The following is a 120,221-nucleotide window of genomic DNA, read 5'->3' on the forward strand; positions in this document are numbered from 1 at the left end:
TTTACACACAAACAGCAATATTATCCTTTAGCTTTTATCTTTAATTCTTTCTGTATTTTTTCTCTCTCTTAGAGAATATACGAAATCTCAAGGCGCTGCGTTAAAAAAGAAAAAAGATATAGACACAAAACTAAGTCACCTGGGTGTTAAAACACCGTTGTAGCTTTTAAGGGTTAATTCTCAACTTCTTTCGTGGTGTTTCATTATAGGCAAATATAAGTCACATTTTTGATGTAAAATAGTCTCTAAATTAATTTAACAAAATATAACTCCTTTTCCTTTTCTCAGTAGAACAGATTTATTTTTGATTTTATGACCTTCTGTCAGAAGAACTTAATTTGCGTGATGCCAAAATTTACTATAAAGTCAAGACAGTGAAGCAGTATTATAATAAATGTATTACGTTTTCGTGTCCAAAAAGGTTTGTTTTTTGAAAAAATCCAGCAGCTTGCTTTGGTCCCGATTGCTTCCAGAAAATATAATGAGAAGTATTTTACAGTAAAATTTCAAGATATTATTTAAAAAGTGCTATATTTAATATTGTACGGTTTAATACATAAAGCAATTTAATTTATTTGTAATGCCCAAATCTATTTAACAGGTCTGAAAATCTAATTAAAACTCAAAACTAACAATTACATTGGCATATTTTATTTTACAGGTCACACTAATCGACAGTTATAGCCTAAAAGATGGCAATTTTTGAGATCTTCTTTCAATCCATGCGAATTTTTTTTAGTCCAATTCGGGACAAGTCAAATCTAAAGATACTTAGTTTGTGGCGACACACTAACTCACCTAAAAATACTAAACGAATACTAGAAATTATATTGCTTGAGAGATTATCTCAAACAATCCAGTTTCTAATATTCAATAATTCGCAGCATTTAAAACTAAAATATAATGGTACATTTTGTACTGATATTGTAAACGGATATTTAAATAAATTGCTTAATTTTTTAAGTCATGATAGTATAGTTCGTCCAATATCTCAAAATAAATAAAAACCCAGCCTAATTTAAGTTCATGTTACTTAGTGTGCATAAATTTAATGATACACAAATCAAATATTATTTTGGAGGTTGGGCTTATACTAAAAACTTAAACAGGGTGCTCGGGAGTTTTTCCCACAACTCTGGGGTTATATTCATTACCGAAAATGAAATAAAAATGTTCAAGGACCATATGTCCCTAAGATTAATATTTGCGGGATAAATAATATATTCTTTTGTAAATAGATCTTAAAATGTGTGCCTAAAACGAATCGTTATTTTTTTGACGTAGCCAAATTTTACGTGTTTTAAAATGCAAAGATAAAGGCGTGTGTTACATGGATAGTCGGAATTATTTGAATTACTTTGTATGAAAACATAAAAAGTATTTTTTTTTTTAAATATTAGTTATGCAATTCGGCCCCATTTAAGTAGACTCGTCACCACCTATGGGTAATCCCCGACTCCCGAGCACCCTGTATAGTGAAGATTATCTGATTGAGAATAATTGGATAATATTCTAAAGAGATAAAGTTTGTAAGGTTGGTTATCTCTGGATCTATTGAACCGATTTTAAAAATTATTTTATCAGTAGAAAGCCACCTTATTTGTGAGAGTTATAGGTTATATTTTATCCGTATTCCCAAGTGAAACAAGGCAGGCAAAACCACGGGACCTATGCTAGTTATTTGATAATGTGGAAACCTTCTGAAGGATGAAGTGCATATTTTTAGGCGACATTAGCGTATCAACACATTCAGATCCTTTGGTGGGTACAGTCTGCCTCACCTAACGGCATAGTAATTCTAAAATAGCATTAAACCAAATTAACTATAGAAAATTAGTAAAACTATCTTTCAACAACGCAACTAATAAAAAGAAAAAACATTTATTTCCCGAGAAATATGACTAACATGTCGATATTTTGGCTACATGATATTATACTTAGTAATGCTTACTCATTTAGGCACTCGGTACTATTGTGTATGTATGCAAATGTGCTAATAGCCATGTTTAATTGTTATTTATTTATGCCAAAACAGCCGAACCAGTTTTGATGATTTTTGGTACAGAATTAGCTTTTCAGACATTTCACAAGTAACCTGTACTTTCACTTTTATGAAACTGAGAACTGTGATCAAATAAATATTTATACCACATTTTTTAAAATAGAATATGAGCCAATTTTTTTATAAAATAAATCACACATACACAGTGTCACGCCTTCATGAGTGGACATTTCTATAAACGAAGTCGTATCTTTGTACTCTTGAAACTTAAATATACTTGTCAGTATATTTATACATGAATAGTTGATCGCACACTGCAGTAAAAAGACGCATTCGTTATAATTTATTAAAAAACGCACTTGACGAAATAGCAAATAAATTAAAAATGTTGTGTGCTCCTGATATAATGTCTGCAATGTGCGATCAACCTTATTGAATACTGACCAAGTTTTGTAAAATACTATAAAACATTGTACAAACAGCTCTCGTCAATAAAGTTGAAACAAAATCACATTTTTTTGACCACATTAGACGCAAAGGCCCTTTACATTCAACAATGTTCCAGTGGTTATCAACAGTTTAAATTTTTTTAACGGGTGCCAAAAGATGTAGTAGGTAGATTGAAATGTTATTAACTTTAAAAAAAAATTATGAAAAAAAAAAATTTACTGAGGTCCGAGTTAGGTCCAATTTACAAAAGTAAATGATTCATCTAACATTTTGTACGTGTACACGAGACCTTATGAACAACTGATGATTGAATTTGATTTGTATGTTTAATTAATGTACCTTGAAGGAAAGAACAATGGCCAACGTTCAAACAAAAACTTATAATGTTTTTGCGTTGACAGTGTAAAGATTCTATCGAAAAAATTAGGACTTTCAGCGGACGATCCGGGTTCAATTCTCTGTTCGGGTCAATACAGAAATTAAAATTTAAAACTGGCCCAGCTAAAGAGAGAGAGAGAGATATATTATTGCCATAACAAAAATCAGATTATCGTCCAAAAAAGTTTTGAGTAAAATAATTTATTCAATGTACAAACTTCCATGCAAATTGTCCAGTTAGAATTATCTCGGACATACAGGGTGCTCGGAAGTATTTCCCATTACTGTAGGGTTATATTCTTTAAGGAAAAATAATTAAAAATGTCTAAGGAACTTGTGTTCTAAATTGAATATTTTCGGGGTATAAAATATTTCTTTTGTAAATAGATCTTAAATTGCATCTTATATATCGCATCCTTATATTGTGACCTAGTCAAACTTACTTAGTCATTGATAAATATCACGAAGTAGCTTACTAGTGAAATGCGGAGTGCCAGTTGCAATATCTCGACGATATCGACAGTCTTACACATACTATTACGTATTTTAAAATGCAAGGATAAATAAAGGCGTGTGTTACATGTATAGTCGGAATTATTTGAATTACTTTGTATGAAAACATAAAAAGTTTTTGTTTTTGAGTTAAAAAAAAATTAGCTATGCAGTTCGGTTAAGTGGACTTGAAGTTATAAAAATTACTACTACCGAGCACCCTGTATATTCATCAAGCCGTGAAGATTAGGCAAAGCGTACCTGAGACCTCGCCCTCGCAAGGGGTGCGGGGTATGACGACAGGGGGGAGACTCTCGCCTGGCACGAGTCAATGAAGAATGCGGCACCTCTGTAGCTCTCCCCTGTCGTCATAAACCGCATCCCCTGTTTTGCGGGGTAGGCTCAGTTCCGCGGTACTCCTATAAAGATATATACCACATTTAAAAAAAAATTTTGAAGCTTTCAGGTATGAAACCTTTCTTTTTTCATTTACTTAGAAAAAGGAGATTGTTCAAAATTCTATGGAGTCGAGTCATTGCGCCCTGGCGGAAATAAAAGTAAAATAATTTTTTTTAACTATTTCTGATTATACAAATTAAGAATTTACTTCAAATCTTTCGAAATAATATTCATTCTCTCCCAAGAAATGCAACACTATTAGGTGTAATAATGGCGGATTGATGACATTTTCAATGCAGTAGTCGACAAATCGACTACTGCATTGAAAAACGTCAAAACGTTTGCTGTCAATTGTTATGTCATAGTTGTTGTAAGGGCGCCATCTTGATAACTCAAAAACTTGGCTTTTAATTTTATTTAGTTATATTTATTCACTCATTTAGATTTTAATAAAATCCTGGTATTTTTTAAATTTTAATGATACGGAGTACAAGAGTGGACCTAAAATGGACCATCACCTTTATAATCGAGACCTCGCCCTCGCAAGACAGAGGTACGGGGTCTGACAACAGAAGGGAGCGAGAGGCTACACAAGTGCCTATAAATAAATGAAAGACCTTTCTCTCTCTCCTCTGTTTTCATACACGGCACCCCTCTATTGCCTATTCTGCGATTCGCCTTTAAAAATATTTATAATGTTGTTGAAATCACTTTAAAAATAAACTGAAAGCTTGCTGGTAATAAATTCAAATGTGTCTATAAGCAAACCATATAACCGAGTCATCGTCCTTGTGCGAGGTGCGAGGTATGATGAGAGAGAGAGAAAAAAATGTCCAGATTTCAAAATTATGCCACACTCCAATATCTCCGATTTGTTCATCCAGGACTATTCCCTAAGAGGAAGGAGCCTTTAAACTAATATTATAAAGCTGAAGAGTTTGTTTGATTGAACGCGCTAATCTCAGGAACTACTGGTCCGATTTGAAAAATTCTTTCAGTGTTAGATAGCCCATTTATCGAGGAAGGCTATAGGCTATATATTATTACCGTATTCCTACTGGTACGAGAACCACGCGGGTAAAACCGCGCAGCGTCAGCTAGTAATGAATAAATGCGGCACATATTACTACTCTCTCCACAGTTGGCAAAACCCCCTCACCCCCTGTAACACGCGGTCGAGGACTCCCTTCTAAGGTTCATTATTTTGACACATTTTAAATGTTTCCGAAAGCCTACAGGCATGAATCTCACAACGCGCTGTCGTGACTGACACTGGCTAACTATTCCCAAATAGACATGCACAGTAAAATAAATATCAGACTATGTTTTTAAAAATATATTGCCAAGAACTCGGCGACTAACACTAAAAAAAAATAAATGTAGTCTATGGTTCAATAGACTCTCTTGGAATTGAACTCTGTAGCAGCTTGAAATCTTTTATAATATTTTTTTATTCGGTTCGCAGACAGAGAAGTAAATAGACGCATTGATAGCATCCCTCGCAATTATTTAAAATAAGAAAACAACTTATGCATGCAGATATTCTCCATTATAGCTTGGCAAATTCGTCTGTAACACTCCCGATGGTCCGCGCGGGCCGGGAGGGGATACCTCGGGGTTATCGGGGTAGGGGGTTAGCGATACCTCGCTCGCACGACTTCATATCCGCGCAGTCCTTCCCTCTGCCCCGCGCGTACGACTTCCGACCCGCGCAGGCTTCTCCCCGTCGCCCGCATATCACGGAAGTGTCATCAACGAACCGACCTTGCGACCGACCTTGAGGTCTGCATAGCAAGTGTCATTGTTGAGTGTAGTGTGTTCGTGTTGCTATGTAAAAATCACAGCAAAATCTAATATCTTTTGACTGACAACGGCACACTAATCAGTGGTCCATTTATACTTCGTCTACGATTAAATATTGAAAGGATTTCTCGTTCAATCGGCAATACATATACATAGGACCATAGAGTACAATCGACAATAGATTTTAAAAACGTAGTCTCCTAATAAAAACCAGACTGCATTCAATGCAGTTACTTTTTGGGTCAATATAAAAAAAAACAAGAAAAATTAACACAGCTAACCAAGAGAAGGGTCGTAATAAAAATACCGCGTTTTAAAAATAATCAATGTACTTCTTATTCAGTCATAAGATTTGCTGTTAAATTACATTTTTATATCATTATTACTAAAAGTTGTGACCGTACTCGAAGGCGAACCTTGAGTACCGGTGGAGATAGTAAAAAATATCACGTTTTATTTACATTTTGGGGGTGATACCGATTAAAATATAATTTTTTTTGTTTGCTCTAATACAAGGGATATTCATATAGCAAACGAAAATCCAAAATCGAAAAAAATTAAAGACAAATTGAAAACATTGCACAAAAAACACTGGGTCATTTAGTTTTAAATTGTTTGTCAAAAGAAATTATGGAATCTATCACTTTATTATAGATATTATAGGAGGCTCGTGCTTAACAGTGAGTCGAAAATGGGTTGCTAATGATATTAGGAGTACAGAAGAAATTTTGAACTGTTGAATTTATTGAAGGGTATTTTCAGCATAACAGCATAAATGGTGGTAGAATCTACAAATAGTCAAACTTGATTGAACTTAAGTTTCAATAATGCTTGTATAGAAAATCAAAATAGTGCTTGTAAAAAAAACAAAATCAACGCAAAAAGTGATCCGAATTGAAAATGAACGCACACATAAATTTATATATACTTCTCACACTTCCTGAAACCACAAATCGACATCGTAGACAATATTTAGTTATAATTTGTTTAAATAACTTTCGTTGTTTACAATGCCACTAAATGAAGTTTAGACATGAAAGATGAATGAAGCCACCTTTACGTCTCTGACCGTAGAACGCTCTAGCCGCGTTCTAAATTTATCAAAGCACTATATTCGAGTCCATTTAACAGGTGACCAATCACCATCAGTTATTATATTATCATACCAAGTTTTTACTCAAGCTTTTTAGCAGTTTAAAGAGAAAAAAGTGAATATCTGCCTTGTACAAAAAGATTTTTAAAATGGTTAATAACTTTACAAAATAATGAAAAAAATCGGTAGTTGTACATCCCCAAAATTTAAATGACACGTGACACACATATTACACACGTGCGTGCGTTAACGTAACATTTACCACACTAGTGTTAAAAAGGCCCGGACATTTTGACACCAACATGATAATGGTTTGGCTATGGCTATCCGGCGCTTTATGTTTACACTACTAGTTAATTACACACAAGTTTGAACTTTAAAGAGTGGACATAAAGTTCAATATGATATTTTGAATGTTAAAATAAAACCGGAGCATAGTTTAAGCATGCCTCTAAAAAAATTAAACCAACCCTAATATGTTTAGGGTTGGTTAAAAGATATTTAAAGAAAATAAGGCAATAATAACCATAGACTTCGACTCCGATTACCGTTGCCCAGTAAAGGGTTATTCCCAACCATCGCATAAGCTTGTTTCTATTTCAAAAAAATATATTTTTTTTTTTAGTACCTAATGGTATTTTATGTGCCAATAAAGGAAATAAGCAGCTATAATTTCAAGTCACAAATTAAAAGAAAATGTCGCTATTAAAATTGTACATCTGTCACGGCCTTTACAATCATACTTTTAAAAATGATTAAACAACATTTTTATTAAAAGAAGAATTAATATATAAAAGTAAAGGGGTAGTACTACGCGCGTTAAAAACAACCATAGCGTAACCTCTCAACTTGGAATCAAAAACCGGGACTCGAAATAATACGACGTCGAAAAAACCGCGGCACGGCGATACCCGTTCGAATCATTCACATAGTATAAACACTCGAGTTAATCACATCCAAATATTAGAATCCGATCGTTTTTCATATAATCAATATACAGTCCACCGGGGCAAGGGCACAACCCGCAGAATTAATTATTTAAAAAATCCATAATATCTACACACCGTCGTAAACACACATCACTACGTTGTCCGTTACATGTCACTACGGTAAAGGCTCGGAGGATAGTCTTACAGGGATTCAAAAGTTTTTTTTTTTTTTTGGTGGTTTTAAGCCTTCGCCACATTTATCGGAGGGGGAGGTAAGCGGGGATTTAAAGAAGTCGGAGGCCAGATCCCACGTGTCACCGTCACAGATACGTGGATTCACCTGAAAAATGTAAGAAACCCATTTAAGCACGACACGTATACAAATGCCACATTTTTGTTACAGGACCATCCTTTAGTTACGTTATATATTTTAACGTCTTTTTAAATTCAAAATTGGATTTTTATTAATTTCGAAATATTTAGGTTCAGGTTATATTTGATACAGTCAAAAGCTGTAAACAAATTTTTCATTATGGATGGTCCCGAAATCGTTTTCGAGTTTTTGGGCTTGTCAACATTTCAAAACCGTAACCAATATCCAAAATATAAAAATTAGGTGGTTTGAAATCAAACCACTAGAATAAAACGGGTCTAATTTCCATAATCATCATTGGTTTTAATTTTTTATAATCCTGGTATTTTTTTTGTAATGACATAAAAGTAGCCCAAAAAATCAAAAGTTTAAAGCAATTTTAAAACGCCTCAAACATTATTTAAAGCGAAAATGCAAAATCTTTACAAAAAAGGCGTTCGAAAATTGTGTGGCATGTGTGATGCGGTCAGATCTGTGCAAAGCGAGTGAGCTGTATGAGATAATGATGGTTAAGTGGACATGACACATTGATATTTACACGACATCCATGCTATATATGGCCTATATTTCAACAATTCACACAAATACCTCTTACGATAGTTTAAATTATTTAACATTATACGTCTACATTATTCAACATTATAGAAACAAGTTATATGTTTAATAGACTGGTGTCAATATTAGGTTTAATTTTAAAGATATGAAGTAAAAAAAATATTCGCAACAAAGGTCAAAATTAACGAATTGTAATTACAAAAATGGGCAAATTTTTCATCACAAAAACAAGCCTTAGAAGACCAAGATACGTTTTTGTGAATTTTCTTTATGTTGTATTCTGGGCATTTATTATAGAATGGATGTCGCAAAACTATAGACAGAAAACAAAAACCTTTTCACAAAACACATACCACAATCGACAGGACAGGTCATCCTTACAAAAGCATAAATATGATGCATAATATGCTTTTATATGAATAATCGGTAACTTGAACAGAAAGTTTTACTATATTTATATATACACAATATTCATCGACATAAGCCTAATTAACGTCCCACTGACATGTACTTAGGACCTATTATAGAGAAATATTAGACCCACCACTCTCGTAAAGTGCGGATTAGAGGTTTGAGTAGACATTAGTATTATAGTTTTCTGTTCAAGTAGATAAAGCTCATCTACACTTGCAGCTCACAAATTACATAGGAAATAGGTACATAAATTACAAGTCAAACTGTTTAAAATAAATGACTGTATTTGATTGAGGGCAACTCTACTCTAGAAAAATTACATAAGAAAATTTTTAAATAACATTTAAAATTAAAAAAAAATAATAACACATATCTTAAAACATAATAATTAAAGCTAGCAGGCAAGTGTAGGTGGCCTTTAAGAGAGCATGCAATATTTTAAGACCAAATCAGTAAACTTTAAAGGGAGTCACAAAAACCTGTAAGAGAAAAAAAAAATAGCGACATACCAAAATATTACTAACGACAAAAATGTACATAGAATTAGTAACGAATAGCGGTGATTAGTTCTAGTGGACTGTATATAAAAGGCACTCGGCATTTGCCACAAAAATTTCTTTATGATCCATAATAAATAATATCTTTGTGAATTATTGTAGCAATATACAGTCCACTAAACCTTTCTTTCGTTTCGTGTCTATTAAATATCGTAAAAAGTGATATATGGGGTCGAGGGCATGTAATAGGTACAACAGAAATAAGCAGTGACAAAATGTTCAAAGCTCATGAGTTGCGGGTAGTTTGGAAATGGTGGTCTTAGCCAATTCAATTCACAAAAGGTGATGACATTACAAGGATTTTAGGATTGTTTTCATACGTTTTTCGGTAAACACTTAAGCTGCAAAAAGATACGGATGTTTATCATAAACGCTTTGCTGCGATGTCATTCATATTGTCATCAATATGTTATTTAACCGACGTCAAAAAAGGAGGTTAACAACTTGAGCCATGTGTTTGTGTATATAGTCAGAATTTCAGTTTTTTTATTTAAACATCTATACCAGCTTCATAAAACGCGTAGTAAACATTTTGAGATATACGTAGTTACGTACACTTAACTTGAATGTGTACACATATTATAGTATACACATTCAAATTTTATTTTATTAAAAATTTGTCGTTTATTGTCTTTAAAAAATAACTGAGTTTGAGTGAGACTGAGTTTGTTGTGGGCTCTTCTCAGACCGAGGCGCTTTGGAACCCTCGTAACTTTAATTTTAAGTTTTCGACTTTAATTACAACCAATCATGACATAACTTGACTTTTCAAAAGTGCTTGTAAACTAAGCATAATTGAAATAAATGAATTATGAATTGAATTTGAATTGAGTTGGCTTACAAGCATGTCTACAGTTAATATTACACAAAAGAAAGTTATATAAAAAAATACCCAAACGTACAGGACAATCCAGGCATGAAAGATTGGACTTAAAAACCACCATTTGCAATATGAACATCTACGTTTCATAAATATTAATGCTTGGAGGGGATGAAGCCGGGGGGGGTGTTTTTATTTACGTGCGTTTAAAACGATGTTCGTTCACAAAAAATGTATAAAGTTATGCCGTACCGCCCTCTGTGCTTACGAAAATAGACCGTAAGTGCATTCAACATAGAAGCTTATTTAGTGTGACTTTAAATATGTAATTTTAATTATCAGTGTCAAATACATCTCAGGTCAATACTATAGGCTCATTCACGGTGTAGTTCTAAAATTCAACAAAATTTACACTTTAATTTACACAGTGTAGTATGTTTTTTATTATAGAAGTAACTGATCCCAAATAATTGTTCTGACGTATAAAATGTTCATTTGAAATAAATAAAACTCAGTATAAAATGTGAGGTGGTGACAGGAATTCAAAAAATACTTTATAATGAAAACACATATTTCCACCAAATATAAAAAAAATATTGAAATATGTCGAGCCGTTTCGGAGGAGTGTAGCCATAAAGACTGTGACATTTTTATATGTTTTGGATAATAATTATATATTATATACCGAAATACGTGTGTCGTTTTTCTGAGTTATTTTCATCATTATCAACCTATATTCGGCTCACTGCTGAGCTCGAGTCTCCTCTCAGAATGAGAGGGGTTAGGCCAATAGTCCACCACGCTAGCCCAATGTGGATTGGCAGACTCGCAGAGAATTAAGAAAATTCTCTGGTATGCAGGTTTCCTCACGATGTTTTCCTTCACCGTTTGAGACACGTGATATTTAATTTCTTAAAAATGAATATGTGAGTTATTTTAGTACTGGCTTATTAGGATTTATTTTATATATCAGGTAAAACTTACATATAAAACAATTTTTTAGATTTACATCATGAATGAGCCTATCACCAGTCACACACGGTCAAATATACCGTCAATTTATATTTGACCGTGTGTGGGCCCAGACTGGACGGTAAACTTGGTGGTGTATGGCTGGCGTGTGCGTCACGCACACCAGGGCTCGTGCGCGTACGATGTGTAATATTTACGTGTGTGCGCTGTTCTCTGGCGACAGCGGGCGATAGCGGCCCACGCGCTCGCACCCCGCCCCTGTGACGTACGTCCGAACTTAATATTATAATGATAACACCCCCAATACACTACTCGCGAAGATATCGAAGAATCGAATACAACAGTGTATAGCTTGGCAAGTTCGAAGATGATGAAGATGGGAGTGTCTCCCATGGTATACAGATGACGCGGATGAAGTTTGCAAAATCGGTCGAGCGCTTCTTCATTTATCACATTTTTTGTAACAAATGAACTCAGGGGTAGGGTAGAATGGGGCAGGGTAGGGGTAGGGTAGGGTAGGAGTTGAGTAGTATATGGTAGCACATAAGTCAAAGCGAAGCTTGGCCAGATCCGCTGGTGGATACCCACCCATAGGGAGTGTTGGGGAAATTTGCCAAGCTATAGACCCAAACTTCGATTCGCTTCGAGTCATGTTGCCTCGCTTCACTTAACTTCCAACAGTTGTTGGTTTTTGCGCCCGAGTCAAAGAAGATAAAGCGATCTGATTACGAAGTGCCTTGCTGTAATACTCGGCATACTTAAGGACATCGTCGAAGCGAGTAGTGTATTTAGGGCTTAACGATCACCAACCATCTAGCTTCAAACCCGAGAAGTCGTGGTTCTATTCCCACCCGCTGGTATATTGTCGTACCCATTCCTATCAATTTTTTCCAACTAATTGAGAGGGGAACAGGGATATTGATCACATTTAACTTCAGATCAATTACCTTCTATAGGACATGACTCGCTATAGGTTACCTGACTGTCAAAACTATATGATAATGATCTAACGCATTCATACAAACTGCGTCTATAAAATTTACGTTTCATTGTGTTAAAATTACACGTGTGTGTTTTACGATTTAAAATTTATAGCTGTGTGTATGAGGACACCGAATAAATAAGGCGTTAAACATTTTCGACGTGTGAGTTTACCTCGTCACTCTCAAAAAACGATAGACAATTTTGCTGGTGAATTTGACCTGGTGAATTTGACTGCGATAAAAGTCCAGTAGAAGGTAATTGGTCCGAGTTTAAAACATATGGTGAATATTCTTTAAAAAAATAAACTTCGACCAATATTTTAATATATAATATACTGCTGGACGTCAAATTTGCGTGATGCCGCCTGGTAGACGATGATATTCAGTTTTTAGGATATCTATTGTTGATGGTAGCGACAATTTTTATTGGCCAGTCTCTTGGAAGTCAGCAGTACCCTCTGTCTAGAAGCACTTCTCGTAAATTGTTTTACCGCATCGCACATACAAGTTCATGACTAAGAACCACGGATTGGTTTCAAAAATAGTCTTGTATATGTGTTATATTTATTGTACAAACCAGTTGCGATAGCTTAAATTCCAAATACGCAAAATATATATTTTAATATAAGTTGTCTTCTCGGCGTTATTCGGCCACTCACTAATCCATGATGTTTCACTGAATTAAACAATCCAAGAGTAAAATATAGAGTTGCCATTTTAAATTATTGGTTTATCGTATGAATAAGACATATAGACAAGTTGTTATGGGTTTTTGAGATCACTACCTGATATTCGCTACTTTTAACCCCATATTAGTTTAATTACGCGTAAATCTAACACGTATTTATTTAAAAACACCGATAATATCTATTATATTATGATAAGTTACATGTTCAGTGTTGCCACACTATTGTGATTCGATAGTTGACTTAGTCATTTTTAATATTATATCGAATCTGTAAGTCCGTGAGTTGGCAAGCAACATAGTTATATTTTGTCTACGATCATATATTTAATGACGAATAGCTTGCTGTCTATAGCAGCTTACGGGTAGATCACAAATACACATATAATTAAAAACGACTGTTATAATGTTATAAAACCAGCAACGTCGATGAGGCATCGATACATTGATCAATGTCGACCGCATATGTTGATCAATCCAAAAAAAAATGAAAAAAAATGTACGATTTAATAATAATCAATGATTAAACGAACTTACCTGTAAGTAAAGTTCTATCATAAGTAAGTCGCTTCATTCAAAGATATAATTTTACCAAGTAGTTTCCTTCAACTTACAAGCAATATCGCTCATTGATAAAATAATTATATCAATCGACAGTCTCACATTTAGATTGTTCTAACGACTGATCGACTATTGACTATAATTATTATAAAATGCCAAAAATTATCGAACTTTAAGTAGGTCTAGAATATTACACAATAATTGTAGATCAATACAATCGATCGACATCATCGCTTCTAATGCCTACGCCGGTGTATGCCCTAATAATAATAACTTTATCACTACCTATTGATCTAAACAAAAACTTACGACGTCTACAAAATAGCAATGTAGTTAATAGACAAAAAAAAGAATAAGATCATTCTACATTGTACAAAGGAGTATTTACAGATTTTAACGTTTATATTTTATTTGAGATAAAATTAAAGGAAGAAAATGTTTTACTCAAAAATAGAAGAATATTCTTTAAGTATGTGTCAATATTAAAAGTCCGTCAATTAAATACGAACTTGGATGTAACACTTCTACTACTATTAAAATTCTATTAAAAGTCGAAAATAGCAACCAAAATTTTTTTAATCCATTTTCTTATAATTTGAACTAATTTTCATGAGTTATTTTGCATTATTTACATTATGATATTCATTATTGTACATATTACCGCCAAAAGTAAATCCAAAATTATTTTACAATAATTCGATGATATATGAAGTGTTTTGTAACATTCGGAATCTGATTACAGATATAGTTAAAATCCGTAAAAACGTACTCCAGTCTAAAAATAACAAATAAAGTAAACGTATAACATAACAATTAAAACAAAACGTAATATACTATGATCTGTACATAACACCCTAATTAACTCGCGTATATTTTAACTTCATTTTATATTCTGTAAAACGTGATCGCAATTATTTATTAATAATAATTATTTTGCAATTAATACGTGTGACAAATATTGAAAACTTATTTAATATTCCGTTTCCAGTCCGTTTCTAAAGGCACGCGTCCACTAGCACGCAAGTTGCAAAGTACACGCAATGGGATATTGTTAAGGTGTTACTAAAAAAAAAGAATAAGGAAGATGACAGTTTTTAAAATTCTATACAAATTAAGAGTGCCTATGCTTATTTTAAAAAGCTATATCGTAGAAAAAGCAGAGTATCTGCGATAATTACTTTCGATACTACAGGCATTTAGACGGTCATATTTGCGGCGTTGCCACGGATCGCTAAAAAACGGTCCATACTAATTGTCTATTCGTAGGAATTTTATATTTGTATGGGCATTCAAAATTACAAATATCTTTGTTATTTGTGCTTAATGAAAAATATCACATTGCAGATATTTCCGGTTCGGCGCTATTTGTCGATATATGACAAATAATTTGTACTCATGAAATATCCTAGCTCGCATTATAGGTCTACTAAACGCGTTTATGTCTCTGGCTTATTTATATTTTTCATGTCCGTGATATCACATAAAATCCACATTTATTATACAAAGGCATTAAATAAATAATCGTGTATTAAATCAAAATGCTCTGCAACTGGTGCATGCTAATGGATGCGTACCTTTAGTATTCCTTTCCACCAGAGACGTACGAGAGGGAGTGAATAATGTGTCAATAAGATTTCATAAAATAAGGCTTACTTTACTTTGCTGAAGTTCATTGCAATCAATAAATAATAAATTCACTTCACTATTCTTCACGAAAAATCGATGAATCCGTAAGACAATGCCACACATTGTGGTATTAGACAAAATCCCTTAATGTACGTTTAATTCCAAATCTGGAGTATCCTTATAGTATGTGGACTCTACTACGTTTAATGGCCAGCAAATACAGCATTTGAACGTATTTGAATGTAGAGTCACCATACCTAACTGCACTTACGTTGATTTTTTTCGACTTTTCGCGCAAAATAGCAAATTTTTTTTTTGGTTAACACCATATTTATTTATTTTACCACGTATTTGTATTCGTACCGCGGTTTTAAATTACGTTTTAAAGCTTTTTTTAAAGATTTCTGTTGGAATTCCGTGTGTTAATGTTAGGTGGGTCCCACATTCTTTGGTGGAAAGATTGAGGGTATTCCATTAAGTCGAATCAACGTGGAAAATTAAGAAACATCCATAGTCTATGACTGAAACACGACAAATATTAAATATCACTGACGATCCTCTTTATGTTTTTTCTTTCTATTCTCTCCGAATTTACCACTGAACTCTCTCCACGAGGCTCTCATATCACCCAGAGAGAGTCTAGGCTTAGATACATATTTACATTTTTTATCCTTTTTACTGAATTCCTCGCATTTAAAATCTTTTTTACTATCTATGGAATACTCTGGAGGTTTTTCAGTGTTAGTCGGATATTCGGGAGGATTTTCTGCACCAGCAGCATATTGGGGTGTCGCTGAGCAATTATTTTTACCATTTAAATATTCGTTATCTTTATCAACAGTTAAATTTTTAGCGAAGTAATTTAACGGTTTATCTTGGAGATCAGAAAGCTCTTTACTTATAGAATATTTTGGTTCGTTTGCACAATCCATATTAACATTATCAACTGTATTAATATGCATATTATTGAACTGAGTATTGGAATATAATTCTGTATCAACATTTTCAAAATTATCAGTCTGCATATTACCGACTGGATTTTTAGATAAATCGTCACACCAATCTGTATTGACTGGTTGAGCAATTTTATTCTCATTTTCAAAATTGTAGAGGGGATTCTCAAAACTTTTGATATTCAACGCGTAGTCCTGTTCAGGTTTGTCTGTATACGAATTAGAATTAAGCGGCAGTTCAAACTGATCTGTGTACAGATTTTTGTCATCCTTACCAAGATGACTTGCGAAAGATTTACCAAACGATGTATTCCTAACAAGGCTCACTAACTTACACGTACACGATTCACTAGAAAAAGACGCGTTTCGCGTTAATTCATCATCATCATCGACAGAAGATTTAGCTTTCGATTCCCCATCTGTATCAACGTTGTTCCTACAAAAAACATCGTCGCTTTTGGATTTTTTTACGTGTGAAGCTTTAATGTTACGTCGAACGCTTTCACCATCATTAGAATCGTCAGATTTATTTAACTCATTATTAAAATTATCTTTTGTATCTAAATCATCACCGCACCGACGCGTTCTATTCTCAAGGCCATCTAACCTTTTCGTAGTTACGGGATATTCGCTAATATGCGTGAAAAGTTTCCCAACGTTGGTGTGATAGTTAGCGAAACGCGGTGATATATGTTGTTTACTTAAACCATTATCTTCATACTGATTTGCATTGGGATTATCGTTGACGTTCATGTATAGTTTGTCGTCATCAATGGGGGTATACTCTGGTGGGGCGTAGTCGTCGGGTTTGCTGTACGAGTCGGGGTATTCGTAGTCAGTGTGGTAGTAGGGGCAGCGGTAGAGGCGCTCACCGGAGTCCCAGGTGGCGTCGGGCTCCGTGTCCGGCTCGGAGCCCGAGGAGGCGCACGACGAGAGCGACGAGGAGGCCCGCGCGGAGTGCCCGCTGAACGTCGACGACTCCGGCTGCTTTTGGATTATTAGTTCCACCTGGAAATTCAAAAGTTTGATCTAACATACTAATGTTATAGGGAATTGATGTAGGCATATTAAATGTGTTTGGTTTTCTGTGTTATTGTGAATTATCATCATCATCACTGTCATCGTCATCGTCGTCATCTTTATCATCATCGTCATCATCATCATCACCATCATCGTCGTCGTCGTCGACGTCGTTGTCGTCATCATCATCTCATCGGTTGGTGAGCTGCAATACACGTACCTTAAAATCTGGACTATACAATTTATGTTGCTTGTCTTTGTGCGCGTCGTCCAACTGCCATTTGTCAAGCGTCAGTTTGAACGTCTCGAGGTTTGGACCTGCGAATGTGTATTCAAGTCATACATTTATTTAATGTATACATTTGTATTGCTGTTAGTTTAATTAGACTAGGAAAAAATATTGGAAATAAGCCCAAAGAAGAATTTTAAGACCTTCAGGTCATTTATTTAAACATTTGTTTGCTTTAGCTATTTATTTGTTAGCTATTGAAATATATCGAGTTGAGGTTATTTTAAGCAAACCGAAAGAGATGACCAGTTCTATGTCGTTTTTAACTCTAACAGATCTTGCGACTCTTCTGTATTATGATGAATTTGCACGTCTTAATCTTGTATCCATCATAATAATCATAAATAAATTATATTTATGGCTGATAGATTGAGTGGCTATTGCCACTTCAATAATATAAATAAATATACTTTTACTCAGCATCATCATCATCATCATCAAACCGAAGTATGACCACTGCTGGACATAGGCCTCTAGTCACTTCCAAACACAACTGGCGTGACGTCCTCTGGCCATCTAGAGGAAAGTATCAACAAGAAACTCTTCATAATGTTTCTATTTCTCTCGTTTTTGGCCTTGTTATGTGCAAATAAGTTAATTTAACAATATAAGTGGTACTGACTGTCGTCCGGCGCGGGCACCGGCTCGGCGCCGACGCAGGCCGTGACGAAGAACGTGTTGAACCAGAAGTGGAACAGGCGCTCCTTGCGCATCATCTTGGGCTTGCAGTACACGTCCACGCGCACGTCGCCCGCCAGCGGCGTGCACACCGCGGCGCACACGCGCGCCGACGCCGCGCCCGCGCCGCCCTCGCGCCGCAGCTCGTGCGAGCCCAGCGACGCCTGCCACAGAACCACACATTAGACTCGTGCACGTGACGGTGGGGCCACTGCCAGCTGGTGAGCGCGGGCGGCGGCGACACTCACCTTGAACGGCTGGTTGGGCTTGGGCTGCGTGACGGTGACCTCGAGCGTGCACTGCGAGCTGGTGAGCGCGGGCGGCGGCGACATGAGCAGCTCGCGCACGTGCACGCGCGTGGCGCGGTACGACAGCCCGCCGCGCACCATCGCCGCGTAGTAGTCTACGTAGCGCCGCTGCGAGGGAATCGTCACGCCTGCAAACGTACCACGCGAATGCTAATGATTGGCATGCTAAGCAAGCTTTTTTTTTTATTCTTTACAAGTTAGCCCTTGACTACAATCTCACCTGATGGTAAGTGATGATGCAGTCTAAGATGGAAGCGGGCTAACTTGTTAGGAGGAGGATGAAAATGCACACCCCTTTCGGTTTCTACACGGCATCGTACCGGAACGCTAAATCGCTTGGCGATACGTCTTTGTCGGTAGGGTGGTAACTAGCCACGGCCAAAGCCTCCCACCAGCTCACCTTATGTTACACAAATTAAGTCACTTTTGACGTACAGTAGAACCCGTTTAATACGATTTCGCAGGGACCGAACTAAAAAGGCGTCTTAGACGGGAAAGCGTTTTATACAGGATATGGGTGGGGGATAGTGAAAAATTATAACGGCAAATGTACACATACATAGTTATAAAAGTTAGTGTATTTGGTATAAAGACTACCTAATTATGCTACTTAGTAATCACTTATTCTGGTATGACAAAAAGATTTTTATGCATTAGAAATTACGAAATTTTTAATTAAATTTTCAGTTTAGAATCGCATCATATCAAGAGTCGTTTACTGTCAGGGTCTTTCAGTTTTCCTACAACCTTTATGATGTCCTGATCTATCTGTTGTGATTTTTTTTTTCGGATTTTGAATCACACGCGTGTGACATGTAGGCGTATTAAACGGGATGACGAATCGTATTAAGCGTTAGGAAATGTATGAAAATTATATATATTATTATATTATGCGAGAAATCGTTTTAAGCGTGATCGTCTTAAGCGGGTTCTACTGTATTTAAAAAAGAATGAACCATACTGGCGAGAAAAGTGGACTGTGAAGAAATGGTCGAATTAAATTGTTCCAATAAAATAATTAATAGTGTGAGTAGTTTATAAACAAACCTTTTTTGTCATGTGTCCTCTTGTGCCCGTAAAACTGCAACGCCATGTCTGCCGTCTCTTTCTGCCCGCAGTACAGCAGGTAGCAGCATACCATTGTGCCTGAAAAAAAAAAGAGAAAATCAAAAATAAAGAATGAAGGAACTCTATGGGCTCTGTGAAACACTTGCGAGCGACTAAAATTCTTATACTAATACTAATTTGAATTTAGAATTCATAAGCGCTGCTGGAATTTTGTTGAATTTATGAATAAACTAGCAATTTACTGCGATTTTACCTGCGTAGTTGCCATCCCTGTCTGAATTCGAGGATAAAATAAAGCCTGAATGGGACTCCCTGATAATAAGCATTCTAAAGGTGAATGTTTCAAATCAATCCAGTCGTTTAAGAGAGCCTATTCAATGAAAACAAAAATCATTTCTACATTTATAAAATACTAGCGGACGTATGTGCACTTCTTCCCTATCCCTACCCCATACTGCCCTACTTCTACCCCTACCCTACCCCCACAATACCCCTACCCTACCCCTGAATTCATTTGTTACAATAAAATGTGATAAATAAAGAACCGTTCGACGGATTTTGTGCTAACTTCACATAAACCAACTACTAAATAGTCCGAACAAAGCCTACACATTTGGTATGGATAGGTGAGCCCATTCTTGAGTTATAAAATTACAACGAAAAGTGGCATTGATTATATGATATATAGATTAGAATATGGATACCAAAGCCAGCAAAACACATGAGTAGCTAACCATCTACGTACGTTCACATGGATATCTAATAACTCAACATGGGGAGAACCGTTGGACCCTTCGCCAGCAATTTATGTAATATTAAAAGTAACAAAAAAAAAACGCAAAGAAAAGGAAACGCAATCGCCCACACTCATAAAAATATATCAGGAGAAATGATCACCCAGCCATTGGCTCCGAAAACTTGTTCCTTTCATATCCGAATAGCTTCGCGTTTTTTATGTCCTTTTAGGGCCGACCACAAAGAAAAAAAAAGTAGAGGGCGGAATAAAGGATCCCTTTTTGGGAATTTACGACACCGCGTGAAAGTCCCAACCGTTGGTAATTCCGCCAATTATACTCGTAGGCGGTAAAGAAATTTTCGCACATTTATCAGCACCGCACCGATCGAAAGAAATCCAGAAATCTTTGTGTTCGCATGAATTTACTAGCTTATCCATTCTCGCCTGAATGGAATACGAGAATAAATTTAATTAGTAAAAATGTACTTGAAAATTGTAGTACATATACATTTTTATTAATTACCTGTTACAAAACTTTTTACGCGATAGTTCATGTACTCAATTTTAATGAATTAAGGTATTTCATACAATCTTTTTTGTTTTATTCCTGTTATTTAATTCACTATGGGCACACTTAGGTGTAGAATTTCTTTTGCTACCTATGATCAGATTCATAATAGTACTTACAAGTACAGAAGATTCACTCAAGCAACCTCATTTAAACAAATAGCGACTCTTATTACGACACAATAAAGTTCAATTCAGTTCGCACACTTCTAATTGCCTACTGATATATTCCGACCGATTGCTTTATGTTTCCCGAGGCACAGGAGTGTTACGCCACTAACTTCCCAACTACGGGTTTAAATATTTTACTGTTATTTTTGGAAGAAATTAAACCTCGGTAGTACTACCACCCACAATAAGGTTCACAATTTCCTGTACTGCAGGCAGTACAGGAAATTGTGAACCTTATAGGCTAACCATTGGACCAACGAGGCATACAATATCAATATACGAAATATCATTTTGCTGTCTGTTGGTAGCACAATGTGCGATCAGTCTAAGGCAGCGGACGAAATTTACGATACAGCGCCAAAGGCCCAAACGACGATAATTCCGCCAATTAAAGGCCGTAAAGACATTTTTAAATTACGCTCGCAAAATGTTCAAGGGCTCATCCCGACCATTCCGAGAGTTGCGTAATCGATTACAAGTTCATATTTTAAAAACATACATACAGCCGAACAACCTCATCCTTTTTTTAAGTCGGCTAAAATGGTGTTTGTTTTAACAAATCACGCGTGATCCATGGATTTTTCCGAGATAAAAGTCTATAGACTATGTGTCTTGTGTGGGAGGAATATTTTATATCCACTCCAAATTGTAGCCAAATCGGTTCAGTAAGTATCGGTTCAGTAGAATATAGCCTATGTTACTGGCTGATAATGTTGCATATCATTGGGGAAAGAAATTTTAAAATCGGTCTAGTAGGTACTCATAGTTTCGGAGTCGTAACAAACAAAAGAAAAATCAAATCTTACGTCTGCTTAATAATAATTTAGAAAGTATGGAACTTGGAGTGAGTTGCAGAATTTTGCTCCTGTGGCGCAGTGGGTTCGACCCCCGCCTGGGCCAATTGAGATTTTCCTAATTGGTCTAGGTCTGGCTGGTAGGAGGCTTCGACCGTGGCTAGTTACCACCCTACCGCCAAAGACGTATCGCCAAGCGATTAACTCGTAGCGTTCCGATACGATATCGTGTAGAAACCGAAAGGGGTGTGGATTTTCATCCTCCTCCTAACAAGTTAGCCCGCTTTCATCTTAGATTGCATCATCACCAGGTAAGATTGTAATCAAAGGCTAACATGCAAAGAATTAAAAAAAACTGAAGTACCTAGGTCCTAGACCCAACAGGCGGCTTTACAAACCACTGGAGGCGAAGTTGCCACACGTGTAATTCGTACAGCCTCGACCTTTGTTATTTATGTAACTGTTAGGCACATATAGACGGTGCGTTCACAATTTTCGCCGATACAAATCTGGAATAGTGATATTTTTTGCGAGCTATGTTATTGCTTCAGGGCTGTAACGAATCCAGTAATAAATACGAATGTAGAATTTTTTTTTTTATTCTTTACAAGTTAGCCCTTGACTACAATCTCACCTGATGGTAAGTGATGATGCAATCTAAGATGGAAGCGGGCTAACTTGTTAGGAGGAGGATGAAAATCCACACCCCTTTTGGTTTCTACACGGCATCGTACCGGAACGCTAAATCGCTTGGCGGTACGTCTTTGCCGGTAGGGTGGTAACTAGCCACGGCCGAAGTCTCCCACCAGCCAACCGTTATTGTTCTAAAAGTCGTATCAATAAACTCCAGGCTAAGAATTTTTACTGAATATTTCTTAAAAGAAAGAAAAATTCAGTTTTTCACAACTCGACCCAGGACTCGATCTCAGGAAGTTTGGAGTATAGCTTGGACAGTTCGTTGATGACACTCCCGTGATATGCGGGCGACGGGGGGAAAGTCTGCGCGGGTGTGAATTCGTGCGTTCGGGGAAGTGAGGTGCATCAGTCGTGGTTTTTACATTCATCGCTACACGCCCCCCGGCCTGCGCAGAACATCGTGAGTTTTCCAAACGAATTTGCCACGGGAACCATCGAGACAGTAAAAAGCTTGTCGGTCCAAACGTTTTTATTTACTGATCGGTTTAAAAGCGGTATCAAACAAAACAGGTAACGCTCACACACACAAGTTTTATTGTTATTTCAGCACCGCCTTCAAACTGATCAGTTAAATAAAACATAAGCGATAGCAAATTCACTAACTTTGACGTATGTTAGTAACCTAATATAAATAACATCAAATCAAGAATAACCGCGTTTTTAGGGTACTGTAGTCCGCAACGAGAACCCTTATAGTTTCGCCATGTCTGTCTGGCTGTCCGTCCATCCGCTGTTTAGCGCAGAGACTATTACTGGTAGTAAGCTGTAAATTAATATAATGTACCATTAAATGAATCTATACTAATATTATAAAGCTGAAGAGTTTGTTTGGTTGGTTGAACACGCTAATCTCAGGAACTACTGGTCCGATTTGAAAAATTCTTTAAGTGTTAGATAGCCCATTTACCGAGTAAGGCTATATATTATCATCGTATTCCTACGGGAACGGGAACCACGCGGGTGAATCCGCGCGGCGTCAACTAGTAGTAAATACGAAATCACCTGACTTAAGAATTACTGTAATTTGGCAATTGCTAGTTGGTAATTTTCGTATATGTCCACTAACATATGTCATAGTTAGTGAATAGACCAGCAGGTCCTGTTTTTGAAGTCGGTTAAAAATTAAATTTTAGAATGTACCACCGGCAGCCATCCCTACTTTTCATTCGTATGCTTATGAGGAACACGTTTGACCTCTGCCAGAATATTTGACTGTTTTGTTGTGCACAATGAAGTGGCATTGAATTGTGAACAGTGAACTCTGCGAAATAGAATATTGACACGTCTTAGGGCGGGAACACACTGGGCGGTTAGAGTTTACCAGCGGTTAAAACGCGTATGAATGTTGTGTTACCTTTCCGTTAATATAGTAGGTATGTGTTTGTGGTTAAATAGGCTTACACTTGACTATAATCACGTCTGATGGAAATCAATGATGAGGTCTAAAATGGGACGCGCTGGCCTAGAAATAGTCTATTCGCTTTTGTCTTGAAGATGCTCAGCTTAGGTAAGTAGTCCTGAAATGAGGTGAACCTTCCCAAAAATTACATCTTATCATTTCAGAACTTGGACCACCAAATTTCACCGGATCCTAGAATCATGTGCCATTATTGACACATAATTCAGCTTTACAACTCTTTGAGTCTTTTAGGTCCTTCTACGGTGCTCTGAATTTATGATTTGAACACACAGAGAAAGATTTCAATCCCGACCCTTAACAGTGGAGTTTGCTCGTTCTTGGATAGAAATTTTAGGTAATCTATAAACTACTAACGCCCTTTAAGTTTTCGTGAATAAACCACCGCTTGACAGACTTTCTCATTGCGTTAGTGAGTCATTCAGGATTTCTATGGTATAAAACTCAGTACAATATGTTCAAATTTTTCGCTGAAGTTTAAACCGCAGGCCGCACAAACCTCTTACAGTGAAATACATAGGTGTTGCAGGGGCACCCGCAGGGGATCGTTCACTCGATGAGTATCGATATCTCAAACGCATGAGTTTATTAAATTCGACACTCAGCGGCTGAACGATCCCCTGGGGGCGCCCCCACAACGTCTATGAATTCCACTGTTACTGCATTTAGCGAACAAACAGAAACTTCGTAGCAGTAAAAACGCCAAGTGAGACTACGCCTTAATTTCAGCAATGTATCTTACAGCAGGCATAAAAAAACGACGCGACAACAAGTTACGAGCACATTATACACACGCCATTATTAGTTAGAATTACTTGAAGAAAAACTTACACGTTACATCTATTTTTTTAATTGGGCAACAGGACTCCTTGGCATAGGTATTCTTTTTCCTTATACAAGTTTTTAATTAGACGTCTTTAGCCGCCTGCCAGAAAGCGAGAAAAATAGACGCTCTAGAAATATGGTGCTGGAGAAGAATGCTTGGTATATCCTGGACACAGTTCCGATCCAACATTTCAATCCACCAAGAACTGGGCATCAAACAGCGTCTTTCTTCCATAGTCCAATGTCGCATACTGACTTTCTTTGGTCATATTACAAGAAAAGATGACACGTCCAGAGAGACTTGTGGTGCAAGGAAAGGCGGAGAGCACAAGAGCACGTGGCAGGTCACCAATGCGGTGGACTGACCAAGTAAAAACCGCTCTCCATGGATCACTCTACGATGCTAGGAGAGCCACACTACGGGAGGAATGGCGACGGATAGCGAGGCTTGCCACCACATCCAAATGACGAACACGACCAAGAGTGTAACAACAAAGAAGAGAAGAAGACGCCTGCAAGCACCGACCTCCTGCAATCGCCTTGATTTAGTCGGACGTTATTGGTTTGATAGATTTTCCGGATGTCATCATTACGCCATTATCAAAAAGTTAAATATACTTGAGGAAATATTTGCGAGGATGTGAGCCGTAATTGCATGTGAGTCAAATGTTCATACATGTAAAATAATATTTTTTTATTTAAGTTCTACAACTGGACTTTATGTTTAGTACGTTCAGATGTACCATATATGACCCACGACGATCACACACGACGACGACATTGCTTGGGTCCTCGTTGAGCCAAAGGTGCACGTCTTCGCAGATCTCCTGGATCTGGGTGACGCCGGACGTGAGGTCCACCAGATGTACCACATATGAGCCAGCTTCAGAAGGTGAGCTAACCTGTCCTCCCCTTGCTAGTTTTGCAGTGGACGATGGCGTCGTTGCGCGGGTCTTCGTTGAGCCACAGATGCACTTCCACACAGAGCACCTTGATCTGGGTGATGCCGGGCGCGTGACCCACCAGATGCAACACGTATGACCCAGCTTCAGAAGGTGAACTAAGTGCACGTCTTCGCAGAACTCCTGGATTTGGGTGATGCCGGGCGCGTGCTCCACCAGATGTACCACATATGACCCAGCTTCAGAAGGTGAACTAACCTGTCCGCCCCTTGCCGGCTTTGCAGTGCACGACGGCGACGTTGCGCGGGTCCTCGTTGAGCCACAGGTGCACGTCTTCGCAGAACTCCTGGATCTGGGTGATGCCGGGCGGCGCGTGGTCCACCAGCTCATACCGCTTTACCTGGAAACAAAAATAAATTGTATTTCAAAATCAAATTTATGATAAACTAACGGACGCGTGCGACTTCATCCGCCCTTAGAATTCCTTAGTCCGGCCCTGTCGCAAAATCCGTTCCTAGCGGACGTCTACTAACTATTAGAACTCCTTATTCCAGTCCCAACTACTGAAAATTTCATATAAGAAAGAAAAAGAAACAGAAGCCTGATCCAGGATCTCATGTTTTGAAGTCACATAACGAAACAGTAACTTCATACGAGCATAACTTTTTGCTATACGATCTTCAGCTGAAACGGTTATTTAAACATCCACATGGCAGTAATATCTCTAAAAGTATATCTACCTATACTGACATCGTAAAGAGGTAAAGTTTGTGAGGTTGTGGGGGTAATCTCTGGATCTACTGTACCGATGTTTTTTAAGATATTGCGGTATCGTGGCCACGTTATCTATGATTGTCATAGGCTACAGTTTATCTCCGTTTAGTCACAGAACTACACGGGCGATACCGCGTGGTGTCTGCTAGTATAATTATATAGATGTTGCAGGGATATCATAAAAACAGGGATTTGGTAAATTCCCTAAGGGATTTGATCAAATCATGGAGGATGTTAAAATAACAACACGATTTTATCCTTTCCCTAAACAAATTTAGTGAATTGAACTAATCCCTGAACTGGTTCAGTGAAATGATAGGTTATAACCTAAAAGAGGAAGTTTTCTTCGCGGGGCTTCTTTATATGGGTGGTTTAAAAAAAAAGCTAACCTAACCTATCCTATCCGAGTCGGGGTAGGGCAAATAACATTCGGGCAAACGTCGGTACCCCAGTTCACGGATCTGTTTAATTCACTAAATTTGTTTAGGGAAAAGAAAAAATGGTGTAGTTATTTTAACATTTTCAATGATTTGATCAAATTCCTTAGGGAATTTAACAAATCCCTGTTTTTATCATATCCCTGCAGCATGTCTATGCCGTCAAAGTCCAAGTCAAGCTTTTTAGTATCTACTAAAAAGCTTGACTTGGACTTTGACGGCCTCCGTGGCGCAGTGGTATGCGCGGTGGATTTACAAAACGGAGGTCCTGGGTTCGATCCCCAGCTGGGCAGATTGAGATTTTCTTAATTGGTCCTGGCTGGTGTTAGGCTCCGGCCGTGGCTAGTTACCACCTTACCGCCAAAGACGTACCGCCAAGCGATTTAGCGTTCCGGTACGATGTTGTGTAGAAACCGAAAGGAGTGGATTTTCATCCTCCTCCTAACAAGTTAGCCCGCTTCCATCTTAGACTGCATCATCTCTTACCATCAGGTAAGATTGTAGTCAAGGGCTAACTTGTAAAGAATAAAAAAAAGCTTTTATTTTTACAACATGCAATACCGCACGCATACGACACGAAGACCCTGATGGCCAAGCCGCAAACCGCTTCCAGTAAAAGGTTTCGCGGGCTTTTCTCGAAATACGCCAACCGCATTCTCACAGATCCAATAGCACTTCGGGCACGCATCAAATTTGAAGGAATGACTCGATTATGTGGCATTGGAACGATGATATATAGACTAAGAGTCTATCAGGACTAGACCTACGTCATTTTATAGACCGCATTGTTTTTTTTTATAATAATACCTATTGAAAATTAGGCGCAGGACTGACGGCTTCACGTGCTCTCCGAGGCACGGGGATGTACCAACACCGCCAACTTCCCAACTCCAGGCTGCTATTAAAATGTTTCATGTAAGAAAATCCCCAATAACAGTCAGTCCACCTGATGGGAGGCCGACTAAACACTAAGTTAAATCCTACTAATCCTACTAATATTATAAACGCGAAAGTTTGTATGTATGTTTGTTATTTTTTAACGCCACTACTACTGAAGCGATTTGGTTGAAATATGGATGGAAATAGATTTTACTGTGGATTAACACATAGGCTACTTTTCATCCCAGAAAAATACATAGTTCCCGCGGGATTTGTGAAAAATTTAATTCCACGCGGATGAAGTCACGGGCGTCCGCTATTAAAAAATAAAGATTAAAATCTAACTATAACCCGACTACGTTAAAAGGGATCTAAAAAGAATGAAACAAGAAAATATTATTGAAATATTTCAAATATTTTTGGCTGGTGGGAGGCTTCGGCCGTGGTTACCACCCTACCGGCAAAGACGTACCGCCAAGCGATTTAGCGTTCTGGTACGATGCCGTGTAGAAACCGAAAAGAGTGTGGACTTTCATCCACCTCCTAACAAGTTAGCCCGCTTCCATCTTAGATTGCATCATCATTTACCATCAGGTGAGATTGTAGTCAAGCGCTAACTTGTAAAGAATAAAAAAAAAGAAAAATATCTTAGATCGAAATAGAAAAATGCATATGTATACGAAAATGGTCATGGTGAAGCCGTCGTTTCCTTTTGGCTTCACCGTAGTCGGGTAATAAAAGCTTTTAATACAGTTAATAATTAAAAAAAATATTGTATAACGACATGGATTATCTGTATGTGTAGTATTGTCACAATGCGTGCGTCCTTAAACTGACGTCATTCCGCCGCGTGACGTCATTCCCAATTTGTCCCTGTAACTAGAGGCTATTTAAGGCTATCGGATTCCCTACGTCACGAGGCAGAGTTCGCGTTGAAACAATGTACATTAGGTATATATTATGTATCATAACTTTATTTTTAGGTGTCTGACTTTGCTAATCACCATTACCTACAGAGTACAGACAGACAGACAAAGTGTCAAAAACTCATCTAGCTTTTTGTACATTGTTTTGAAAAAAAAATTCTAACAAGAAAATTCAACCTACTTCATAGATGCATTACTCTCTAAAAATCAGTTTAGTGTTTACTGGTTTCCGTGACGTCAAGACATTGCCGATTGCGTTTAGGCTCGTATGAAGAAAAAAATATATAAAAAATATGATAATTTATTTTCAATTTTAATCGGGAACATGGATGGTTGCTGCCGACAGCGTGGATCAAAGATGATTTTTTTTTATTCTTAACAAGTTAGCCTTTGACTACAATCTCACTTGATGGTAAGTGATGATGCAATCTACGAGTAAGAAGGAAGCGAGCTAACTTGTTAGGAGGAGGATGAAAATCCACCGGATTGCTAAATCGCATGGTGGTACGTTTTTGCCGGTAGGGTGGTAACTAGCCATGGCCCAAGTCTCCCACCAGCCAGACCTGGACCAGCCAGCCGGGGATCGAACCCAGGACCTCCGTCTTATAAATCCACCGCGCATACCACTGCGCCACGGAGGCCGTCAAATGATGATGATAATGAGGCTAGTACAGGAGAAAGGTCAGTGACCTCAGGTCGCGTAGGTGTCCACTGTCCACCATCAAAAATCTCGACAAATAATGACATGCACACACGGAGGCGCTCCGCCGCAGGCGCGTGGGACGCGACGTCCCATAATCGACGCTATGTTCAACACACTTCGCGATTATAAGGGATAATTTGATTATCCTACTAATACTTTAAACGCAAAAGTTTGTATGGATGTTGGTTTGTTAGTTTCAAAATATCACACTTTCCCTTTTAGCCTTTATAATATTAGTGTGATTAGTGTGATAATCACACTAATATTATAAAGACGAAAGTTCGTGTGTAAGTGTGAAAGTGTGTAGGTATGTTTGTTCCCCTTTTACGCTGCAGCTACTAAAGCGATTTAGCTGAAATTTGGAATGGAAATAGATTTTACTTTGAATTAACACATAGGCTACTTTTTATCCCAAAAAAATCCATGGTTTCCCGAGATTTGCGAAAACTGATGATTTGGATGATATGAATGTTTGTTACTCTTTCACGCCTCAACTACTGAAACAAATTAGCTAAAATTTGGTATTAATATATCTTATAGCCTGGATTAACACATAGACACATTTTTATCCCGGAAAAATCCATGGTTTCCGAGGGATTTGTGAAAAACTAAATTTCACGCCGACGAAGTAAGTCGCGGGCGTCCTCTAGTATTCAATAAAATGCTTACGTTATACGCTAAAAGCAAGTAATTATTGATTGAATTTGAAACAGCAATGAATGAAATTCAGACATTTAAAGTAGCTCTCCCTCTCCCATCCAGTCCGACACACAGAGAAACCAACGGGTCAACGTCCTCAAAATGGGTAACTTAAAAAGCGTCGTCTCAATGTCGTATTAAATCATGGTCGCTCGCCATGTCGTCCACAAATAATGTGAGATATAAGGCCAGTCACTCACGATCAATTTCGCCGTCGAGTCTGCAGGACGTCTAGGGAAAAGAAGGAAAAGAAAAAAGAAAAGATCTTTAGTTTATGGTTATGCCACACATAATAATATTAAAATTGTAAGATAATAAATAGATGGCGTAACTGTCCACTCAAACAGTGGAAGCAGAGAATGAATGCCCTACAATGTGTGGCATAACCTAGAAAAAAGTCTCAACAGCATTTATCCCATATTCCTCCTAATAAAAACGCAGCACCGATGTTCAGTTAGGACCTAGTTCAAGTGTGGGTATGGTTTCGATGTTTATTTCAATGATTCAATCAATAAGCGTCCTTCAGATTTGACGGTAACTTTGATCGCGTGTTTCTCGCGTTTTGTGCTTTGTAAGCAAATAAATATCATCATAAGACGCCGCTCCTTATTAGAGAGGGAATTTGGAAAGTAAAGCCATCGCGTCCATGCGGTTTGGTGGACGGATGTACATAATTATACATTGCTTCAACTAAGATTAATCCAGGTATATGAAGTCCACCAATCCAGAAGAACAACGTTGTTAATTAAACTTCAAGGTTCTAGCGAAGGGTTGCTACTAACTGTTTGCCCCACATGATTTCTGTAGAAAATATTTAAAAAAATACGTTTGATTCATGGAACTCTGCTATATCCTAAAGTACTATATAGGACTATAGTTACCTACATTACCTTACGTGAAAGCATGAGCTCAAAATCTTTCAGCTGTTATAAAATGAAGAACATCAGGTTATGACTGACTCTTTTCCTACTTCTTATTCTGAATGGAGACTCGCAGAGACCGCGGGTGAACGACCTCAAAATGGGTAACTTAAAAACCACAGTCCCAATACCGCATTAATTCATGGTCACCCTGGCGGCGTCCACAAATAATGACATTTACGCGTAACGCCGCGCGGTCACGGCCGGCTGGTGGGCGTACACACTAAATAGACGAAACTGTTCAAACAGCCCAGCAGTGACAACCTGATAGGACCTTTGACATTCATAAAGAGAGGTTAAAGGTTCCAATCCCAGTTGTAGATATTTGGATTTAGCAGGTCATAATATCCAGAACTAAGAAAGGGGATGATGACTAGGTTTGAATATATTATGATACATTCGGGTAAATAAGGTCAATATTAACTAATTTATACATAAAAAGCAAAGATTGTCTCGATATTTGCAAAATAAATAAGATTATAAAAATCTTTTATCGTAATTCGTTGAAAATTCATACAGTTTTAGCTTCCTTACATTAAATGTGACATTTTCCAATATATGATCTATTAATATAAACGCACAAGTAACAAAGATATTATTATTTTTTCTCGAACGCCCATACAAACCTAACGTTCATTATGACCTACTGCGTCATTAAATCGTACCATTTTGTATGGGGCGTTTTTTCAGAAATCCGTGGCAGCGCCGCAATTCTGACCCTTTAAATCCCTGTAGCTCCGAAAGTAATGATCGCAGATACCCTGTTACTTTTATAAAATTGCTTTACTATTAGCATACTCCTAATTTATTTACAATTTAAAAAACTAAAAAAGGATGCTGTCAGGTCAAGTTAAATTAGGCCTACCATTAGGTGGAAGGCCTAGACTGGGCCGTTAAAATAGGCTTAAAATTATACGCAACGGCACGTCTGTGTAGAGGGCGTTGGCAACATTTTATTAAAAGTACTAAACGCGTCTCAGTAATCAGATTCACCCCTTTATAAAGCTTCGCTGAATCAATGGAAGCCCCATCGAGGCGGCGGTGTCAACTGCCCACGATATTCACCAATACAATGTAATATAATAATAATCAATTTATCCAATACTAGCTGACGCCGCGTGGTTTCACCCGCGTGGTTCCCGTTCCTATAGGAATGCGGGGATAATACATAGTCTATAGCCTTCCTCGATAAATGGGCTATCTAACATTGAAAGAATTTTTCAAATCGGACCAGTAGTTCCTGAGATTATCGCGTTCTAGCAAACAAACTCTTCAACTTTATAATATTAGTATAGATAATATTAGTATAGATACTAACAAAACTTTGTAAAGAATATTTGCCACATTTATTTTCTAATTATAGTTGCAAAACTGAATGCAGATAAAATTAGAAAAAAAAACATTTATTTTATTTTTTTTATATAACCAACTAGCGGACTCGGTCAAGCTTCGCTTTGATTTACGCCTACTCCTACCTTACCCTTTTTTCTATAAACCTCACGGAGCCCGAGACCTTTCCAACGAATGCAAAACCGTGGAAATCGGTTCGTGCGTTCTGGAGTTATAGCGTCAGGAAGGAAAACCCGACTTATTTTTATATAGTAGAAATATTCGTATACTAATATTACAAATACAAAAGTTATTCGGTCCGTCTGTATTTTTTTTACGCAGTAACCGCTGAATCGTTTCGTATGAATTTTGGTATAGAGATAAATTGAACCTTGAAGCAGAAAATAGACAAATTTTTATCCCGGATAAATACATGGATTCCATGGAATCGGGGCATCCTAGTTACCTATATGTGTATGTGCAAGACAAGCCATCGACGTCACAGTATCGGAACATAAGATCGCGCACATATCTGCGGTAATCTCACCAATTTCACCGATAACCCGCCGATATCCGCGCGCACTCCACTCGCTCGCACCCTCGACGCGATAAGCTATCTATCGCCTCGCACTCGGAATATACCTACACTGCACGCGATCTTTATCGCTGGAGAAAGGTGCTTATAAATTTTATCATTTCATATCAATTCACCGATTTAAAAAAAAAGAGCTTCAGTATTTGATTAGTAGGCGTGTCTTTGTATGTTCGATGTTTATTAAAAACTACTGATCTAATTTGTGTGGGTCTTCATTAATAAAATGCAATTATTCATGGAAAGTAATTTAATAAAAATTTGAAGGCAGATTTTTTAACCGACTTCCAAAAAGGAGGAGGTTCTACGTTCGGCTGTATGTATGTTTTTTTTTTCTTTAAATATCGCGGACACATGGGGCTTACCACAACCTTTAGCAAAGCCATGATGATATTTATGTCCATCTAATTTAAAGCCGTTAGGGAGTTGTAGGAATGGAAGGAATCAGTGAATGAAATGGTCGTTATACGAAACAATCCTGCAATAAGCTTAATGGCCCTCAGGGTACGAAATGTCGAAACATTCTGGAATCGCTACGGATTTAATAGCTTGTGGTACGGCTTGTGGTATGGTTGTGGTGGATATCTGCGGTAATCTCGCCATTTTCCCAATAACCCGCCGATATCCGCGCGTATCCACTCGCTCGCACCCTCGACGCGATAAGCTATCTATCGCCTCGCACTCGGAACATACCTACACTGTACGCTAGCTTTATCGCTCGAGAAAGATGCTTACAACACAACTTATATAATTTTCTATATTGATTTCAAAAAAGATCTTCTGTTAATTAATAAGTTGTGTATTTGTATGTCCGAGATTTCATCAAAAACTACTGATTTCATTACTAATAGCAGCGGATCCGAAAGCTTCGCTTTAACTTATATGCACTTAGTTCTTCCATACCCTCACTCTTTCAAGTAAGCCTGCTTCTATCACAGCATCGTCACATTACATCAGGTGAGATCTCAGTCGAGGGCTGGCTTACTCATCATTAAATAAAAGAAGCATTATCGTGGTTTTAACAGGTAGCAATATTCCCTGTAGTATTGCTACCTGCCAAAGCTATGAAAGCTTGATCAACTCGACCTTTTATGAAGGTCTGGCCCTACAGGTTTTTATGAAGAAGGTCTGGCCCAACAGAGTCTATGACCATGAACCATAGCTCAAGTGGAGAGTTATTGGAAACGGCTGTAAATAGAGTACCTAATGAATGAATCAACTGGAAATATATTGTCTGTTAATGTAGGTATGAGTGCATACATACAAAATGTAGGTATGAGTGCATACATACAAAATGTCACGTTGCATTGCCACTTAGGGTGAGTCCACACCTAACTTGATAACTTATTCCGTCGACATTAAATATGCTATAGTCTGGCAACTTTGTTGACGACACTGCCATGATACGCGGAAGTGAGGTGTTATGACCAAAGTAGCTTTAGTCTTAATGTGCACATAGAGACAAAGCTGGAAATCAAATCAATTAGACTTCATTTATTTCAAGGAAAAGTCACGCCTGTCAATAAGTAGTGACACTGATTTAAGCAGAAACACTGCTTCCGGTGATCTTTTTCAGATCACAAGTTTTCTTTTTTTCCTAAAAAGCTCTTGGAAGTTGGACTATGCTGAGCTCTGTTAGTTCTATTAATTTTTTTTTGAGACGTGTTTACATGAAAATTTTAGTTTATTAATTTTTTTTTGAGACGTGTTTACATGAAAATTTTAGTTTTTAAATATGTTTTGACAATACGAGCCAAAACGCCTGTCGGTCATGATGGTCTATAATTCAACTGTTTCATGACGTCACTTAACTTTTACTGATTAATATCGATATATTTCGGACCCTTATTTCATGTACTATGCGAAATTAATATTGTTTATATTAAATTTGATATGAGTCAACTACCCAATTAAAATTAATAGGCTGATGAATAGCACTAGTTCATTCGATACCTAACACGTCAAATAAAAACAAAATTCCTTTATTTCAAATAGGCATTTACAAGCTCTTTCGAAACGTCAGGTAATAATATTAAACTTAAGATAAAGATGATAATAATTATTCGAAAACTTCAAGTTACGTCAACTAAAATTCAAGTTACGAGGGTTCCAAACGCGCCTTGGTCCGAGAAGAGCCCACAACAAATTCAGCTAGGTTCATCCTTTTTTAGTTTATCACCATTTAACAATAGGTATATAAGTAGCCTGTCATGTAACACATTTCATTTCCAAGCAATTTTGTCGTTTACGTAATCACTAACACGTCATGTGTGGAAGCACCCTTAGTATTATCACAGACGCTCGTCTAGACTAGACACATATTACGCCGATACCAACTGGCATGTGCACGTGCGTTTACGAATGTAATTGCCTCGCAGGCGTTCCGGGAAATTTGTGCAACGTATCACTTTAGTATCGTTTTACTATTATACACAGTATCACTGTTGCATGTGCCACTGTTTGAGTATGAGGCGTGGAAGTTAGATAACACATGTATTCTAAAGTACTTTATCATCATCATCATCATGTCAGCCAATGGACGTCCACTGCAGGACGTAGTCCTTTTGTAGGGACTTCCAAACATCACGATACTGAGCCATCTGCATCACTTCTGATTTCCCAGGCTTCATTTCTTACTGCATCATATCTGAGTAGATATAATATGTGTATACTAGCTCGTGAGAATATGACCTCTGCTTCCAGAGGGTGTTGGTTTGAATCCGGTCCGGGGCATGCACCTCCAACTTTTTAGTTGTGTGCATTTTAAGAAATTAAATATTACGTGTCTCAAACAGTTAAGGAAAAACATCCTGCTAACCAGAGGATTCTCTGTGATTCAGTGAAGTCTGCAAATCCGTTTTGGGCCAGCGTGAACTATTGGCCTAACCCCTCTCATTGTGTCAATGTCTTAATGTCAGCCACTGACGATCAAGTAAGCTCACATGCCTGCAGCACTAACGGCTTGACAGCCGATAAAATTGATCGTGTGTTGGTCGCGATCGACATGACTTAACGTGCTCTCCGGCTGAGAATTTTGAGATTCACTTTAATCAATCCATTCCTTTTGGCTGTAGTCGTGTAAAACTTCACTTTATTTATTAACGGCTACTTCGTGCAAATATGTGTAGGTAATCGCACAAATAACTAGCGGACGCCCGCGATTTTGTTTAATTGTATTCCTGTAAAGTGTAATTAAAATTCTATCAGCAATTAAAGAGTTTTAGTATAATACTAGCGGACGCCTGTGACTTTGACCGCGTGAAACCCTACCCTACTCCCACCCTACACCTACCCTACCATACCTCTACCCTACTCAATAATTAGAATAAGTAGAAGAAAAAGAAGAAGAAGAAATACTTTATTGCACACAAAAATACAATTACAAATTAAAACATTAAAAAGATAAATTAAACTTAGCATGCAAAGGCGGCCTTATTACTATAAGTAATCTCTACCAACCCCTGACGTAATTCATTTTGATAAGGATTTGAGTTTATTTGTGTGAATAATGACGTAAACCTTAATATATGATTTAAATATTTTATTAAATTACAAAAGATATTATATCTACTAAAATATAGGAGATAGATATATGATGTCGCGACACTTTTTGTAGAAAATTATGTGTTTTGAAAAGTTGTCGTACATTATTTTGTTCTAACATCAATAGTTTTTGTAGCGCACGCCATGTAAACAATTTTTTGGGTAACTTTTGTACACCTTGGGTTACATTATTAGAGTTTCAGGAAGGATCCCTAATTTGAAAATATAATATAGCCTATAGCCTTCCTCGACAAATGGGTTATCTATCACTTAAAGTATTTTTATAATCGGACTAGTAATTCCTGAGATTAGCGCGTTCAATCAAACAAACAAACAAACTCTTCAGCTTTATAATATTAGTATAGATTACGGGACAACCTGTTTGATGGACGGACAACTAGATTCGAACCCACACCCTCCGGAATCGGAGGCAGGGATCATATTCATTGGGCTATCACGGCTTTATCTATTATGATATATGCGACACAGATAAAAATATCTTTTTCTATTTATCACCCAATGTTTTGGATTCGTAACGATTACCGGAATTTCTTTATACTTCTCGGAATATTTTTGTGTTGTATGTCAAGATAGTCACACCGGTTCGGAGCTCTCGACCGATAAACGCGCCGATCCACCGCCGCCCTAAGCGCTGTGATAACAGTTATCAGTTGCGACGCTATCAGCTGGCCGCCCCGCGACACCTTGTCTGCCCGCTTTCTCCCGGAATAGATTCCGTCTTAAGCATCATTTATATATTTTTTTTAAGAATATTTGCCATCTATACTGATATTACAAAGCTGAAGAATTTGATTGTTTGATGGAACGCGCAAATCTCAGGAACTACTGGACCGATTTGAAAAATTCTTTCTGTGTTAGGACTATTGTCGTACCCACTCCAAACACAGTCTTTTCCGACTAGTTGGAGAAGAATGGGAATATTGGTCATATTTAAAAGATATGGCAAATATGCTTTAAAAAATATATATCAGCCGTTGTACGTCCACTGCAAAATATAGGTATTTTGTAGTTACTTCCGAATATTACGATCTGAACCGCCTGCATTCAGCAATTCCCTGTGATTCGCTTGACGTCATCAGCCCACCTGGTGAGGGTCGACCAACAGTACGCTTTCGAGTGTGGGGTCGTTAGGTTGGGACCCCAACGTCCAACGTCTTTTAGAACCACATGCCTCGCCCATTACCACTTCAGCTTCGCGACTAGAATCGGATAGTACACACAAAAAAAAAACTAACACAAAGTTTAGATGCAAGAGTTCACTGAACCTCTGATTCATCGAATGTGAAAAATGTAAACAACCGCTTTATCAATTACTTTTTCAGTGCCAGGGGAATAGTAATGCGTAGATTACTATTTCTTTTTTTTTTTTTCGTTTGCTATTGAACTATTTTCGCGACACCACAAGTCGTTAGCACACGGTAATTTACACGAATAAAACGGTTTTTCTTTTCGTGGAAACGGCTTTTTTACCCGATTGCAAGAAGGGTTATGTTTTTGGCACGTATGTTGTATGTATGTAACAATTGTAACATGTAATATTCTTTTTACGTTTTTGACAAATTCGTTCGTAACACTCCCGATAATCAGCGCCAAATAAAAAAAACCACGATTGATGCACGTCACTTCCCCGCACGCACGATTTCACACCCGCGCAGTCTTTCCCCCCGTCGCCCGTATATCATGGGAGTGTCAACAACGAACTTGCCAGACTATACGTAATGCGATAACGAAATGGTGGCTCTACCTCTACGCGATGCTTCACAATCGTTACATATGATTTCACTTTTTTAATGACTACCAAAAAGGAGGAGGTTCTATGTTCGGCTGTATGATTATTATAAAGAGATAAGATTTGATTACGAAGTTTGTTACGAATTGGATCGAATCTACTAGACCGATTTCAAGAATTCTTTCACCCAATGGAAATCTACATTAGAAGAGAGTAATTTAGGCTATATTTTATCTCGGTGTTCCCACATTAATGGAAACTACGCGGGTGATACTGCGGGTGGTCTGCTATTTTTTTTTTTATTCTCTATAATATGTTAGCCCTTAACTACAATCTCACCTGATGATAAGTGATGATGCAATCTAAGATGGAAACGGGCTAACTTGTTAGGGGGAGGATGAAAATCCACTCCCACACACGACATTGTACCGGAACGCTAAATCGTTTGGCAGTACGTCTTTGCCGGTAGGGTTGTAACTAGCCACGGCCTAGACCTCCCACCGGCCTCAGTCGGCCCACCCGGGGATCGAACCCAAGACCTCCGTCTTGTAACTCCACCACGCAGACCACTGCGACACACAGTACACAGACAAATGTAGAGTGAACGACGCTTTTGTGAAGGTGTTTAAAGGTGTCTAGTATCTAGTATTTATAGTTACTGATATGACTTGCGCCCTCTTATCTAATTCGTTAGATTGACCAATGACTTAGCTTGACTTTGAAGGTTACAGACAATACAATCAATCTTAAATGATCACAAGTTTAAGTCACAAAACTCATCTGCTTATAGTCTAACGACTAATCGCAGATATCAAGAAAAGGAAAAAAAAATGATCATTACCATTACACGATCGATGGACGTCCAAAGCTGAACGTAAGCCTTTTTAAAGCCACAAAGGTCCTGAAGCCTATGATGATGATGATGATGGTGAGTGGCTTGCCCAAGTAGTAAAGCACTTAAATAGGCTATTAAAGTGGGCTCATATTATTATTGATGATGAAATAATATTGAATATTTTACACAGTAATAAATCAATAATTTAAGGACAAATCTGTGAAACTCAAAACTCAAGGAACTTCATTGTTTATTATTAAACAATTTACCTCCACTGTAGTAGGTAAATTAGTAGTGTGTAGGAAAACTGAATAGGAATTGATATTTGCATTGCAATTAAGTACTATATACACTGTTATTATGTTATCCTTTTTGTTCCATTTAGGGTTGTCACTTGCCTCTGTAACAACATGAAACTACGCCGAAATTACCTATCCAAACTAGAAGAATAATAAATACAATGAAATAAAAAACATTTTAATAGTTAATTAAAACAAAAATAAAATCGGTGAAGTAAGATGCAAAATATTATGTAACTGGAAAAAATAAACTACATTTTATTATTTTTTAATTACCAAGACAATTACATTTTAACGCCTACGGACGCCGATCGAACTCAAAATCTCTCAGCTCTTATTAAAGCTAATTGAACCTCTAATCTAATTGATCAAAAAAAATAAATAAACAATTTAACCAAATTACTATATAAAATATGCGTTTAAATATATGTATAATTACGCTAATGTTATCAAGTGGCAACCCTGTGCATCCACGTGGCTAACATCTAATTATGACGAGTAAGGAGGAAAATGGCATGCAGGTCTCGGAATTATCGTATCTGAAATTTATACAGAGTGCTCCAATAACAGCGAAATAAAAAAATTATAGGTACTTAAGGATTTTTTTCAAGATAAAGGGTCGGTTTCACCATAGCTTATTCACAAGTTGTATATGGTATTTGACATACAGTAGAAAAACTTACGTTTATACTTATCAAAAGTGGTGAAACTGATCCGAAATAAAGTGGACGGTACCGATATAATAGCTTATAAAATTTGGTCACACGACTACAGAATAACGTATTAAACTAAATTATTATTATTAATTGAAACTCTACAATTTTTTTTTTTTTAATAACTCACCGACAGACCTACAGATTAGGGTTGCCACCCGTACTATACAAACAACGTACTATAGAAACAATAAGTGTTTATAGAATCCGAACGTGTCTTTTTTAATGTTTGTTTTAATTTATTTTAAAATTAAATGTGAAAAAGCATGTGGCACTCTTATTTTAGACGAAAATTTCTATATATAATATATTTTTTTTTTTTCAATAAATACGAAGCGAATATGTTTTCGTCGTCTATTTTTTGCTAATTCCATAAAAACACAATATTTTTTTTGAGTGTACTTTTTTTCAACTTAAATCTGAAAAATACTATATTTTTCTGAAAAAATGTTGGCAACCCTACTACATATCGATGTATTATAGTATATTCCCGTAAGAGAGTAGGACTTATTCCAGGGGTAGGCAGGGCACTTCCGTACTTCGCATGCTTCTTTCACTCTCATCAATCGTATCATACAAGTTCGTTGATTTAAGATACTCCTGAATTTGGTCCAGAAACTTTTTTTTTTAATTCATTACACTCAGGCCCTTCTGCCGATTTAAAGACTGCAAAACGATAAGCATCTGAGGCCTGCGGTACAGAACCATGACAATAAAATGAAAGATAAAAGCTGCACTTACAAAAAACTTCAAAAAAAATTATCCCACAAATTGGAGCCCCCTGTATAAGGATAGTGCTGTGCGGTCACGTAGGAACACGCTGGATATGAGTCAGATGGCTCCTACGTGATTGATATCATAGATCGCAAACGTCATTATGATGAAAGACAAGCGATTATTGCCTACATGCACCGGGGGGTAAAGTATTTTAACTCCCAGGCATTGAAATCTTTATGACATACATCGGATATAGATTGTATATTTTCACCCGACTGCGTCAGAAGGAGAGTAATGTTTTTGGAAGTCTGATTGGCTTTGAATGTAGTGATACAGTACAACTGCCTCATTAGTCAGTTCAGCTACGGACAGTTAAGTCCAGGGTTCGAATCCTGGGTCAGGTTCGTAGCGCTCCGATACGATGTCGTGTAGAAACCCAAGAGGATGTGGATTTCATCCTACTTCTAACAAGATAGCCCGCTTCCGCTTTCAAAATTATCATTATTTACTACTCTACCTACAGAAGTACTGTTATTAGTAGTTAATCAAGTTTAAGTTTATTTTATTTTTGGCACCGCCTACAAACCGATCAATAGAAGGGACATAAGGTACGATGTTACTCTTTTTTAGAGTAGATCATCTTTGAAGACGGTTCCATTTTTTGGTTTAAAAGATTTTATTTTTCTGTTTCTGAATGTTTTATCATAGTGATTGTAAACGCCACAGTATGTGCATTTTTTCACTTATTTTGTTTTAGCAAAAAAATTACTGAACCGATTTTCGTGAAAGTTAAATTAAACCAATCTGGAAGTATACTCTTTCAAATAAAAAAAAATAATAATAATTGGTTAATAAATGACGAAGTTATAAGGTAACAAACATGAAAAAAAAACCTACGCGTCGTATTGAAAACCTCCTCCTTTGTTTTTGAAGTCGGTTAATTATTATTTACTACTCTACCTACGGGTACTGTACTACCAGTTAATCAAACGCTCAGTGAGGCCGCGCCCTTACACTAGTATCACGTCCACGTGTCCACGTGTAGCCTTGAGGCGGGGAAGCAAAGAGCTCGCTCCATACCAACGCGAACGCGACAAATGACACGAATCTTTAGGGGCTGTTATTTTACGTACGGCGCGTCATAGACAATTTCAGTCTTAGCACTTCTTCTAACAGATCTTTTTTGGAGCTATAGAGATAGCTCAAATAAAAGAGAATTTTCAAAGTGGCAGCGTTTTAAACTAATGAGTAGGGCACCGAATCTTGAAAAAACATGTGCAACTCACCCGGTCGTGGAACTTGTGGTGGTCGTATGTCCTCTCTGCGCACAGGTTGTATATCTTGTAGTGCCCCTTGTGCATCTGCTCCAGGAACTTGTACACGTCGTCGATGTGGTTCCGGTACACGCCCTCGAACTTGTCCCCCGGGAACCCCATCGCTATCAGCCTCTCCGTTATATCTGGTGCTAGCGGTCAAGGACAATCGTACAACACAAGAGAAACTTATATTATACACAAATAACACTTCGTACAGTACATTAAATAACTTTATATAGTTTAAAAAACTAAATAACACGTTTTTAGCACAATTACTTAAAGTTACAAATATTGGATTTAAGTCACGTGACAATTTATTTCGTATTTCTGACAGCAAACTCTTTTATTTGATATCCATATCATGAGAGTGGATTTCAAACAGCCAGTCGGCCATCTTAGGGAGGGCCGCCATATTGGATTTGTAATGACGTTTCTTAACGTTTTTTATAGCTAAAGATAATTTATATCTGCCAAAAAAATGTAAGCAGCATGTTGCCTCTCTGTTGGCTTACAACTTAAATGAGTCAGTTACAAGTGTTGTAACACAGTCTATTGACATTAATATGACATGTAATAATAGTAGTTATGTTTCTATTGACCAGAGTACGAATGATAGTACTGTCTCAATTGTTAATTGTAATTTAACCGATCCAGTTACAAGTATTGTAACGCAGTCTTTTGACATTTTTACAACCTGTACTAATAGTACAAATATTTCTATACCTGACTGCAGTACCAATCCTGGTACTGTTACAATTGAATTTTTTTTAAACTAGAAGATACGACAACGGAGATGCACTGTAACATTAACCTTGTACACCAAAACATACAGAGCATCAACGGCAAGGAATTAGAAGTTGAACTATTTGTAGAAAAATTCAATATACACATCTTATGTATTACGGAGCATTGGCTCACTAACTCAGAGCTGTCAGTACTTAATATTAATAATTATTCATTGTCAAGTGTGTTCTTCAGAAGGGCTGGTCATGGTGGCTCCTTAATTTTTATACATAATAACTTAAAATGTAAGGATAGAAAAGATATAGTTAGTCTTTCTGTAGAATGCATTGTTGAACTATTCTGTGTGGAGTTGGAACAAATTGTTATAGTATGCGTGTACAGACCCCCCTCCTGCTGACTTTGATCAATTTGACTGTATGACTTTTTCAAAAGAGCAACTGTTGAGTTTCTAGCCGGTATCTTCTCAGCAGAACCTGCCTTCCGAACCGGTGGTAGAATCTTTACAAATAGTCAACTGACGTGTCAAAAGTGCTTGTAAACTGAGCCTACTTGAAATAAATGATTTTTGATTGAAAAAAAGTTACATTAAAAAAATACAATTTATAGTTTCGACGATTTGTGGCCGTTGACTCTTATAGGCCACTTACTCGACGGGAATGCATGAGATGGGAAGTTCGAGTAACGAGGAAAGGATCTCTGTTTTGTAGGTTTTGAGCAGGAGTCAAAGTAAATCGATATGCAATATTTTATTTTTGATCAGATCAAAATTACAAAAACTACAAATCATACTACATATTGTGTACTGTAATACCTACAAATTATATTTCATATGTATCTACATTATAGATATTTAGATATTAGATATAGATATTTTTTTTAATAAATATACTTAAACAATACACATCACTATCTAGCCCCAAAGTAAGCATACAGAGTAGCTTGTGTTATGGGTACTAAGATAGTTGATATTATAATATTCATATACATTTATATACTACATATAAATACTTATATAATGTATAATAAAAATAAGTCGGGTTTTCCTTCCTGACGCTATAACTCCAGAACGCACGAACCAATTTCCACGGTTTTGCATTCGTTGGAAAGGTCTCAGGCTCCGTGAGGTTTATAGCAAAGAAAATTCAGGAAAAATTTCAACGTAAGGTAGAGGTAGGGTAGAGTACGGGTAGGGTAGGGGTAGAGTAGGGGTAGGGTAGGGTTAGGGTAGGGTAGGGTAGGGGTAGGGTAGAGGTAGGGTAGGGGTATGGTAGGGGTAGGGTAGGGGTAGAGTAGGGGTAGGGTAGAGGTATTTGAAAGTTTACATCGAGTTTCACGCGAACGAAGTCGCGGGCATCCGCTAGTAATGTATAAATACACACAGACACTGGAAAAAACCCATGTTCATCACACGAATATTTTCCAGTTGTGGGAATCGAACCCACGGCCGTAAATGCAGACAGCAGGGTCACTACCCACTGCGCCACGCGGCCGTCTGATTTGTATTTCGATGATTTGCTGATACAATGTTTCTATAGTCAACAGTGCCAGGAATGTCAGATTATTAGAGGTACCTACCAGGGGTCTATTGCAATTTTATTTTTTATCATCATGAAAAATAGATGTTGGCCGATTCTCAGAATTTCACAAAATTTCATAAAAATCGTGCCAGTCGTTTCGAAGGATTTTGGCAGCAGCGACACGAGAATTTTATATATCAAGCAGTACCTAAAGAGAGCAAGCATGTCAAAGAAAACAACAAAATAATGGCAGGGTGCTTGGACAATTTTGAGGTCGAAATTTCACTTGCTACCTAGCCTGGCCAAACTCTACAATTACCTAGCCTACTAGCTCTTATAAAATGACAAACAGTAGAGGCACGTTCAGCAGGGTTACTATGTAACTCGGTGTATCATTCAAGTAATCAGTCACTACACCGTTTTTCATTTTTGCAATCACACATTGTGTTTTCAGCGACACAATTATCGTCATTATCCGTAAAGTAACATTAGTAATTAGTGGTAGTAGCAGATAGTAACGTCATTTCAACGAAAAACTGTTATTTACTTAGTTTCGTTAAAATAATCATGTTAGATGATTTTATAAACAAAAGAAATATTATTAATAGATGATCACAAAATCGATAAAAATTTTAATAAAAAAAATTCAACCGACTTCCAACTCAAAAAATAACTTTAACTAAAAAGCAAAAAATAACATCCTACCTATGTGCTACCTTCTGATCAGTTTGAAGGCGGTGCCAAGCCAGTGTCGTGTTTTAATTAAAGCTGTTTCTGGAATAACCACAGAAATTTTGTAGTTTAAACGTATTTAATTAAAACATCACTGGCTTGGCACCGCCTTCAAACTGATCAGAAGGTAGCACATAAATAGGATGTTATTTTTTGCTTTTTAGTTAAAGTTATTTTTTGAGTTGGAAGTCGGTTGAATTTTTTTTATTAAAATTTTTATTTTTTTATTTTTAGTGTTAGCATACCCACTGCATGTGTACAGTCACAACCTATCTAAGTGGAAAGTTCTTATCAATACAAAATTATCAAGTCCAAACACAAGGTAGCTACTGTGAGCCGTCGAGGAGTTCTCTTCACTGTGCTTCGTCTTCATCACCAGACCCTTAATACAGTCGCAATCCATCTAGGTGGAAAGTTCTCATCAATACAAATTTACCAAGTCCAAACACAAGGTAGCTACTGTGAACCGTCGAGGAGTTCTCTTCACTGTCCCTCGTCTTCATCACCAGACCCTTAATACAGTCACAACCCATATAGGTGGAAAGTTCTCATCAATACAAATTTATCAAGTCCAAACACAAGGTAGCTACTGTGAACCGTCGAGGAGTTCTCTTCACTGTCCCTCGTCTTCATCATCAGACCCTTAATACAGTCACAATCCATATAGGTGGTAAGTTCTCATCAATACAAATTTATCAAGTCCAAACACAAGGTAGCTACTGTGAACCGTCGAGGAGTTCTCTTCACTGTCCCTCGTCTTCATCACCAGACCCTTAATACAGTCACAACCCATATAGGTGGAAAGTACTCATCAATACAAATTAATCAAGCCCAAACAATAGGTGACTGCTGTAAATCCTTGACGAGTTCCATCGTCTGTGTTTCGGCTCCATCATCAGACCAATTCTAAACCTTCATAAAGTTGTAGTAGTTTAAAATACCTTATGGAAACACTAACAAACGTACTAGCCGTCTCTACAACTTTCGAAAGTTCCCCTCATTTTCTCCAGGATGCCATCATCAGATCCTGACATGAAAAAAATGGGACCACCCTGGAAGTAAACCCTACAAAAAAAAAAAAGAATTTTCAAAATCGGTCCATAATTGACGGCATTATCGCTGGACATACATAAAAAAAAAAAAAAAAAAAAAAAAAACATACATACAGCCGAACGTAGAACCTCCTCCTTTTTGGAAGTCGGTTAAAAATACGATGAAATACGACGTAGTGTCTCATAGGCCCGGCCCACTGGGGATTTTAAACCACATTTTAACAAGTGATTAATAAATAATTTAATTATAATATAGGTCACCGTTCAAGGGGCCAGTCAAGGGATGTATGGTGGGTTATTTATTGTGGTTTTGTAATGCGTTACCGGCTCAAACGCACCACAAGATAACACTTTAACCGCAGCTTGGTCAAAATGGTTATAGCTTAGAGATTTATCTTACTCAAGGATACTTACTAAGGATATATCAGTGGCGAAGGATGGTATTTCGACGACGGTAAGCCGTCCCAATATAATTATGATGATGAGAAATAAAAAGGAAAAATGGACAAAGAACGTTACTGAATGGTACCCTCGAGATGGAAAAAGGAAGAAAGGACGACAAAAAATAAGATGGGAGAACGATATCAGAAAGGTAGCTGGAACAACATGGCAAATAAAAGCTGCAAACAGAGATACATGGAAAAGCCTAGGGGAGGCCTATGCCAAAAGGCAAATTGATAATTCCGATACCGATGTCGAAGAGTAGAATAAATTAATTTATAAAATAACTACATAAAATAATATTAATAACATTAAAATTAAATGCAGATATAAGTATGAATTACATTATAGGTATTACTTTGCTAAATTATAAATTATAAGTATAATGAAATGTAAAATACTAATAATAATAATGAAATGTATCTTATTATCAGTAATAAAGGCTATTTGTATATGTATTTGTATTGTATAAGCCGTCCCAAAAATAAAGGAAATTTATTTTACTATTTTGAATATTCTTTTACTACTAGAAATTCACGTTATTTGTGAGCGTCCATATTTTATCCCCGTATCCTCACGGGCACGAGACACACGCAGGAAAAACCACGGGACTTCGGTTAGTTAAACAAATAAATGTGTAAATTACTTAGCGAGATGAGAAAAGATATTAATCAAGTAGAACAAAGAGGAGATAACAAAACTAAGTAGTTGGTGTAATCAACGGAAACTTAGCACTTATCTTTAGAGAAAACTCGAAAGTTGTTGAGTATCTTAACTCTTGCTACGCGATAACATCAGCCCAATAGGTTTATCTTGCGAATCTTGGCAGCCTCCGAGAGCGGTCTTAATTTTATTTTCGGTGTTTTCAGTACGGTCTTTCAAATATTAAAATGCAATCTTGCCAAAAAATCTTTGGATATTAGAATGTGAGCCTGCGATAGCCAGACCTTTGTCTTTTTGTAAAAGCTGAAAGTTGGCCCAAGCGCTAATAAAGGTTTATACTGTATCCAACTTTAGAGTTTCGACCGTGGTGACTTTGGGAGGTTTCAAGGACCAAGCAAGACCCTTAACTGTCCAAAAAGCGTATTTATTATATTACTAGCGGACTCTCGCGACTTCGTCCGCATGGAAATCCATGTAAACTTTCAAGCCTTATTTCACCACTTTTGGGGTTGAAAATTAAAAATTTTTGAATCACATTATATTTCGTATTTTGCCCCCTAACAAAACTGTTCAAAATAGCTTCAATTTACAAAATGTACAGAATTTGACCTGTTACAATTTTATTATAAGTTCTAGATGGCGCAAATGGTTTATGTAAAATCTCAAATTGCGAATTAATGTATAGAATTTGGCCATTTGTATAGATACAAAAGTCTGTAAGTCTCTACACCCAAACCTGCATGCAACCCATTATTCACCCTGATAGAGATCCCTAAATAGCGATCACTACCAGGCTACCTTTTGTGCATATTTACGAGTAACTATTTCTTTTTATTTAATACTAGCCGACGACCCGCATCGTTCCCGTAAATGTGTGAAAACGGGAATAAAATATAGCCTATGAAACTCACAAATAACGTGGCTATCTAGTGGTAAAACAATTTTTAAAATCGATACAGTAGATCCAGATATTACCCCCTACAGTACGAGTATGTACCACAAACTTTACCTCTTTATAATATTAGTATACATTTTCTGTATTCTTAGTTTATGTTATATATTGTGCAATTTATACAATTATATGTATATGTATTATGCAATAAAGCGAAAAGTTCACTTTTATAGCCTCCCCGTTCCAATCTTCGTTGTTGGCTACTTAATTGTAGATAGGCATTTGTCTATGGTAGAAGTATAGACTAGGCGGCAATAAACTCTACATTTCTTCCTTTAAAACATGCCTGCATGACAGCCTTAAAATGAGGAATGTCGGGCTGCTACAGGCTCTTAGTTTATACGTATACGATATATCTTTGCGAGTAGCGACAGGACGAAACTAAAAGGTCAGCCTTTTACGGTATATTGAACGGGTGAATTATTGCCGCGGCCAAGCCAAGAAGTTGTAAGTCGCCGTTTATAGGAGTTAGGACGGATTAGGCGTTATTGGAAGCGCACGCTTTGGTGTCGCGCGTTTTGTTGCGTTTTAGGAGTTTACTGCTTAAAAATCGATTTTTCATATATAGCCCCCGGTATGAAAAAAACATGGGCAGTAAAATTCGATGAACGAATGACAGCGTTACGTTTTTTGTGCGCAATCTATTCTGCGCACCTTTCACCGTGCGCTGCCACCAACAGCGTGCACGGCGCGGCTTCTCGGTTGCGCATCTTTCGCTTTTCAGGCGTTTGTATTGAGACGTACATAGTGTATGCTGCGGGGCAACATACACCTTAAATAGGTGTGACAGTCGATCTAAAAGAGTAAACTCCATTTGTGCGTCGGAGCTGACACAAACTTTTTTTTTAATTTTAGGAGCGTTTTAAGAAGGGTTTCAAAGAAAGTTTGTAGGTCGATGTTTATAGGACGAGTAGGACGGATTAGGCGTTTTATAAGCGCTCGCTTTTGGTGTCGCGCGTTTTTAAAACGGATTTGTTGCGTTTTTGTTTTAGTTTTAGGAGCGTTTAATAAGCGTTTTAAGAATACTTTCAATGAAAGTTTGTTTGTAGGTCGTTTTACCATTAAATTGTTGCGTTTTTTTTTGTTAATATACAAATAAACATTTTGAGAATAATGAGAAAGATTTTTTTTATCAGACGCTCACTTTTGTTTCGCGTGTTTTAATAATCAACACTTCCAAATTGGATATACACCCGTAAAGGATTTTAGCCTCATTCTAAGATAGAAAATGATTTGAAACTGATTTAAAAATCTAACAATTTCTTACGTTTTCTTATCGCAAACGTCTCTCAATTCACTATTTGAATTGACATATCACAACTGTATGATTGTTATACTGTGGACACACCTAGCCGTATCTATAGACAGAATATACATTATCGCCAGTTAATATGCAGTGCAACGGTCTGGGTCAAGAAAGTAGGACCAGTTGGTGTCTCTATCTTCTTATTATATTCTTAATGTACGTATGTTATACTTGCTAAAACGCGAAGAGATAAATTATTTTTGTTTTATTTTCTCTAATATAAGATGGCCTAAAATGAGAGTAAATAGAGTAAAAAAAAGACATTCATTTTTTATGAGTTTTACGTCGCACCATAGTCTACGGGTCAGCTAGTGAAAAAGAATAAAACTGGCAAGCAAGGACTTGATTAAAAACCTGCTGTTTTTTGGATCTTGATTGTAATTGTTGTTTGTTGTTCTCGCTCAATGAATATTATGTTTTGAGACATCTGGATTAAAAATTTAACTGACTGACTAACAATGAAGGCTGCAGCCCTGAACTGCTGGAGTTAACACAATCAAAATCTGCATAAGAGTTTCTTATACACCTACTTCGCTTTGGCCTTAAGTAAGAATTTTTGAAAAATTTGTAATTGTGCTTGTAAGATTTATATAAAAATATTTACCAAAATTACTTTATAAAAGTAATTTTGGTAAACCCAATTGAAGCCATGGCAATCTGCTATTGTAGAATAATAATAGAATTCTTTATTTCTCATCTGTATGATAGTTAAGCTGTGGCAATCCGACTATAAACTAAACTAGTCGCATTATCGATAGTTAATATGCGGTGTGGGTCAAGAAAGCGGGCCCGTTCTGACTTTTTATTTTATTTCAGCTTTATGGTCGCTCCAGACGGTTACGTCATAACGCGACTTTCGCTGGGCCATGGCTTTACTGTCTGCAATATCTCTGAATAATACAGAAATCAAAATTTGAAAAAAAACCCTATCATTTAATGACGATTTTACCAAAAAATATTTTATGAAAATGTAAAATAGTCTGATTTTTTAAGCCTTTCCGGTATTTTTACGATTTTATAGCAATCAGAACCTAAAATCATATTTACGAGTAGGTACGTAGTGTTCAATTAAAATAGAAAATATTTACAAGAAATGCACGCCCTATAAAAAATATATATTATATGCTATACATGCTATGAGTATAGTAGAAGATCCGAATTCGAAACGACCTTCACCCACCTGTTGAGTGGATGAAAAGTGTTTTTTTATCAAAAGTACCTTAAAATATAATGTGAGTAGGTTGCCTAAAAATCTCCTGGACAAATTAATATTTGTAACTATCGTTAATGATAGTTTGGCCAACAGTTTTTAAGGCAACTTACTCGCAATATATTTTTCAACATACAAATCTAATATATAAAATTCTCGTGTCACAGTTTTCGTTGCCATACTCCTCCGAAACGGCTTGACCGATTTTGATGAAATTTTTTGTGCTTATCCGGTATCTATGAGAATAGGCCAACATCTATTTTTTATACCCCTAATTGTGGGTAGGGTAGGGTAGGGGTAGGGTAGGGATAGGGTAGGGGTAGGGTAAGGTAGGGGTAGGGTAGAGGTAGTTGAAAGTTTACATCGAGTTTCACGCGGACGAAGTCGCGGGCGTCCGCTAGTTTTTATATAAAATATATTTCATCCATCAAACAGATGGGTGTAGGTCGTTTCTAATACGGAGCATAGACTGTTAGTAGACTCCGCGCCACGAAAGTAGTCCGCGGCTAAAACCTGAACTAAAATTGACAGCGCCTTACACAAATGACAATAAGATTGCAATTACCAAATGCCTATGAGCTCCGGACTACGGGACTTGTTTAGTGGCACGGAGTCTATACAGAATATCGACGCTATCGATAGATGCAGTGGGGTAAAGAATCTCAGCGTCCTCATTTTAAAGCTATCGTAGTGGTTTATTTTGAAGATATTCTTTGCATTCTAAATAAACCCCCATAAGTTTTTTGTTGGTACCAACACCGATATCTTAGTTTGGACCCTTGGTTGGATTTTATCTCAGATTTAGGGTTCCGTTGGCTGGAAATTTAAAATTTGATTTTAAACGGTGCTTTCGAAGGGGTAAGTGATGTAACTGGGGACATGCATTCTCATATTATGCCAATGCTCACAAGCTCACAAATTTTATAATATTCATCATTACCAACCCATATTCGGCCCACTGCTGAGCTCGAGTTTCCTCTCAGAAAGAGGGGTTAAGCCAATAGTCCAACAAGGCCCAATGCGGATTGGCAGACTTCACACACGCAGAGAATTAAGAAAAATATCTGGTATGCAGGTTTGCTCACGATGTTTTTCCTTCACCGTTTGAGACACGTGATATTTAATTTCTTAATATGTGCATATTAAGAAATTAAACACACTCAAAAGTTGGAGGTGCATGCCCCGGACCGCATTCGAACCCAGACCCTCCGGAATCGGAGGTCATATTCACTGGGCTATCATAATATGTTTTATAATATTTGTATAATATTAATAAAAAACTCATGTACACTTTTTTATTGTGTTTATATTATATTTATGATGTCTTTTGTAAGGAACCCTCTGCGCTAGTCAAACTCGCAGTGGTCGATTTTTTTCTCTAGCGGTTAGTTATTATGTGTCCCGCCCATAAATTTGACTAGGTGAGGCAGTAAATTGGACGCCCAGCGACAAAGATCTAAGACTGTGTAGACGTGTTTTTTGGTAATTTTGTAAATAGTTGGGAGCTTTTTTTAGGATTCCGTACCCAAATGGCAAAAACGGATCCCCTATAGATCACACACGGTCACAGCCACTTTTTCCGAAACTATAAGAGCTAAACTTGAAACTTGATGAGTAGATGTATTCCGTTAACCGCATAAAGATTTTCATACAAAAATAGAAAAAAAAAAACGAGTCCGACTCGCACTTGGCCGCTTTTTTTATTTAACATGTTAGTCTTTGGCTTGGATCTCACCTGATGTTAAGTGGTGATGCAGTCTAAAATGGTAGCGGGATCATTTGGAAGAGATAACATGTTTATTCTATATATACATCTGACAGTTTCTAATGCTAGCCACTCACCATCCAATAAGTCGACATGCCTGCAGCGCTAACGGCAGAACATCAGATAAAACTGACCGTGTGTTATACACGCAGACTTTACACGCACGACTTTACGATTTTACGCAGGTAAAATAAGAAGGTTCTCTGGTATGCAGGTTTCCTAACGACGTTTTTCCTTCACCGTTTGAAAAACGTGATATTTAATTTCCTAAAATGCACACAACTAAAATGTCGGAGGTGCATGCCCCGGACCGGATTAGAACTCACACCCTCCGGAATCGGAGACAGAGGTCGTATCCACTGGACTATCACGGTTTTAATACTTAGTATTTACGACATAAAGCCGTCTGACCGTTCAAGAAACTCAACTTTTAAGTCAAAAAGATTATTAAGTACCATACTACACGTATACAATTTCCTTATTATATAACACAAGTGCGTAGGCAGTAAGTACTGATATCGCTTCAAGCTTTACTTGTAACCTGCTAAATAAAAAAAAAAAACAAACCTGATTCAACAAAACCCAAGGTTTAAAACGAATCACTTGATTTAAAACGAACATAAAGCTACGGACACACTCATTTATTAGTAGTACATGATGATGATTTTAAGTAGCAGAAAAATGATACTACGAACCACAATGCCTTTTTAAGTTTTTCGTATTGCATAGCTTTTATCGCGGGATTTGAGCACGATGACAAGAAATTCCGTAACGAAAATAAACCTAACACCCGAGCCGTGCAACATTTCGCTTTCAGATAAACGTAAAGACATTTGTTATTTTTTTTTAATTTATTTATTCTTTAGTTTTTTTTATTTTTTATTATGTGCCACACGTATTTTTTAGTTAGTGTTTACTATTATATTTAATGTCTCATTAATAATATCTAAACAAATAGATATGCTATCTATTTATTAAATCCAAACAATCAATCTAATTGGTTTAACCTAATTTGTAATTTAATTTATTGCACTATCCGTTTTCCTTTCTTTAAATATTTAATTGAAGGTTGTCTGGAGGAGATCGCTTTTAGTGATAGATAAAACCGCCTCTGCGCATTTTACTTTTCTTTTGTGTTTTCTTGTGCCATTTTGTCTTTATTTTATGTGCAATAATAAAGACTTATTCTATTTCATTATTTTCTAATATCAATCCTTACTAGTTAATATAACTTATTTATAATATTAATATCATAAATGCGAAAGTCCATCTATCTGTTACTTTTTGACAACTAAACCAATTTTGATGAATTTTCGTACAGATATAAATTGGACCATGGAGTACAACACAAACTACTTTTTATTCTTGGACCCAGGGGATTTGCGGAGACTAAAGTTTCACGTAAATGCAATTGCATATAGGATCAATTTTACCATACTCTACTGACCGGGCCACTAATGCTGCATGGCACGGGCTAATGCTGCATGGCAAAATAAGTACAGTACTTCCAAGGACGAAATCTATCACAAAGAACACTCTAGTAGCAGTAAGACCTAACGCCTAAAAAGACACCCGAAAAACCGTCCTTCGCGATCCTGACGACATTACTATAGACAATTCTTCTCAGGCAAGACTGCGTCTTCGCCGACCAAGGCGGTCTCTGATTACGTCATACGTGACCATAATCCGTGACCGTGGTCATGGGGGCTGATACACTCAGGTACAAAGCACCCTCCCGAGCGGCCCCCTAAACCGAGGTTCGAGTCAGTAGCCCGCTCGTGTGTCCCGGGGGCATTACGGCGCAACTTTGTGAATCGCAACAGACTATTAAACATAATTAAGTGCGCGAGCACAGCCCAGTTATGTAAATCAGTCATTGTTGCTAAGCGCGTTTAATTTCACTATTGAGTTGCGACCTTGGGATCGTTAAGTGTAGCTTTATAGCGGGGAGCGATAAACGGACCGTTATAGTGTAAGTGCCCACCGTCTAATGTTACGACTCTGGAGCGAACTAATCATTTTCAACGATAAATTTTAACTTGGCGCGTTCGTGCCGTATGTTAGAGTAATATTGTTAAGGCACGTAATCGACACACGGTGTAGGAAACGTACAGAAACCCTTTGTGGGGTTCAGTATTAATTATTAAGTAACAAAATTCTCAAGTTAACCTTGAACCTGCCATTAGGGATGATGACAGTTTTTTAAATTGTATATAAATTAAGAGTATGCTAATAGTAAAGCAATTTCGTAGAAGTAACAGGGTATCTGCGATCAATACTTTCGGAGCTACAGGGATTTAAAGGGTCAGATTTGCGACGCTGCCGCGGATCCCTGAAAAACGCCCCATACAAAATGGCACGAACTAATGACGTCGTAGGCAATGTAATGATCGTTAGATTTGTATGGGCGTTCAAACAAAATTACTAATATCTTTGTTATTTGTGCGTTTATGTTTATAGTTCATCTATTAAAAAATATCACATTTAATGTAAGGAAGCTAAAACTGTATAAATTTTCATCTAATTACGACAAAAGATTTTTAATAGATTTTGAAATTTTATAATCTCATTTATTTTGCAAATATCCAGACAATCGTTGCTTTTTATGTATAAATTAGTTAACATTGACCTTATTTACCCGAATGTATCATAAAAATCAATATATTCAAAACCTAGTCATCATCCCTATTAAGTTTTAAATTACACAAATAAAGTAGATATTGATATAATCTATATGTACTAATATTATAAAGCTGAAGAGTTTGTTTGTTTGGTTGAACGCGCTAATCTCAAGAGCTATCTGATTTGAAAAATTCTTTCAGTGTTAGATAGCCCATTACTATTACGGGAACGAGAACCACGCGGGTGGAACCCCGCGGCGTCAATTAGTAAATTATGAAAGAGTAATTGCTGTCAATTGTAAATATTCTCGCAGGCACTTAGAGAGTAAAGTACAAAGAGACAAACTCGATGTTTCTAAATTGCTTTTCAACTTAAAATGAACTGAATTTGATTCGATTTGTTTTTTGATAAGTATAGTAAAAAACAAACACTAACTAATGCATTTAGCAATTAATGAAAAATTAAGAAACATCTTGTCACAATCACAAGACAAAGACAATTAACAAAATAGTCTAATCGGGTTAGCTAGTTGTACTCGTAGTTAGAGTAAATGTTAGGAATCTAAATCTATACCAAACATTGTAAAGCTAATGTGTTTGTTTGTAAACGCTCTAATCTCAAGAACTACTGGTTTGAAGTGAAAAATTGTTTTCGTGTTGGATAGTTCATTTTTTCAAGGAAGGTTGAAGATGTAAGCTATATCTATACTATAAAAATGAATCGCAAAATGCGTTGGTAAGCGCATAACTCAACAATGCCTAGACCAATTTGGCCAATTCTTTTTTTAAATGTTCGTTGAAGTTCTCGGCGAGAAAAATTCGAATAATTGCCGGACAAATTTTAGGGTAGGGGTAGTTGAAAGTTTACATCGAGTTTCACGCGGACGAAGTCGCGGGCGTCCGCTAGTATTATAATATAAGAATAGGAGTAGAGCATCACTAATACAATCGTTATGTCAGAAAAAACGGCTTGGAAATGTAAATGAACAAAGAAAACTGAATTTTGGATATGACGTGGCGGGAGGGGTAGCTTAGAAAAGTTCAACTTTAAATTCTCAACCAAGATTTCCTATGTGCATTTTCACTTGTAAATGGGTTGAATTTAGTACTTTTTTGCAATAACTCGGTTCTTCAGCTTTTTTGTTGCTCTTTACTTATATGTTTTGCAATTAAAGTCTTCTACATTTTCACCTATCGTTCATCGTTATTGAGATATTGACAGGGCCAATGAGGCAAATTGACATTATCTTATCTCAATACAATAATAACACAAAGGATTTTCTAATGCCAACTCTAGGACTATAAACTTAGTATTACGAGGTTGCGGAGTCTAAGTCTATCAAATATTTGCACACAAATCTGATATCTGTGTAAATACAATAAGCTTCCATTTCGAGTGTATTTGCCATTATATACACAGTGCTAAATAGTTTTAAGTGTACAATTTCTTAGAAGCAAAGTTTTAGTAAAGCGTAATGGATTTCAGAAGTCGTCATTTGCTGTCTTACTATAGTGAGCCGTAGAGGGGATTTTGCCATGCTGTTGAGTACCTCCACTTAGTGTGATCCCTTAATATGGATTAGTGGGTGCTTAGAGTAACAAAAAACGAGTGTGCTATAGTGTAAAACTTCGTTAGCTCTCCTTTTCCTTCTTTTTTTCTTCTCTCAACATCCGTTCGTAACACACGTTTCGTAACGCAACTTACACCCCAAGCGTGTTTTACTTTAAAAAAATCAAATGAAATACTCAACCAGCTTGAGTAAGTAAAATGAAATGATAAGAGATACAATGAGAAGCAGAGAGAATAGAGAACAAGATGAGAAGAGGAAGAGAGAACTTTCTTAAGAGGATGACATGAAGTAATGCATTGGAGTCATAGAGGAATTAGATATGGAGATGCAACGCACTTAAATTCACCAATAAAATTGTCTGGCGTTTTTTGAGGGGGACTGGAGGGAAATATTTTTTATTATTAAGTATATTATTATTACTTGATCTTTGCCAAAGGCAAGGCAAGTCCTGTTATTAATGGTCAAAGATTGAAGTTGCGTACCAACCATGGAGTATAGAGGAGGTACATACATGTTTAGCATCAACCTACCAAATTATATTATAACGTCGAGAGCTAACTGAAATTCAAAAAGGTCGCCAGTTCAAATCCCATCAGGCTATTTTCGTACATAATGCTTTATCAGATGGTGACTTCAACAAAAGGAACCCCAGTGTACTGTGGACTTTATCTCAAAGTAAAACCGCGTTAAGAGACCTCATTTTTCATTACTATATAACATAAATTACGATTTTTAAGCTAAATTTACGTGATAGGTCAGTGGATATGACCCCTGCCTTCGATTCCGAGGGAGCAGGTTAGAATCTAGTCCGGGGCAAGCACCTCCAACTTTTCAGTTGTGTACATTTTAAGAAATTAAACATCACGTGTCTCAAACGGTGAAGAAAAAACATTGCGAGGAAACCTGCATACCAGAATTCTCTGCGTGTGTGAGTGAAGTCTGTCATTCTGCATTGGGCCAGCGTAGTGGACTATTAGCCTAACTCCTCTCTTCTGATATTAGAGTCGTGCTCTGCAGTGAGCCGAATATATGGGCTGTTAATGATGAAGCTTAGTTTATCGCATTAGGAACAACATATAGGTACTTTGAGTTATATTGGCGCTTGGGAACAGCTTTTCGCTCAACTGTTAACTGTCAGTTACATTATCTATTGAGTCCACATAAAAATTGAGCAAAAAAAATAAAATCATTCTTTAAAATGAATTTATTCGTACACAAAGAAAAATGTATAAAAAAGTAACAATTAAGTAATTCCACTACATTCATGACCCAGTTCTATAAAACCAGTCGAACGATGTCGAACGAAAGGTCAAAAGTCATTATTATAATATTTTCTGATTTCTTTAAAGTTAAACTACAAACTAAATAGCTCGTTTACTCTACACAACTGTTATTTGCGTCCCGACTTCGAGTACTGATACAAAAAAAATCAAGTTTTTTAATTTGTCTCGCAAAGAAGTGGCTACTAAACAACATTTTATTACAATAAGTGGTAAGGAGGTAAAGTTTGTAGATTTGTAGGATAATTTCTAAATCTACTAAACCGATTTTGAAAATTCTTTAACCACTAGAAAGTCACATTATTTGTAAGTGTCATAGGCTATATTTTATCACCATATTACGTACCGTCGGCTACCGATGTACCTATAACCTGTATCTTTTTATTTATTATGGTCATTAGGCATCACTCTAAAGTAATGGAGCTATTATTTTCATGCGGTTTTCGGAAGTATAAGCTAACTAAAAAAAAAAGATTTTTCGCAAAAATATAATAGAATCCTAGCAATGTGTGCGCATGTAAATAAATAACTATTAATACGTACAAACAACTTATTAAGGTAAAAATGTATTGCTTACGTACGACGATAATCCAAATAAAATGGACGTAGCGTAGTGGTTGTGACTGTGAGCCTGTAATCTGCCGTGGGTTCGATTCCCACGACTGGAAAATATTTGTGGGATGAGTATGGAACCAGTGTTTGTTTGACGGCCTCCGTGGCGCAGTGGTATGCGCGGTGGATTTACAAAACGGAGGTCCTGGGTTCGATCCCCGGCTGGGCAGATTTAGATTTTCTTAATTGGTCCAGGTCTGGCTGGTGGGAGGCTTCGGCCGTGGCTAGTTACCACCCTACCGGCAAAGACGTACCGCCAAGCGATTTAGCGTTCCGGTGCGATGCCGTGTAGAAACCGAAAGGGGTGTGGATTTTAATCCTCCTCCTTGCAAGTTAGCCCGCTTCCATCTAAGACTACGTCATCACTTACCATCAGGTGAGTTTGTAGTCAAGGGCTAACTTGTAAACAATAAAAAAAAAAGTGTCTGACTGTATTTATACTTAATATGTAGGTAGCTTATCCGCTCTTAATTCTCTACGTGTGTTAAGTCTGCTAACCTGCTTTGGGCCAGCGCGGTGGACTGTTTGACTATATAAGCCTAACCCCTCTCATTCTGAGAAGACATTCGTGGTCAACAGGAGCCGAATATAAGAGTTGTTAACACTGATGAATGAAGACTATACTGAATATTGAACGAAACAGAAACCTTAATTATTTTCACTTACTCTAAACCAACGCATCCCACAACCATACGTGCCCAAACCTTGCGCTACACTTATCCTTAGCAACAAAACATGTGCGTGTTATATTTGACAAGGCCTGCATTGAGGATTACAGCAACCTTAACGGAGTGAAACCAGTTTTTTTTTTATAAATAGCCTACGCCGCTCACGACATAGATACGACATGGCATCTAAGGTTTTTGTGAACACATCTATCTACAAATGAATTCAAATATTACAAGCTTTTATTACAAACTAATTTCTTTTTTCTCTCTTCTTTTTGTCTATGTATTTAATATTTATTTAAATATAATGTACCAGAGTATGATAAACCCAAATGTGGTGTATGTTGCACTTTTTTAGAATAACCTATTAACTATTATTTTAATTTATTTATTAACAACATATGTTAATTTTATATGTCAGAATAATATATATATTTTTTTTTATTCTTTACAAGTTAGTCTGGCTGGTGGGAGGCTTTGGCCGTGGCTAGTTACCACCCTACCGACAAAGACGTACCGTCAAACGATTTAGCGTTCCGGTACGATGTCGTGTAGAAACCGAAAGGGGTGTGGACCTTCATCCTCCTCCTATCAAGTTAGCCCGCTTCCATCTTAGACTGCATCATCACTTACCATCAGGTGACATTGTAGTCAAGGGCTAACTGGAAAAATAATATAAAAAAAAGTTGGTGGTGTTGTAGGGGGTAATCTCTAGATCTACTGAATCGGTTTTGAAAATTCTTTTACGACTAAAAACCCACGTTATTTGTGAGTGTCACAGGCTATATTGTGTCGCCGTAATATCGCAGGAACGGGAACTACGCGGGAGAAACCGCGTGGCGTCTTATAATATAAGTATACTACTGCACTATGTATATTACTGTACTATGGATGTACAAACGGCCATATTACATTTTTTAATAGTATAGATGTATGTCATTTGATCCGTCCAATTGCTATGCATCTCATGAACGCAATATTGCACGTACGCCGTAGATAACATAAAGTATGTCTGTACATAACAAATAACTGCATGGGTCAAGTGTCACATAAAAAAGGAAAATGAAAAATATCGTTAGAGCGACGAGTAGTAGAGCTCTTTATAAAACCTCAGGCGGAAGTACTCCTTGTAATCAGTGGCGTGCACTTCATGCATGCATTAAATCACTGCATACCCTAATAAATGACTTGGTAATGCTTATCCAATGCAGATTTTCAGTTTGGTTACAGTGTCTTACTAGTGCATACCCTCATCTACAACCTTATGCACGCCCTGTTTGTAGCGTGTACAACGATTTCAACCAGTGATGTATTAATTCGATCTAGATCTAGGTTAGCATTTTTTTAGACTGTTCTTTCAACAGGTAAAATTAACACTATGTAACACCGCCTTCAAACTGATCAGCAGGTAGAACATAACAATATGATGTTATTTTTCGCTTTAGTTTAGTGGGTACGTTGTCATGTTAATTTTTTTTTATAATTTGTTTTATTTTTCCATTTTTAGTGTAAACCTGCAACGTGTAAAAAAATCGCCCTACGATTTATTCCCGACTTTTTCGTAAATCCTTTCTTGTTGTGCTTGCATCCTAGAATTGTAGCTTTTTATTGGTAAAAGCAAAAAAAACGCCAAAGGACAAGCCTGTGTTAAAACCTAGGACGGACTAGTGTTGTTTATAAATAAATCAAGCACAATCACAAGGTAACTACTGTAAGCCGTTGAGGAGTTCCCTTAATTGTCCTTCGTCTTCATCACCAGATCCCTAATAACAGTTACAACCCAACTAGGTGTAAAGTTCTCATCAATACAATCCAGCCCAAACACAAGCTTACTGCTGTAAACCATTGAGGAGTTCCCTCGTCTGTTTTGGTTCCATCATCAGATCGACTCCAGACTTTCTTTACATTGTAATACTTTAAAATACTTAATGGAAAAAGTAACAAACGCACTAGTCGCCACCACGAATTTAGAAAAATCCCGAAGTCTCGATTTCTCCAGGATTCCAAACGACGATGGGATCATCTGGAATGTATAAGACCCTAAAAAAATATATCGAAATCGGTTTAAGCATCTTCGTGTAATCAGCAAAAATATTTTTAAAAATATCCGACGAATAGAGAACCTCCTCCTTTTTTTGAAATTGGTTAAAAATACTCGTACAACACATGGAAATGTACAAAGAAATGTTTTTTTTTTTTCGCTTCGGCAGCGGCTTTTGAAATCGGCCTCTGTAAAGATATTCGACTGCACACAGCCATAGGTGCTCGCCCTAGTTCATGGGGTCACTGCACCGGGTTGCCATGCGAATGTTATAATAATGAGGCACAAGTGTTTAAAAAAAAAAAGAAATAATTATATTCGATATATTATGACTGTGTGTTTGAACATGAGGTTGTTACACCTATTTTATTGTGTCGCGGGTAAACAAAGGAACAATCGACCGATTGCAGCTTATTAGAGCCTTCGCGCTGCGGCGTGCACAGGTATAGAGACAATGCTTACCCTATATGAACTTTTGAATTTCTATACTTTGCTTGTGTAACAAATTACTATTTACCTAACCTCATATACATATATCTGTAGCTATATCTGTACCTCTGAATTCTATTTTTTTTTCAACAAAAAGCTGATTGAAAGAAGTACTAGCTTGATTAGTTTAATCCTAAAGAGTGTGTTAGAAGTAGTCCTAAGACAGAAAATCGAATGGCCACTCGGTTATGAATTTGGCCCCATGGATTAATTATATTATATACATTATTTAGAGAGGTCATTATTCATTGACAACCTATATTCGGCTCACTGTTGAGCACGAATCTCCTATTGAATGAGAGGGGCTGAGCCACCATGCAGGCCAATTTGGCTTTGGCAGACTTCACACACGTAGATAATTAAAAAAAATCTCAGGTATGCAGGTATGCTCACGATAATTTTCCTTCACCGTTCGAGACACGTGATATTTAATTTCTTGAAATGCATATATTACGGAAAAGTTGGAGGTTCATGCCCCGGGCCAGATACGAATCTACGCCCTCCGAATCGAATGCCGAGGTCATATCCATTGGGTTATCATCAGAGATCATTCTAAGCAAATAAATATTCTGTTCATCGAATTGTGAACCTCCTCCTTTTTCGAAATCGGTAAAAAAGCTCCTTTTTGAGACCAGTGTAAAGTTTACTAGAGTCAAACCCTATGGTTATAAAAACGGAAAGTTCTCTGAAAGAAATGGACCACGGCTTAGAGGGACAATGGGCTTGAGTGTGATGAGTGAGATTAGTGCCCTAACCCGGAACCGAACCTAGGACATCCAGCGTGCTACTGGCACCATTGCGACAAAGTGCCTAGTTAAGCATTCAATAAGGAAATATCATTATCGTTCAAGAAACCGGTCCAAAAATAATAATTTATTAAAAAAACGGTATCATAGATTATGTGCATTAAAAAAAACTGTTTTATTTTTAAACATTGAATAAATTATTCCATGTTCTACGTTTCGATTATTTAAATAAATATTAATCATAGTGCAAATGGTAGCGATTATGACACTTAACGACTGATGGAAATATCAATATTATTAATAATAATAATAATAATTAATTTATTATTTAATGACATAGGTATCCTGCCGATCTGATTAGCATAGACTTCTGCAATATTTATTCAAATTCATGTTTATAATTATGAAAGACTGTCCATTTTATGAGATCTTCGACGCAATTAATATAATACTTCGTTTTACAACAGAGATGTCCTGGGTTGCACAATGTAGGTAGGGTAACTAGGGTAAGCAGTAGGTACTTGCATATGCAAGCATAATGAGCTTTGTGCATTTAGGAGAGGGTATGTTAACATGATAAGAAAATGTATCTGTTTTAGTATTCCATTGGAGTCCTAAGATTTTAACTGAGTTATCATCATCAATGCTAGATAAAATGAGTGTACTTATAATACGAAATAGGAAAATCCTCTTCAAATAAAAGTTTAATGAGTTCGCAAAAGGTAACAACAAAAGGTAATGAGTCTTTAGAGTAGGTAGTGAATTTTAGCAACTATGAAGTGCACACTCTTGCTAGGTTTGATTCCCACCAAAAATTGGTAGCAGTCGACGGCGGCGGCTTTATCACAGGCGTCCACAGATCCGCATTAGACGAATCGCATCAAACGGATTTTAGCATTCTTTGTATAGGGCATCGAACGGATTTTATGTTCTGTAAAATTAAAAATCAACTTGATGCGATGCGTCCGATATGTACGCTGCGGATCCGTGAACGCCTACCATTATGTGATCTCCGAAGCATTATCTATTATATTATTAGTTTGTTTATCATACCGCTACTACTGAACCGATGTGGTTGAAATTTCAAATGCGGTTGAAAAAAAGGTGGTTGAAAAAATTTTTCAAAAAAAAATTGAATATAGTATCTAAGGATTATCACATTTAAACAGAATATTACGCGAAAGTAGCAAGTGTTCTTTAGCATAATATAAAATAGAATAATAGACTACATTTTCCATATAACTGAGAAGGACACCTTGACGTCAGAAATCAAATAAATGCGTGTCTAAAATAATCCGATCATTTTAAATGAGTACCAATGAGCCCGCCGCCATATCCAGAGTTACGGGCCAATGTTAAACAATGCCACTTGCCAAAAATCCGTGCTAAAACGCCGCCGGCCTACTGTGCTTAGCGTCACAATTTAACTATCCTACAGTAAAGTATTTAGAGGGAGAAGAAGAAATTGCACACAAAATAATACAATAATAAATAAAAAACATTTAAAAAATGTATAATTTAAACTTAGCATGCCAAGGCAGCCTTATTACTATAAGCAATGTCGACAAAGCAAAGCGACAGCCCTATAATAATTCTGAAAACAACCGCTACAATCAAACGCCACGCGCAGAGTTAAGACTCCACGCTGGCTGCTGTGAGTAATTACAGAATCATACTCGCTATTGGATTTCTCAAGGGTTCGCTAAGCTTAGTTTTTTTTAAGTGACTAACATAAACACAAAGTTCTTGTGTAACATCTTAAAAGCGAAACACACGACGCCGTACTAAAATTTAAACACGACAGATAATGCACTCACGTGATGCTATAAAAAGCACAACAAATAATGAGTCAAAAGTTAAAATAATCAAAATTTGTCTCAGTCATATAATAGTAGATAAATTCACAAGTTTACAACATCACATCGGTTTAGGTTGAGCAATGTGGGGGACGCAGGCATCTACTGTGTTGTGTGTGGAATGTTAGAACTGATGATGTTCGTGGACTGAGATCAATACAAACACCCTCGTGACCTTGGATGGATGTGAACAAGAAATCGAGACTCGCCAGCGAGATTTGTAAACGCAAAGTTTATTAGATACCGAACTGCGCGATAGCTACACGGCGGTCAGTAGCGAGGGACGAAGTAATCCTTGCTAATTCGTTTGCCCGTCAACACCTCACGTATACACTGCTCTAACTAATTGATATGGTGCTGACGGCCGGCTTGCGCCATACTGTACAGCAGTGCATCCAAAATCATGTGATGTGACAACTGACAAGTGTTTTATGTACTCACTACGCCCGCGACTTCGTCCGCGTGGAAATCAATGTAAACTTTAAAGCCCTATTTCACTACTTAAGAATTTGAATTTTAAAAATGTTTGAATCCATTTAATATAAGGGTCATTCCACGTCAAATCGACCAATAGTTGGACTCGACCCCTTTCGATTTGGATAAATTTTGGTCAGAAGTTTTCTTTTATCCTATAACGAAGTTCTGCCGAAGAAAAAAAATTAAATTTTTTTTTTTCAAAAGTTATGCAAAATCCAAAATTTCACTATTTTCCATATTTTTTAAATTTATGTTTTAAAAATCTCGAAAACTATTGCAATTAAAAAAATCGATTATGGTAAACTTCAAAGGGGATACTTGGGGCTATTAAAAAAAAAAATTCCAAAAAAAAATTTTGAAAAATCTCCAATTTGTGAGATTTTGAATTTTTGAAAATTGTCAAAATAGACCGTCGACAATAAATTTTTGGCTCAAATTTTTTTGTGTACTACCTTGTACCAATCTTAAAAGATCCTGAAATTTTTGGAACTGTGTTTTTTGTTTTTTCAAAAATATGAATTTTTGAAATTTGTTAAAAAAAAATTTCTTAAATTTTTTTTTTTAATCAGTTTGGCGAATCGCGTAATTTTGATATTTTGAACAGTTGAAATTTCATTTAGTGGCATAATGATGAGAAAAAATTGACGACCAAATTCAAACACCTGATGAGCTATTCCAATGGGCAAAAGAAAATGTTCACGGAATCAATTGTGACTTTGTTTCAAATGAGCAGATTCAGCGTACTCAAAAAAAACTTAACCAGAGATTTAAAAATGCTCTGCCAGTACAAGGAATCCGAAATTGTCATGCCGCTATTCCCATTTCAAGTGATGTGATGAGAGTAAAAACCTCATCCTCATCTGAGGAAGGAAAGGATTTCCGGTTAAAAAATACAGATATCTACGAGTTCGTTGAAGAACCAGATATTAAAAGCAGGTAAAAATCTGAAATTTCTGTGTTAGTACTTTACCTATTTTAAGTTTGGATTTAAAGATTTAAGTCATATTAACATTTTTCAGGTTAAGAAAAAGAAAAGGAGCAACAACAGTAACTGAAGAATTGAAGAAAAAAAAATTTTCGTAACAGAATGTCAAGTAAACTTACACGTAAAAAGCCCTATTAAATAAATTAATAACCAATAATAAACAAATATCATTAATGTTTTTTTCTCATCATTATGCCACTAAATGAAATTTCAACTGTTCAAAATATCAAAATTACGCGATTCGCCAAACTGATTAAAAAAGAAAAAATTTTTTTTAACAAATTTCAAAAATTCATATTTTTGAAAAAACAAAAAACACAGTTCCAAAAATTTCAGGATCTTTTAAGATTGGTACAAGGTAGTACACAAAAAAATTTGAGCCAAAAATTTATTGTCGACGGTCAATTTTGACAATTTTCAAAAATTCAAAATTTCACAAATTGGAGATTTTTCAAAATTTTTTTTTGATTTTTTTTTTTTAATAGCCCCAAGTATCCCCTTTGAAGTTTACTATAAGCGATTTTTTTAATTGCAATAGTTTTCGAGATTTTTAAAACATAAATTTAAAAAATATGGAAAATAGTGAAATTTTGGATTTTGCATAACTTTTGAAAAAAAAAATTTAATTTTTTTTCTTCGGCAGAACTTCGTTATAGGATAAAAGAAAACTTCTGACCAAAATTTATCCAAATCGAAAGGGGTCGAGTCCAACTATTGGTCGATTTGACGTGGAATGACCCATAAAATATTTCGTATTTTTTTTATGATTAATGAACAAATTTTTACAACTGTAACTCTAAAAATTAAGGACTTTCAATACAAACTTTCAACCCCTTTTTCACCCCCTTCTCATTTTATTTTCGCAATAAAAAGTATCCTATATGCTTCTCCGTATTATGGTCTTAAACCGTGCCAAGTTTCATTTGAATTCATTCAGTAGTTTCAGCGTGATGCCCGAATAACAAAAAAAACACGGAAAAAAAACATTTTTAGCTTCAGTGTCGATTTTATAATGCTCCCAACAAAAATTTTCAAAATATCTTCAAAGCACAGAACGTACAAAATATACAGAATTCGTATTATAAGTATAGATTCTAGATGGCGCTAGTAGTACTCTATGCCACGGTAACCTTTGTTGTTACAAATGGTATAAGTAAAATCTCAAATTGCGAATAAATATAGAAAAAATATATAGAATTCGACCAGTTTTATTATAAGTATAGATAGATATAGATATGTACCTACTGCCCATGTAGCCCAATGGTTGGTCTATGCGGCTTTGAATCATGAGGTTCTGCGTTCGAATCTTGGATCGCGCTGTGAAATACAAAGCTTTTCTTTCTTATAATATTTTTTTCAGAAGCAGCCTGGGGTTTGGGACGTTGGTGGAGTTAATGAGCTCTATGTCTGTCTGTATTAGAAAGTTACATTTTTTCCGAGTAACATAGGGTATATTTTACACACGTATTCCCACTTGAACGGGAACTACGCGGATGAAAAGGCGATTGATTGATTGATTGATTCTGATTATTGGTCATGTTTTAAAATTAAAACACCTATAAGAAGGGGACCTCGTTCTTTGGAGGGCATTTAAGTTAAAAAAACAGGATAATAATAATTATTATAATTACTCTACTAGTACATTTTTAGTAGTAACCACTTAAAATCAACAGCGTAAACATACTTATTAAAAGAAATATACTCGTACGTAATATATTATTTAAATATGAACAAAAATTAAAACTTTATTTAAATGAAATCTTATGCAATTTGGAAAAATCCTAAATGCATTTTATTTCACAAAACTAGTTTCACGTTTTGAGTTATCTAAAGCCGCTCGCACATTAGCCACTTTTTTAACGCACTCGCAATTTTCTGCGGATTAGCCATGCCGATGCTAAAACTAAATGTGCCTATAACATCGAGATAGTTACTCATAACAAGATCATCTCTAACGATCAGAAGGTAAATCGGATTTTGAAATTTGAAACATGGGTTCAGTATTTTCAAAAACAAATAATACTATTCTAGACTCTGGCAAATCCCGTTCAACTATCTATTCTATATTATATCAATCAAAGACTTTATTACTTCTTAACATATTCCATACTCTATACTAATATATAAAGCTGAAGAGTTTGTTTGATAGAACGCGCAAATCTCAGGAACTACTGGTCCGATTTGAAAAGTTCTTTCAGTGTTAGATAGCCCATTTATCGAAGAAGGCTATAGGCTATGTATTACCCCAATACTCCTACGGAAACCACGCGGGTGAAACCGCGCGGCGTCAGCTAGTAACAAATAAAATACATCTGTTATGGCGTGAATGCGTAACGAACATACATCCATACGAAACTTTCGCATATAATAGCATGAGTTGCTCGTATAGCTTGGCAAGTTTGTTGATGACACTCCCATGATATGCGTGTGACGGGGGTCTTTCTCCCGGGTGTGTGAAATAGTGCGTGCGGGGAAGTGAGGTGCATCAGTCGTGGGTTTTTCATTCGTTACACGCCCCCGGCCCGCGCGGACTATAGGGTGTGTTAAGAACGAACTTGCCAAGCTATAGATTAGTATTCATAGTAGCAAAAGTCCGGACCTTTAACCCTTTTAAATTTAAAGAACAAACTCACATACATGAAGTTTTGGCTCCATAACGTGGAAAATCTTTTCTTTTTGAGTGACAAAACAAAAGAACCTATTGTCCAAATTTTCTCTTAATTTCATTTCGCGACAAAAACCGTTTAGTTTGTAATAAAAATTCCGCACTATCCAATGAATGACCAGCTTTAAGGCTTCATTAACTTTTAACAAGGGTCCCCATAATGGCGTTTCCCTCTAACCGCGAAGCAGAATAGGTACTCCAAATGTCAACCAGCGTAACCTATATTTGACATATTACCTCTGGGAGGGCGTTCGCCTTTGACCCCGGAGACCCTACCGTCCCGAATCCCGATGACACTTGGGCCCTTTTCACACGCACGGGGTTTTATAAGGCCTTTTTAAATAACTTAGTCCGCTTTCAAAAGCCTATTTTGTTTTGTTAGGATTAACATTAATGGAATGGAACCTTAAAAAAACAGCCAAATGCGAGTCGGTCTCGCGCACGTATGGTTCTGTACCATTACCTATAAAAATGGCAAAAACACAATTTAACTCAATAATCCATGAATATTTCAAAATCGAGATAAAACGAGCAAATAGCACGTTTGTTGTCTGGGAATCCCTTTAAATAATTATTATATTCTATTTTTTAGTATTTTAGAGAACGCAGTCGCGCTAGAATTACGTGATTTAGGTAAAATGAAGCTTTTAGGATCAGTAGTATAACATAAACATAGAAAGGAATGGATACTCGATAAACAGAACCCGTTTTAATCGACTTCAAAAAAAGGAGGAGGTTCTCAATTCGTCGCTTATGTTTTTTTTTTAATTTTTGTTACTTCAGAACATCGTCATTTGTTAACCAATTTTGAAATTTTTTTGGGTCGAAAGTTTATAACTTCTTATTTAATTTTCATGAAAATAACGAAATTGCCCGTACTGTGGCGCTTTCGATCACTATGCAAGGACACACTAAAAACAGAAAAATAAAATTTCAACAAAAAAATTGAACCGACTTCAAAAACACAGAAATAAACTAAAAAGCGAAGAATAACATCGTAAGTGCTACCATCTGATTTCTTTCGTTGGCGTCCACTGATCCGCATCGTACATATCGGACGCATCACACCTTTTTCAGAAAATAAAATCCGTACGATGCGGATCAGTGGACGCACTTGTATGACTACAAAGAATACTAAAATCATCAGAAATGCATCATCTGTAAAAGAATCAACTACAACTATCACGGTTCATGATACAGCCTGGTGAGAAACGGACGATGGAGTCTTAGTAATATGGTCCCGTTTTACCCTTTTGCATGCGGAACTCTAAAAATGGCGTGCCGCACAGCGTGTATGTGTAAAAATTACACAAATAGACCGTGTAAGGTCACTGTTAGGATGTCACGACTATGGATTTAGTAATCCGCGCCGTGGAGCGAGGAAAAGCCGCTAATTAACAGGAGGTTAGCTGCGGTTAGCTGCGCGTAGGATCAGTGTTTCCTTGTGCGTGTAATTTACGTGGGTTGTGCTTGTGTGTATTAATAGGGATGATGACAGTTTTTTTTTAATTTATATATATATATATATAAAAGAAAGTCGTGTTAGTTACTCCACTTATAACTCAAGAACGGCTGAACCGATTTAGCTGAAAATTGGCAAGGAGGTAGTTTAGAGCCAGGAGAAGGACATAGGATACTTTTTATAAAAAAAAATGAAAAAAAATAAAAAATAAAGGTCGGGTTTTCCTTCCTGACGCTATAACTCCAGAACGCACGAACCGATTTCTACGGTTTTGCATTCGTTGAAAAGGTCTCGGGCTCCGTGAGGTTTATAGCAAAGAAAATTCAGAAAAATTTCAACGTAGGGTAGGGGTAGGGTAAGTTTAGGGTAGGGGTATGGTAGGGGTAGGGTAGGGTAGGGTAGGGGTAGAGGTAGGGTGAGTTTTCATCTAATTACGTTAAAAGATTTTGAAGTTTTATGTATTAATTTGTATAAATTAGTTAACATTGACCTTATTTACCCGAATGTATCATGAAAATCAATATATTCAAACCCAGTCATCATCCCCATTGTTAATGTACGTATATTCCAATACTAGCGGAAGCCCACCTCTTTAGTCCAGCCCTGTCGCAAATTCTGTTCCAGGTGGACATCTACTAACTATAACCTACCTCCTTGCCAAATTTCACTTTCGTACATCAAGCGGTTTTCTATATATCGTGATATTTTACATTTTGCTTTTATCTATACTTGTACTAATATTATAAAGAAGTACTTAAAGTTTTGTGTAGTAGAAGGTAGTTTTTGGAGGTTTTGTAGGTGTCACTCCCTGTATTGTCATAGGAACGTTAACTATGCGGGTGACTACTACGGGGACGGAAAGAAGGGCGAAAAGGAAAATTTTACTAAGAGTTTCTAAGAAGAAAAACTCAATATTTCATAGCGCGACTTAGGTCTCGAATCTATGACTTTGTGATCTATGCCATAGTCTACGCCACATAGTAAACTGTGGACTGGATAACGCTGGACCAATGAATTTATACAGGTCTAAGATTGAGCCAAAATCACGCAGCCAAAGCCACTAATAAAAACTAATCGTTAATTCATATTTTATTCTACAAAGCACAAATCACCGGCTCGGGTGAATGAACTATGCCAAAACTGATTAATTGACATTGCATTTATTATGTAGTAGGTATTTGCTCAAACGCTTAACTATATGAAATTAATAGGTAATATGTGATTTACGTCACACAATACCAGCATTGAAGTGCTACAGTTTTCAGGGTTCCCTACTTTATAAGGAAAAACGGAATTATTTAAGGATCATTTTCTGTGTCTAGACCAATAGGTACTGCTATAATAATATCAATAAGGTCAATACTGCTTCATCTCAGCAACGCTATATACTCAGGTCTATAGTCCCATGAAGCTGTGAAATTATCAGATTAAGTAATCATAAAAAGACATGGTTGCTTTGTATGCAAAAAATATGTGGCATCGATACTTTCAAGGACATCAAAAATCATAGACTGTGTCTTGTTAACCTAGAACTATGAAAAGATACCCACAAGCAGTAGCAACTTCGGCATAAAACTAATAAAAGATTGGCAAGTAATAAAGTATAGCGTCAACCATCAGTGATCAAGTGCGGAAAAGGTCCTGGAAAAAGAAGAAGACAGAAGAAAAGTGCAGGGCCAAATACTACAAATACAGAGCCAAAAGTCTTTATCTAGTATAAAGACTTTTGGCTCTGTATACGGCATATAACGGCAGTACAAATTTTAAATTGAGTTAACTGTGTCACCCAGGATATCCCATGAAAAGGCTTCATTGGCACAAGCTTAAACAGATTTTTAATTATTTTCATGGTTTATGATGAACAATAGTTTGTAGGGAACCCATATTGAGTTCTACTCACACTTGTCCAGTTTTTTTATTGATTTTTATCAAACATTATAAACCCATCTATTGTTACAAATTGATAATATCTGTTATAATATTAATAGAATAATAGGATACATGTTTTGTATACTGTTAAACATAAAACAATAAATATTCAATAATAATAATTCTTATTGCATTACATAATAAGATCAAGGTCAAGCTGCACGCAAATTTCATAATATCAGTATACCTGCATTATCTGAATAATATTTTGATACACTGGTTTAGCTTGTCTGAGTTGCTGTCAACTGCAGAACATGCATCACTGTTAAATCCCTTGATAGACGTTTATCTTACTATCATATCATATAACTCAAATTATGAATTGTAAATAAATATTATACTAACATAATATATTATGAAATCTACATGGCTTTCCATTGGACTATTTTAATACCAACCCTAGCAGTCTTTTTGATTAATCTGAGGGAAGGAGAGGAATTTTATTAGTAACTAGCAGAACATCACAGTTTTACCCACATAGATCATCTTTTATGTTGGAATACAGTGATAAATATAGCCCATGATATTCCCTGATAATGTAGCTTTGCATTAGTGGAAAAATTTTCAAACTAGCCAGGTAGTTTCATAGTCTATTGAAAGCAAAGAAACGATCAAATTTTTCCTCTTAATAATAGTATGGATTTACAACAGGTGAAGGTGACGGTTGATGCTAGTAATCAATTAAAATAAACATCAAATCAACTGAGAACTGTCATCTATCTACTGTAAGATATCTACGAAGGGTTGTCAGTATGCACCGGATAACATTTGTTACATAGAATCTCAATTTCTTATATGTCAACAACATACATCAAAGTGAATTAGCCTGCAAAGTCCCTGGATATGCTCAGAGATTTACTCTTTGCCACACAAGGGTTCTGGCCTGCAAATATGAGTCCATAAAATGATGTCTCTCATGTTTGGAGAGTCCATGCTACACAGGTATCTGGTGGTGGTGACAAGTTGGATTAATTATCACCAATCTATATATGAATAGGGTGTAAGGGGGAGGCTAGGGGGTGTAAGGGCTAATATTGATCAATACATATAAATTAAATGTCTGTTTAGAATTTAAAAACAAACATGTCTTTATAGTTATTTACAGCATACTAAAACACAATAGAAAATTATTGTCTGTCTGCTAAATTTTGGAATAGCTAAACCGAGTTTTAATGGGACTTTCACTGGAAGATAGAGGAGGTTATTAGGCAATATACAGACTGCTTTTTATCCCAGAAAAATCCATGGTTCCAGCGGGAGTTGTGTATAAAAACAGAATTTAACATCCATCAGGCTGGCGTCCGCTAGTTAAAAATAATAGCTTACATAAAATGTCTGCCCTGTTGATAGTGTATTCATTGTTTATTGTTTTATATACTTTTAGTGTAACAGGGTTACATTTAATGCAATACTGGGTTTATGGCTCCCCAGCGTGCCAAGTGAGCATAACATTTATAGCTACTATATTGACATGCAAATACTTGGAATTTTATTGTTAGTACTTAACCTAAAACAGTATAGTATATTGTATAGTATGATTTTTGAAAGTGAGATGGTATTAACCAAACGGTACTTAGTACATTGTGGAATTTTTCAAGATTTTGTGCTACTCGTAATATAGTAGATTTGACCTACACAAGCAGAGAAAGTGTTAACTTATTTTAAAGGAGCCATATCCCTGGCTCTGCCTGAGTTTGCTATGAAAAGTTAAGATATTTGTCTTTAGGCCAAGTAAGTATAAAAGTTATTAAATATTTTAACAATAATAAAAGACATATTGTTGAGCAATAGAGGTAGAGTTGAAATATCACTCCTTTAATCTCAAGTCTCAACACAACAGAAAGAAGTGATATTTTATTGGATGCATATTTTATTGAATGATTATATCTTTAGGAAATTGTGCATTTGCAGGCCAGAATGATAAACTTTTTGGACAATATAGCAGAGAGTAAAGTACTTTTTGGACAATCATTTTCACTGATAAATGATATCGACTCTTATACTGTGTCTATTCTAATCCCATCAACATAAATAAGAAAATCTGTTCTTCGCTAGGTGAAGGATTGTTGTTGTGCAGCATTAAATTCATCATCATTGTCATTAACAACCCATATTCAGCTCACTTTCTTGTGAAAGTGAGATAGGATGAGGTCAGGACGGGACAGACGAAAGTGGAAACTGCTGGAGGAGGCCTATACCCAATAATGGGATTCATACAAACGTAATATAAAAAGAAAAAAAAAAAAAATCTATTAAAAAAAAAAAAATTGTATTACTAATTTGTATGAAATAAATAAAGACTTTATTATTATTATTATTATTCAGCTCACTGTTGAGAATAAGTAGGCTAATAGTCCATCAAGTCAAAGGTACATGCCTGAAGTGGATTCAAACCTACGCCCTCTGAATCAAAGGCAGTGGTTATATCCACTGGGCTATCACAGCTCTCGTTAGATTACAGTGTATAATAATAATTGACAGACCAGCAAATGGCCTAAACAGAGCAACCATTCACAATCCAATGTTAGAGACACATCCTATAAATTGCTGCCTATGTTCATAAACCAGACATACGGTTTATGTCATGTAGAAACCAAAAGGGGTGTGGATTTTCATCCTCCTCCTAACAAATTAGCCCACATCCATCTTAGACTGTATCACCACTTTTCATCAGGAGAGTCAAGGGGTAATTTGTAATGAATAAAAAAAAAGCAGATTGTCAGACTTCACACACAGAAACTTTAGAAAATACTTTGGTATGCAGATTCCCTTACAATGGTTTTCGTTCACCGTTTGAGACACAGCATGTATTTTAAATTGCATATAACTGACAAGTAGGAGGTGCATCGCCTAGACCGGATTTGAATTGAAGCAAAGGTCATTTTCATGGTCCTCATAATAGAAAAATAATAATGAATTTTTATTCAACCTTATAATATTAATGTGCAGCAGCATACCATAGCACAGCACAAATAAATAGCTGATTACTTTAAATATAATTTATCAACATGATTTTAGAATAATTATTATTAATTATAATGTAAAAAGTGTGCAACTATATCCAATTCATATTAGTTAGCTATAATTAAAGCAGTATCCCTTGCACCTGCCCATTAGAGCATGTACAAAATTAGCACCTTTAATAAACACAACATAGTAACAAATTATGCAATGGCTTAGTGAAAATTTTTCTTTTATAATGCATATTTGTGTATAACAAAGAGCTGCCTGACTGAGAGAAAGTTACATCTATCAACAAACTACTTTCCATAGCTAATGGAGTGACATTGATTGGTCCAAGGCTTCCCTAAAATACACAATGTTACTATCTACAAGTTTCTAACTGTTTATCAGATACTATCTATGTAATATGCTGTGACTAGCTATAAATATAGGTTATTTGAGCTGTTGCTATGCAAGATATCAGATATGTATACATGTATAGCTAACCCCATATCAAACTGTTGCCTTTTTGTACAAGCAGCATACATTGACACACAGCAAATGGTGTAGGTGTGTACACAATATGTTTGATCACTTTCTTGACTGTTTACAATTGTAAATCTCGACAGGAACTGAATATGTCGAGTCGTATCTCGCGTTATAACCTCAAATACGCGAACTGGCGATACGGACGCCACATACAGGTTATGCTAGCGCTCGTAAAAACTACGACGAGAAACCTACTGAGTGCGTAGAATCGGTGGTTCCCGACGCGCCGCGGGTTCTGCGCCACTTACCAGGGTCTGCGGGGGCATCCCAACTTATCACTAATCACTACACAAAAAGGATACATGCCAAGTCCAAATTGAAACCGTCCTTCATGTAGCGGATGCGGCGCTTGCTCACCATGCCCTTGATAGGGTTGGTCATCTTGATGTTGGAGATGGAGTTGGCCATGGCTGTGAGGGGCCAGCGCCGCGGGAGCAGCTCTGCCGCCGCGCCCTTAGCGGGCCCGCCCGTGGCCGGCACCCAACGCTTCTCGGGTGCCTTGCGGTCGCGGCGCCGGCAGCTCACGCAGATACCCATAAACCCTCCGGCGCTCGCATGGGGCCGGCGGAGCGCGAGCGGACGCCGCGGCCGCCCGATCAGCTCGCGCCCGCCATGGTCCGCGCGGCCCGCCTCGCCCGAGCCGCTCTCCGTGCTCTCCGCGCTCTCCGCACTCTCCGCGCACCGAGGCCACCCGGACGCCCCGACACCAGTTACACATATAGCATACTCCACGCCCGCCACTGATGCACGCACTGTCTCCACTCGCCACTCCGCACGCCTTCGCCTGTCGCTACGCGAGCGATGCCACAATTTATCACAATTTATCTCGCACGAATGGCGTCCATCCTGCGTTCGCACTTGATCCTAGAACACGACCGACGAGAAACAGTTGCACAAGAAAGAAAGATGGTTATGAATTGATGGCCAAAGTGATGGCGCCGTCCCGTTCGCACATAAAACGTACGCGTTCATCGAACAGAGATAGAACACAACCTTAATTTCGGTAGTGGCTGCTGCCTCTCTTTGTTCACTGACGTTTACGAGTTTACACGCAAGGTAGCGCTGTAAGAACGAAATCCCGCCACTATTCAAATTGCAGCGAATAATCGATATAACTTTCAAAATATTAATGTATTATTGAAATTTCTTAGTAAATGAATCTTTTCAATAAATAAACTTAATCAAGAAAGCTGTAACTTCATTTAAATTGCCTCTATAATAGAAACCAAGTGTTGCGTAGAGTTACTTCAATGGCAACATAGATGGCGTGATATTAAATAATGACAAGGTGCGTTCCGATTGTAGCTTGAATAATAATAATTTGATTTAATTTGTTAGAAGATATAAAACAAATTAGTCTAAATAATCTTCATCTTCTGAAAATTAGACCTTTAAAATATATGGTTGAACATATAATTTATATTGGTTTTATTAATCGTACCTACTCTATCCATATCTAGCCCAAGATTTTATACTATTAGACAGGTTATGTGCCTACAACATCACAAAAGTGATTGGAAATTAGCTACTTCACTGAGCGCACACATGCTCAATTTTACCTTTACTTATATTATATATTTATGTAGATATGTTACGTCTAAAAACTGAAGTGGCTAATTGTCTTAATTTCATTTAGTAGCCATAGTACACAACGGAAGTTATTTAAACAAATAATATCCAAATATTGCCAACAATGTTGAGTTGTGGAAGTGAAGTAAACGCAATATTGTGCATGTGTGCGCTCAGTGTGGTAACTAAATTCAGATCACTTTTTGCGGTGATTTTGTACGCACGTAACATGTCTATAATATAAAATGTCGTTGCTACCATACCATTCCACGTGGGCATCAGGCATGCCGCATGATTTGAGTTTTTTTATCATCATCATTATCAACTCACATTCGGCTCACTGCTGTGCTCGAGTCTCCTCTCAGAATAAGAGGGGTTAGGCCAATAGCCACCACGCTGGCCTATTGCGGATTGGCAGACTTCACACACGCAGAGAAATAAATTCTCTGGTATGCAGGTTTCCTCACGATGTTTTTCCTTCACCGTTTGTGACACGTGATATTTAATTTCTTAAAATGCACATAACTGAAAAGTTGGAGGTGCATGCCCCGGACCGAATTCGAGCCCACACCCTCCAGAATCGGAGGCAAAGATCATATCCATTGGGCTATCACGGCTCATTGAGTTATTTTTCCCTAATAAAAAAATCGTTTCAGTAAACGAATATTGGATTGTATCTAATAATGTACTCGTAAAACCGCGCCCACTAAGTACTTAGGTACCTACATAAATCTAGGTGCTAATTCACTGAGGTATCGGATTTCTACTAGCATGGATAATCATTTGGCCAGGGTTGCCAGTTTTACTATAATGGTATTAAAATACGGCATTCTCATTAAAAGTTGTTAGGTGTTTGATTAATGAATTCAAGCCTGAATAAATCAATGGTAAAGAAATGGTCGAGGATAGCCGTGGTAGCCAAGTGAAACATCGTGAGGAAACCTGCATACCAGAGAATTTTCTTAATTCTATGCGTGGGTGAAGTGTGCCAATCCGCATTGGGCCAGCGTGGTAGACTATTGGCCTAACCCCTCTCATTGTGAGAGGAGGCTCGAGCTTAGCAGTGAGCCGAATATAGGTTGATAATGATGATGATGAAAGGACCCAGACCGGACTCAACACCGAGGGGTCGTGGTTTGATCCCCGCCCGCAGAACGTTTGTACTCACTTCTAACACAGTCTTTTCCGCCTATTCGGAAATCAATGCAATGGGAATACTATTTCAATGGCATTTTTTTTTAAATATGTAACATACAACTTTTACTGAGAATTCTTAACATGTCCTGCGAGACACGGGGGTGTAAGACCCATCCCTGAGCTGAAAATTTTTACTGAGAATTTTTTGGAAAAATAAATGTAGGTATTACGCAAAACGCATAGGATAAGATGACAAATATCCCATTCCAACGTTAACGTCCGTGGCGCAGTGGTCTGCGCGGTGGATTTACAAGACGGAGGTTCTGGGTTCGGACGGCTGGTCTGGCCGTGGCTCAATTCTGAACCGACTTCCAATAAAGATGTACGCTCAGCGGCTGAACATACATCTTTATTGGAAGTCGGTTAAAAAATTGAGTTCACCAGACAAGCAAATTATACAGTACCCACATATGTGGCGATGTGACAGCCCTGATTTGATCGAACGCCAGCAGACTGCCTGTTGCCATCCGACCTGCGCGCACGCATCGGATTACGCTAGTGTAGGTACGTACGTACAATAAGTAGGTGATACATTATACATACATAGGTATGATACATTGCATACATCGGCTGTTGTATGCGTCAGCGCATTTCTGTCGCATTGCTTATTTTTCGTTTTTTTTATTCTTTACAAGTTAGCCCTTGACTACAATCTCACCAAGTGATGATGCTATCTAAAATGGAAGCAGGCTAACTTGTTAGGAAGAGGATGAAATCCACACCCTTTTCGGTTTCTACACGGCATCGTTCCGGAACTCTAAATCGCTTGGCGGTACGTCTTTGCTGAGAGGGTGGTAACCACGGCCGAAGCCTCCAATCAGCCAGGTCTGGACCAATTAAGATAATCTCAATCGGTCCTGCCGGGGATCGGGGATCGGGGATCGATCAGGCCGTTGTACATTGCGCTGTTTGTAGATAAGTAGGTATAACTACTAGTAGAGAACACGTTTTTTAATTAAATTACCAAGCCCTTGACTGCGATCTTGAACATCGTGAGGATACCAGCATATCAAATAATATATACCTTTTCACTACATGTGTGATGTCTGCCAAACCGGCTTTGGGCCAGCGTGGTGGACTATTGGCCTTGCCCTTCTCATTCTGAAATGAGACTCGTGCTCAACAGTTAGCTAAAAATGGGTTGTTAACCTTTTAGCAATCTATCTTTCAAGTAGGTAGTTTCAATAAACATTCAGCAGTAATTGGGTTGGTTTTGTGTATATTAAGCTCTCTTATACATAATAAATAAATATACTATACTACTATACAATACAATACGATAATACATAATAAATAATAATAATAAATTCCTGTATAAATATGCTTAAAGCTAAAAATGCAGGTTTATTATAAAATATATCATACCCACGTATGCTTACCTCTGATGCTATATCTTTTGAAACTTGAAAGTCGATTCAATATAAGTTCTACCTATACCTACTTAAAGCATTGAAGATCTTTAACAAGTACTTACGCCCAATCGTTTATTCTAATAAAACACGTATTCACATTGTAATATGTGTCAATTTCGCGTGCGCTAACATTAAAATTATATGTAAATAATATACTGGAAGCGCATTTTTGTTGACATAAAATTGAATCGCCGTGTGTGGTTATTTAAATTCATCCATTGCAGATTCATAAAGTTACGGCGAGTACCCTATTTACTTAGTCGTACTATACTAAGTATAGGTATCTACTAAAATGCGAATTTCCGATATATTACGAATTTTTCAAACGTCCCTAGTATAATGTTAGGAGCAAACAGAAAAGGCGCCATAATTGGATCTCGCTCCATTCTAAAATTTACTTCGGGCCGGCGCTGATGCGAGGATATAGGAAGGCGTGTGCTACAGTCACGGATAGTCAGAATTATTTGAATTACTTGGTATAAAAAGATTTTTTTAATTAAAAATAAATTAGGTATGCAGTTTGGCTCCTATAAGTGGACTTGTCAACACCTTGAATTTATGGGAAATACTCCCTCGCACCCTTTTTTTTATTCTTTACAAGTTAGCCCTTGATCACAATCTCACCTGATGGTATGTGATGATGCAATCTAAGATGGAAGCGAGCTAACTTGTAAGGAGGAGGATGAAAATCCACACTCCTTTCAGTTTTACACGGCATCGTTCCGGAACGCTAAATCGCTAGGCGGTACGTCTTCGTCGGTAGGGTGGTAACTAGCCACGGCCGAAGCCTCCCACCAGCCAGACCTGGACCAATTAAGAAAACCTCAATCGGCCCAGCCGGGATTCGAACCCAGGACCTCCGCCTTGTATATTTTCATAACTACGGAACCCTAAAAACTATTAATTTATCTCCTTTCCCACGTCGGTAGACTGTATGCCGTTGCTATGCTAACTGATATACATTTGCACGGCGTTATCATTTTATCAATCGCTTATCATTGATAACTCGCTACCATTGACATAAATGTTCACAATGAAGTACACTCGATTGACAGGAAAATTTTGTCTGAGTATGCCCTACTTGTTTCGTATTCCGGTGTCCGTTATCATGAGCTTGTTCGGGTGCAGTAAACATGAAAACTATACTTAAGCCATACTCGATGTGCAGTGTTTACCAACAAACAAATTAAAAAAACGGGTATAATATATATAAATTCATATTCATTTTACACCTCGATTATAATAAAAATTATAATTAACTTTTTCTTAAATTAATGAAAATAAATTTGATTAATAAGCAATAATGACTTGAGACTTCCTGCAGTTCAATCGTATTAAAAAAACAGTCAAGTGGGATTCGGGTACGAAGGGTTCCGTAGGTTCCATTAAACTATAAAAACTGTAAAAAAACCGTTTATTGTGTGGGAGCCCCCTTAATTATGTATTTTCAGTTTTTTAGTATTTGTTATAACGACAACAGAAATACAATCATCCGTGATTTTAACTGTCTAACACGAGATATAAAAAAAAAGTGTTTGTTGTTTGTTTCACATATGCAAAAATACACTACCTACCCTGAGGATAATTAATAATAAGATAACCTATATTAGATCAAATTTCACTTTTGTATAATATAGGTACCTATAGTGCTTACCCTAGTTAAGGACTTTGTGCACGCCATTGCATCTACATATACTGATAACGGTCAGCCTGCAGGCAGACATAACGATAAGATAAACTTCAACTCATGTGTGGAAAATCCCGTATTAATGTAATACTAAATAAACCCTATTCATATAGTCACAGCTGGGTAAATGTATGGCTTTATAGGGACGCTGTGTCGAATTAGATACCTTGAATAAATATTTGCCTTTTATTCAAGGTGTTTACAACTCCAATCTGTGGTTAAGGGGCTGGAATCCAAGCTGAAAGGTGTAGGGTTCGATTTATCCCTTGGAGCGTTGTATATTTGCAGAACCTACTCCCAGGGCTATTTTATTTACGCTTAGTTGTAGTCACAGAACAGACATCGCTAAAAGCTAACGCTTTTAGGTTGTAGTGGTCTGTGAAACCCTAAAAAAAGTAATAGAACGTCAACAATGTTGTACCAAAATATTTTTAATTTACAGTCTCAACTTATTTTCTTAAATTATTTAAGTAGATATAAAATATTCTATTTTATATCTACTTCCATCGGTCTTTCTTTGAATGTTGCCATCTCGTCTTCACTCAAAACGGTAGCTTTTTCCCCACGTTTTTTGTTCAAAAAGCGTTGTATGACGCGTTGTATGATCAGTTTTGGCGGTTTAGATATCCGTGGACCATTTAACGAAAAATAATAAAAAGCCAAAGAATATATTAAAATATTTTTTATTTACAGTCGCAACTTATTTTCATACAAAGTCAATATCCTATCCACTTCGACCGCTCTTTCCTTCAGTGTTGCCATCTCATCTTCACTCAAAACGGTAGCTTTTTTCCCCGCGTTTTTGATCAAAGTGTTGTATGCTATGAACAACCGGAGACTCTCTCTGACCATCTGCAGTTTTGGCGATTTGGGTATCCGTGGAACACTTAAAATTAACTAAAAGTAGTAAAAAAACAAAAAATATATTAAAATATTGTTTTATTTACAGTCTCAACTTATTTTCATACAAGGTCAATATCCTATCCACTTCCACCGCTCTTTCCTTCAGTGTTGCCATCTCGTCTTCATTCAAAACGGTAGCTTTTTTCCCCGCGTTTTTGATCAAAGTGTTGTATGCTATGAACAACCGGAGACTCTCTCTGACCATCTGCAGTTTTGGCGGTTTGGGTATCCGTGGAACACTTAAAATTAACTAAAAGTAGTAAAAAAAACGAAAAATATATTAAAATATTGTTTTATTTACAGTCTCAACTTATTTTCATACAAAGTCAATATCCTATCCACTTCCACCGCTCTTTCCTTCAGTGTTGCCATCTCGTCTTCACTCAAAACGGTAGCTTTTTTCCCCGCGTTTTTGATCAAAAAGTGTTGTATGAACAACCGGAGGCTCTCTCTGAACATGTGAAGTTTTGGCGGTTTAGATATCCTGTGAAACACTTGTAGGGACGCCTGGAGGTCGGCATTCATTATTATAGCAAGGAGAATTTGACGCATGAACCTTACTGTCGTTTTGTTTAGATCGGAGAATTGGATTATCTGAAAAAATAAACGAAAAATATGCTACAGTAGCTAATAAGCTATCTTGATGTATCCATTGACCTTTTATGATAAAAGGTCGCACAATCATATAGAAAAATTACAGAAAAATTGGCCAATTATACTTTGACAGTTTTAGAATGTTAGAATTATTGGTAAAGAAAATTATACCTAAAGGCTTTTAAATATAGTCCAATATTCAATAAAATCCCAAATTCAACCTTAAGTATTGAGTTTAAGTTTGAATTTGCATATGTGCCTACTTGAAATGAGTGCCAAGAAATTGGCAATCAATCGATGGATTTATCATAGTTTTTATTTTATAGCCCGGGGTCCGTGGAACAAATTTACAAGTGATTATTATAAAGTTACTTTTCCGTGAGTAGCTTCATCTTGATGAAACGCTCAACTTTCTTGATTCAAAATTCTTGATTTTAGTAGCTAACTGGGTTACCAGTTAATAACGTTTCTTTGACTATAGACTTAGACTTACCTTTAGAACTGACAGCGGCAACCCCTTCTCCATGATGAGATGTATGAGGAACTGCGCCAAGTTCGCCATACTCTGCTTGGAGAGAGATTCCAACTCTTTTATTTTGTCCCACACGGTGTATTGTATTGACAACTGAAACATATATTAACATTCAGAATAGTTGGAATATTTTCAATTGACTATCAAAAATGGATTAGGTTTTCAGATTGAGCGCTATATCCGAGATTATATTTAAATAAAATAAATAAATAAAATTACTTGTTACTTGCTATCATGGTCACATAAACTGATTACCTAGTACTTCCTATCATAGTAAAATGGTTGGATTACTTGGTACTTCCTAATGTGGTCACATGGAGTGATCACCTGGTACTTCCTATCACAGGCAGTACCTGAATGATTACCTGGCACTTCTTGTCATGGTAAGATGAACGATTACTTAGCACTTCCTATCTTGGTCACATGCACTGATTACTTAGTACTTCCTATCGTGGTCACAAAGTCTGACTACCTGGTACTAGCTATTGTGACCACACGAAGTGATTTCCTGGAACTTCCTATTATGGTAACACAGACTGATTACCAGGTACTTCTTATTATGGTCACACATACTGATTATTTGATTATTCCTATCATGGTCAAATTGACTGATTTATATACATACTTCCTATCGTGGTCACAAAGACTGATATTCTGTTATACTGCTATTGAGATCATATGGAGTTATTACCTGGTACTTCCCATCATAGAAACAGACTGATTACCTGGTACTTGCAATCATGGTCACATGAACTGTTTACTTGGTACTTTTTATCGTGGTTACATGGACTGATTACTTGGTGCTTCCTATCGTAGTCACATGGACAAATTATTATTTATACTTTTTACCATGGTCTCATAGACTGATTACCTGGTACTTGTTATCGTGGTCACATGCAGTGATTACCTGGTACTTCCTGTCGTGGTCGCACAGCTTCTGCCCCAGCACGGCGTAGTACGGGTTGTAGCTCTTCTCCTGCAGACAGCACGCCAGCAGCACGTGCACCACCTCCCGCTCCTGCTGCCCCCGGAGCCCCAGATGCTGCAGCTTCTCGAACGCGTCCATGTAATCCTGAAAGGAGAAACCCAGTCTCCATACAAACTTGGGCACAAATTATACGAATGGTACAGAGCTGAAAATTGGCCATAAATTAGGACAATTAAGGAGAACTTATGAGGAAGACGAGACCAATGAAGATGACATTAATGAACCGTCGGAGAGTGTAACGGAACCTTCACGCCCCACCACTCAACTCCTCTCCCAGCGCGCGATGCGAGCAGCAGCGCGTCACGCAGCCGCTTCGGAGTTTGGATCGTGCCGCGATGCAAGAACCAGCTCATGACTAAGGGCCCCGTATGGATTCGAAAGTAGTCGATCATACTCCGACCTAATATCACGTGAGTTTTAGCCGTGATTGACCCGCAAAGACAACTGACAAATATGACAGGAGTGAATTAAGGAAGACATTGTGCAGACTCATCTTAGGTGGACTAAGGATAAACAAAAAAAGAAAAGATGAATAATCGAACCTCAGCAGCCATGATGACGCAGAAGATGCTCCTGCGCACGTCAGTGTTCATCCGCTGCCGGCGCGCCAGCTCCAGCAGCCGCTGGTCGCTGGTCGAAGGCGCCTTCACCGTCGGCTTGTCCTCCACCACCCGGTTGCCCTCCCACGCTGATCCCACCACCCACCATTTGCCTCTTTCGTGAGCTAGAATTAAAATAATGGCAGTGGCATATGTGACATATGAAAAAAACGAGCGTGCTTTAAGCCACAAGACTAAAGGAAAACTTAAAAAAAATGTAAAATACAGCGCCATCTATGAGTCACAGGCATAACTGCTTCGAAACAGATTCTTGAAGTGTACAAAAAGGGTGTGTTTCATCTAAAAATGCCATCTACTGGTAGTTTAAAATAACAAACTCTGTATCACTATGACTGTAGATGGCAACGCGCGTCTTAAAAGCCCCATTAAACATTTCGTTCGTCGTTTCGTTTTTAATAATCAGGATTACTTATTTATTTACTATTTAAATGTTCAATATTAAGGTATATAAACATACAGCATACAGATTTCCTGAAGGATATTTTATGTGAAAAAAATAATTCCCTCTGTTTCCCAGCCATTTTTTTTTTATTCTTTACAAGTTAGCCTTTGACTACAATCTCATCTGATGGTATCAGTGATGATGCAATCTAAGATGGAATCGGGCTAACTTGTTAGAAGGAGGATGAAATCTTCATCCCTTTCGGTTTCTACACGACATCGTACCGGAACGCTAAATCGCTTGGCGGTAATTAGCCACGGCCAAAGCCTCCAGACCTGGACTAATTAAGAAAATCTAAATCCGTTCAGCCGGGGATCGAACCCAGGACCTCCATCTTGTAAGTCCACTGCACCACGGAGGCCGTCAAAAATGCCAGCCAATGTCCACCAAATTTCAGACATCTGAAGTGACGTAGGCGCGTCCGAGACGTTATAATGAGTTTTGACATTTAAACGTAACACTAGAGGCTGACCTTTCAACAAGTCGTCCAGCCTGATGTTGAGCGTGGTGACGTAGTTCCCGCGTCGCACCACGCCGCGGCTCAACTTCTTCAGCTCCTCCACGTACGACGGGTCGTAGTTGGGGATCTTGTTCAGGTTGTTGTTCTTCACCGCCAGCAGAACTTCCAGGAGGAACTTTATTCGCGATCTGAAAAAATATAATGATAACATCGTCGTCATCAACCCATATTCGGCTCACTGCTGAGCTCGAGTCTCCTCTCAGAATGAGAGGGATAAGGCCAATAGTCCACCACGCTGGCCCAATGCGGTATGGCAGACTTCACACACGCAGAGAATTAAGATAATTCTCTGGTATGCAGGTTTCCTCACGATGTTTTCCTTTACCGATTGAGACACGTGATATTTAATTCTAACCCACACCCTCCGGAATCGGAGGCAGAAGTTATATATTCGAACCCACACCCTCCGGAATCGGAGGCAGAAGTTATATCCACTGGGCTATCACGAGTTATATCCACATGATAATATCACACGGACTGATTACCTGGTTTTTCCTAGCATGGTTATGGCATGATATAGTACATCTGTCACAGTTAAATTGTAAATACCGTTAGTTTATAATCTATCTCGCGAGATTGTAAGCTGTTGATGGATTGGGAACTAGCATACTGCTTAGAATTTAACGTGTTATTATTCGGTAGATTGTAATCTATCGTAGTGGAACTGTTAAATCACAAAAAAAAATATTTGTAGATTGCAACTACAGTAATTTATAAATACAGGCTTTAGGACTATAGTCCCTGCCAAAGTTTTAGTTCCACAAAAGACACATCCAGAGAGATTTTTTTTTAAAAACCTTGGGTGACTCGTGTTTGTTGTTACGGTTCCATTAACTAAGAAACTAAATTAAATTATGGATTCTGCACATTCAGAAACTATCGTCAGGACTATGAGTTCGAAACTAGTCAGGCATACCCCGACGTTGTATCACGTGAATTTTAGCCGTGTTTCATAATAAATTCATCTTTCCTTCTTATAATATAAGTGTAGATTATTTTTAAAAGAATATTTGCCTTCCCTTCCCTTCTTACCCGCTGTCAGGCTGGTTCAACTTGGCAATGTTGGCCTGCGTGTCGTGTATGAACGCCTTGAGCGCGGCCGGCTCCTCCTTCCGCAGCACGCCGCCCACGTTCCGCAGCGCCGCCAGCACGCAGTCGATATGCTTCTCTGTCAGTTCCTCTACCAGACGTGTCAGGATGTCGTAGAGTAGTGATGCGTGGTAGATCTGAAATAGAACATTTTTGTGGCAACATCATGGCCATATGTTTTTGTTTACGGATTTTTTTTCCACAGCTCCATTAACTATTGACAGTATATGGCTTTAATTTTAACTCGATACCTCCTCGCGTTCTCCAGACAAAAAGTCTTGATAAACAGACTGACAGAATGAAAATAAAGTGATCAACAAAGAGAGTGAAGAGTGATGAACTGTACCTTGAAACTGTATAAAAGCGCGAGACAGGCCACAAGATTGTCCAGCGTCTTATCGCCCACAGGTTGTGGGGATCGCATCATGGCGTCAAACTTTCGACACAATTCTTCAAGAAAATGGGCACCTGGAATCATATTATTTATTAAGGACAACAAACAGCCGTAGATCTTTCTTATCTCTAGCTTATCTACTGGCTGGAGTGACTCCAGCAGGGACCAGCACCAAATGGACCGACGTATAACAGCCAACCTTTAGTGGCCAATTGCGGCAAAGGCCCAGGAAAGAAGACGAAGAATTAGAAAAAAAGATCAAAATAAAAAAATCATTTATTTCAAATTGGGTCACTTTACAAGCACTTTTGATACAGGTTCCGCTGAGAAGAAACCGGCAAGAAACTCAACAGTTGCTCTTTTTTAAAAAAATCATATAATATTATAACTTACAATTAGTGCCAACATTACAATTTCTTATAGTTTTACTTCCTGTGTGAAGGTGGAAGCTGATCCAATGGCCTCCAAGCATCTTTACCATTAAGGAAATCATCAATAGTGTAGTAACCTCGACTAAGTAAATGTTTTTTAACAGACCTGCCAATGCCAATGCATAGGTCCATCACAGTCTTGGGGATCTTGTTATAGAAGAGTACACCCAAACCTACGAAGAAGAAGAATACCTATTTCCTCGCCAACATTAGCGTGCAGCAGGGCCACGAGCGCCGCGTGCTCGGCGAGCATCCTGTCCGGAGTGAGCGCCGCGCCGACCGTGGCCTCGAGCCACAGCTGCGTCAGCGTGGAGCTCACTGCGTGTCTACTGCTGCCTGCATACAGACTCTCCAGCGAAGTGCAGGCCCAGTGCAGGTTGGTGCCGGCTAGCTTGTTGAGAACACCTGACAAAGAATTTTTCGATGAAGTAACTTCTTTACGCACACTTGGCTTGGGGAGTAAGCTAGTAAATGTGTGATGCGAGCTTTACGAAAAGTGTGATCGGCCGAGGCGAACGGAGAGATAATATATACATATACATACATAAGTTTTAATTATGTTGTATGGCCTAAAGCACACTTGTATTATTTTAATAAAGAATATTAGCATCCCTCTATCCCATTGCTGGAAGTATGGTTAAAGGGTTACCTTTTTCTAGCATAGCATAGGTATGTTTATGTAATGTGTAATTTGTGTTTATTGGCATTTTTAACTTTTTTAAAAACAGACAAAAAGTGATGATGTTTTTAAATAATGTTTGAAGTTTGAAATGACCCAATAAGAATTCAAATGATGGTTTTGAAGTGTGATTAAATTAATAACTTACTTTTAATCTGACGTTTGAGCTGTGTTAGTTCTTTATCTGATGCTGAGTCTTTGTTCCTTAAATGTGGTGGAATGTATATTCCTTTTTCTTCCTGAAATATAAACATTATATAGGTAAAGGCTAAAGCATTATTAATTACTTTGTCATAATAAAAACAGATATTTTTAAAAATACTGTCTTATCAAAAGCAATTTGAATTCTTATATCATTAACTAGACACCAAAATTACTTATTATGTACTTAAATTAGTACAATCTTTAACAAAAAAATGGTTTCCTTTAGTGTTTTGTGAAACATAAATACAACAATCACCTTAATAATATTTCCTTCTTTGTCTCTTTTTCGCCCATAAATATCTTCCCATACATCTGGTTTTTTATTTTCTTCAACTTCAGATATCTCATTGTTTTCATTACCAATTTCATCACCAGAAAAATCTTCATCTCCTGATAAGTCTGAGACTTCATCATCACTAAATACTTTACTAACATCATCTTCAGAAATAATTCTTTCCTTACTTGACTTTGATTGTGGTTTAGATTTTTTTTGATCTTTGCTTAATTGCTTTTTATTGAGGTTCTTGAAAGATTTCTCATCTGCTTCACTAGAATCACTTTTATTACTGTCACTTTCACTTTCACTGTCTTTAGCTATTGCGACTATATTTTCTTTACTTGATTTCTTATTAGTTGCTATTGATTTATGTTTTGATTTTCTCTCTAGGTCATTATCTAGTACACTGTTGTCACTTTCATTATTATCTTCACTAATTTCATTTTCATCATTATCTGTGAAACTTTCATCACTGCCTGACTGATCTTCATCTTCATTATCAGAAACATCATCTCCAATGTCAGTATCCTCATCACTACCATCTGAATGTATGTTTTCAGATTTATCTTTTTCTTTTTTATTCTTCCTTTTAGGTATTTCTTTACCAGTAACTACAGCTAGGTCTTCCTCAAAGTCTGAATCATGGTCTACATCAGCTAAATGTTTTTCCGCAGCTACAATCTGTTCTGAAGTCGCCCTATCACAAATTTCCAGTAAATCTAACAGTAATATTAAGAAAAATATTATCATTCTTTGCTATTTGCAGGAAATTTCCCAAATGTATTATACAATATTAATGAAGGTACAATTTTAGTTTAGAAATGTACTATGTTAAATTATACTAGGTTATTCATAATCCGATAATTGTGAAAAAAGTCTATGGTATCATATTTAATTTAAAACTAAGCCTAATTAAAATAAATAAATTTTGATTTGATTTGATTTGAATTTTATGCAGCCAGAAACAGCTTTATGGGTAATTTATTTAATCAAAATAGAAGATTGAAAATATAATTATGTACAATGTACATGATTTCGTATTATTGAATTAAAAAAATTATATCATATCAGTCTTCTTCATATAGTTTCAGTTTTCAGCCATGTAATCATTTAGTTATTTCTTAGGTTAGGGTCGGGGTATCTGTAATAATAGCATTTTTATAAGAAATTAAATTTCACATGTCTCAACGGTGAAGGAAAAAAATCGTAAGAAAACCTGCATACCTGAGAATTTTCTTAATTCTCTGTGTGTGTGAAGTCTGCCAATCCACATTGGGCCAGCGTGGTGGACTAAGACCTTACGCCTCTCATTCTGAGAGGAGACTCGTTCACAGCAGTGAGCCAAATGATGATGATGATGATGATGAAACTGAGTTCTAGAAACCAGAGTCACTGCTGCAATTAAATATATGTTACTAAAAAAGGATACAATCTAGCCCATCATCAGCAAAATAGTTATTTTTATTTTTTGATTTATTCAATTTTAATTGCTTTTCCAGCTTTTTAATCATTTTATCCTCATCCTCATTGGCTTTGATCATTATCTTCTTCCTCTGGTCATTCATCTCAGACTTTAGTTTGTTTGCTTCTTTCTTTTCTTTGTTAAGCTGTCTCAGTATGATGTCTTGGATTGTATCCACTTTTGTTTTAGGTTTTTTATTCTGAAATTATGCGAAATATTGAGAATATTATTATCAACTATTTTAATACCAATGGTATGTTCAGTTCAGCCTGCTGTATTGCAGACTGAATCTTAACAGTGTTCGAAATCTAGCCAAGAAATAAAGCTAGAATTCAACATAATAATAGATTTGTTATGGGACTTTATCCTGATAACACATAATCTATATATATAGAATTCAACATAATAATAGATTTGTTATGGGACTTTATCCTGATAACACATAATCTCTAACCAACAGATGACTCAATATTGTATGACATATTGCTGAGTAACAGTATAAGAGAAAGGAAAAAAAGTACATTATGTTGTTTCAGATCACTATGTCCAAGGTCAGGCTATGAAATATATTACTAAGTTTTTTCTAAAAAAAATCCAGTTAGCCTGAAACTGGGAAGCTGGTGGTGTTACAACCCCTTACCTCAGAGAGCATTTTAGCTATTATTATTAACATCTTATTTCTAACAATTTAACATTATCAACTTAAGACCACCCACCCTCATTGAACCAGTGTGGTGAGTCTAAGCTCTATATCTCTAGGAGAGAGGCCTGGCCCTGTAATGGGCTACTAAAACAGGCTTAAAATGATGATGACAATGATAATATAAGTGTGATAAAAATTAAATAATTGTATATCTAACTATTATAGAATACTAGCCAACACCCTATGATATTACTCGCTTAGCTCCTGTCAGAATATGAGTATATAATATAGCCTATGACACTCACAAATAACGTGGTTTTCTAGTGGTAAAATAATTTTTAAAATTGGTGTAATAAAATACAGTCAATCCACAGAGATTACCCTGTACAATACTACAAACTTTATCTCTTTATAATATTAGCTCAGATATAGATAAAATAAAGTAAGAACTAATGATTTTAAACTTATTTCGAACTAATGATTTTAAACTTATTTCGTGGTTGTTCATTATGAATGTTATTTAAACGGGTACATACCACGATAAAACGACGAGATTTTTATTGTTGATATTTCGACCCAGTTGCATGGATCGTGGTCACGACGGGACTGAAGTTGCGAGATGAGAAGTGAAGTCAGCTGTTAGGGGCAAAATCGATCTACCCTCTTTCTTGTTCTTTTTCTTTTTTCAACGACCTCGCGTTTTTGGCTGTTTAGGCAAACCACACTCACAAAATCGCTTTTGTTATTATGCGTATCGCGGCGCCCTCTTGGTTTGCACAATTCTACCACCGGGTTCCACTTGCTGGCTAGTTTGAAACCATCTTCCCGATTGAAATTTTTGTATTTTCGAATTTCAATGGCTTCTCAAACTACTCGGGGTATATAGTGGCGGTCCGTGGAAATAATGCGTGGATTAATCCGTGGATCTCAATCCAATGTTTAGTTCCCGGTTGTAGAATGTGATCAGCTATCGCAGACTTTTGCCTAAACTAATTGAAACATTGGATTGAGATCCATAATCCAAGAGGGCGCCGCGATACGCATAATAACAAAAGCGATGTCGTGAGTGTGGTTTGCCTAAACAGCCAAAAATGCGAGGTCGTTGAAAAAAGAAAAAGAACAAGAAAGAGGGTAGATCGATTTTGCCCCTAACAGCTGACTTCACTTCTCATCTCGCAACTTCAGTCCCGTCGTGACCACGATCCATGCAACTGGGTCAAAATATCGACAATAAAAATCTCGTCACTTCATTGTGGTATGTACCCGTTTAAATAACATTCATAAAGTAAGAACTACTTTAATTTATATTCTAATTCAAAATTCTAATACAAATCTCTTCTCTTATAAGTAGGAAAGCCTGGCCTGTATCAGTATCAGGTTGATATCAATCAGGCTGATTAATATCAACCTGATTTAATGGCCCAATACAGCGTTACTAGTGGGCCTTATTAGGCCACTAGTAACGTATACGAAGCGGGTGTTCGCTCCAACCCAAACCTCCTAAAATCAACCAAATGTAACTTTTGGGGGTAGATATTTATATTGTTGTTTATACTTCGAAACATGGACTATAACTCACTTTTGGTTCATCATTTAAGACTGGGCTATCAGCTGGCCGTTTTACGAACTTCCCTACTACTTTTTTCGACTGAATAGAATCAGTTTTCTTTCTTAAATAATGATCTTGCCGATTGATCTTCTTTTGTTTTCTCTTCTCTTTACGTAGAGCTTTGCGTGTATTTGTAAACTTTGGTTTATTAACTGTTTTAACTTTCTTCATTATATATGATGTTTATCTTTGATTGTTAAAAGTTAAAATATAAAAATATAAATAAAAACAAAAAAGAGGTATTGAGGTTATTTTTAAAACACATGACAATGACACTTGGCGTTGACGTTGACGGCACCGCTAATTTAAATGACAGCGACAGATATTTTATTGATATTGACAGCGACATTCAGCTTTGCCAGTACCTATTTTCTTAATTCCCGCAAGTTTTTCATTGGTATTAATGTAGTCAATATTTATTAGGGCTTTTGCCATGATATCCTAAGGTTTCAGTTAGTTACTCTGTGATCATATCATTACAATTTAATATTTTTGGAATGTCAGTATATATAATATAAAAATTGTATCATATACACCGTGCTACCGGCCGCGTCTATAATCCGCCGCGACATGTATGTATCCATTACGATAAACTCTATAGTAATATTAAAAATAAGCTGAAGCACATTCACACGCTATCGAAAAAAAAAATTAAAATTGATGAAAAAACTTCAGAACATCCTGTTTCATTCTGTTTGGAAAGAAGAAGTTAATGAACTTTAACCTAGTTTCAGAAATTTTGTTGTTTAATACCTACATACCTACTATTTTTGATACACCTAGTCGGCGGCAGTGTCTTTACTAGGGCTGTTAATAAAATATCGATATATCAAAATATCGACATTATCACTTAATAGCGATAAGTATTCATCTATATCTATACTAATATTATAAAGAGGTAAAGTTTGTAAGTTTGTAAGTTTGTCACATTTTTTAAATGGGGTAATCTTCGGAACTACTGGTCCGATTTTAAAAATTCTTTCACAAGTAGAATGCTACATTATCGGGGAGTGCTATAGGCTATATTTTATATTGGTATCATATATATTAGCCGAGTTATCACAGTTTTTGTCATACAGGTCGGACTGAAAATCCTTTTAAACAGACTTACTCGCATGCGCTGCCTTAACTATTGTGTAAAATTGAAATTAATGTATGGAGACTTTATGTATCTATAAAAGTTCTACAAAAAAGTCCGCGACACCATATATCTATCTTCTATATATTAGCAGTTATAGTACCTTTTGTGTTTTAAAAGTTATTAATTTTATATACTTAGGTTTACGTCATTATTTATACAACTAAACTTCAATCCTTATTAAAATAAATTATTTAATAATCACAAGGATATTATGGAAATAAGATTTGCCCTTTACAGTATGTTAATTACTTAAATAGTTTCGGAGATAATACAAAATTTCTAAAAGACGCAGAAATTCCGCTATATGACGCCCGGCGCTTTCATTTACGTAGTTCCTGTTCCCGTGTGAATATGGGGATCAAACATAGCCTATGACACTCGCAAATAACGTAGCTTTCTATTGGTAAAACAATTGTCCAAATCGGTCCAGTAGATCCAGAGATTACCTCCTACAACCACACGAACTATACCTCTTTATATTATTAGCATAGAAGTCTCTATTTCTCTTGGTCATACCACCACTCTCGAAGCACTGGACCGATTTTGCTAAGGGTAGGAGTAAGATAGAGAAGTTACAGGATAGGGTAGGGTACGGGTAGGGAAGCGTAGGGGTAGTGTAGGGGTAGGGTAGGTTTAGGGTAGTGGTAGGGTAGGGGTAGAGGTAGGGTAGTTGTAGGGTAGAGGTACGGGTAGGATAGGGGTACGGGTGGGATAGGGGTAGGAGAGGGATAGGGTACGGGGAGGGTAGGGGTAGGATGGGGGTAGGGTGTAGGTAAGGTAGGGGTAGGGTAGGAGTAGGGTAGGGGTAGGGTAGGGGTAGGGTAGATGTAGGGGTTGGGTAGGGTATGGTTGGGGTAGTGGTAGGGTAGGGTAGGAGTAGGGTAGGGTAGGGGTAGTAGTAAAGTTGACATCGAAATTTACGCGGACGAAGTCGCGGGCGTCCGCTAGTTACTAATATTTTTATGGACGATATATCGATAGTTCGATATTGAAACGTAGATATCGATACTAGATATTTTTAACAAGTTTTAATTTTTTATATCCCTCGCAAATTATTTAAACTAAAGCATTATCAAACATAATCTAATTTATTTATACTACGTTTTTCATATTTTAGTTTTTTAATTGCATTTTATCGAAAATGTCACTGAAATAAGTAAAACGTAATGTATTCAGATAGTATACACTACTTTACCCTCAGACAAAACTTTAAACATGTTTAATCGTATTAATTTACTTGTCAATTTAGTTACATAAAAAAATAGTGAAGTTTAATAAATACTTAATTGTTAAAAGTTTTCATTTAGCCGAAAAATTTATTTTGAAATTATCGATATATCGATAATCCGATATTTTAAAAAATAGCAAGCCCTAGTCTTTTGCGGTTTCCTTTTTGATAACGCCGCTCGCCGCCTAACCCGTAACTATTGTCGGCAATGTCCAAAAATAGGTACAAGTAAGAAATGTATCTTTCGATCGTTTCTTATAACGCAAGGTGATTGGTTGGGTCTTAATAATTCGATCATTCGGGTCACGGGTCTTTCGTGTTTTGTGTTACGACTCGACTTAAAGTATGTAAGTTACTTGAGTCTTAAACTGAACATCCGTAGGACATGAATCGGAACCCTTTTTTTATTCGTTACAAGTTAGCCATCGACTACAATTTCACCTGAAGGTAGTGTAGTAAGTGATTATGCAATCTGAAATGGAAACGGACTAACTTATTAGGGGGAGTATTTGAATCCACGGCTTGGCGGTACGTCTTTGTCGGTAGGGTGGTATCGAGCCACGATCGAAGTCTCCCACCAGCCAGGCCTGGACCAAAACACCAATCGGCCCAACCGAGGTTCGAACCCAGGACCTCCGTCTTGTAAATCCACCGCGCACACCACTGCGCCACGAAGGCCGTTAAAATTCCGAACTGATCGGATTTTAGGTTGCTATTCTGTAGAGTGATGTTGTACGACTGACCGACGAGTATTCGATCCAGATAATTGTTACAAGTCCAATTCAGTGTGGTGAACAAAAATCGTTCGCAGATTATTTGAGGCGCTGACGACCGCGTCACTCGCTCACGCACAAGTACTGATCGGGTATCAGAGATTCGATCAATCGCGATCGACACAGGTCTAGTACGGGTTAACACCCGTAAATAAAATAAAATTTAATTTAAAGAAATAGGTTAAAGTGAATGACCTCAAAGCTCAAAGGGACCGACGGGCTGCCGACGTGACTGCGGCGAGGAGGTAGGTAGATGTTTGAAAATACAGGATGTGTTAAAATAATCGATTTTTGAAAGTTTATTACAATTGTAACTCCTTGAATTGTACTTTGTTTATTTTTTTAATAACACTGATGGATTATAGACATTGGGTACAATATGTGGGATTTTGGTTTAAGACGAATAACGTAGCGCGGTGTATAAACCACACTGACATAATTGATATATATTTTATTATTACATATTTTATTATATGAATATATTTAGGTTAAATAGGATAATTGTTGAGAATAGTCCTAAATTGAATTGAAATCCCCCGCAATTTGGGGAATTCCCTAAAAAATAGAATTTTTAGAACTTGCAAGTTTTTCAAGAAGAAAAAAAATTACTTGTTTGTCTTTGAGACTTTGACTCTTTGATTTGACACAAAATTTCTCAAAAATCATACGGGAGAATTTATCGTAATTTTTCCAAGTTTCCGTGATTTATTTGAAAAGCAAACGTTTTCAAACACCAGCTTTGTTTTAGTTTGTTGGTTTTCTTGATATTAAACAAATAGCATGATGGTGGAAGGCTCGGCATTTACGCGGAACGATGTGTTCCAAATGGCTATCCGCGTTGCTTTTGTATCTGCAGTGACTTATTTCTCAATAAAATGGCTCGTGAATCAAATAGATCCCACTTCCAAGAGTAGGAAGAAGGCAGAGGAGAGAGCGCGGGAACAGTTACGCAAGTATGTATTGATTTTTGACTTTGATGTCGATGCAGCAGTTGTGAAATCTAATAAGACTTGTCTCCTCATTGATCATGCTAACATGGGTGACGTTCTGCTATTAATAATTTCAGCTACATATCCAACTCGTATATACTGGCAAACCTAACCTCAATTCATCTTATTAAGTTTTCATATTCATCAGTAAATCTTAAATGATGATGGTGATGCTGCAATTTCTGCCATAATATCTTAGGGCACAGTAGATTTATTTGGTGTTTTAGAGTACAATTCCTTTTCCAAGATGTGTATTTCAGGGAAGTAGCAGGTGAACACTTGCCATGTTTTTCTGTTCTGGACTTGGTTAGTGTGATGTCATGTACATCACAGTTAGTCATCCTAACTACTTAACAGAGATTATTTAATTAAAGTCAGATCAGTAAGAAAGAAAAAATCTGATACATTAGGTAACTTTGTGTACTATGGTGCAAACATTACTTACTGGTATGACCAAAGTCTAAAACATACTTAAATCCTATGTTAAATGTTAAATTTTCTTTTGGATAAACCAATAGGTCCCTAGTTATAAAACCCTTCTATTTATTATTATCAAACTTGTTTTTTTTATTTTAATTTTCTATTAAAATATCTGTTTTTTCTTGTGAATAACTAAGAATGTACGGAGTTTTATTTTTGGATCCTTCCTTTTGATAGTAGACCCAATAAAACACCAAACATCTGAAACAAGGTCAGAAAAGTTCATCTAAAGTACACATTACAGAAATATAAGAATTTTCTTTCATCTTTTTTGTTTTGTTTATCTCAAAAGAATTCCTGTATATTCATTATCTGTGGCTGGTCATAAATCCTTTGAGCTATTGTGGCTTTAAATGTCTTTTTTATATAATGTTCTTTTTTTATTATTAATGATTGTATAGTTAAGGATATGTTAAGGATGTCTTGCAGAGCCGGTCTGGGCGGAAAGCATTCAGTGGTGCTAGACAAACTAACAGATCATGAGATGATCATTGCATCACAGCTGGTGGTGCCAGAAGAGATCAATGTAAGTACATATACAAACCCGCAAACCCATATAGGTGTGGCGAACGAACTCTTTCGTTCGCCCACTTTAGGTTAGGCCATCTACATTCACATTCCAGATTCATTTCATATTTAGAATTCCCTCGACCGCACATGCGTGGATATATTGTTTCGCCCATCCATTACATCTTTACCGTTTCTCCTTTACACACCGTTTCATCACCTATTTGATAGTACTTTTATTTTATATCCTTTTACAATTGTTACAATCAGTTACAATAAATATACCTACATCTACATCGTCGTCTTCATATCTATTTACTAATATCAAACCCCCATGGCGATATTGGTGACCCCGACGTGATATAGATATGCAACATTTAGCCTAAACAGCTTAAAAAATACCTCTTCATAATTCAGAAAAACTGATAGAACTAGTTACTTCTAATGACATAACTTCCTTGTAGGAATAAAAAAGCATTATATAAAAAAAAACAGCTTCATAATGTGGAAAAAACTAGAAGAAATGTCTAATAACTTACTTTTAGCAATAAAACAGCATTGCATCTATAAGACAATAGACAAAGATATTGTTATTTTATGTATGCATTAAGTATTTATTTATTTTTCAATTTGTATTGTATTGTAGGTGAACTGGAAAGACATTGCCGGCCTGGACCACTTGATAAAGGAGTTGAGAGAGACCGTGATCTTGCCCATACAGAAGAGGGAATTGTTTGCTGACAGTCGGCTCACTCAGCCGCCCAAAGGAGTCCTGCTGCATGGACCACCAGGTCTATATACTTTTTTTCTATACTATATTATGAAGACGAAAGATTTGATTGTTTGTCTGTTTGCATTGAATAGGCTCTGAAATACTGGACTATAAGGAAAATTCTTAACCCAATGGAAAGCTGCATTGTTAGCGAGATTCATATCATATCTTCCATGTTCTTACAGGATCTGGAAAATTACATTATTGTGAAAATTACATATGTATTATAGAATAGAAAACTAGCAAGCCCTCCTGCTTTTCTCAAGAACAGCAGGGGGTATAGGGTTGTCTTTTGCTTGGATTATAATTATGTTTTGTACCTTATGGTATGGTATGATACCATACTATAAGGTAATGAATCCCTTTATTGTCTGCTAATTGTTCTATATTTTGGATATCTGTTTAACTGCCTTATCAGACCCATGGTTAAGGTTTAAGTCCTGCTACAGATAATTAGGTCCACGTTTGATACCCAGGTCAGGCCACAGATGAAATATCTATTGGAATCCTGGAATTCTCAAATCCATGGTGTTGGTACACCCTGTGCCTCAGGGAGCTGTACCTTCAATATATAGATCCTTAGCCTGATTTATTTCATGTCATGTCTGGCTAACCTTAGCAATGAGATCACTAAGGAAATGATGTCAAGGGAATAGAGAGTGCACCTGTTTTAGTGCCTACACTTGTGCACTTATAATTAAGTATACTAATTTACTTTGTTTATTTAATAGGTTGCGGCAAAACCTTGATAGCCAAGGCAACAGCGAAGGAGGCCAACATGAGTTTCATCAACTTGGATGTCTCTCTGCTGACCGACAAGTGGTACGGAGAGACACAGAAGCTTGCGGCTGCTGTGTTCAGCCTTGCTGTCAAGTTGCAGCCTTGCATTGTGTTTATTGGTGAGTATTATACATTAAGATACTTCTTCTATGTATGCTTAAAACAATCAACATGTGATGCTGTGATGGACCTGCCAATGCATAGCTTTAAGAAAAGTGTCAAAAAACATTTACTTAGTCGAAAGTTATACCATTAACAAGTTCCTTAATGATAAAGATGCTTGGAGGCCATTGGATCAGTTTCCACCTTCACACAGGAAGTAAAACTATAAGAAATTGTAATGTTGTCATGAATTGTAAATTACAATATTGTATGATTTTTTTAAAAGAGTTTCTTGCGGGTTTCTTCTCAGCAGAACCTGCCTTCTGAACCGGTGGTAGAATTTTTACAAATAGTATCAAAAGTGCTTGTAAACTGAGCCTACTTGAAATAAATGAATTTTTAATTTTGAACATTAATAGCCAAGTGCAGAACAGAATCCTAAGAAGAAGAACATGATCTCTTAGGTGAGATAACGTCTGATTTTATGTCACAATGTGTCTTATAGCCCAGTGGATAGTGATCTTTGCCTTTGATTCAGAGGATGCTCTAACTTTTCAGTTGTGTGTATTTTAAGAAATTAAACATCACGTGTCTCAAACAGTGAAGGAAAAAGGAAACCTGCATAACTGAGAATTTTCTTAATTCTCTATGTTTCTGAAGTCTGCCAATCTGTATTTGGCCGAGAGGAGATTCATGCTCATCAGTGAATATGGGTTGTCAATATGTCTCTTAAGTATTAAGCTACCTTGGAAGCAATGCAAGTAAATTTTTTTGTCCGCGTGAAAGTCAGAATTGCAAGGCACGGTACTCTGGTACGGGGAGGCTGGCCAGCTCACTCTTAGTTTAACCCTAGATAGCTAACGTTCGGACATACCCCGTTTAAGCTAACCATCCGTTGAAACAACGGGCACAACTCAAGTATCTCGATAAGTGTAACACTTACCTGCCCGATGCATGCACTACCGCAGAGACCTCGCTGGCAACAGAGTTGGCTAGCCGAGATGAAACATTGGAGTGTACTGTTAGAAAATGACAGCGATATTTCTGTGTGGTGCCCGTCAAATTGAATTGAGCTTATTAGGGTTAAATGTTTGTGTGGTCCCTATTTCAGCATTAGTTTTATCCAGAATTATTTCAATGCTGTGATCGCAAATAAAACGATGTCAACTGAATATTGTACTTATTTGGATAATATTTTATTGCTGCATTTCCACAGGAATGGGAACTATACTGGTAGTAACATATAAAAGTCATAATATTTGACTTAGTATGCTATGTTTTTGTCTGCAGACGAAATAGAGTCATTCCTTCGCACGCGCACGCAGCACGACCACGAAGCGACAGCGATGATGAAGACTCAGTTCATGTCGCTGTGGGACGGACTCATCACCGACCCCACCTGCACTGTCATCATCATGGGCGCCACCAACCGGCCCCAGGACCTGGACAAGGCCATCCAGCGCCGCATGCCCGCCACCTTCCACGTGCCAATGCCCAGCGAGACCCAGCGCGAGCGGATCCTGCAGCTCATCCTGCAGTCTGAGCCCACTGCACCAGATGTGAGTGATTTCTTTAGAACTCAGATGTCAAGATTCAATAAAGTCTGGTGCAGAGTTCTCAATATTAAATATATAAGTGCGAAAGGTCATTCATCACGAAATCTCGAAAACTGCTTGACATACAATGATGAAATTTGGCAGGGAGGAAGTACATAGTTAGTAGGTATCCGCTAAGAACGGATTTTGCGATAGGGTCGGATTAAAGAGGTCTAAAGGCTCTAGCAAATTTGTATGAAAGTCAATTAATTGATTATAAATGCCGGCGCAGACTACCTCATACGGTAGCGTGAATGGCTTAATAGATTACCTACAAGTTCAAGTATGGTTAGCGTATCGTAATTTTTAAAATCACATTCATAGTTAGCAGAACTCCGCGGATTCACCTGCATGATTCCCATTCCCGTAGGAATACAGGGATAAGCTATACCCTATGTTACTCTTTGATAATATAGCTTTCCATTGGTGAAAGTATTTTTTAAATCGGTCCAGGAGTTTATTTGTTACAAAAATACAAATACTTCCTCTTAATAACACTAGTGTAGACCAGCAGGACGTCGATGTGATACCGCTACCGGAGAGCTTGGAGCAAGAGAGGCTGCGAGCTCCTGTGAGTGCTCCTGGTGTAGTGCGACGTATGAGATGGTCTCGTCCACTCAATGAGAGCGTCATGCGTGCGTATTATGGGGCAACAGAGGGGGGAACTAAACTTACTGCGTACCGGTCAAGGATGTTGACTCTGTTTCAGACTCTTGAGCCAACAGTGACCGTGACTGCGCAACGACTCTCGGATCAGGTGGGGTTGTTCCGATAGTTTTTTCAGTCAATGGTCTTATAGCGAAAAGCTTCGACCAACATCTTAAGAAGCTTTCACTTAACTGTTGGATCAAGAGTCGGATACACAAGGCAGTGATTCTTGAGACGGCGCGTATTGTAAGGAGATTCCTCACTCTGGAGCCCTGACCACCCGTTGCTTGGGTACTCAAATGTCCCATACTGGGGGGGTTTGTTTTTTAAAAAAAAATTTAATAGTGTTTTGTATTATATTTTTATATTAACATTGTTAAAAATTAAAAAAAAAGGTAAATAAATAAATGAGAGAAAAAAATATTAGTGTAGATAACAATGAGCCATGATGATTGTCCGCAGATCGAGTACCGGCGGCTGGCGATGGCGACGGAGGGCTTCTCCGGCTCGGACCTGCACGAGCTGTGTCGGCAGGCGGCCGTGTACCGCGTGCGCGACCTCGCCCGGGACGAGCTCGCCAGGGAGCAGCAGGTAATCCTCGATTACGGGTGGTTAACATTCATATCAGTGTTGTTATAAATAAGAGGGTATTTGATGACTAGGGCTCAGTTGTTTGTTAGGCAGCATGGACACCGTCATGCTACTAGTCGCGTTAGTGATTTTGTGCAATAATGTTTTGTAATTATTAATAATGTTTTGTGCTGTAATTATTGATCATAAATTGTTTGGTGTGGTCATAAAGAACATGTCGGGCAGGGGAGGTAAATGAAATAATTCTAAAAGGATCCCTCAAACCTACACGCAAGAGCACAAGTCCTGGGACCTCCTCGAGTTTCCTCTACTACTAATGGTATAGGTAATCACTGTCACGTTATACTAAAAAAAAACCCAATTAAAGCACATTTGTTTTATTTCCTCAGACCACTACCTCTGGACTTGTATCACAGTCAAATTCACCAACAAAATTGTCTGTTGTTTTTTGAAAGGGGACGAGGTAAACTCACACATTAACAATATTTAACACCAATAAATATATTCTGTGTCCTTACACTACACACAACTATAAATTGAAATCGTAATACACACACGTGTAATTTTAACAAAATGAAAAATCGATTCTATAGACGCAGTTTGTATATACACAGATCGTGATCATATACTTTTGATAGACGGGTAACTAGAGGGACGTCTTGCGAGCCAGGTCCTATGGTAATTGGTCTGAGTTAACGACTGCACTGAAACTATACTTCATATATGAAAGAAAAACTGAAAATTTGTAGCAAATACAACCTCTTGTGTCGAACTTGCTTTGCTTTGTTAATTAAGCAAATTATTAAAAAATAATGGTTTTATTTTTAGATGCATATGCATCCAATAATAAAACCATTATTTTTTTATTAATTTAATTTAGTTTTTATTTATTAATTACTATTTCATTATTTATCTACAAGTTTGATTATAGTCTAGTAAATTAATAAAAAAATATAATTATTTTTCCAGACACAAGAAACCAAATCGAACACATCCGACTCCGACGAGGAATACGTAGACGCCGTCCGTCCCATCACTATGGAAGACCTCCGGATGGCTCTCAGCAAACTGAAGGAGTCCAAGATACAATGCGGCTCGCTAGCGCCGTCCGTTCGGTTGGAACTCGACTAGATGAACAATTCGACTACACATACCTTTAAGTCGACTAGACACATCCCGAAGTCGGATAATTTTCTCGACTACTGTGAGTTTAAGAGTAGTTTTAATGACAGATACGCTATACCAAATTTATTTTACTGATTAAATAGTAACACATACGTATTAATAAAAAAACTCGACTAGATGAACAATTCGTTTACTTACACTTACCTTAAAGTCGACTAGACACATCCCGAAGTCGGATAATCGTCTCGACTATTGTGAGTTTAAGAGTAGTTTTAATGACAGATACACTATACCAAATTGTTTTTACTGATTAAATAGTAACACATACGCATTAATAAAAAAACTCGACTAGATGAACAATTCGACTACACTTACCTTGAAGTCGACGAGATAAATCCCGAAGTCGTATAATCGTCCCGACTACTAGTAGAGTAGTTTTAATGACGGATACACTATACCAAATTGTTTTTACTGATTTAATAGTACAAATCAGAGCTGTAAAGCCAGTTAAAAAGACATCTCGCTATTTGACATCATACACAGATTGCCTCAAAGATATTTTTTGCAAGAAATATCCTTGACACTACTCCCCAGCCAACTCACTAATCGCCCTAACATGCAACCAAACGACGTACCTCTTGCAGAGAAATAGACAAAAAAATCAATCAATTGCAGCTCTAAAAGAAATATCCCCATGTCTTTCATTGGGACAAAAGAGATTGGACTAAGACTATAACGCCGCCATTTGTTGACATTTTGTCTATTTCTCATCGAGAGGTGAATCTTTGGTCGCATGTTAGCGCTACAATTCTGTGTTGGAGAGGTACAGTACAAGTTTTCAGCTTGCCTCAAATGCGTACCCAAAAATCGAACTCTTCAATTATATGTGGCTTGTCTATACAGGGTGCTTGGAAGTATTTTCCATAACTTCAATATGTTGACGAGTCCACTTACAGGAGCCGTACTATACAACTAATTTTTTTTAATTTATTTTATTTAAATTAAAATTCATACAAAGTAATTCAAATAATCCATGTAACACACGCCTTTAACTATCCTTACATTTTAAAATACGTAAAACTTGGCTACGTCATAAATATTAGGATGATGATTTGGATGTTTACAAAAGAAATATTACTTACCCCAAAATATTAATTTTAGAACATATGTTCCTTGAACATTTTTAATAAATTTTTGGTAAAGTGTATAACCCCAGAGTTAAGGTAAATTAGTCCCCAGCACCCTGTAGATATCAATATAGCTATTTAAAAATGTTCTAAATTATTAACAACAGATTTTAAACAAACAGAAAAATTATGTGTCTGTTGTCGTTTTAAATATTTTAATCACTAAATGTCGTATGTACATTATGTTTGTCTGTAAATATTGATTTAATATCGTTAAAGTAGAAATCTATTTACTATTGTTAAATTATTGTAAATATTTTATTGGTAAACAAAGTATCGTAATAATTACTGTTATGTCATACAATTGTGAAAGTTTATTAACAAATTACAAGTAACTTTATCTGCGTGAAACTCAGACCAATTATTGTATAGGACCTGCCTCGCTAGACGTTACTTTTCTGTCAAAGTATATGATTAACGATCTAATGCGATTATAAAAACTGTCTCTATAATATCGATGTTAAATTGTTGTAATTGTGTTCGTAGGTTAAAGAGCTACGTAAAAACACCTTTTTGTGTAATTGAATTGTGTAAAAAACGGGCAAAAACTTCTAGTTTAGTATAAGATATGTACTAAATCTAAGCTCGTTTTCTTCAGAAAATGACAGAAAATTTTGTTCGTGACTTTGAGTGCGATACAGGTCCTTCTATAATTGGTCTGAGGCGTGAAATTAATGTTTATCTTGAAACTTTTATGCCTCAATATTTCTATTCAGGAAATATTGATCATATTTAAAACATATGGCAAATATTCTATGAATGAACTTTTAGATAGCCCGGGATCAGTTTAGCATTTTTACAATTGATTACTATCAAGTTAATTTTTCGTGAGTAGCTAGTGTCCGTGCTTCGTACCGTGCTAGCCCAGCATGAATGACCTCTGCCTCCGATTCCAAAGAGTGTGGGTTCGAATCCGGTCTGAGGCATGCACCTCCAACTTTTCAGTTGTGTGCATTTTAAGAAATTAAATATCACGTGTCTCGTGTGTGAAGTCTGCCAATCTGGGCCAGCGTGGTGGACTATTGGCCTAACCCCTCTCATTCTGACAGGAGACTCGAGCTCAGCAGTGAGTCGAATATGGGTTGATAATGATGATGATACAAACATCGTCCATGTACGAAGACTTGGTTCCAATAAATGCGAATTATTAAGTTTGTTTGTTTTATAGTCGCGTAGGTAATTCGTTGTAGATGGCTGTGTGTACTGCGTCACTGTATGATTAGTTATTTAGTCATTTACGCTTTTTAGATTGTACGTAAAATGTAATATTTTACTGAAATTGGCGAAAAATAATAAACAACACTAGTAGTAATATTTCTTATAAAGTCGAAAATTACACCTGTGTGTGTTTTCATGTGTTATATTTGTGCCGTGATAGCCCAGTGGATATGACCTCTGCCTCCGATTCCGGAAGGTGTGGGTTCGAATCCGGTCCGGGGCATGCGCCTCCAACTTTTCAGTTGTGTGCATTTTAAGAAATTAAATATCACGTGTCTTAATCGGTGAAGGAAAACATCGTGAGGAAACCTGCATACCAGAGAATTATCTTAATTCTCTGCGTGTGTGAAGTCTGCCAATCCGCATTGGGCCAGCGTGGTGGACTATTGGCCTTACCCCTCTCAGTCTGAGAGGAGACTCGAGCTCTGCAGTGAGCCGAATATGGGTTGATATTTGTGCAGAGGCACATTTTTTTTATTTACACAAATAATTGCAAAAATAAATAGGGTATTCATTTATTTTTGCAACACGGCTAAAACTCACGTCGTACTTGATAGGGTCAATTAGGGGTTGAAAATCGTTATGAATATCATGAAAGAGTTGTACATGTTGATTTGACTGTAAGTTGTATAAATTGTATGTATAAAGAATTTTGAAAATTAAAGTCCTGATTGTTTTGAATTATGTGAAAGTTTCTCTGAAAAAAAAAGTGTGTGTCGGCTCCGACGCACGAATCTTTCAGTACGACTGACTAAATAGAGTATGTTGCCCCGCAGCCTCAGACCAACTATTGTATGGGACCTGCCTCGCTAGGTGTAACTTTTCTGTCAAAGTATGATCAATGATCTAAAGCGATTATAAAAGCTGTCTCTATAGAATCGATGTTAAATAGTTGTAATCGTGTTCGTCGATTAAAGAGCTCCGTAAACACGCCTTTTTGTGTAGTTGAATGGTGTAAAAAACGGACAAAAACTTCTAGTTTAGTATAAGATATATACCAAATCTAAGTTCGTTTTTTTCAGAAAATGACAGACAATTTTGTTTGTGACTATGAATGCGATACAGGTCCTTCTATAATTGGTCCGAGCCCGCAGCATACACTATGTACGTCCCAATACACACGCCTGAAAAGTGAAAGGTGCGCAACCGAGGAGCTATATATGAAAAATCGATTCTCCCCAAACCCCAAAAAAAAACTTTTATGCGTAGTCGCGGCTGTCAGCTAGCCTTCCGCTTAGATGAATGTTTTTATGTGTTCCTCGTCGCGTTATAATTCATACGATTATGATGAAACTTTTGTTCTGTTGTTCTATGTTTGAGAAGGTTTTCTTGGCCTCAAAATGGTTATATTCTTACAAAATAAAAAGAATAAGACGACAAGTTTTCAAAAGTTTCAGTAGAATGTTACCTAATTCAGGTACTGCGAAGCGAAGTACGTGAGAGTTACCTGTGAAAATTGTGTATGAGTTTGTTATGTGTGTGCAAATTACTATATCTATGTGCGCATATAATGCAGTTAGGACTAAGGCTCTTTCACACTAGCGTAGGCGATGATCGAAAGTTATTGCGCCATATTGATTTGCGTTGCACTGAAACTTTGGGTTTACAAAATTTTAACGCCAGTGTGAAGGGATTATAAAGGTCGCGTGATTCGTTAAGAATGGCGGTGGTTTTGTTTTCTATTGTATACCTCTGGAAATTTGGAAAAGGAAACAGTTGTGCAGTAGTGTCACTAGATGGCGCTGTTTCAATTCCTTGGAAATTCGCGTTTACGTTTACGCGATAGTCACAGTATGAAAACTGCCACTTGGCACACTGAACGTTCTTTAAGTATTGCGCGATCGCTTCATGCAAAGTTACGCTTACAAAGCCACTAGGTTGTGCGCACGATTGCAGCAATATTTAATTGTTAAGGATTTTTTATACGTTATTACCGAAAAATGTATGTTCGGTTGTTGATATAAGGCACCTAGCACACTGCGCGGCCACGATCACGACCGGAGACCATAGAGAAGTTAACTGAAGAAACCATATTGTTCTAAGGTGTCAATTTACATTACGACTTTCATCGAAATTTTATTGCATGAAAAATATTTTATATTGTGAATAAAATATATTGCAAGTGATGGTCGTCTTGTATAGGGATCCTCTGTGAACATCGCGCACTTGGCCGCAAACCGGGCCGGAACGACTGGTTGCGACCAAGCGACGTACTAGAGTATACTAAAGTGTTTATCAGATAGCATGGGCAAGGTGTCATTCGTCTGTATGACGTTCATAATACGTACTATTATCGTGAATCGCGGCAAATTTTTCAAGAGTGAAACAAACTGTCACCCGCACTATGCTATATGAAATGAACTGCGCTGTACTGTTGCGCGGGTAGATTAACAACAGCAGTAATCCGACATTTGGCCGCGTTCGTGGTCTTGGCCGCAGCTAAACCGCAGCTTTTGCGACCACGGCCAACGTTTATTAGTGGTGGTCCTAGTGCGTTAGTTGTAAAACTGCTGTAAGGGCGTCAACACGCGGACCGACTTAGTCGCGGTAAGTGGTGTGCACAGGGTAAGCATTTGTTTATGTTTACACGTTTGATATGTAACACTATAATATTTAACAATAACCAAAACAACAAACAAATGAGATAATTTATTTTATCTTTGTCTTGTTTATATCTCTGTTTTATGTATGTAATGTGTAATGTAATGTAAAATCAGGAGCATTTTGTTTTAGCTGGTGGGAAATAGGGAGAATAATCGTTTAAATTTCAGTTATTGTTGTAGATATCCATAAATTTGATAACGGAATAAAGCGTGACGAATTTTAAGGTTTTTTTTATGTACCTATCACATAATTCTTTTTTCCATTTGGAGGCCGGTGATTTTTTGCCTCTATGAAATGCTCGCGCCACTTAGGTCGGTCGCTTTGATTGTTGCTTGTAAAGGTTTATTAAAACTTATGATTTCCGCAAACTACAGATTATTCGATCACATGACAATTCCACTTACCGTAAATTACTAAATTGGGGACTAAATTAAGCCACCTACAGTTTGGTAAACTCGTAAAATTTTTGACATATTTTATAGAGGTAATGTTTGTGGTGTTGTAGGGGGTAATATCTGGATCTACGAAACCGATTCTGAAAATTCATTTACCACTAATAAATAAATAATAAGCCACATTATTAGTGGTGTCATAGGCTATATTTTATCCCCGTATTCTCACGAGAACGGGAACTAAACGAGTGAAACCGCGGTGCGTCGGCTACTAATGTAATAATCCTTTGTTATCTTGTAATTAAGGGTTGTGTCCTTAAAAGTCGAGACTTGCTGACGACAGTTTGCACTTGCGACAATATTGTCGCGCGATCGTTCAGTCTGCAGTGTGTGGGAGCGCTTGAAATTGTTAAAATCGTTTTAATTTGTAGATATAATACAATTATAGATGATCTTTGATTGATATATTATTGATTGCGGATATTATGTAAATAAAAGGGAATAAGTGAATCAAAACATTTAATGTTGTTTAATTTTGGTACATTTAATTTAATTTATAAATATCATAATTATAATAATATACCTATACTCAGAGGCATAATTATCCGCCCACTTTAATTTGACGCTAGTATATTGAAGTGGGCGGATAATTGTGCCTCTGAGTATATTATCATGTATTTTTTTGAGGAGAAGCAAGAATTAAATGTGTTTGGGAAACACTTGGAAAATATGCGATATTTTTACCTCCTGCGTTGATAACTAGAGTATAAAAAAAGACTCCCAAAGTTATAGTGCCAATATTGGAATAACTCAGTTTGATACTTGCAATTATTGTTTATTGAAGTGTTAGAGGGGCACCTCCAACTTTTGAGTTAACGGTGAAGGAAAAACATCGTGAGGAAACCATATACCTGAGAATTTTCTTAATTCTCTACGGATGTGAAGTCTGCCAATCCGAATTGGGCAAGCGTGGTGAACTCCGGCCTATGCCCTCTATTCTGAAAGGAGACTCGTGCTCAACAGTGAGCCGAATATGGGTTGTTGATGATGATGAATTTCTGTTTTATTTATTGCCAGAGGATTTAAGAAGATTAAGTCTCTACTTTTAGTAGCTAAAATCAAGATATTTTGCTTGGCTGCCATAACTTTAGCATCTTTCCGTATTCCACACCTAACCGTGGCCTTACCTTCTTATAAAACATATTCGTGTGCACAGAAGTAAATAAATTAGTATTAATTATTAATTAACTTGTCCTTTTGGCACACAGAACTTGGACGTAATTTTCAATCGAATGGCCAACGGGATACCTGTAAAACAAAAGCTTTGTTATAAATATATAACATTTTTGTCTGATGACATCTACTTGATCTTTGCACGTGTAATAATAATATTTAGTAAATAGTTTTATATAATTAAATAAGGAAAACGATCTTAATTCGTCGGATTGAGACTAGATAATCTTTTTAATATGAAAATGGAACCGACTTCAAAACGTATTTTAGTTATTTAGATGTTAACTCAAAATTACTAAACCTATTTTCACGAAAATGAAATGGGACCAATCTGGAAATATACTCTTTCAAACAAAGAGAGAATTTTCAAAATTGGTTAATAAATGACGAAGTTATAAGGTAAGAAACAAATAATAAAAAAACGAAAAACTTCTTTCAAGTAGAAGGTATAGTCGTTACCCCCATGAATAAACCACAGCGTCAACTAAACAGGGCATTTAGCCATGTGGCACGCTGATTCTCTTTCTACAAACGCTAACGCAATGACAGATCCGATCGATAACTTGATCACGTGACCTGTCAATTACGATTGTCATTCCCAGTTAATTTTAGTAGCGTTAGCGTTTGTAGAAATAGAATCGGTATGCCACATGACTACAGGCCCTTGGTTGGCTCTTATCGAGCTCTTAAATCCGTAGCGATTTCATAATCTTGTTAGTAGATAGGTAGGTACATAGGCTTAATGGCTCTCAAGAAATGTCGAAATATTATGGAATCGCTACGGATTTAAGAGCTTATGGTAGCCTCAGGTGAGTTTTACTCTATTAAAAAAAGATTGGATAGCAAAAAATTACCTTTTTTCGTTTTGAATTTTTCCTTCGCGGCTGTCGGTGGTTTTTCTTCTTCTTGAAATTGGGTTTTGAGTAGTATTTCTTCGGCGGTACTCTAAGAATCACGTTTCTTAGTAGCTCAAGCAAACCTGTGTGAATAATGAATAATTTATGTACCTGTAACGTATCTCGATTTTATATTATGCGCCTTTTCTACCTGTATTATGTAAGTCTCAGACCGTATGTAGGTACCTGTAGCATATCTCTCGTATTTTATATTATGCGCCTTTTTTACCTGTATTATGTAAATCTCAGACTAATTACCATAGGACCTGCCTCACTAGACGGTACCCCTCTGACAAAAGTATATGATCACGATCTAACGTTTTTATACAAACTGTATCTTTAAACACAGATGTTTCATTGCGTTAAAATTACACGCGTGTGTATTACAATTTAAATTTATATTTACTTAGTTGTGTGTAATGTAAGGACACAGGATATATTTATTGGTGTACATGGGTTTTGTTATTTTTAATAAATATTTTCCTGCAGCTTATCTCCGATGTCACTCCCTTGAGCATTCTGCGATCGCATAGAACACCAGTTAGGTCCCGCCATTTTGACCAAGCAGCACTTATACGGACGGGTTTTGACATCGTGGTCAATAACACCAAACTCATGCATGACCGACCCGAAATACTTATATATCGGATTCCGAGCGATGCGCTCTTTCGTCGCCGATTAATATACTACCCGGGGAGTATCGGAGCATGCAAGGTACTTCGCCACATTGAGCTTTAGACCATGCCATGGCAACTTAGAAGAACGTGAAATCTTTATGAAGCAGCGCCATCTACATCCTAGATTTAAGATTCCAGGATAGTAAATTCAATTACTTATAGTGTGTATGTATTATAATGTTTTGAGAGATTTAAACCCTGTAAGTATGGAAAAAAAACCAAAAAAAAAAAAGAATTATTTATCCTTTTAATTTTGACGCGTAATAGGAAGAGTGTGTTTGTATTTCTGAAGCAAAGGGATTATTAAAGAAAGACAGTAACCGTACATTAATTTCAACGATGTTCTATATAGTTATTTGGCCTAGTGGTGCATAACAAAGGTACGATCTATTAATCCTGAGTTCGAGCCTGGGGGTAACAATAGAAAACTTTTTGTCTTTTTTTTTTTGTTTTTCTCAATTGGTTTCTTCAACTATTACAAAATCAAAAATATCTCCTTTACAAAAAATATGCATTATTATTTTTATAACATAATGGATACTATACTAAAAATACCGTAGCTAGTCACTAGATGGCGCTATCACAAGCGTTCCGAAAAAAGTTAGAGTTGCCTATCTATTTCCAATAATACATTGTAATCTTTGCTTTAGACCGCCGTCTTCTAAGCTTCTTCGCCAGATGTTCACCTTGCGTTCCAATGTATTTTTATTCCTATTTACTAGTGCGATATCGTCTGCATAGATTAGAAGCCACAGTGGTGGATCCTGAATGTCATCGGTAACAGTATCCAGCAAAACATTAAATAAAAAGGGTCTCAGAGTCGAACCTTGGAACCTTGGAACCTTGGAAGTGAACCGAAGTACACCGACTGTGACTGGAAAAGGCGATGTGTCCCCAACGGCAGTCCTAACTATAGATTCGGAATTTAGGTACATGTCTCTGATGATGTCAATATAATCCTCATCCTCTCGTCCCCCTCATAACAAAACAGACAATTTTGTTGGTGAATATGAGTGTGATACAAGCCCAAAGATAATTGGTCTGAGCTATAGCTGCATTAAAACTAATAATACAGCAACACTAAAATACCTTGTAAGTTTACCGATGTACATGTTTTCTGTATATACCACATATATATACCACAGCATGCATAATGTATATTATCTGCCTCATTGGTCCATTTCTTTAGTCTTTGTAGCTTCGAACATAAGTCCTGTATTCGAGTCCTGCGTCATGAAATAGGTACTGAACCTTTCTTACTTTCTATTGAAATTCCTAGACCTATCACGCGGTTCCAATGCGTTGAATGCGTATTAGCGGGCATTAACTCATAGAGTGATAATATTTTAACTCTTTTTTTTTTAATTGTATTAATAAAATATATTTTATGGTCTTGTAACTCAGACCAATCATAAAAGGACTTGCTTCTAGCTAGACGTTACCCATGATGTCAAAAGTACCTATATGATCACGATCTAACGTGTTACGTGTGTACACACTGGGTCTTATATATTCGATGTTTCATTGTGTTAACATTACACGTGTGCCACGGTGTGTGTATTACGATTTAAATTGATAGCTGTGTGTGTAAGGACACAGGCTATATTTATTGGTTTTAAATATTTTCGATGTGTGAGTTTACCTCGTCCCCCTCAAAAAACGACAGACAATTTTGTTGGTGAATTTGAGCGATATACAAGTCCAAATTTAATTGATCTGAGTCTTGTAAGGTTGTTAATGATAATAATGATACAGACCGACGGCTTCTCATATTATTCTTCATGGTAGAAATTAATGCTATATGAGCTTTAAGTAAGTGAGACGTGATAGCCTAGTGGATATGACCTCTGCCTTCGATTCTAGAGGGTGTGGGTTCGAATCCGGTCCGGAGCATACACCTCCAACTTTTCAGTTGTGTGCATTTTAAGAAATTAAATATCACGTGTCTCAAACGGTGAAGGAAAACATCGTGAGGAAACCTGCATACCAGAGAATTTTCTTAATTCTCTGCGTGTGTGAAGTCTGCCAATCCGCATTGGGCCAGCGTGGTGGACTATTGGCCTAACCACTCTCATTCTGAGAGGAGACTCGAGCTCAGCAGTGAGCCGAATATGGGTTGATAGCTGTGCTTTAAGTTCTACCACAGTAAAATAGGTTCTACCATGAACGCCATGAAGTCGTCAGTCGTTATCGGCATGAACGATAATCCGTCAGTCTGTCCCAGTAGGTATCCAAAGTCACATATATGCTATAATACTACTAGACTAATCAATATGTACAATAAGACATACATAAGACATATTTTACATATAAATAGTGAAACGTTTAAAATGAAAAATCAGTGAGAAAATTGTGATAGGTATTAGGTAAATAGTGCATTAGAAGAGGTTAAAAAATATTTACATCATTGTTTAATATTTTTATTATAAAAGTAAAAATAATACCTACTTATTAATTTACATTTTAACATAAAATTAGCCTGCAGAGCCGATTTGATAATAATATATATCGTAATTACAAAACGAAATGATGATTTTGTATTTGATTTTGTTTTAATTAAAATTAACAACTCAACTCTGCAAAGCTTTGAATTGCAGACTTTTGAATTGCAGTCTTTGACTATTTTTATGTCGGCAATACTTAGTACCGTCCAACTGCGAAAGTCCTTAATTTTACGCCTTGCCTTACTGCCTTACGTTATAGCACGATGCAAACTTTATGACGTTTCGAAACATAGATATAGGATAAAGCTGAGCAATACAAGATTTTAGGCATCAGCGATAACATAGGGGCGCGGCGGGATGGCATCACCCTGCGCGTTAGCAACTTCCGAGCGACATACGCAGCTCATTTCCGAGACGTCATAACTTTGTATCGGACTGTACATTAGTAAAGTGCGTTTCATATGTTAGGTACAATGCGATCAGATCGTCATGCGTAGTGGTTCATGCAGGGAGTTAGTACAAGCCGATCAGTTAGAGCCAGTCTCACCTTTGTCGATTCCGTTTACTTTCAGCACAGGGACAACCGCTTCAACGGGTGCACTGTCAGCACCAGGCTTTATAGTGATATCAGAGCATGCTCCGAAGTTCTCCTGGTTTCCACAACCCACGGCTTCCGTTCCATCCTCGCAAACACCCCAGTTGTTACCGGCGATGTACCTCCACTGCACAACACAGTGGTCGCAAGTTAATCCTTTAGGCAGACGATATTTCACCGTAAAAAACCCTCCATGTGGCGGATAAAACCTGGTGCCTCCCTCTTCTAATTCGAGGGGATACTGATCGAAGCATGCCTGATTTTCGTTACGGACATCTGGGCAGATCTTGAATATCCAGTAACCTTTGTGGTAGACCGATATTTGGACGGTTGCTTCGATCACTTGGCCTGATTCATACGTGTCCACTATCATACCCTGACCTAACTGGCCGCCGAACTCGTGCCGTCGAGGCACATCATCGTCATATGGATCGCCGCATATACCGCATCTGCAGGAAATACATACTTAGATATTGCTTCTTTAAATACATAGGAGATAAGTACATGTACCTACTAGACTACAGGCCCTTGAACAAAAATTAACTGTGACCCAAAAATTACCCAACGTACTGTACCGCTCAGAAATGACGGCATAGTGCTCAGAGTTATTTTCTGATATAGTAACAGCCTTCTAAACGTTATTCACGTTGGGTCATTTCACATGTAATTTTTGTTCAAGGGCTTGTAGTCTATACCAGGTTCATTACCATACCTATATAAGAACACCAACAATAAATATTCGCGTTGAATCCAGAAGGCCTAGCAAGCGTCAACAACACATCTCGTAAAGAGAAGATATATCGTAGACGAACACGTGGAGTTGTCTTAGTATAGACCTATAGACTAACCCAAAAACCTTTCAACAATTTTCAGTATGCTTAAATGTGTTGTATAAAAAACCAGTCCAATATTATCGACCAGAAGAGTCTAGTTGCTGTAAACAACGCTGCTGAGGACCGTCCCTTGTTGCGGGAATAAGACTTACTTTCCACCGTTGCCATCATACTGCCTGCCGAAGCCCCCGCAGTTGAGCCCATCGTCGTCGTAGTTGGGCTGGGTGGGGAAGCCTCTGCGCCACATGGATGCCCTTGAGGGTGGTCCCAGCACTCGACCGTGACCAGTCACCGCCACCACGAACACTGCTAGTGCCAGCAAGTCACGCCACATCTGGAATTAAAATTTTCCTGTGCTATTAAATATGCTGTACATAATTCGAACGACAGATGGAAGTTGGTGTTCCAAGGTTATGCCCCTTTGCCGTAATTCGATGGGCATAATCTATACTAATATTATAAAGCTGAAGAGTTTGTTTGTTTGATTGAACGCGCTAATCTCAGGAACTACTGGTCCTATTTGAAAAATTCTTTCAGTGTTAGATAGCCCATTTATCGAGGAAGGCTATAGGCCTATATATTGTCCCCATATTCCTACGGGAACGGGAACCACGCGGGTGAAACCGCGCAGCGTCAGTTAGTATTAATTATTCATGGACGTTGGCGAGGTAATAGAATAGCGTCCGAAGTGTGTGTTGATCGACCCCCGCTAGTTGGACTGACGACATTAAACATATCGCAGTGAGACGCTGGCACAGGCATTACCGTTGTCCTGTATTGTTGTTTCAGAGTCCCTGAATTCTTATGTTCAGCTGTGGACTTGATCGGTATATGATGATGATGATGGTGATAAAGTACGCCCAAAATTTAATTTTTTTTAATTATGATTGTGACTGTTGTCTTCTTATTGGGACCGCAGCAGCATCATCAAGTGATTTTGACGAGCTTACTGCGCAGAGTCGAACCGAAGTCTAGAAGAAAAGAATAGGAGAACGGAACATCTCCTATTCTTTTCTTCTCCTATCCTAGTGTCTCCTATCTAAGAGTGTGAGTGTTGGAACTCGGCTTAGAGAAACGTTGAGAGGGCGCGCGAGGTGAGCCTGTGTTATTGGATTAATCTTGTGCAGCGGGCGGGATCGAACCGGTGACCGTGAATCCGGCGCTTTCATCGTGAAGATATTCAACTTAAATTTTTTTAATAAAAGTCCATGTGTTATCTACGACAGGGGTGTACCACACTGGTACTAAGGTGTTTTTGTTTAAAACCCTAGAATTTATATAGATTGATCCAGGGTTCAAACCCAGAACTTCATGATCACTTGCCGAGTTACTAAAGTAATAAGACAGTTTAAAAAACTGGTAGAGAAGATTCCATTACCTTAGAATTGGCTCCTAAAAAGTTTATCGAACTCCAGTAGAAATCACTTCAGCACAAGCGTGTTGTCCTCTAAATCAATGACTGACTATCGACTTAAGATATTCGCATACCATTTATACCACCTATAAATTGTAGTGCTGTAAACCTTTATCATTATAATCTAGTGTTATCAGACACTTGAAATCAAAACAATGGATGAATAACTGATCGTTTTATTTGCTAAATTGGGGATTCACGAAATTAAAGAGCTTCTCGGATTTGCCGATTATTTATTAACGCATTTATTGCAAGCTATGACTGTGGCAGTGAATTCATTAGATAAGCACGTACTTCCGATTTTGATAATTTTTGCTTTAGCCAATCGAACATTGAACGGTCTTAGTCCTTATCCTTGCAGTAGGTTTTATTGCGAAAGAAAGTTGCCTGTATGTAGTGGCGGTCTACAAAATTTATCAGAGGTTGTTCAAAAGCTTATTGATTTACTTTTGCCCCCAATGATTACTTTTTGTAATTATTGTTGTAGTTTTCGCTAACTATGCGCTCAAAGGCTCAAAGTCACTCAGCGAGCGATGGAGCGAGTTATGCTTGGAATTTATCTGCGTGATCGAATCAGAAATGAGGAGATCCGCAGATGAAAGTCACTGACATAGGTCAGCGAGTCACGAACCTGAAGTGGCAATTTGCAGGCCTCATAGTTCGAAGAGCCGATGGAAATTAGGGTCCCAAAGTGCTGGAATGGCGACCGCACTGGAAAACGCAGTGTTGGTCGATCCCCAACCCTCGTTGGGTTGCAGGGAGTCGCTGGATGACGGCGGATCGAGACCAATTTTTTTTGAAATTCCATGCAAATGGCCTATGTCCACCAGTGGACGTCCATCGCCTGTTATTGATTAATTGTTCTAATTGTTTAAAATTCTAATTGTGCCGTTGGCTTCTTTATGAAACCGCAGCACCGTAGACGAAGTTATAGACACAATTTGAATAAACACATTAGATCGTGATCATATACTTTTGACATAGGGTTAACGTCTAGCAATGCAGGTCCTATGGTAATTGGTCTGAGTTATAGACGCTTACAGATCGCGTAAGCGTTTTGTGTAAAATTTTGTCAGCTTTACCCTGAGAGAGGTTTGTTCCCATACGTTGGATACTAATGTCATATTTATGACAATGTGATAATTATTATAAGTAAGACAAAATATTCATTTGTACAAACGAAAAGGAGATTTAAACCCACGTCTTACTAGACACGGGTATCTAAGTTAGTTAATTCTGCATATCGTCTCCAAAGAGTAAAAAAACCTTTTGTAGGTTTGGGTGTACTCTTCTATAATAAGATTCCCAAGACTGTGATGGACCTGCCAATGCATAGCTTTAAGCAATGTGTTAAAAAACATTTACTTAGTCGAGGTTACTACAACATTGATGAGTTCCTTAATGATAAAGATCCTTCTTGGATGTCGTTGGATCAGCTTCCACCTTCACACAGGAAGTAAAACTATAAGAAATTGTAATGTTGTCATCAATTGACACATTAATTGACGTGTCAAAAATGCTTCTAAACTGAGCCTACTTGAAATAAATGATTTTTGATTTGATTTGAAGTTGTTACAACATCGTACCGGAACGCTACGCAATTAGGCGTTCCGGTACACGTAGAAAGTCAATCAAAATGAGAATAAGTGTAAGGGGAAACTATTATTACGTCCCGGAGGTGTCCGTAGATTTACAAATAACCCGTATGTTTGTCTAACTTTCGTTTTATATTTAAATCGTAAGCCAAACACTTTCTTATGTAATTTGCAATCCAAATTCTTTACTACGTTTGCATTCTTTGCGAATTTTGAATTTAAATAATAATGGTGTTTATTTTGGTGAATGGACTAACTAAGATTGAAATAAAAAATCCTTTACCGAAAGAAACATCTGTTAATTGAGTGACATCATTCATTCTATAGTTAATTACCTGTGCAAATCCATGAAACGGGTGTCAAAATTAATTTTTGAGAAAGGGCTAAATTAATATGAATTAAACATCATTCTGTCAAATGATCTGGGACTTGGGAGACAAAAAGTAAAAGCTTAGCTTAGGGGAAAAGCACATCAAAATAGCCTCAATAGCGCAACGGTAAGAGCGGTCGGAAGGGTCGGTCATCACCGAGGGTTGGTAGTTCGATCCCCACCCCGTTGGTCTATTGTCGTACCCACTCCTAATACAGTCTTTCCCGACTAATTGGAGGGAAAGGGGAATATTGGTCATATTGAGTAAAAGATAATGGCAAAGGAGATCATTCACGCTCCATACATTTCTGGGCTCTTTTTTGAAAGTGCCGGCCAACAAAAAAAATTGGCACGACTCGTTACAATTAGCCATTTGGAGCAATAGCTAATATGGCATAAAAGTTGTAGGAGGGCTCTGTACCAAGTTATACAGGTTCGACGATTCGTTATTTCCATACATTTTGTCGATTTTCAAAAATTCCTGCCAAGAAAAAAAAACTGATACGTATCGTTAGAACTGCCCATTTGGAATAATAGTATGGAACAAAGATTGTATTTCATGTTTGTTTTTCTTAGCTGGCACTTTTAAAAGTTGACAAAATGTATGGAAATAACGAATCATCGAACCTGTATAATTTGGTTCAGAGCCACCTGACAACTTTTATGCCATATTGGCTATTACTTCAAATGATTAGTTCTAACGATTCGTGCCATTTTTTTTCGTTGGCCGGCACTTTCAAAAAGGGCCCTGAATGAATGATCTCCTTTAAAAAAAAACCAGACAAGTGAGATTTGGACTGAACATTAACGTTTCTGTAAATACATTCTTCGTCATAAATTGAAAACATATAATATAAATAACAATAATAATATAAATTAAGAAGCTTTCGCTTAACTGTTGAATCAAGAGTCGGATACAGAAGTCAGTGACTCTTAAGACGGCGCGTATTGTGAGGAGGTTCCTCACTCTGGAGACCTGACCACCTAGCTTGGGCACTCAAATGTCCCGCAGCGGGAGGGCTAATTTATTTTTTATAAGTTTTTAATTGTGTTTTGTATATTTTGTATGTATAACATTGTTAAAAATTAAAAAAAAGGAGAAATAAATAAATGAGACTATATCTTAATAAATATAAATCTCGTGTCAATGTTTGTCCTCAATGGACTCCTAAACCACTTAACCGATTATAATAAAATTCGCACACCATGTGCAGTTCGATCCAACTTGAGAGATAGGATAGTTTAAATCTCAAATTATAGTCGCAATTTTAATTTATTGCTAATTATTTGTCTCTATAATAATAAAAGAAAGTCGTGTTAGTTACTCCACTTATAACTCAAGAACGGCTGAACCGATTTAGCTGAAAATTGGCAGGGAGGTAGTTTAGAGCCAGGAGAAGGACATAGGATACTTTTTTTTTGTAGGGGTAGGTTAGGGTTAGGGTAGGGGTAGGGTAGGTTATGGTATAGGAATAGGGTAGGGGTAGGGTAGCGGTAGGGTAGTTGTAGGGTAGGGTACGGTAGGGTAAGGTAGGTGTAGAGTAGAGGTAGGGTAG

At 37.1% G+C, this 120,221-nt stretch overlaps 4 protein-coding genes across 6 annotated transcripts; 1 reads left to right on the forward strand and 3 right to left on the reverse strand.

Moving 5' to 3' along the window:
* Positions 1-317: 317 nt before the first annotated feature.
* Positions 318-76,321, reverse strand: LOC112050643 (phosphatidylinositol 3,4,5-trisphosphate 3-phosphatase and dual-specificity protein phosphatase PTEN). Of its 2 annotated transcripts, XM_024088947.2 has the most exons (10): positions 75,527-76,321; positions 41,919-42,091; positions 25,775-25,916; positions 19,388-19,486; positions 18,281-18,468; positions 17,977-18,196; positions 17,286-17,383; positions 16,918-17,053; positions 11,435-11,495; positions 318-7,886 (listed from the first exon to the last, which is right to left on the reverse strand). In XM_024088947.2, the coding sequence occupies exons 1-10, from the start codon at positions 75,759-75,761 to the stop codon at positions 7,883-7,885; spliced, it is 1,356 nt and encodes a 451-aa protein (XP_023944715.1). In that variant the 5' UTR covers positions 75,762-76,321; the 3' UTR covers positions 318-7,882. The 2 variants fall into 2 exon arrangements, with proteins under 2 accessions (XP_023944715.1, XP_052743378.1); XM_052887418.1 differs by lacking the exon at positions 11,435-11,495 and having other exon boundaries at positions 75,527-76,315.
* A 5,947-nt stretch (positions 76,322-82,268) lies between these two features.
* LOC112050647 (nucleolar MIF4G domain-containing protein 1 homolog) lies at positions 82,269-92,745 on the reverse strand. Its single transcript, XM_024088952.2, has 12 exons — positions 92,447-92,745; positions 90,192-90,423; positions 88,742-89,481; positions 88,430-88,520; positions 87,795-88,007; positions 87,124-87,245; positions 86,721-86,914; positions 85,641-85,816; positions 84,649-84,830; positions 84,026-84,190; positions 83,080-83,211; positions 82,269-82,586 (listed from the first exon to the last, which is right to left on the reverse strand). Exons 1-12 carry the CDS (start codon positions 92,645-92,647, stop codon positions 82,290-82,292), a joined length of 2,745 nt encoding a protein of 914 aa, XP_023944720.1. The 5' UTR covers positions 92,648-92,745; the 3' UTR covers positions 82,269-82,289.
* Positions 92,746-96,245: 3,500 nt separating this feature from the next.
* LOC112050648 (outer mitochondrial transmembrane helix translocase) lies at positions 96,246-109,126 on the forward strand. 2 transcript variants are annotated; one of them, XM_024088953.2, is made up of 7 exons: positions 96,246-96,571; positions 97,505-97,613; positions 98,241-98,385; positions 99,098-99,265; positions 100,539-100,807; positions 101,954-102,082; positions 103,052-109,126. In XM_024088953.2, the coding sequence occupies exons 1-7, from the start codon at positions 96,399-96,401 to the stop codon at positions 103,211-103,213; spliced, it is 1,155 nt and encodes a 384-aa protein (XP_023944721.1). In that variant the 5' UTR covers positions 96,246-96,398; the 3' UTR covers positions 103,214-109,126. The 2 variants fall into 2 exon arrangements, with proteins under 2 accessions (XP_023944721.1, XP_023944722.1); XM_024088954.2 differs by having other exon boundaries at positions 97,517-97,613.
* A 123-nt stretch (positions 109,127-109,249) lies between these two features.
* On the reverse strand, positions 109,250-115,614 carry LOC112050654 (uncharacterized). The gene is made up of 4 exons (XM_024088961.2): positions 115,439-115,614; positions 114,406-114,902; positions 110,696-110,820; positions 109,250-109,916 (listed from the first exon to the last, which is right to left on the reverse strand). The coding sequence occupies exons 1-4, from the start codon at positions 115,531-115,533 to the stop codon at positions 109,893-109,895; spliced, it is 741 nt and encodes a 246-aa protein (XP_023944729.2). The 5' UTR covers positions 115,534-115,614; the 3' UTR covers positions 109,250-109,892.
* Positions 115,615-120,221: the final 4,607 nt, after the last annotated feature.

The sequence above is a fragment of the Bicyclus anynana genome, chromosome 19 (assembly GCF_947172395.1).
Source record: "Bicyclus anynana chromosome 19, ilBicAnyn1.1, whole genome shotgun sequence".
NCBI lineage: Eukaryota > Metazoa > Arthropoda > Insecta > Lepidoptera > Nymphalidae > Bicyclus > Bicyclus anynana.

Excerpts from the sequence above, each read along its gene's own strand:
- LOC112050643 (XM_024088947.2), bottom strand. The coding sequence starts at position 75,761 with ATGGGTATCTGCGTGAGCTGCCGGCGCCGCGACCGCAAGGCACCCGAG. Across the intron at positions 17,054-17,285 it reads TGTATAGTCCAGATTTTAAG|GTGGAACTAATAATCCAAAA; the intron begins GTACGTGTATTG and ends TTGAATTTCCAG. Across the intron at positions 11,496-16,917 it reads CGACGCCACCTGGGACTCCG|GGGCGGGGTGCGAGCGCGTG; the intron begins GTGAGCGCCTCT and ends CGTACGTCACAG.
- LOC112050647 (XM_024088952.2), bottom strand. The coding sequence starts at position 92,647 with ATGAAGAAAGTTAAAACAGTTAATAAACCAAAGTTTACAAATACACGC. Across the intron at positions 88,521-88,741 it reads AAGAAGGAAATATTATTAAG|GAAGAAAAAGGAATATACAT; the intron begins GTGATTGTTGTA and ends TTTATATTTCAG. Across the intron at positions 88,008-88,429 it reads GCTCAAACGTCAGATTAAAA|GTGTTCTCAACAAGCTAGCC; the intron begins GTAAGTTATTAA and ends ATTCTTTGTCAG.
- LOC112050648 (XM_024088953.2), top strand. The coding sequence starts at position 96,399 with ATGATGGTGGAAGGCTCGGCATTTACGCGGAACGATGTGTTCCAAATG. Across the intron at positions 99,266-100,538 it reads GCCTTGCATTGTGTTTATTG|ACGAAATAGAGTCATTCCTT; the intron begins GTGAGTATTATA and ends TTTTGTCTGCAG. Across the intron at positions 100,808-101,953 it reads CTGAGCCCACTGCACCAGAT|ATCGAGTACCGGCGGCTGGC; the intron begins GTGAGTGATTTC and ends GATTGTCCGCAG.
- LOC112050654 (XM_024088961.2), bottom strand. The coding sequence starts at position 115,533 with ATGTGGCGCAGAGGCTTCCCCACCCAGCCCAACTACGACGACGATGGG. Across the intron at positions 110,821-114,405 it reads AGTAAACGGAATCGACAAAG|GTTTGCTTGAGCTACTAAGA; the intron begins GTGAGACTGGCT and ends TTATTCACACAG. Across the intron at positions 109,917-110,695 it reads AAAATTCAAAACGAAAAAAG|GTATCCCGTTGGCCATTCGA; the intron begins GTAATTTTTTGC and ends TTTGTTTTACAG.